This window comes from Lissotriton helveticus, chromosome 4_1, assembly GCF_964261635.1.
Source record: "Lissotriton helveticus chromosome 4_1, aLisHel1.1, whole genome shotgun sequence".
NCBI classification, from domain to species: Eukaryota; Metazoa; Chordata; class Amphibia; order Caudata; family Salamandridae; genus Lissotriton; species Lissotriton helveticus.
In genome coordinates this window covers 1893770417-1893914595 of record NC_136063.1, presented here as the reverse complement: position 1 = coordinate 1893914595, position 144179 = coordinate 1893770417, and the positions used below count along the sequence as shown (strand labels likewise).

The 144179-nt window shown below is 43.5% G+C and overlaps 1 protein-coding gene and 1 long non-coding RNA gene across 2 annotated transcripts; both read left to right on the top strand.

Moving 5' to 3' along the window:
- Positions 1 to 25613: 25613 nt before the first annotated feature.
- Positions 25614 to 140977, top strand: LOC144827739 (protein FAM162B-like). The gene is made up of 4 exons (XM_078685950.1): positions 25614 to 25962; positions 103172 to 103277; positions 115702 to 115810; positions 140707 to 140977. Exons 1-4 carry the CDS (start codon positions 25782 to 25784, stop codon positions 140806 to 140808), a joined length of 498 nt encoding a protein of 165 aa, XP_078542076.1. The 5' UTR covers positions 25614 to 25781; the 3' UTR covers positions 140809 to 140977.
- On the top strand, positions 92110 to 92681 carry LOC144827738 (uncharacterized). The gene is made up of 3 exons (XR_013610338.1): positions 92110 to 92318; positions 92428 to 92482; positions 92595 to 92681. It is a non-coding gene; the product is annotated as an uncharacterized LOC144827738 (long non-coding RNA).
- Positions 140978 to 144179: the final 3202 nt, after the last annotated feature.

Sequence of the window (144179 nt, the reverse complement as noted above, 5' to 3'; positions counted from 1 at the left end):
CACCAAACATGTGCATAATCCCTTCTACCATCACGCACCCGCAATTTGTGTAACCAGCTGTCATCCAGGCATCTACAAAATACCAGGCCCGTAAAGATCTGCAAAGGGGTGTTATCATGGGGGCAACCTAGGGGCATACGGAACATCCTTCCAGCTAATATAAATGTATTTCCTCCAGCTTCATGCAGCTACTTGTGTTAAAATATTGGCGGACTCCCATTGGGAGGGGCACGTCAATAACCATCCAAGTATGGAAGTCCACCCAAGTCAAGGCCCAGTATTTCCCTTTCAGGGCATGACACAGCATGGATCCACAGTAGTGGCCATTGTAGCAGCAGTGTAATATAACTTGTAATCTGGAACATTCAGGACTCCCATCTCAAATGCCATGGTCATCTCTTCGAGCTTGACTCCATTTCTCTTAGGGCCCCAGAATAGGGAGGCAAGAAGACGTCAGAGCTCCTCGAAAAAGCGTTTCGAAATGCCACAAAAAAGTATAGAAGACGCTGGAGTATTAATATCTTAGCAATGGATTTTCCACCCATTGGTGAAAGTGGCAGGTGGGACCAGAAATGCAACGATTAATGGATGGACGTGAGTGCCTTGCCTAGGTTACAATCCACCAAATATTTCTCTGTGTCATAAACATGTACTCCTAAGTACTTACATTTTTTCAGCGGCCCACTGTAGATGGGAGAGTATCTCCAGTTCCAGCAGACCTGAGAGTATGTTCAATAAGTAAAAAGGCATCAATCAATCAAGCATTTGTATAGCGTGCTACTCACCCGGAGGGTCTCAAGGCGCTTGGGGGAGGGGGTTCAGCTACTGCTCGAACAGCCAGGTCTTGAGTTGCTTCCTGAAGGAGAGGTGGTCCTGGGTCAGGCGGAGGTGGATGGGGAGGGAGTTCCACGTCTTGGCAGCCAGGTAGGAGAAGGATCTTCCTCCCGTTGTAGCTCTTCGGATGCGGGGAACGGCGGCGAGGGTGTGGCTGGTCGATCGTAGCTGGCGGGTGGGAGTGTAGAAGGTCAGGTGGTCGTTGAGGTATCTGGGGCCTTGGTTGTGGAGAGCTTTGTGTGCGTGGGTGAGGAGTCGGAACTTGATTCTCTTGCTGATGGGGAGCCAGTGCAGGTCTCTCAGGTGTCCGGAGATGTGGCTGTGTCGGGGGATGTCCAGGATGAGTCATGCTGAGGCGTTCTGAATGCGCTGGAGTCTTTTCTGAAGTTTGGCTGTGGTTCCGGCATAGAGGGAGTTCCCGTAGTCCAGTCGGCTGGTGATGAGGGCCTGCGTGACCGTCTTCCTGGTTTCGGTGGGGATCCACTGGAAGATCTTATGTAGCATGCGTAGGATGTTGAAGCATGACAAGGAGACGGCATTGATTTGTCTGGTCATCGAGAGGGAGGAGTCCAGGATGAAGCCCAGGTTGAGTGCGTGGTCCGTTGGTTTGGGTGCGCTGCCCAGGGCAGGGGGCCACCAGGAGTCGTCCCAGGCGGAGGGTGATGATCCCAGGATCCCAGGATGAGGACTTCCGTCTTATCTGAGTTCAGTTTCAGGCGGCTGTTCATCATCCACTCGGCTACGTCTTTCATCCCTTCGTGTAGGTTGGTTCTGGCGGTTGCGGGGTTGTTGGTGAGGGAGAGGATCAGCTGGGTGTCGGCGGCGTAGGAGATGATGTTGAGGTTGTGTTGGCGTGCGATGGCCGCGAGGGGGCTCATGTAGATGTTGAAAAGCGTGGGGCTGAGCGATGATCCTTGTCATGATCCTTGTCGTACGCTGCAGATGACTTCCGTGGCCTCGGATCTGAACGGGGGAGGCGGACTCTCTGTGTTCTTCCGGCGAGGAAGGAGATGATCCACTCCAGTGCCTTCTCCTGGATTCCGATGTTGTTGAGGCGCTGCACTAGGGTGCAGTGGCAGACCGTGTCGAACGCTGCGGAGAGGTCCAGGAGGATGAGGGCCGCTGTTTCCCCGTTGTCGAGCAGGACTCGGATGTCGTCGGTGGCTGCGATGAGGGCGGTCTCGGTGCTGTGGTTGGCTCGGAAGCCGGACTGCGAGTGGTCGAGGGATCCATTCGTCTCGAGGAAGGCGGCCAGCTGTCTGTTGACGGTCTTCTCGATGACCTTGGCAGGAAAAGGAAGGAGCGAGATGGGGCGGTAGTTTTTGAGGTCGGTGGGGTTCGCTGATGGTTTCTTCAGTAGGGCGCTGAGTTCGGCGTGCTTCCAGCTCTCTGGGAAGGTGGCGGTGTCGAAGGAGGCGTTGATGATGTCCCGGAGATGGGGTGCGATGACGGAGTCGGCCTTGTTGAAGACGTGGTGAGGGCAGGGGTCGGTTGGTGATCCGGAGTGGATGGAGTTCATCGTGCGGATGGTGTCTTCGGTGTTGACCGGGGTCCAGGCGCGAAGTGTGGTGGTGGGGGGCGTTGGTACGGTCGTAGGGTGCGTCGGCTGTGTGCTGAAACTGTTGTGTATATCTGCGATCTTGCTGTGGAAGAACGAGGTGAGCGAGTTGCAGAGGTCTTGCGAGGGGGTGATGTCGTTGTTTCCGGCGCTAGGGTTGGAGAGCTCTTTGACGATGTTGAAGAGTTCCTTGCTGTTGTGGGCGTTGTTGTCTAGTCGTTCCTTGAATGCGGTTTTCTTGGTGGTGTGGATCAGCTGGTGGTGTTTTCGGATCGCGTGCTTGAGGGTGGTCATGTTGTCTGTAGTCGGGTCTCTGCGCCAGTCTTTCTCGAGGGCCCGGCAGTTCTTCTTGGAGCTCTTGAGTTCGTCGGTGAACCAGGATGCTTTCTTGCTGCCGGGTCTGATGGGGGGGGGTCTTCAGTGGGGCGAGGTCGTCTGCGCAGTTGGTGATCCACCTTGCGAGGTTGTTGGCGGCTTGTTGGGGTTCGCTGACCTGGCGGGTGGGTTCTGGCTCAGGGATGTTGTTAGCTGGTCGGTGGTGATCTTGTTCCAGCTTCTGCAGGGAACCTGTTGCGGGTGGTGGTGAGTGGTGGTCCTTCTGAAGCTGAAGTGGATGCAGCTGTGGTCTGTCCAGTGGATTCTGGTGGTGTGGCTGAAGGAGATGTCCTTGCTGGAGGAGAAGCCGGGGTCAAGCGTGTGGCCGGCGTAGTGGGTGGGGGTGGTCACTAGTTGCTTGAGTCCGAGGTTGGCGATGTTGTCCAGCAGGGTGGTGGTGTTGCTGTCGTTGTTGTTCTCTAGGTTGAAGTTGAGGTCCCCTAGGAGGATGTAGTCAGCGGAGGGGAGGGCGTGCGGGCTGATGAAGTTGGCGATGTCTTCGCTGAATTGTGTGAGAGGTACCGGGGGTCTGTAGATGAGGGTGCCTCTGAGGGCGGTCTTGGGGTCGGTGTATATCTGGAAGTGCAGGTGTTCGGCAGTTGTGAGGGTGTCAACGGTGTTGGTCGTGATGCGGATGGTGTTCTTGTGGACGATGGCGATGCCTACTCCGGTCTGGTTGACGCGGTCCCTCCGGGTGATCTTGTATCCGTCTTTGATGGCGATGGCGATGTCGGGCACTGAGGAGGCGTTCATCCATGTTTCCGTGAGGAAGGCGACGTCTGGGGATGTGGAGTCGAGGAGGTTCCAGAGTTCGACGCCGTGTCTGTGGACAGAGCGGGTGTTGAGCAGGAGGCACTTCAGGTGGTTGTTGCTGGTGCTCGGTTTGGCGAGTGCGGTGCAGGTCCAGTTGCAGGAGAACTTGCAGGATTGGCAGGTGAAGGGTCCGTGGGTGCGTCCTGGGGTGGCTCGGTGGCAGCTCGGGATCCGGCCGGTGTTGAGTGCGTTGAGGGTGGCTGCGTCGCAGGTCCGGTGGGTGGGCTAGCATCTGCGGGGGCCAGGGGGTCTGGCGCTGGGCGCGGTCCAGGCGCGAACAGGCGCAGACGGGCTTACCTTTGGCACGCCTTCGGTGCACAATCGGCGTGCCTGCTGCGCGTCAATGCTGCGCATACACGTGCACTCTGCCATAAATGGAGAGAGGGGGGGCGGGGCAAGGGAGGAGCAGCTGGGAGGCGGGAGCGGGGTGGCGAGTGGGGGGGAGCGGTGCGGTGATGCTGGAGGGAGCTGGGGTGGGGCCGTGGGGGAGCAGCGACAGGGAGCGGGGTGGGGCAGCGGCACAGAGGCGGAGGGGCAGGAAAACATTCTGGAGCGACAACGATGCAATAACTGAACCAAAAACGAGAAAACGACAACGATACAAATACTGGACCAAAAAAACGAGGAAAACGAAGCAGGCACAGAGGGACAGTCAGGAACAGGGGGCCAAACCAAACAGGGGCAGAAGTCTTCTTGGCAGCGGCGGCGGCAGCAGGAGGAGACCGGGCATACTCGGGGTGGGCCACGCGGCGGGAGGAGTGACCGGACTGACCAGGCATGAATGGCCAGGCATGACATCTCCCAGTTGATTCTCGGTCCAGATACTCTGCCAAAATCATCTAAACCCGACATTACTTCCCGCAAAAGCAATGGATTGGGTTTCAAATAAATTAATGGATCGTTGGCGTACATGGAAACTATCTGGGATAAATCCACACTGTCTGATATCCTCATTCGATCGCTCATTCTTTGAGCATACAGGCTAATGGTTCCAAAGCCAAGGCAAACAGTAAGGGGAAAATGGGGCATCCCTGCCTGGTCCTGCGCTCAATCAGAAAACTGTCCAACACGATATCACCAATGCATTCCCTGGCCATGGGAGCAGTATAAAGTATCTGTATCCACATACAGAAATCCTGGCCAGAACCCAACCTCTGCAGGACACCCTGTAGGTTTGCCCAACCCAGGGTGTGGAATGCCTTCTCTATGTCTAAAGAGCCCACCCACCCTTGTGTGGATGTCCTGCATGCCCAATCCTTTAGATTGAATAATCAATGAATATTAAGGAACATACTGTGGCCAGGACTGAATCTGTTTTGATCTGTATGAATCACCGTGTGCACCGTCAGGGTCAGATGATTCTCCAAACCCTTCCCCAGTACCTTGTAATCTAGTTTAAGCAGAGACAATGGATGATAAGACGTTACCTCCAGAGGGTCTCTCCCGGGCTTCAGAAGCACAATGATCGCAGACACTTGCATGCTTTCCAGTAGACTACCCTGAATCTTAGGTCGCTTATACAGCGCTAATAAATGTGGTGCCAAGAGTGCCCAGTATGTGGTGTAAAATTCAATAGGTAGCCCATCAATGCAAGGTGTTTTGCACCTCACTATGTGCTTGATGGCCAGGGTGATCTCCTTGAGATATAGCTCATCATCTAGCTCTTGTGCCAAGAACGGAGCGAGAAGGGGTTTTCTATAGTTTGTAAATAGGCTATAATTGTGTCACATCTGGGGGTCCTGATATAGGTTCCTGTAATAAAGTTTAAACTCTTTATTTATGGCAAATGGGGAGTTCACCATGTGAGTAGCGCGAGTGCGAATAGCACCGACTGTGGTATAGGGACATTTGAATTTCAACAACCAGGCCAACAAGGTGCTGGTTTCATCACTGCATCACTGAGTTCATACTGTCGCTTGGTGTAGTCTTCAAAAACAAAATTGGCAAGTCATCCAGATAGGGCTCTATAGTCCATCCAAAAAATTCTGCCTGTCTGCATTTAGTCGCAAATGTCCCTAAGACAAGAATTAATATTCTGGTGTGGGGAGCATGTAGTGCATAGTAAAGGGAATTCTCCTGTTTAAGGGTGTTCAGCTTCCACCAGATATCCAACCCCTGTGTGTTCTGTGACCAATGCTGTAGATGTTTGGAGGTAGTGTGAGATTGTGCCCCCATAAGTGAAGCAGTTGACCTGTCAAGGTCTAAATTTGGAACATAATTAGAACCCCCTCACCAGAATGTGGGCACTTGTGGTGAAAAAAGGGGCCAGTGACGATGAGGTCAAGAAGAGAGACTGACCCACATTAGCTGCGTAAAGCAAGACCAAAGTAATAGGTTCCCTGTCCAACATGCCCTCCACAAAGACATAACTACCTTCATGGTCAGTTACAGTATTTTCAGGCACAAAAGGGACTCCCCGTGCCACCCACAGGAGGACCCCCCCTAGCATAAGCAAAGTAAATGGTACCCAACGCAAGGCATCGCCAATGTAACTTCTGAGCTTCCCTTGCCATTAAATGTGTCTCCTGTAAGTAAGTAGGCTGAATGTGATGCCTCTAAGATATGAGGTATTCATATATCTTTTCTTATATGTGCCCATACCCCTCACATTCCATGTGAGTGGATTATAATCTTTAGTGGTCATATAATAGGTACATAATAAAAGGCATCATTCACAGACTGCATGGGGGAGTGATAGGACAACAAATACATTTGTCTAGGCAAAACATTAGACAAATAAGGCATTAAAGCAACAGTTAGTAAAACATTCCTGTAAATAACACCCAACAAACCCACAGTCCCAGGCCACACCATCAACTGGTCACGGCCAAATATCATCATCAATGATTGGCCAACCAAACTGGCATCCATTCGATATTAAGTGGGCACCAAGACGGTCGACCATTGAAATCACATGCTGCAAGAAACAAAACTGAAAGGCAAGTCACTTATCAGACTGCTGGTCGCAAGAAGATGTAGCAGCAACAGTTGCCGTGTTGGCGGAGCATGAAGTCCCCAGCCAGTACACTAGTAAGACATCATCTCAACCTGCATTCCTGTCTAATGCACCGAGAAAGAGGAAAGAAAGCAGGACACAAATGAAAGCAGGTCCATTTATATATTATGTCCCAGGAGGTTTGAGGAGTCACAGTAGGGCCCCCTTCCCAAGTATTGCAGCCATCAAGTGTGAGTCAATGTCTGGGGGAGGACATCATGAGAACCTGCTCTGAGTCAGTCGAAGAGGGAGCTACCGATTGTTGTTCCACTTCCGCAACCTCTTGTGCTCTCTCCTTGGCAGCCTGTTCCAGTTGGCCCATCATAGGGCCAACTGGGTGGTGCCTGCCATGGGTCCTGCAAAGGGGGAGAGGAAGATTCTCCTGGTGCTGTCGTTATGTCCCTTTGCTTCAGCCAGGACAATGCATACTCCAGGGTACCGCAGACTGTGGTACTGTCTCCCTGCATCATCCACAGCATTGCAGGCAACTAGAGGGTGTACTTGATATCATGTTCCGGCAGGCAGCGTTTCACTGCCATGAAGGAAGACCTCTGTCGCTGCACCTCCAGAGTGTAATCTGTAAGATTAGTGGCTCGGGCGTTCTCCACCAGCCATGGGCCCCTGGCTCTGGTGACCTGCAGGATCTGATCCTTGTACCTATAATTGAATAGGTGGATGGCCACAGGTATGGAGGGGGGTAGTCTGCTCAGCCCTCTTTGGGCACGCTTGAAAGAGAAGAAATTAGAGTGCTTACCCTGCAGAATGGTCGTGGAGAATCAGATTTTGAGGTATAGCTCCATGCTCTGACCCTCTGCGCACTCTGGTAATCCCATTTTCGTAACATTATTGCCCGGAAGCTGCCTTCCTGGTCAGCTGTGCTTTAAAAGAGATACGCCACCTAATTCTGCTTTCAGTGACTAATGGGCCAAGGAATGTGAAGGTTGATTCTGTTGAAACATCATGTATTCTTAGCCTCTTATGGTCATCCGTTATAAGATAAAAGTAACAAAAAAGGGAAGTATAGAGGTAACTGATAGAACCTACCTCCTGTAAGACTATGAATAAACAACTGGATTCTATCCTTTTTAGGTTTTTATATTTTTCTTGTGATGTGTGACTTTAGCTTATACCCATCAAATGTACGGGGAAAGCACCAAGGGCCAGATGTAGGTAGTACACAGAAACAATGGGGAGAGCAAGGATAATGTTCACCAGAGTGAACAGGGAGTACTCCTGTACCCCTGAATACTAATATAGAAAAACAAATGAAGGAGTACCACCAGTGAGAATTCACCAGTTGCTGTAGGGGTGCACGGTTTCTTTCGAAGAAAGGGAAAAATCTCCTTTTATTAGAAACCCCTCACTCATCACCTAGTGATGACATGCTTCATCATCGGGGTCCACCCTAATGACCTAGCGTCATCAGGGTGTGCTTCAACACCTGATTGCAGTGGAGCAGGTTGTGAGTGATGGTGCGTGAAAAAAAAGGGGTAAGTGTGTTAAAAATTGTCCTGGTTTAAACTTAGAAAAATAAAGACTTTTTATTGGTAAGTAACTGGACAATGTTAAAATCGTGGCGAGATAAAGTGAGGGCAGTGATGAGCCCGTGTATCTCTTTTATGTGTGGGGTCTACATGTTTCAACCTTGGTGGTTGTGTTGAACCAGGTTTTCATCAGGACCTAAAACCAAAATGGTGGATGGTCTGCGTCCCCTAAAAGACGCACCCGATCCTACCATATGGAACCACTTGATGACAAAAAATGTGCCCGTGGTATATGCTCGCTCCACAGTGGGTGAGCTTGTAAAAAACAAAACACCTGTAAAAGAAGTATGGACATTTGTCACATATTGATTGTATTTACAAGCCTGTAACGTAGTGCAGTGCTTCAACGTTGTGTCAGCATGCGGTCTCACCCTGTTACATGGTGAATTCAGTGGTAGCATAATACTGTTAATATTGCCGGTATTCACGTTTTACTCCAACATACTTCTAGTGGGAGGAGGGAAGTGATAGTGCTCAATGCGGGGCGGTGAGTATTAACCGCAACTTGCACACTAAAGAAGTGCTGTGGTTGATTTCTTATTCACAACTTGCACGCAGTACTTTAATTCATCACCGCGTGGTACTGTCTCGCATACTAGGTCGTTTGTGCGAGGCTATATCAATTTTGGATCGTGCATGCACTGTCATTGTAAAATTTGTACAACATAGGACAAAAAAACGAACATGACATAGACATATGACAAACAAAGAAAGTATAACCAAGGCTCACTCTCAATGGAGTGCTCATGGACTTCAAGGGGCAGGGGAGGTTACCCTCGTGATAAAACGTATTCTGCAGGGGAATAGATTGTAAATGGGCGTTATTATGAGCGCGAATGGTTAATGAGCAGCCAAGCCCTGGTTGCGCTCGTGACGGCACTCGTTCATGGTAGAACATGCCTTGCATTAAGGATTGGATCTCTACTTACAGTTTTCGCCGAGGATTAATTCTTGCAACCTACTGCCTGCACCGCCCCGTTAGTAATGGGAACGGTGTAGGCGGAAGTAAATAAACCGAGGATGAAGCCGTGATGGGCGTGGTTAAGCCCCGATCACGTGCTCGGCAGCCCGGCAAGCTGAGGCTCTGCGACGGTGGCTCAGCATGGTCAAAGCGGTGCAACACTAGTGTGTGTTCGAACCGCGGTCATGCAGGATGCTAACACAAGCGGGCACAGCAGTCTGTTATTAATGGAAAGCGGACTGATAATTGTGTCCACAGAGATATATAATACTATATATAATAAACGCAAGTTATTAAGTACTAGTTCCAAATCAATCTTGAATTGCAAATCCTCAGGATATTAGCCAATTGTACACCTATAGTGGGATTAAATTAAGTAGGAGTCTGAAATAAGGACCCCCCATGTGGGAACAGCGGTGATGTATGACTTCAGGCTAAGTTCAAAAAAAGGGTGAGAATGCCAAGGTTGATCCTGGTTGGAGGAGTACCTGGCTATGGGAATAGCATATTATGGCAAAGTAGCAGACAGCTCATATGGGGTTTATAAGTAGGCAGATGATTGCCAGGAGACAGGTGGGGAAGAGTTAAAGTACAGAGGCCCATGGGATGTTATCGTTGAGCCCGGTGATGTGAGTGGAAAGTCTATAGACCCAACGTTGTTCTTTTTCGTGTAGAATTTTCTGTGAGTTGGGTCCATTTGGAATCTGTTCGATGACGGTCCATCTCATATCGTTTGGGGTGTGATTCACCTCCAGGAAATGGTCTGTCAACTTGGTCGCGTTTTTCCTGCAGCGTATTGTGCTGCGATGCTCGCAGATGCGTTGTTTTACCTTTCTGGTCGTCATTCCAATGTAATTCTTCCCGCATGTGCATGTGATCATGTACACAACGTTAGTGCTATTGCAATTCGTGTGTTTGCGCTGTTCCCACACTTTGCCTTCTTCAAGATTCAATGTTTTCGTATTTTCAGTCAGATGGCAGACGCTACAATTTCCGCATTTGAAGTGCCCAGTGATCGGCGGCAGGTTCCACAGTTCGGTGATGCTAGGATTGGGATTGCTGGTTTCAATTTTAGGTCTGGTATTAACCAGGCTGTCTTTTAAGCTTGGTGCTTTTCTGTAGGAGAACAGTGGTTTGTCCCATTTGAACTTGCCTGTATTGAGTATTTGCCAGTGTTTGTTGATGCTTTTACTCACTTTGTTAGATATGGTATTATACGTTGTGACACAAGTGAGGGGAACTGAATCATCTTGGTCCGTCTTTTCTTCCAGTAGGGCATCCCGAGGTTGATTCCTCGCTCTTTTCTGACACTTTTCAATTACTTTGTTGGGATAACCTCGTTGTTTCAATTTGCAGGTGAGGTCTTTTGCTTGAAGTTTGTAGTCTGTTAATTTACTACAATTGCGCCGTAATCGTAGATATTGGCCATATGGTAAATTTTCTTTGAGCGGACGGGGATGAAAACTCTCATACCTTAGCAGATTGTTCTTGGCAGTGGGTTTAAAATGGGTTTTAGTTGTCAACTCTTGCCCTTCCTTATTGATTTCTATGTCCAGGAAGATCATATGTTGTTTGTCAGACGCATGGGTAAATCTGAGGTGTGGGTCTCGAGTATTGATCCAGGTGGTAAAGTCTCTCAGTGTCTCCTCAGGTCCTTGCCAGATTGCTAAGACGTCGTCGATATAACGACGCCAAAATTTGATATGCTCTCTGTAGGGGTTCTCATCTGTCAAGATGTGTCTTACTTCAAAATCATGGACGTATAGTCCGGCTATGCTAGGAGCAAAAACACTGCCCATAGATGTTCCACCAATTTGGAGGTACAGGGAACCCTCATATTCAAAGTAGTTCCTTTTAAGTGCGAGCATAGCACACTGCAGGATGAATGTTTTAGGTGTTTGATGTTCCCAATTGTGATTTTCCAAGATGGTTTGAAGGACATTCAGGGTGGCGTCTTGAGGTATACTCGTATAGAGGCTCTCTATGTCAAAGCTTAGTAGGATGGTTTCATCATCCACTCTTACGTTATTCAGAAGTGTCAGCAGATTTTTGGTATCTTTCAGGTATGTGGGGGTAGATTGCACAATCGGTTTCAAAAAGTAATCACAGAACCTTGAAAGAGGTTCCAAAAGGGAACCAATTCCGGACACGATGGGTCTCCCTGGGGGGGGAGTTTTTCCTTTGTGCATCTTGGGCACAGTGTAAAAATATGGAATTTTCCCATCCGTTTTGCTGAGGTAGTCAGCTTCCTGTTTGGAGATCCCTCCAGAGGCTTCTGTCGTCTCAACAAGTTCCAGGATTTCAGCTCTTAGTTCCTCAGTGGGATCTGTTGGTAAGGGTTGGTAACTCTTGATGTCACTGAGTAGCCTTCTGCATTCAGTGTCATAGTCTTGTTTGTTCATGACAACCAGGCCGCCGCCCTTGTCAGCAGGTTTTATAATGACAGAATTGTCATTTTTCAGTCGTATTACTGCTTCCCGCTCTTCCCTGCTGTTGTTATCAAATTGTCTGGTTTCCCTCATTTCCTCGATATCTTTGAACACGGCCTGTTCGAATGTATGGATTTCCACAGGGATGGTATGAGGTGGTGGCGTGAATTTTGACTTGATTTTGAGGCCTGTTTCGTTAGGTGTTTCGTCAGTTTCATTGCCTGGATGCTTTTCAAAAAAAGCTTTAAGTTTCAGCTTTCGAAAAAAGTTGGCCAGTTCACAATGGAGTTTGAACTTGTCCAGGCGTGTTGTAGGTACAAAACCAAGACCTTTGTTAAGCACCCTGGTTTCGGTTTCCGTGAGAATCTTTGAAGAGAGGTTGGTGACTAGCTCGTCTTGTTGCTTGGTCCCGCCTTGCTCATTCCTGCTCTGCTCCTGGTATTGTTGCCTACTGGGTCCTCGTCTTCCCACTGTACATTGTTCCCGGTTCTCTTCCGACCCCTTCCGCGCCTGCCTCTGTTCTGAAAAGGAGGGCGGTATTGACTGGGTGGAAAAAAGTGCGGTTGAAATGGTGGTTGCCATCCATACATGGGGAATGGTTGGTCTGGCATGAATGGTGTGGGGAAAGGAGGTTGGCTGTATTGTGGCCATTGGTGATGTCCTCTAAATCCTCCTCTTTGTCTTTGCCTTTGGTTGCCATTCCCTGAGCCCCCGCTGTTGTTGGAGCTATTGGACGTGTTGCTGGACGCATCTGAGTCTTGATCTTGTCCTGTTGAGGCTTTGTAGTCGGCATCTGAATAGGGATAAGCCTTAACAAAGGAGAAACGTTTTAGATCCTTCTGGAACTTCTGTACCTTCTGCTGGGTAAGATTGTCCCTGTATTCGTTCATCTCTTTATTGAGATCATCTAGTTTCTTTTTATATCCCGTGATGCTAGTTTTTATCTGTGCTTCAGTCACCTGTATTTCAATCTGAATTTTCTCTGAGAGGCGTAGGGCAGTCTTGAGGATCAACATGATCCAATCGTGGGTGCAGTGCCATGCTATACGTGCCCAGTCTCTTCTGAACTCATGATCATCCAGGAAAATGCGTGGGGCATTGGATACCAGTAGACCTTTGGGTGCCATTTGGTTTGTCACATATTCCTTCAGTATAGTGCCATGAAGGATAGTTCTGATTCTGTTCCGTTTTAATTCTGTCAATTTGTCCCAGTCCGATGTCTGGGATATTGTGCTGCTTATGTTCGCATCTGCAAATGCTGCAAGATTACCCATGATGGAGTCGATTTCATCTGTTGAGTACGTTAAGCCTTGGGTGTCTGCCATGGTCAATAGTCGTGTCCTTTTCTCTCCGTGTAGACAATAGACAAGACAGTGCTGCTAGTTATTATCTCTCACAGCTGTGCGCTGCCAAAACATACAGAAACAATGGGGAGAGCAAGGATAATGTTCACCAGAGTGAACAGGGAGTACTCCTGTACCCCTGAATACTAATATAGAAAAACAAATGAAGGAGTACCACCAGTGAGAATTCACCAGTTGCTGTAGGGGTGCACGGTTTCTTTCGAAGAAAGGGAAAAATCTCCTTTTATTAGAAACCCCTCACTCATCACCTAGTGATGACATGCTTCATCATCGGGGTCCACCCTAATGACCTAGCGTCATCAGGGTGTGCTTCAACACCTGATTGCAGTGGAGCAGGTTGTGAGTGATGGTGCGTGAAAAAAAAAGGGGTAAGTGTGTTAAAAATTGTCCTGGTTTAAACTTAGAAAAATAAAGACTTTTTATTGGTAAGTAACTGGACAATGTTAAAATCGTGGCGAGATAAAGTGAGGGCAGTGATGAGCCCGTGTATCTCTTTTATGTGTGGGGTCTACATGTTTCAACCTTGGTGGTTGTGTTGAACCAGGTTTTCATCAGGACCTAAAACCAAAATGGTGGATGGTCTGCGTCCCCTAAAAGACGCACCCGATCCTACCATATGGAACCACTTGATGACAAAAAATGTGCCCGTGGTATATGCTCGCTCCACAGTGGGTGAGCTTGTAAAAAACAAAACACCTGTAAAAGAAGTATGGACATTTGTCACATATTGATTGTATTTACAAGCCTGTAACGTAGTGCAGTGCTTCAACGTTGTGTCAGCATGCGGTCTCACCCTGTTACATGGTGAATTCAGTGGTAGCATAATACTGTTAATATTGCCGGTATTCACGTTTTACTCCAACATACTTCTAGTGGGAGGAGGGAAGTGATAGTGCTCAATGCGGGGCGGTGAGTATTAACCGCAACTTGCACACTAAAGAAGTGCTGTGGTTGATTTCTTATTCACAACTTGCACGCAGTACTTTAATTCATCACCGCGTGGTACTGTCTCGCATACTAGGTCGTTTGTGCGAGGCTATATCAATTTTGGATCGTGCATGCACTGTCATTGTAAAATTTGTACAACATAGGACAAAAAAACGAACATGACATAGACATATGACAAACAAAGAAAGTATAACCAAGGCTCACTCTCAATGGAGTGCTCGTGGACTTCAAGGGGCAGGGGAGGTTACCCTCGTGATAAAACGTATTCTGCAGGGGAATAGATTGTAAATGGGCGTTATTATGAGCGCGAATGGTTAATGAGCAGCCAAGCCCTGGTTGCGCTCGTGACGGCACTCGTTCATGGTAGAACATGCCTTGCATTAAGGATTGGATCTCTACTTACAGTTTTCGCCGAGGATTAATTCTTGCAACCTACTGCCTGCACCGCCCCGTTAGTAATGGGAACGGTGTAGGCGGAAGTAAATAAACCGAGGATGAAGCCGTGATGGGCGTGGTTAAGCCCCGATCACGTGCTCGGCAGCCCGGCAAGCTGAGGCTCTGCGACGGTGGCTCAGCATGGTCAAAGCGGTGCAACACTAGTGTGTGTTCGAACCGCGGTCATGCAGGATGCTAACACAAGCGGGCACAGCAGTCTGTTATTAATGGAAAGCGGACTGATAATTGTGTCCACAGAGATATATAATACTATATATAATAAACGCAAGTTATTAAGTACTAGTTCCAAATCAATCTTGAATTGCAAATCCTCAGGATATTAGCCAATTGTACACCTATAGTGGGATTAAATTAAGTAGGAGTCTGAAATAAGGACCCCCCATGTGGGAACAGCGGTGATGTATGACTTCAGGCTAAGTTCAAAAAAAGGGTGAGAATGCCAAGGTTGATCCTGGTTGGAGGAGTACCTGGCTATGGGAATAGCATATTATGGCAAAGTAGCAGACAGCTCATATGGGGTTTATAAGTAGGCAGATGATTGTGCAATCTACCCCCACATACCTGAAAGATACCAAAAATCTGCTGACACTTCTGAATAACGTAAGAGTGGATGATGAAACCATCCTACTAAGCTTTGACATAGAGAGCCTCTATACGAGTATACCTCAAGACGCCACCCTGAATGTCCTTCAAACCATCTTGGAAAATCACAATTGGGAACATCAAACACCTAAAACATTCATCCTGCAGTGTGCTATGCTCGCACTTAAAAGGAACTACTTTGAATATGAGGGTTCCCTGTACCTCCAAATTGGTGGAACATCTATGGGCAGTGTTTTTGCTCCTAGCATAGCCGGACTATACGTCCATGATTTTGAAGTAAGACACATCTTGACAGATGAGAACCCCTACAGAGAGCATATCAAATTTTGGCGTCGTTATATCGACGACGTCTTAGCAATCTGGCAAGGACCTGAGGAGACACTGAGAGACTTTACCACCTGGATCAATACTCGAGACCCACACCTCAGATTTACCCATGCGTCTGACAAACAACATATGATCTTCCTGGACATAGAAATCAATAAGGAAGGGCAAGAGTTGACAACTAAAACCCATTTTAAACCCACTGCCAAGAACAATCTGCTAAGGTATGAGAGTTTTCATCCCCGTCCGCTCAAAGAAAATTTACCATATGGCCAATATCTACGATTACGGCGCAATTGTAGTAAATTAACAGACTACAAACTTCAAGCAAAAGACCTCACCTGCAAATTGAAACAACGAGGTTATCCCAACAAAGTAATTGAAAAGTGTCAGAAAAGAGCGAGGAATCAACCTCGGGATGCCCTACTGGAAGAAAAGACGGACCAAGATGATTCAGTTCCCCTCACTTGTGTCACAACGTATAATACCATATCTAACAAAGTGAGTAAAAGCATCAACAAACACTGGCAAATACTCAATACAGGCAAGTTCAAATGGGACAAACCACTGTTCTCCTACAGAAAAGCACCAAGCTTAAAAGACAGCCTGGTTAATACCAGACCTAAAATTGAAACCAGCAATCCCAATCCTAGCATCACCGAACTGTGGAACCTGCCGCCGATCACTGGGCACTTCAAATGCGGAAATTGTAGCGTCTGCCATCTGACTGAAAATACGAAAACATTGAATCTTGAAGAAGGCAAAGTGTGGGAACAGCGCAAACACACGAATTGCAATAGCACTAACGTTGTGTACATGATCACATGCACATGCGGGAAGAATTACATTGGAATGACGACCAGAAAGGTAAAACAACGCATCTGCGAGCATCGCAGCACAATACGCTGCAGGAAAAACGCGACCAAGTTGACAGACCATTTCCTGGAGGTGAATCACACCCCAAACGATATGAGATGGACCGTCATCGAACAGATTCCAAATGGACCCAACTCACAGAAAATTCTACACGAAAAAGAACAACGTTGGGTCTATAGACTTTCCACTCACATCACCGGGCTCAACGATAACATCCCATGGGCCTCTGTACTTTAACTCTTCCCCACCTGTCTCCTGGCAATCATCTGCCTACTTATAAACCCCATATGAGCTGTCTGCTACTTTGCCATAATATGCTATTCCCATAGCCAGGTACTCCTCCAACCAGGATCAACCTTGGCATTCTCACCCTTTATTTGAACTTAGCCTGAAGTCATACATCACCGCTGTTCCCACATGGGGGGTCCTTATTTCAGACTCCTACTTAATTTAATCCCACTATAGGTGTACAATTGGCTAATATCCTGAGGATTTGCAATTCAAGATTGATTTGGAACTAGTACTTAATAACTTGCGTTTATTATATATAGTATTATATATCTCTGTGGACACAATTATCAGTCCGCTTTCCATTAATAACAGACTGCTGTGCCCGCTTGTGTTAGCATCCTGCATGACCGCGGTTCGAACACACACTAGTGTTGCACCGCTTTGACCATGCTGAGCCACCGTCGCAGAGCCTCAGCTTGCCGGGCTGCCGAGCACGTGATCGGGGCTTAACCACGCCCATCACGGCTTCATCCTCGGTTTATTTACTTCCGCCTACACCGTTCCCATTACTAACGGGGCGGTGCAGGCAGTAGGTTGCAAGAATTAATCCTCGGCGAAAACTGTAAGTAGAGATCCAATCCTTAATGCAAGGCATGTTCTACCATGAACGAGTGCCGTCACGAGCGCAACCAGGGCTTGGCTGCTCATTAACCATTCGCGCTCATAATAACGCCCATTTACAATCTATTCCCCTGCAGAATACGTTTTATCACGAGGGTAACCTCCCCTGCCCCTTGAAGTCCACGAGCACTCCATTGAGAGTGAGCCTTGGTTATACTTTCTTTGTTTGTCATATGTCTATGTCATGTTCGTTTTTTTGTCCTATGTTGTACAAATTTTACAATGACAGTGCATGCACGATCCAAAATTGATATAGCCTCGCACAAACGACCTAGTATGCGAGACTGTACCACGCGGTGATGAATTAAAGTACTGCGTGCAAGTTGTGAATAAGAAATCAACCACAGCACTTCTTTAGTGTGCAAGTTGCGGTTAATACTCACCGCCCCGCATTGAGCACTATCACTTCCCTCCTCCCACTAGAAGTATGTTGGAGTAAAACGTGAATACCGGCAATATTAACAGTATTATGCTACCACTGAATTCACCATGTAACAGGGTGAGACCGCATGCTGACACAACGTTGAAGCACTGCACTACGTTACAGGCTTGTAAATACAATCAATATGTGACAAATGTCCATACTTCTTTTACAGGTGTTTTGTTTTTTACAAGCTCACCCACTGTGGAGCGAGCATATACCACGGGCACATTTTTTGTCATCAAGTGGTTCCATATGGTAGGATCGGGTGCGTCTTTTAGGGGACGCAGACCATCCACCATTTTGGTTTTAGGTCCTGATGAAAACCTGGTTCAACACAACCACCAAGGTTGAAACATGTAGACCCCACACATAAAAGAGATACACGGGCTCATCACTGCCCTCACTTTATCTCGCCACGATTTTAACATTGTCCAGTTACTTACCAATAAAAAGTCTTTATTTTTCTAAGTTTAAACCAGGACAATTTTTAACACACTTACCCCTTTTTTTTTTTTTTTTCACGCACCATCACTCACAACCTGCTCCACTGCAATCAGGTGTTGAAGCACACCCTGATGACGCTAGGTCATTAGGGTGGACCCCGATGATGAAGCATGTCATCACTAGGTGATGAGTGAGGGGTTTCTAATAAAAGGAGATTTTTCCCTTTCTTCGAAAGAAACCGTGCACCCCTACAGCAACTGGTGAATTCTCACTGGTGGTACTCCTTCATTTGTTTTTCCAGATGTAGGTAGGCCAATACCGGTCGGTAGCGGCCGAAAATCGGTAATTTCGGCCGTTACCGTCCGGTATGTAGAAAATGAGATGTAGGAGCCAACATTTTTCAGATTCGGAAAATATGAGTCGGTATTTTCCGAATCCTCAGTTACCGAATTCTTATTTACCGAATCGGTAAATAGGAAATGGTAAAAAATGCCAATGGAGATGTAGGAAACCAAAAAAAGTACCGAATTCAATGAAATTCGGTATTTAAGAGTCGGTATTTACCATGGATTGAAAGCAGGTGGTAACCAGGTGCAGGCTATAAAATAAGGCCCCAAAATGCAACAGTGTAACCAGAATAGCAGCTTTCTATGTCATAGCAAGGCGGCTACGGATACAGGCAGCAGGGGAGAGGGAATGGATAAGGCAGGAGCAAGTGTACAGGCAGAGGATAACACTCTTCCAACTGACTGAGCCAGTGATACTGCAAAGGTACAGGCTACACCCTCAAACCATCCTGGACCTGCACCCACTCCTGGAGCACCCAACACCAAGGGCGCACGCCATCCCACCCCATGTGCAGGTGCTGTGTAGCCTACACCTGCTTGCATCTGGGAGTTGCCAAAGTGTGATTGCTGCAGTAGGTGGTGTGCCCCAGAGCTGCCTGTCCCGTTTCTTTAAGAAGTTCCTTGAGGCCATGATGCAGAGGATGCATCATTATATTTGTTTCCCTGATACACCTGCGGAACTTGCAAATACCAAGACAGATTTATATCAACTGGCACACTTCCCATACGTGATAGACTGCATAGATGGCACCCACATCTCACTCTGCCCACCTGCAGCCACAAAACACATATACAGGAACCGGAAGTCAACGCACTTCATCAATGTGCAGGTGACATGCAACGCTGGCAACATCATTACAGACATTGTGGCTAAATTCCCTGGGAGTACCCATGACTCGTACATATTCCAGAACAGTGGGATTTACAAACGCCTAGTCGCTGGAGAATTTGGGGACGGATACCTGCTAGGCAAATGACTTTGACACACCCTGACAGTCATAGCAGATGAATGTGTCATGAGTATGTAACTAATGGCATTCTCTTTTCCACCTAGGCGATAACGCATATGCCCTCCGGTCCTTTGTGATCACCCCCTACCTCAATCCATCTATCAGGAGTGAGAGACATTACAATGTGGCTCACAGATCTACTCGCAACGTTGTGGAACGCACATTTGGACTCCTCAAGAGCAGGTTCCGCTGCCTCCACAAGAGCGGAGGTGCACGCCACTATACTCCAATCCTGTGCTGCAAAATAAAAGCGACCTGTGCCATGTTGCACAATCTTGCCACCAAGGAAGGCACAGAAGTGGAGATTACACATCATGAGAACATTGATGAAGACACAGAACAGGCAGAGCCCTATGCAACAGGAGCAGCACCAGCAACAGATGGGAGACTGAGACGGGCAGAGATCACACGCCAATATTTCTAAGTAAGTAATGAGACACAGATAGGTTTACTATATGAAGTAAGTAGTTTAATTGGCACTACGGCATTCAAATCATACCACACCATGGTATTATAATATCAATTATCATGACTGCGTGGTCACAGTTAACCCCACCGTGACCTGTCCTGTGAGCTGAGGGCATTTTTAACGTTTGCGTCCACGCAGTACAGTGCGGGATGGACGAGGCTGGGTGTCAAGGCTTTCGGTGGTGCCTGGCTCTACAGATTGTCGCCTGCTGCCCCAACGCATTTCAGGAACAGGAGTGGTCGAGCCACTCCTGCTGGTGGATTCATCCATTTCCCCCACACCTGTGTCTCCAGCAGTGGCTGCCTGTTGCGTGAGCATCAGCTCCATGGCAGAGGTTACTCTACCCATCCCCCTAGACAAATCGGTGCAACAGTGCAAAATTGCATCCTGCATAGCAACAGAACGTCGGCACAGCAGGGAGGTTACAGTGGCAAAGCGGTTCAATGCTTTGGTCTGTTGCCGCATACCCAGATGATCCCTGCGCCTCTCTAAGTGGTCCCTATCTAATTTGTTGCACAGTACAGTCATGCACTGGGTCATGTTTGTCATCCCATTTGCCAGCGACTGCATGCTGTCCGAAATGTTCCCTATGCCCTGGTCGATGTTTGCCATCTTGCTGTTCATAATGCGCATCTGCCTGTGAACTGCCATCATTGCCTTTGCCTGCAGGCGCTGTACCTTCACCATGGTGGCCTCCAGACCGAATAAGACCCCCTCAACATCCTGGCCTTCACCTCTCTCCCATGCCCTCCGGCCTCGGACACTGGCCCGCACAGCCCTTGGAGTGGGCTGATGCACAGCATTGTCTGACACAAGTGGATTGGTTGGCATGTCACCCTCCTCATCTTCCTCCTCTGATGATTCGAGAATCCGGAGATGGGGCACATCAAGCAACTTTGCCCTTCCCTGCACAGGTGACAGTGATGTTGGTGTGGGGGAAAGTGCTGCTGCTTCTGAGTCTTGAGTCCCAAACAACAGAGGTGACTGAGGCTGTGGTGTGCTTGTTCGCTCAGGTGTCTTGGCTGCCTGCGCTGTGGTTTTCCCTTGCTGAACTGCGCTGGGACCTGCTCCTTCTCTTCTCTTCTCCCTCCTTTCTGTTGTCGGTGCCCTCTCCTCCCTTTCCTGTGCTGTGCTATGCGATGACTCTCCTGTGGACAGACATGGACATGGTGTCAGTGGAGTAGTTCACCTGTGTGTCATGATTAAATCACATTACTATCACACATTTGCCTGGTCCTCATCTGCTTCTGGAAGTAGTGTGTCACATGCCTTGCTGTTCTCTATGGTGCCTGCATTGATGTATCTACCTATGACTACGTTTCCCATGATGCATTGCTGGACATTAGTTAAACGTGTTCTGGAGTGTGATGCAGGCACACACAGTGGGGAAGGGGGACAGGGAAATGGGTAGGGATTATTGTCCATGCTTCTTACCTTGTTTCTTTGCAGCTCTGGCAGAGCTGTCAGCGTCCCCAATGACATGGATGCTTTCTGGCTCCAGGGTGGATTCTACAAGCTCCTCAAGGTCTGTGAGTCGTGGTGCTCTGTTTTTTCTTCCACCTGTTGCTGCAGCTTCTTTTCTGTGTGCAGCTATTTTTTTCTTCGTAACGATATGCAGATCGTACCACCTTTTTTTTAGGTCAGCTATTTCCCTGTGGGTGACCCCAATGGCATTGACCTTGGCTTGGATGTCAAGCCAGGTAGTGCGTTTCACAGACTCTGCAACATGCAGAGACTGTTTTCCAAAAATGTTGCTGTGGTGTTTCACCACCTCCTCAACCAGCACCTGCAGTTCTGCAGGGCTGAATTTGATTTTCCTCCTGCGCTCTGCTGCATCCTTCTGCCCATCCTGGGTCTCCATGACGCTGCTCAGGTATGCTCAGGGAAGTCTGTTCCTCTGTCTTTCCTCCTGCTCTCCAAACAGCTCAGTTGGTCTGCACCTGCATGGGTGTGGCCACTCCCAGGTACTGGGGAGAGGGGCTTGATTCTGATTGGTTGGTTCCTCTGTACCTTTGTTGTGGGGTGTGGTGAGTGTTCCTGATTGGTTCACACGCTCACATGTTTGTTATTTTCAAAATTCCGAATCTTCCGAATCGGTAAATACCGATTCGGTAAAACCCATTCATTCCTATGGCCCAGGAGGACCATAGGAATGCATGGGTTTTACCGAATCGGTATTTACCGATTCGGAAAATACCGAATCGGTAAATACCGATTTTGAATTCCGAGTGATACCGAATCTGTAAATGTTACCGATTTTTTACCTACATCCCGGTTTCTGATTCTGAAATACTGATTCGGTATGAGTCGGAATTTCTTTTTTTACCTGCATCTGGCCCTAAGTGTTTTTAAAATACCCCTCACACACTATGAATCCCATAGTGTCATGCTTCATCATAGGGGTCTTCCCGTCTCTCTACGGGGCGGGGCGTGCTTCGACCTACGACTACTTGGGAGCACTTGATATTGTGTGGATAGACTATAAGTGTAGTAGGTGAGGGTGATATGAGTGGTAGGGAAAAGGTGCGAATTGACATAAAATGTTAAAAATTCCCTGGCCAGTAGAAAAAATATACTTTATTCATATCTCTGGCTGGGAACGTTAAAAAGGGGAAGAAGAAAGTAAGTGTGCGTAAGTTATACTCTCTACTCGGTCGACATGTTTCGTAAGCAGTCCCCTACTGCTTTACTCATCAGTACCTATTGTGATCCCTACTGCACTCTGAGATAATAGTTTTTATGTATTATATGCCTATCATTTCACAACTAGCTGACCGCAAAATAGGCGGTTAACTGAAAAGAAAATTTGTAGAGGCAGAATGACCTCCTCAAAAAGGTTTACCAAATTGGTACACTTGCTTTTGTTCGCCGTGCCACATGAACAAGCGCCGGGGTGGGGGAGGGTTCTTTAATAATTTCAGTCAGTATACAATGATACTCCCTCATCTGTCCAGGACCTCCGTGCTGCTCCGTGGTCCACGGAGCAGCACGGAGGTCCTGGGCAGAAAATATAAAAACCTAAAAAGGATAGAATCCCGTTGTTTATTTACATCCCTCATAAGATTCAAGTCAATCCGCAGAGCATCTATTTTAGGTTCCAGGGTGGTTTTAATATCCATCATAGCAGCGAGGATCTTATCAAATCTATGTGAGGGTGCCACTAAAGTGGTTCCCAATAAATCATCTGGAGTGCATGGTCGCTCGCTCTCTGAGTCGCCTCCCCAGGTGCTAGGGGCCACCGCCAATGTTTTGTCTGCCTTGGTATGTACCATGTTGGCAGTGAGCCATGACTATGAGGGATGCTGTTTGTTAAGAGCCAGAGGTGTTGTGCACTGCAGGCACTATGCACCAGTTATACAGTGTTGATAAAAATGGATCACAGTGTGAAATTACGAATGGCATACATGTGAGACACGCCTGTCCCAGGTTCCGCCACTATTCCCCAGGTCCATATGGTTCCTTATTGCTGCTAAAGGGTGGTGAGGTGAGTGTGCAATGAAAGCACACTATGAATTGCAACTCACTAGTTCAAGACTCTAGTCACAAGACCTAGGATCCTGCTGGGCAAGAGAGCAACCCCCTCAGTCTCCACCAAGACCAACGGAGTCGCCTGTTGATAAAATGGTCCCAGCACTGCAAAGGGGAAGGCAACCATTATGTGTGCTCGAGACAGGAAGTGTCTGCTGCCGGGGGTGTATGGGAGGGCTGCACAGCAGAAGAGACCTCATTTTGCGGTCACTCACCGGTCCAGGTCAGCCGGGATGGCAGAGCATCCCAATGAGCTGATCAGGTTTGCTGCCACTTCATCCTTCTTGTCTCTAGGTAGGGGTCTCCTCTCACTCACCTTTGCCCTCCTAGAATTATTGCCAGCTGAACACCAGCTCTAGTCTTGCCACTCTTTTACACAAATGAGGGCAATGACAAAACCACCTTGCCCAAAGAATTTCCATTAGAGTTTTAGTGATGCAGCACCACAGCTCACTACTATTGCAATCTCAGTGGCCACATCCAGTAACACAATGAGGGTGTCATAAGACAGAGTATGGCACAAAAGGCTCTGGAACACTAACACAACAGACTGTCAATATCTATCTGCCATGAATCAAACTGTAGGTCACCTTTTCCAGTGCATCTACTGCTCTCAGCTTGTGCATGGCTGCCCTAATGCAGGTATTACCAGCTGTCAGGAAGTTGCATTTTACAAACCCTGGCCATCTGGTGGGAATTGCACTACTGAGGCCTCTCGCCTATTCTAATCTCAGGACAATTACCAACTAAAGTGATATACACATGGTAAGGAAGTCCCAAGAGTGGCAGATACCGACGGCAACAGATGCATTTATCCACCTATTGCAGTGGATTTTGCTAAATTCATCCCAGCTTAAAATTGAATAAATGATGGAGGTGGTGCCTCTGTTGAACATGGACCTCACTGAACAGTACAACCTCACAAATCACAAAGCCACATTCAAACATGGGCACAAGGAATGGGCGAACACATGGTACAACACTGACGCTTTTCATCTCACAAGATTCATGCCCCTATCACTTATCAGACCCCCTGTGACTTGCTGGTGCTGTAATCTTCTTCACAGTGTCACCACACAAACACCATTCTGGCTCTATAAAATACCAGGACCCGACTGTTTCTGCATATCACTTGTGAGCAATATGGTAAAAATAATAAATATAAAGACAAAATATGACTCTCGTGGACATGGATTATTCAAAGGACTAGGTGTAGGTGAAGTTACATCCTGAACTCTTGCTCTTTTTACCCCCATTATTGATACCTTGTCTGACTCGCAGCCCCCTTTTTGCTGCGAAGGGGCTCTGAAGGGCAAGGAGTACAAATTACTGAAATAAAGAGCCCTGTTCGGTTTTGTTTCTGTTGCTTGTTTCAGGCCCCTGAGGCCAGGATAGCATGAGCAGTGACAAGGGTGTCGAAATGTAAGCAGGAGATAGCATCCGTGCCCCAAATTTAAACCACACATATGCATTAGTCATTGACGACAACATTTTCGTATATCCAGTCTGTAACTGAACCCCGCCTCGCTCTCTCTTACCTCCTCGTTCGACAATTATTATTTTAAGGGCTTAATGCGTGGCCAGAGGTTTCTGTAAAAGCTTTAAATAAGTGTGACGTTTCGGTTTTTCGCTACTACACATATTCAGGAAAATTTGTATTTTTGAGTGAGTAAAACTTTTGGGTCAATGACGTGATTGTTGTGCATAGAAGATGTCCAGTAATCGAGGAGTAAGTTCCATAAGATGGTTAGTTATCTTAGTTGAAGGTAAGTGATGAGCTCCAATATTAAGCCCGTAGCTTACATCTTAGGATAGCCTTTATGATAGGCTCATACTGGCTGAGCAGCAGGTATAACAATGACACGTCTGCTTACGACAGACACCTTCTGCTGGGGCATCAGATGACTAACCTGCAAAACTTGGAAGGGAGTAATATTTGCCAAATAAGTAAAAATATTTCCCTGAACGTCTTTCCTCCTTCCGTACTCAGGTTAAGCTCCCAATACAGCATACACAATATAACACACATCTCCGCTCCACAGACACAGTAAATATAGTATGAATATTCCACTGTTTAATATAATGGACTGACTGGATGATCTGAAACCTAAACAATGTTTGCTTTTAACTCATTTTTATTTAAACATAAATTTCAAAAAACTGGTTCTATGCCTGTTTCCAGGCAAGGTCGTTTTATTGGCCAATAAAGGAAGTTCAGATGAAAAAAGCATGAAAGCTATGGGTGGACAACTTGCAGAACAGCCGGCAGTACGGGTAAAGCTGTGATTACGACAGTCAGCTTAATTGCGTTCGGGCAATTCCATGAACACTCCTTTCAGCATACAATGGGGTTGGAACACAATTGCTCTTGTCACTATGACTAAGGACAAATTGAAACTATACCCGGAAGTGCACGCACTGCGCATGAAAGTCTTGTAACGTATTAGTTCCTGTTGAATCACTTGTAACTTTTCATGTGGATTCAAGAGACACAGCAACGCTACTGCTGACCTGGCCAATTACCAAAACAGTATCAGCAAGATTTGTGTTTCGGATGCGAAGAGACGATGTTGGGATTTCGCCTAATCACATATAAAGCTCTTGTCACAAGAGCGCTGAATACAGCATCACAGCAATGGCCACAAGGCAGGCAGGCGCAACACGTTTTAAAAACGGCAAGGAGGACCTTTTGCCATGAAGCAAATCCGACGGAAGGAAAAAAAGGCCACTTGCAGCCGACATATTCAGGTGAGAAAAGAACATTTCACGTACATTAGTCGTCTATAGTGGGTGCTGAAATAGATACATATTACGGCATCTATTTTGAAAGTCGAGAAGAACAGCATTTTAGTATTTACTGTGGTGCATACTATACTTCAATATTTAATTCTGAATTCACTAGGTGTAAAATGTAAAAAAAAGAAAAACATAATATAAACGTCACCTTTGTAGAAATCTCGCTCTGTGCTCCCAGGACTTGTTTGCAATGAGAGATGCTGACAGCTGCAAAAGTGTCAGTTATTTTTTTACCACGTTTAAAACGAGATGAAGTGTACTGTTTATTACTGTATTGGAAACCTAACACAATTCAGTGATGCGATTACACGTCTGTAACACATACTTTTCTGCCTTGTACGATGCAATAACTATAAACAAAGTATGAAGTAGCAGTTAGTACATTAGTACATTGAAGCAAATGTTCAAGGCCACTCATTTACATCTGCATTATAGATGTCTTTAAGAATATCTTCACCCTATATTGGTGGCACTTCCTTGAGGACATACAAACCTCATTCTTCCAGTTGGGCGAATACCTACTCCCATTAATCTGCTTTAGTCACCCATCTGGAAAACAATTAGCAGCAAATCCCGATGATAGAGGCAATTATTAGCGTGTATGAAATCTGTCTTATCCTTTACAGTTCACAGAGTTGGTATGTTAAACTTCTCAGCCTTTGGGTGGTCTTCCCCCAAATGTTTGGCCATATTCCTTCATTCTTTTTGATGTTGTTTTTGTGGCCTTAGCCTTCTGCTATCTTTATCTCTGCTGACCTTTGCTATAATACTTGTGCTCTCTCCTTTAAACTTGATGAAATTGGCTTACACACAATTTGCACATTTAATTTACTTGTAAATCCCTAGTAAAGTGATACTACATGTGCCCAGGTTCTCTAAATTAAACACTACTAGTGGGCCTGCAGCCCTCATTGTGCCATCCACGTAAGTAGTCCTTTTAAACATGTCTCAGTCCTGCAATTGTAGCATGTATGTGCAGTTTTTAACTGCCATTTTGACCTGGCAAAAATACCTTTGCCAGGCCTAAACCTACTTCTTTAATAAATATGTCACCCTGACTGTAGGCACTGAACTGTCCATAGAGCACGGTGCAGTGTATCTAAAAATGTTGTAATGTACTTTCAGCTTTTAAATGTCTAAGCAGTTAAAAACAGTATTTTTCAATACTGAAAGACCTACCTCTCCCATGGGTTAACATTGAGTTAACTTATTACGGTTAATAAGTGATCACTTTCAGTTGGGAGCAGGTGAGAATGTTGAGTTTGGTGTCTAAGGAATTGTAATTTAAAACCCTTGGACTTAGTCACAAATCTGAAAGTGCCACTTTTTGAAAGCTGGTATCTTCTTTTCCCAATTGTTAAACAAAGAGTATGCAGTTCCTCTTATTAACTAAGGGTAATATTAGGAACAGCATACTCTTTGTTTAGTAGACATATAGATGGGAACGGATGTACTGGACTTTGAATTGCTCTTGTCCCGCTCTTGTTGATGATTTTCTTATCCCAACCATTTGGTGCCTGTATCCTTGGTCATATGGCTAGGTGTAGTTGGCCTTTGTGTTTTCCTGCTAAACAGTGCAACAGAGGGGGAATAGGTGTTGGCATGTTGGGCCATCTCTGACTTGATGAGGAGGAAAAGCTGTCTGCTGCCGGCATTTGCCATATGGACTATCGCCCCATAGAAATGAAGGGGAAAATACGTTAAAAATGTTGAATGAAAGTTCTCAAAATTGTTAACATTTATAAACATACCAAACATTCTAAAAAATATTATAAAAATGTAAATCAATTGTATGAAATGAATAATAGTATAACGTATATATAGTTATTTGATATATACTGGAAAAACGTATTTTAAAATTATGGTCAAACTATTATATGAAACAATTTAATTATTGTAAAAAAGGTTTAAATAACAAAAAAAATCAGGATAATATACATTATACAATACTATTTAAATATTATTTACATTCTTATTTCAGAATAAAACATAATAAAAACGTTTTTATTTATTAATCTATATTGTTTTCCTTTTATATATAACTATAAAATGATAATATATACTTTAAGGGCCTTACTACAAGTACGGCCGTCCTGGGATCGCCATACTCACGATGGTGGCACTACCACCGCGGTCAGCCCCCTGTTTTAAGAGCGCGGTGGTCGGACCCCCAGCAGCCTGCTACAACATCAGGATCCTGGATCCGGTGCTGACTGTGTTGGAAATGAGAAGGAATGGAGGCGGGCTGTTCCTGGCCCCACCATCCATATTAGGACTTGCACTTACCAAGCCTTTTCATGACAGTGCTCCTGTCAAGAAAAAGTTGGCAGAAGGGCAAGGAGGGGGCCCCTAGCAGGCCCCAGAGAAAATCTGCCTATGGGGAGGGGTGAATGGTGCGCAAGATGTGCCCTCCACAAGTGCATGGTCATGTGTGCACTGTGTGGCTTGCATGACATGGTGGATGCCACCCAGTGCACGGACAAGCATACAGTGGTGACAGCTGGAGTACACTGTGAATGCTCTTTTATGAGCCTAACAAAATTCCCTGGTGAGGCACTAAGGGCCTTATTACAAAAGTGGAAGTCAAACAATATTATGATTACAGAGCTAGTCTAGCAGTGTTGTGTCGGCAGTGCCACAGCAGTAGAATGTTTAGGCTTATAGAAAGAGTCTGAAGCCCATGTCTCTGCTGTGGCAGTGCCACTTTCATGTCGGTGCACTGTGTACCATGCACCAACATGCAAGCCACAGTCCCAGAGCGGCAGTGCCGTGCATGGCACATAGTACACACACAAAAGCGCAAGCAGATGGTGGCACAGCCCCCCATAGGCAAATTCACCCTGGGCCCCTTTTGAGCCTTTCCACCGACCTCTTCATGGCAGGGTCCTGCCATGAAAAGGTTGGTGGAAAGGCACATCGTGATTAGCATGATGGTGTAGTCATCGGCATCGCCACAACTGATCACCTCTTTCACCACAGCCACCCTGTCAGGGTCCTTGTGGTGGGGGTGGTCTTGCCTCTGGCTTTTGGCGGTTCGACCGCCAACCTCTTAATCAGGTGGTCACACTGCTGAGGAGAAGGGGGTCACACTGCTACCGTGGGTATGGTAGTTTTGGTACTGCCTTACTTGTAATCAGGCCCTAAGTGAAATTCGGTCCCAGATATCCACTTCCATCTGTAATATACAAATAAGCATTCACCAGTAACATGTCTGTATATGCAGAGGGAGAAAATTGGATTGAAAAAAAGCAGACCTCGTGCATGACAGTAATTGCCATGCATAGTTTTTCTGTGTCTGGAGAGATAGATCCTGGTGTATCAGATCCAAAGAACAGGATATAAAAAGATCAACAGTAAATAATTCTTGCAAAGCAAACATTTTTATAGCATAATCAGCGTCAAGGGCTTACTTGAATGAAGCAACTATCCGGAAATGCTTGGGTCTACCATCTAGCATGAGAAATCATGAGCAGGAAAAATGTGTTTGGTAAACATGGATGTGCTACCATAGTGTGGATCAGTGGGACATTCAAGCCCATAATCACCATCATAATGCCTGTTCAGGACAAAATCCATAGAAGTGTTGTGTGAGAAATTACAATATTATTTGTGGTTAGTGACTGGCCAACCGAAGGAATATTCACAAATCTTATTAGGGTGAACCTTTAAAGTCACTTAATTAACTTGAGCTCAACTCATATCTATGGCACAAAGGTGATAGGCTTAACATAGGGTGATGTGTAAATTATGTATGCAGCACCAAAACCATAAATAAATCAAAATACCAAATAATCCCAAACCAAATTATAAAAATAGAGTGAAAGTTAATAGACAGAATGATGTACAAATGAGAAAATTACATAAAGAGAACTGGATATATGCATTTTTAAAGTTTAAAGTGGAAATAATGCCAAAAAGCACTAAGCGGCAGTGGTAGGCTATGTTCGCAGTAGACTCAGACTCAGGTTGACTACGATGATCTTGAGTCAGATACACAACCAGGTTCACCCTGGATAAAGACTTTATCTTCTGACTTAGGTTTTTTAAGTCCTGGAGTCTAGAAGAAAAGCTTTCAAATATTTCTAAACTTTCTTCTGGTTTTCAAACACCAACAGAAGACACTTCTAAATCCCCCTAGAACCACAGGGGAGTCACTTAGAGATTCACAAAATGTAGGATAGAGACCAAAAGCTGGGTCCAGTCTAGGTCTACATGGTCAGCTGAGTATGTTCAGCTACACAGGAGGACAGCCAACTGACCCTTGGAGTCCACTTCTTTGTCCAGCTTACAGGAGGGAGGTGGTCCAGTCCTTCAGAGCTCTTCTCAGGTAATAGATAGAAGGCCAAGTCCTCTTCTAATCTTCCACATACCCAGAAAGTGTTCTGAAGAGGGTGCTTGGGATGACATAGTTACTTGTCCCCAGTTATTGGGTGGGGGTGACGCCTAGTGCCTTCCCAACCAAATGGATAAAAGTTCCCAGGAGGAATTCTACTCACATATGTAGCAGTTTAAATTTACCTTGTAGCAAATGTGGGATGAAACAGGGACAGTGGTTGGAAAATGGTGAATAAATACTCAGAAATGGGTGGAGTTAAGGGAAAAATAAAGATGCATTTGCGAGGCGCTGACAAAACAAAACACTGTCACAAGAGATAAGACCATTACAATTCTTAAAATACAGTCTTAAGTTACTACAGCCCTAAATACATCATAACAGGTCTAACTATACTCAAAATGTAAACAAAGGTTAAAATGACATTATGGTTGGGTAATGTAATAACATCTTAGTTTGCATTAAAAAGACCTTACAAATGTACCGAAAAAAGCAACCTGAAAGAGGCATTGCAGTCAGATGAAAATTGCAGTTGAACTATACTGTTTTAAATGAAAAAACCTCTGAAATTTCTAGTCACAGTTATCTCAAGTGACTAACACTCATCCCGAAAGTAACTATAAATCGCTCCCCTAACATGCACAGTATTGTCATCAGTTATGGTATTTTAGATGATGCAGTGAACTTATCAATGGTGCAATAGAATATGTAATGACAATATAATATTTGAGGTCATAAGCAGTTCATCACCGGGAGCAAATCCAACGCTGGCCCTGCATTCAAACCCCTCGCTGGCAGACAAACTCATGCCACACGCCTTGCATGGCATTGGGTGGCAGGCAGGTCAGCCACTGCGCCCAACCCCCATTGGGTCCCATTCCTCCCTCTGCACCTGAGCCATCGGCAGCTGGGGATGTTGATTGCAGAGACTAAAGTTTATTTAAAATGTATTACATTTACTGACTTTGTCAGAGGAACAGAACACAAAAATGTAACAAGTGGGCCTATTGCATTTATGAAGTAGTCATGATATCAACATATTTAAAGCACATGCATTGTTGTTGTTAAAAAATGACCATTAACTACATCGAAATGTACTTCTTAATAATTCACTTAGTGCAATGTTTAATAAAAGTGATTGTCATAAAAAGTGTAATACATTTTGAATAAAAAAACACCAACCGTCTTTGAGTCTTTTTTTAAACATTTTTCATGCTCCAATGTGCAGCCATACAACCCACCACAAGGGGGTTCTGCACTCCAACTGAAGGACATGAAGCTCCAGCTAGGAGTGCACTAACTAATACGGCAATCACCCTTGGGTCATGGATTTATTGACCTAAGAGACAATGGGCTATATGTGAGACAGTTTTGCAGCTCACAAATTGCAATGTTTTTGCGACTCACAATTTGCGATTCACAAAACAGAATGTACTAAAGTGTCTCTGACACATATAGAGATTCTCAATGGGGACGCAGATGACTTGATTCATCAATATTAATTGGGAATAGGCTACAATCACAAGGCTGGTGGCCTTCTGGAGACAGCATACCACCCTGTTTTCATTTATTAAGGGCAGGCAGTCCTTGGGCAGCTGTAACACCTTCAGCTTAACTCGTGGGTGTTTTTGGGCCCACATAAAAGATGAGATTGCTTGTTCCAGTTTTGTTTAAAAAAGCAAGCTAATAGCTTGCAAGGCATGTAAAGGAATGAAAATAGGACCAACTGTAAAATTTACATTTTAATCAGGGCAGTCCGACTAATCCATACTAATATTATAAAGAGACAGCCCAAACCTTTGAGGCGGGTAATCTCAGTAACCACAGCACCAATCACAACACCCAATACAGCATTGGAAAGGGCAGTTGCAGCAGAAGGACATAGGCTATGCAGACGGCCACCATATTTTTTTTGCAGAGTTTTATATAGCGCAAACTGAATCAGGTATCAGAGCGCCTTACATAGCGCCAGTTACGTTACATGAGGACACACATTCATTTTTATTAGGCACGGGAAGATTAAGTGATTTGCCAAGAATCACAGGATGTTTGGCGGCGTTACCAAGACTCGAACCCAGATCCCCAGGTCCGAGGTCGAGCGCCTTAGCCGTTAGTCCAACTCCTCTATACATTTAAAAGGTAAAAGAACCGTGCCAGCAAAGTAGTCCCTTGTGGGCGTGTCTGCGTTGTGCTGTGGGAGTGGGCTGGGGGTGTGACTAATGCTGGGGGCGTGTGGTACGGCCATCACATCGTGGGCTGTGGGCGTGCTCTGGGGGCGTGACAAATGCTGGGGGTGTGTGTCCGCCCTACATGCCATGTGAGTCGTACATACAAGCGCCAATTACGTTGCTGCGCAGCATCAAGGGGCACACTGGGGGCGTGACACGCTGGGGGCGTGAGAAACGCTGGAGCGTGTGTCCGTCCTTCATGCCATGTGAACACAATTGCGCCGCACCAAGGGGCACGCTGGGGGCGTGTGCTACGTTCCGCCCTTCATGCCATGTGGGTCGTACATTAATCAGAAGATCGTCTGCTGTGGCCGTGTGCTGGGGGCGTGACAAACGCGTTCACCTGGAGGCCTGGTAAGTAATGTTACTGCAGCCTCTCCTGCGTGCTGTTACTGAGCTCTCTCATTCAACGAAATTAAACGCGCCTGATAACATCAACCAGGGCTGCAGCTGGGCCTCAAGCGGTAGAACCCACGCCTGCTAACATCAAACAGGCCTGCATCTGGGCCTCAAGCGGGGGAACACGCAAATGAGCGTGTCTGCGGGGCCAATTACTGCACCCTCTCCTACTCGCGGTCACTCAACTCTCTCATTAAAAGGATTTACCCGTGGCTGATAACTCTCTCATTCAACAACATTACACGCACTTGCTAACATCAACCAGGGCTGTAGCCGGGCTCAGGCGGCAGATCACTACACCAATTACACGCGCCTGCTAACATCAACCAGGGCTGCAGCTGGGCCTCCTCCGTCCCTATTCTAATGAAACAAAAAATTTTGTCTACCGTGAGATTTTAAAATAAATTGCCCTTGCCAAATACACACATTACACACATCTATTTCATACCCGGACAACGTCGGGACGGGCTGCTAGTAATTGATAAAGGTAGGCATCTCCATATTTCCAGCAAATTGAAAACCTTTCCCAACAAAGGTTTAAAATTATTGAATAAAACTTCCTCTGTCTCCTCTGAATAAAAAAAACCGTAAATATCTTTTTGTACCTCTCTGTAGTTTTAGTTCAGAACTGATGGGAGGACATCTGGGGATTTTTTTTAACAGTAGTCTACATTTGTTTGAGACATTCATTTCATGGACCCCTATATTCATGAAGGTTTTAAATACTGCAAGGCCCTATTAATATTAAGAGTGGTTGAGGTTAGGAATAGGGCCATGTTGTCTGCAAATAACTTATTATAGTGCCCATAAGCAAGGAAGATTGAATATTTATATCCTGGAAAATAAACTTGCCCAAAGACTCAATGAAAAGGGCACATAATAAGTAGAAATACAACAGCCTTGATGGGTATCTTGATTTGAGGTTTGAGTATATACTCATAGTAGAGACATCTAGGATCACTGGAACTATTAAAAGGACTTCAGCTGATTCTAGAGGATATCATTGTTCAGGCCAATCTTGTGTGTCCCCAATTTGTATACTCAGTGTTATTTATGCCCTAGGTCCATGATATATTGTTTCTGACAACTATGTTCTCAATGACCATCCTATGGAAGTCTATGTCATTGCTCGATTTAGCGCATTGTCAGTTTTGTTTAGGATCTCTGACATTGGATGTCACTGCCCTGTGACAATCCATCCTTTCATTTTTCTTGAGGTCATGCCTATGTAATGCAGTGTGCACTCATTCGAGTAGATCACATCATTAGAGTAGCAATTTATATGGTTTTGTTGTTCCAAGTGAGTGGCCATACCAAGGACTTTCGTGCGCTCCAACGTTACGCATACAATGCACTGTCCACAAGGGTAATGGCCTGTTACCCTAGGAATGTCCCCAGGGTATTTTGATTATGGGGAATGGTGTTCATCATCTGGTATGAACTAGGATGCTCCTGAGACTCCTGTTTCTTTTAAATTAAAAAAGGGGTTTCTCAAAGGATAGCTGGATGCATGTTTGTACACCCTAGTGTTTAGTGATAACTTTTATCAGTTGGTTTGAGAAATTGCTTTATGTGCTTACCCAAATGAGGGCTTTCTTTTCCTCCTCTTATCGTCTGTTAATAAGGTCTTTTTATGATTATGTGTGCTCTCTTCTTGGCTTTTTGGATCATTTGTTTTGGATAAGGTTGATGTATTATTTTGCTCTGAGTGTCTCTGTTCAGTAATCAAGAATGTCTGAACAGTTGCACCCGATGTTGAGGTATTTTCCTAATTGAAGGTTTTCCATTCGGTTACAGAAGTGCGCTCAGTTGAGGTGTGAAAGGCAATTTCTTCCTGTAGGTTTTTTATAAAGTTTTGATGATCATTTTCCCCTGTCTATTCTGATGGTTCTGTATAGAAATGACACCTGACTGTTGTTTAAGGTCATGGTGAATCTTATGCACCTGTTTTGGTTGTACAAACATTGCAAAAACTGAGAGGCTCTATCTTCATTGCCATGCCCGATGATGAACATGTTGTCTACTTATCGGCGCCATAACCATAATTCCTGTCTAAAGGGGTAATTTGTCCAGATATCATGTTGTTCAAACTCGTATACATACAGGCAGGCCACACTAGGAGCAAAAATGCTCCCTGTTGACATGCCATGCTGTTGTAGAGAGATTCTGTCTTCAAAACCAAACTAGTTCTTGGTCAGGGTGAATCTCGCCAGTTGCATAATTCAGTTGATTTGAGTATTTTAGGATGATTCTCTTTCCAACAGGAGGTTCTCTATGTCTCTCAGACTTTTCTCATGGGAAAACAACAGATCTCACCTGTTATCTCAACCTTCAAAATATGATGTTGAGAAGAGTTCTCTTACCCCATGAGGTGAAACTCTATATTGAGGTCACCTGGATTACTGTAATATAGTGCATATAGTGGTGCCAATGAGCTAGATACCATCACTTCAGGTGATTCTAAACCAGCCTACAATAGTATGTTTAAACCTAAGGAAGCTCAACCAGTTTACCCCAACCCTGAAATAGCTTCACTGGCTCTTGCAGCAGAGCCAAAGCCAAATATATTTTTGGGTGGGCCATGGCCTTCAGCTATGATAAAACATTAAAACTGTGCACTGCAGTTCCATTCTTTCCCAAATACGTGTAGGAAAAAGATACAGTATGCAAGGTTTTAAAGCACACAACACAATGCTTTTTAGTGCTGTTTTATTATTGGTGTGATTGATTATACTACTAAATATCGACCAGAATATCTTGGTACAAGAATATTGAGGATAGACTATGAAAAGGTAAGCACATTTAGAGAAGTATGGATTTACTATTCTTACCTCTATGCTACTATTTGATGAATTTCAGCGAAACTTTGCAGACCAATTGCTTTTTCTACGTTGGCTGATGATGCAAAGTTTCTTGGTGATTATGGGGGTGCAAAGGATAGGGGGGTCCCAAAACACGTTTTTTCACCAATGCATTTTCTATACATCTTTTAGACAGACAGAGCAGGAAAATGGCTGAACAGATTTTTACGAAATTTGGCAGAAGTATAGATTATTGTGTGGAAAGGGTCCTTCTCCTGATTTGATAAATGTTTAGTCAATCTTAGTAATAAGGGGCAACATCTTAGTAGTTGATTGAGCAGTGGTAGTTTGCTGTATTCCGCAGTACACAGTGTTGACAAAAACTAACAAAACACACTCTTATTGGTTGATGAAAGCCCTGCACCGTAAAATGGCAGTCATATTGTTTAGACTACATTGTGGCTGTGTTCTGGGTTTCTACGTGAGATAAAGGCTATTATAATTTTTTTAATCTAGGAAGAAACAAGGCAATAGTTAGGGAAAAGTATTTTTGTGTTGGATATATAAGTTTACAGAGTACCACAGTACTTCCTTTAAACTATCTAGGAAGTACCGTGTACCTATTGAGATAAAAAATAATCATTTGTGATTCAAGACACTCAACAATACACCACTCCACTCTGCAACATGGAAATTCAGTCTATGATATGCCACTCCAATCTATGGTACTCCACTACACTGTATGTCACTCCATGACACTGCACTGTACAAAATGCCACTGCACTGTATAACAAACCACTTAACTCTGGGACATGCCACTCCACTCTACACACCTCAACTCAAAGACACTCTACGATGCTCCACTCTATTATATGACACGCCACTCAACGGTAGCTATTGAAATAAAAAAATAATTATATATGACAAATGACACTCTACAATACACCACTCCAGCCTACGGCACAACAATCCACTCTCCGACATGCTACTTCACTCCATGGCATGACACACCATTCTATGACACACCACTGCACTATACAACACCACATTCCACTCTACAACATGCCACTTCACTGTAGGATATGTTAGTCCAATCTATGCCACTCCACTCTATGACTTTCAACTCGAAGACACTGCACAACACTCCACTCCACTCACCTGTATGACACACCATTGAACTCTCCGCCACTCCACTCTGTGCCCTTGCCCTTTATAGCACTTTACTCCACTGTGCGACATGCCACTCCACTCCATCACACACCACTCTACTCTATGACAGGGTACTCCAGTCTACAGGGTACTCCAGTCTATGGCACACTATTCCACGCTCCGATACTCCACTCCACTCTACAGCACTCCCTGCTCCGTACCGTACTACACGCAACTCTACTCTATGATATGTCACACTGCTCTATGGCACTCCACTTTCTGCCCCTAAACTCTAAGACAATCTATGACATGCCACTCTACTTTACTGTACAACACACCATTCCACCCTACGCCACTCCACTCTGCAACACTCAATTACACTGAATGTCCCTTCACAGTACACTATTTCACTCTACTCCATGGCACTCTAAGACACACCACTCCAGTTCACTCCACTCCATGACACTCCACTCAACGGCATGCAACTCCATTCAAATCTACAACACACCACTCCACTCTATCCCACTCAACTACACCACAACACTGTATGCCATGACTTTCTAGGACACTCCACTCTATCACGCAACACTGTATGCCACTCCAATCTACTCCACTCTACTCCCCTCCACTTTACGACATTCTATTCTGCTCTAAGGCCCTCTATACCACTTTACTCCACTATATAACACTCCATGCATCTTCCTCTATTCCACATTTTCCACGGTTCTCTATGAAACACTGCTCCAATTTATTCCACTCTACTCTACTATTCCAGTCTTTGACACTCCACGCTTCAAAACTCTACGACATTCCTCTCTACGACACTATACTTCTTTCTACTCCACTGTATGACACTCCACACTGCAACACTCTACTCCACTCAATGCCACTGTACAACACTCTACTTGATGACACTCCACTCAACAACACTCCACTCAATGACAGCCCACTGCTTGACACTCCACTACTCTATGCCACTCCACTGTACTTTACGTCAAGCAACTCTACTCTACATTAATTCACTCTAGAACACTCTATTCCACTGTAATCCACTCTACACCACTGTACTCCACTCTACAACACTCCAGACTACACTCCAGACTCCAGACTCTACACTCTACAACACACTACTCTTTGACATTTTCCTTCATTCTACTGTGTGACACGCCACTTGACCACCCTATTCCACTCTATACCACTCAACTCTACAACACTCTCTTCCACTCTCTGCCATTGTACAACACTCTTGTCAACAACACATTCCACTCTGTACCACTACACTCTATTGTATGATGCGCCACTCCACTCTATGCCACTCCAGTCTACAACACTCTACGTTACTGTATACCCTCCACTCTACGCCACGATATTCTTCTCCGCCAGGTGATGCTGTTGAGAGGTCTCTGAGCCGTGGTGAGGAGAGTGGAGAGTGGCGAGAGGAGGAGAGGAGAGGAGAGAGGAGTGTTCACGGCCACCGAGGGCACCGAGGGCACAGCAAAGCAACGAACCGCGGGGGCCGTGGCAAACTCAGCCGGTATTCCACCCGGTATTCCACCCCCCTTCTCCTCGCTAACTCGTGAAGGTACAGTAGACGGCGGTAAGCAGCGGCGGCGGCGGCAGTGAAGCACCGCGAGCTGCGAGCCACAAGGAGGCAGTGGAGCGAGCTGCAACCTGCGACCTGTGACCTGAGTCCTGGGAGGGGCCGCAAGAGAGCAGCAGTGCCACGGGAGTGGCGAGGGGTGGGAGTCAGGAGCTGCAAGCATTGGTACAAGCGGCAGGGACACCCACCGTTACCCCCACTGTTCCACAGCATCTACTGTATCCACTCCCACTCGGCCTGCAACCACCAGAGGGTCAGAGTGTCAGAGGGCAGAGGGCAGAGGGTTAGAGCGAACTAGTGGTAGAACGGTAGAGCGGCAGTGGCTCAACCTCGCTCCCACTCCTGCTACAGCTCACCCCTGCTCCAGCAGCCGGACCCAGGAAGACCTCGGAGTCCCCAGTCCCCCCAGGAGAAGCAACAGAGAGGAAAAGGAGCAGAGCGAACCGGCGGTAGAGCGGTAGAGCCCCCAGCCTTGCCCCTGGCTGGCTCCTGCTCCTGCTTTTCACCCCTCCACCCCCCGCCTCTAAGTCGCGAGGTGAGCTAAAAGGAGTGAGCATCACCTTGGCCTTGCAAAATCCGGAGCAGCAGGAGCAGAACCACGGCTAAAGGATGCCGAGCGGAAGGAGACGACTGGTCTCGGAAACAACCCACGAGTGGGCCAGGTGTCACGTACTAACCAGTCTATGACTCCAACCTCAAAACACACTCTAGCCCCCCGTTCCAAGGAGGCGAGCAGGTGAGCTGGTCTCCAGGCAAGCGGGAAGGGAAACCACAGGGATAGAGTCCCTGTGCTGTTGCCACTGCGACCAATTCAGACCAGACCAGACCAGCACAACTTGATCCAAGTCTTCACTCAGGCTCAGTTACACCCCTTTTCCCCTTTCGGGCCAGCCGGGTAGTCATTGGGGGAGACACCGGCGATACAGGAGAAGGGACAAGCAGGACAATATGAGATCAGGAAGAAAAAGAAAAGCCCCAACAAGGCTACCATCCAAACGGAAAAGAAACGAAATGGCCACAAGCCTGGAGATCACTGATTAAAATCATGCAAGCACTAATAACAAAAATGTATGCGACAACACCATGGCACGAAAAAGCAACCTGGGAGAAACTGAAAACAGCACTGACGAAAGCACAGTAATAGGCAAAGCCCAAAGCTCAGAAACCTTATCACAGCTAGGCAACGCGTCAGCGCAAAAACAAATGCCTAGGAATGAAAAAAGGAAAAATTCCCAAGAACTAATCAGCATAGAGGATCAGCCTACAAGGAAAACAAAAAGCTATTTCCAACCAAAAATGTATACCAAATTTACTTTCTTAAAAGACCCAGGCAAAGCCATATACTCTACTAACAACCTCATTATTGTCCTACAGTCTCCACTGCGCCCCGACGGAGCAAATTGCACATTTCCTCAGGCACGGCCCTACACAGTTGCAGAGATACATACATCAGTTACCCCATTGGAGACTCCGGCCCATACAAGAAGCACCGTAGGGGTGGACTCGGACCAAGCACAAGTACCTAGAGGACCTGCAACAGCAGAGGATGATATCAGCCAACTTACTTTACCAACAAGGGCAGTCGACCAGGACTTAAACTTAACGGGATCGGTGCCTGAAACGGGCATTCAGAGCACACATGCCCATGAGCCCGAGGTGCCTCCAGAGCACCACACTACCAACTCCTCAAAATGCCAATCATTTCTTACTCATACCCCCTTACCCAGCCAGCAGCCACAAGCTATAAATAAACAAGTGAGGTCTAAACCACACATATTCACCAATAACACATACGTAGAAACAAAACCCCAACGGGACACCTTGTTAGCCGACACACAGGATGCAAAAAATAATCCCGAAAATCCCCTACCTAGCAAAGAATGCGGGGATCCAAACTTTTCGGATGAGGACATGACCGTCTTGGCATCATACAATTCTAAGTCATCCCCAAACTGCTTCAGTGAAGAGAGCTCGCATCAGCCAATAGAGGGGAGCAGAAGTCCCACAGAATAATTTTGGGCAACTCTACTCACTACAATTCAGCTGTCGTCAACAGCCCTTCAGTACCAATCGGACAAGCTAGACCTACAGCTAACAGTCCTTCAAACCCTAGCAGAGGCTACCGTGGGGATAGAAAGAAAACTCACAGATCTCAATGGCCTCATAAAAAGAGGACAGGAGGCAGCAAAACTAATACAAACAGAAAGAATAAACTGTGTCTGCTCACCAATAATTGATAAACTATCTACGCTCCCCACGATGCTGGAAAATCTCTTGGGCGATTTAAAGCTAAACATCACATCACCACCTACAATAGAGGCTATGCCGAAAAGATTAATCCCCAACAAAAGCCCACTAAGGACCAGCAAGGACGATCAAGTAATCGTCACACAAGGGCATCAACCATGCACATTAAAGGCTTCGCTAGAAGAGCCTCCCCAGAATACCTCAATCAAAGAAAGGGGGGATTCAGTCAGTCCAGCAAATGCGCGTGCACGCCGTAAACAAAAAAGAAAGGGTAGGAATCGAAAGTCGGCAAGTGCAGACTGCACGGACGAGAATCTTTAAACCACACCATGGAGCAACACGCAGCCAGGAATAGAATACATTAAATCACCATCCGTATACAAACACTGTTCGAACGCAAACACATTGACACATAACAGGATCTTGAGCAAACTGACAGAGCCAAAGCCCAATTGTCAAATCAATAATCTACCACCCATTAACCCACCTGACCCTGAAAACAAAGGACAAAGAAAAAACTATCCTTCTACATGTAACCCCTCGGAAGCCACACTACAACCTGTTACCGAGGCCGTAATGCAGCCCCCAGAGGAGATTGGAACAGCCAACACAAACCCTATGAGTGCTGTTTCCCCTAAAATATGCATCTGCAACAGACCCGAGCTCACTACCCACGTCACCCAAACCCAAAGGAACCCTAGGGCAACAGGCACTACAGAGATAGCTTGTGCACAGACCAAGGAACATACCGAGGGTGAGAGCACATCATATCACGTCGAAGCAACCAAACTTCAACAAGTACAGGAGGAAATGCAAAGCGAGCAACTCATATACCAAGAAAGTTTATCCCCTGGGGAAAAAGAGCCTGTCATAATTCTCTTTATTCCAGAATTCATATCCAGAGGACGAGTGGACACCCTAAACAGGGGCAATATCTTAAGACTCATCAACTCCATCGATAAACTAAAAAACATCAATACAAAAGACTTGCTTGGAATTGAATTTCTCCCCGCCTCGGACCAACAAAGCCATGAAACAAAAAAGACCACCTGGAAAACAATCAATATTGCAAACGCAATAATGGGGGAATCAATTAGTTTCTCACAGTGGGGAATACATTTTGAAGCTGGAAAAAGTCCAGCCTATCCAACCCCGCTCCTTGGGGAAAGGGCCCAAGAACGTCTTCAAACAACCAAGTCAATATTGAAAGGTGCACAGTGCCACTCGCCAGGAGCTGACAGCAACCAAACCCACTTACAACACCTCACACCACATCAATTCACAACAAACAGAATAACAATACGGCGGACAATATCCACAAGAGAGACCAATTGACGCAGAGTAATAGCACCAACCTTCATTACAGCTGCCAACTGTAAAATGAAGATCTCTACCTGGAATATCAATGGCCTCTCAGACAAATTAGAGGCCCCTGAAATATTAACTTACTTAAAATCCTTTGATTTGATCTTATTACAAGAAACTTGGGAAGAACAGGAGATCTCACTACAAGACTACACAACCTTAATCCATACGGCAACTAGAGGCTCCAATTACGGCCACTGCTAAGGAGGCCTGGCGTCATTCGCCTCAATATCAACTATTGGATCAATGGAAGAAATCATAATAAAATCACTTCCCCTAGTACGGCTCAGGCACTAGCTATACCAACCACAATTAATCAGACTACCCAATCATTATTTCTCATTAACACAAATATACACCCAAAGCACAGACAACCGGCGGCAAGGGAACTCATCAGTGAATTGGCAAGACTTATGGCGGAAAGGGAAATGGATAACATACTTGTAGCTGGTGACTTTAACCTACATCTTTTCGGAAATAAACCAGTCGACGAGATGACAAAGATAATGGATCTCGCATGGGAGATCCTGAACCAATCAACTCCCTCATCAAACAAACTCACAAAAACCTCAAACCAGCTATTGAGCGATCTCGAGCAGTTAAACCTGAGAGTTCTTAACGGTCGATTTGCAGAGGACACCCCACCAGTTCCGACATATCTGTCTTCAACCACCTCCTCTTACCTCGACTTTGCTCTCGCGACCCTACCATTGTTTGGAAAGATCAGCTCATTCAAAGTAGGAGATAGTGGCCAAAGTGACCATCTGCCGCTAGAAGTGGAACTGAGCATGTCCTGCAGGAATCTGGTGGCGGAAAGAACAATCATCTGTACAGAGTACACCTCGAATTTTAGGCGAATAAGGTGCAAGATAGACGAAGCTGAGGAACTATCAACTAGTGCTAAATCAATCATGCACCTGATATCTAGCGCAGATAAAAGGCCATTAGATGCCTGGGGTGAATTTACAGCGGAACTCGGGGCGAAACATGCCACAGAACAACAGATCATCAAAGGGAAAACATCACGGAACACAGTCGGCAACATAACAACACCAGAGATAAAAACCTTAAAAAGAGGAATAAACCAGACATTGAGACAGCTCCGTAAAGACCCGAACAACGAAGGCCCGCAAAAGACGCTGCGCACCCTAAAAGCACAGCTAAAGAAAAAAATATGGGAAAGGAAAAGGCAGTTGAACGACAACCTCTGGGCAAAAATCCTACACGACTCTAAAGGAAAGAACAGCTCTAGATTTTGGAAACAAATTCACTCCCTCCAACGCCCAGATCATAAGGGCATCAACTCAAACATCTCAGAAGAAGTCTAGGCAAATTACCTATCAGATCATTTCAACACTGAAAGCCTGGTGGGGAGCTCGCCCAGAGGCAAAGCCCAGAAATCTGGTCTGGATCAGGTCTCTGACAAATCTGGCACAAACAACAAGTAAGTGATAAACGTCCACGCAAGGAACTCATCCCCATACCACATCAGTACACTGAATAAGGAAGCAACAACAAGGCTCGCACCAATCACAAACAGAGGAAATAATACATATCTGGACATAGCAGCTAGGATCAGAACACAAATTATCAAGGGCAAACGCGAGGGTGCCCCGGGCCCTAACGGGACCCCGTCAATAATATACAAACAAGATGTACTTTAAATGACACGTGCATTCCAATACATAAATTGCGTGGTCAGTCATGGTAAATAGACCTTTGATTCTGCACGGGGTAGGGGAAAAAGCCACATTTTAATATATGCCCCCCTCCTCTCCACTGTTTGTTTCAGGAGCCTGAATTCAAGATGACTTTGAGCGGGCGAAGTGTAGGGGGGTAGCTCGAATATTGCCCTGTATGCGCGACTGATGGTGTTGTCTAATGACGTGGCGTCTTTTCCTTGCAGGGATTCGCCGCCGTAAGTAAGCATGGCAGGGGGGTACCAATACGTGTTTTCCCCATGTTATTTTCCATAGGACGATTAGACACGGCTACAGCCCGAACTGCTGAACGGAATTACAAGAAATTTGGCAAAATAGTAGAGTCTGATTCGCAGATCATGCTTTAGCTTAAATGGTGTAAATCCCTCCAGTAGTTCCTGAGAAAATCAAAAAATTCCGAGCACGAGCTGCATGCTGATTGGCTGTCAACTGTCTGTCAACACTCCAAACCAGAAATTGTTGGCAGCCACCTTGGGACCAATATACATGATAGCACCTCATTAAAAAGCATTGCAGTTAATAGAAGGTTTTAAGACTTTAGTTACATTATAAATCATTTGTTGATAGTACCATACTAATTTTAGGAATTGTGGTGTGTTCTAAGGTGATTTTACCATGTGAAAAAGCCTTCTGCTGGGATATAATGAATCATGTTTTAGAGAAAACTATTTTCTCATGCTTTTCCCACAGAGGTTTGGAAGGTGATCTACAAGCTAAACCGAGAGCATACTTTCTGGGTCGAAGCGCCAGGATGCCCTTGGTGGTGACAGGTTTGCGCTATAGAAGTATACCACAATACAATACAATACTTTCTGTAAATTCACATTAAATTCACATTATCTTTTGCAGTCATGTGAGAATGAAGTCTGACATGCTCAGTAAAACATGTACATCCAACAAGAGCAGAGACTGTCAGTTGATTCCTTTGTGTTCTACTGCAGCTTCCCAGAGTGTTCTAAAGAACAACTAGAGCACTAACAGTCCTACCTATGACAAACGTATGGCACACCTGAAGCCATCTTGATTGGAATAAAGTGGTAACTCTTAAAACATTTAATTTAAAAAGGAACAACATGAGGGGCTTCATTTTGCCATAGAAAGTAAGATTAGTGCTGCAGAAAGAAAAATTAGGGCACATTTTGAGTGACTTCTCAATTCCTCTTCTATTTTATTAAGAAATTCTGACATGCAGACTGACACATGCACTTTCAATACCAGCAGCAGACTTCCCTGGTGAGCAGTAGCTTTACTACAGTGATCTAATAAGCAACTAGAGTGCTAACATTCTGAATTTAAGGCAAATGTGTGACACATCTGAATGCCTCCTTGATGGAATCAAAGTAAAAAACTGAAAGTATTTCCTACTGAGGAGACTGTAGTAAATGAGGAAATTAGGAAACTTCACAACAAATACGTCTCCCAAGATGGCCACCAGAGACAAAAGAGCCCAAATGTAGCACAAATATCACCCAGATGTAGCCCAAATATAGCCCAATGACAGAATGTCCCAGAGTGTTCTAAAGAACAACTAGAACGCTAACAGTCTTACTTATGACAAAAGTATGGCACACCTGAAGCCATCTTGATTGGAATAAAGTGGTAACACTTAAAACATTTAATTTGCAAAGGAACAAAATGAGGGGGTTCATTTTGCCACAGAAATTATGATTAGTGCTGCAGAAAGAAAAATTAGGGCACATTCTCAAATCCTCTTCTATTTCATTAAAAAATTCTGACATGCAGACTGAAACATGCACTTTGAATACCAGCAGCTGACTTCCCTGGTGAGCAGTATCTTTACTACAGTGATCTAATGAGCAACTAGAGTGCTAACATTCCGAATTTATGGCAAATGTATGACACATCTGAATGCCTTCTTGATGGTACCAAAGTAAGCAAGCATTGAAAATGCAATAGGTTTCGCCCTTGTTTAAGTTAAAGCAATTCTGTTTGTAATTAGGTGGCTTTTTAGCTTTGCTTGTATTAGTGTTTTTCAAACTTTCATGTACATAACATGCATTTGTATGCGTATATGTATATGTATGCATGCATTTATATTTGTATTTATATATATATGCATTTTATATAAATGTATGTATATATATACACACATACATATATATAAATGCATATGCATATATATATGTGCATATGTGTGTGTGTAGAGAGAGGTAGAGAGAGGTAGAGGTGTAGAGGTAGAGGTAGAGGTGTAGAGGTAGAGATGTAGAGGTAGAGAGTAGTAGAGAGAGAGGTAGATAGTAGAGAGTGAGTATTAGAGAGTAGAGAGTGAGTAGTAGAGAGTAGTAGAGAGAGTAGCGGAGAGTGAGTAGTAGAAAGTAGTATAGTGAGTAGTAGAGAGTGAGTAGTAGAGTAGTAGAGAGTGAGTATTAGAGTGAGTAGTAGAGAGTAGTAGAAGAGAGTAGTAGAGAGTGAGTAGTAGAGAGTGAGTAGTAGAATGAGTAGTAGAGTGAGTAGTAGAGAGTGAGTAGTAGAGAGTAGTAGAGAGAGTAGCAGAGAGAAGTAGAGTATTAGAGAATGAGTAGAAGAGAGTAGTGGAGTAGTAGAGAGTGAGTAGTAGAGAGTGAGTAGTAGAGTGAGTAGTAGAGAGTAGTACAGAGCAAGTAGCAGAGTGTGTAGTAGAGAGTGAGTAGTAGAGAGTAGTAGAGAGAGAGAAGTAGAGAGAGTAGTAGAGAGTGAGTAGTAGAGAGTAGTAGAGAGCGAGTAGTAGAGAGTGAGTAGTGGAAAGTGAGTAGTAGAGAGTAGTAGAGAGCGAGTAGTAGAGAGTGAGTAGTAGAGAGTGAGTAGTAGAGAGTCAGTAGTAGAGAGAGAGTAGTAGAGAGTGGGTAGTAGAGAGTAGTAGAGCGTGAGTAGTAGAGCGTGAGTAGTAGAGTAGTAGAGAGTGAGTGGTAGAAAGTAGTAGAGAATAGTAGAGAGTGAGTAGTAGAGAGCTAGTAGTAGAGAGCGAGTAGTAGAGAGAGTAGTTGAGAGCAGTAGAGAATAGTAGAGAGTGAGTAGTAGAGAGCGAGTAGTAGAGATTGAGTAGTGGAGAGTGAGTAGTAGAGAGTAGTAGAGAGTGAGTAGTAGAGAGTGGTAAAGAGAGTAGTAGAGAGTGAGTAGTAGAGAGAGAGTAGTAGAGAGTAGTAGAGAGTGAGTAGTAGAGTAGTAGAGGGGGTGTGGTAGAGAGTAGTATAGAGTAGTAGTGAGTAGTAGAGAGTAGTAGAGAGTGAGTAGTAGAGAGTAGTAGTAGAGAGTGAGTAGTAGAGAGTAGTAGCGAGTGAGTAGTAGAGAGTGAATAGTAGAGAGTGAGTAGTAGAGAGCGAGTACTAGTGAGAGAGTAGTAGAGAGTAGTAGAGTAGTAGAGAGTGAGTAGTAGAGTAGTAGAGAGTGAGAAGTAGAGAGAGAGTACTAGAGAGTAGTAGAGAGTGAGTAGTAGAGAGTAAATAGTAGAGAGTGAGTAGTAGAGAGTAAGTAGTAGAGAGTGAGTTGTAGAGAGAGAGTAGTAGAGAGTGAGTAGTAGAGTAGTAGAGAGTAGTCAGTCAGTGTCAGTCAGTGTCAGTCAGTCAGTGTCAGTGTCAGTCAGTCAGTAAGTGTCAGTCAATCAGTGTCAGTCAGTGTCAGTCAGTATCATTCAGTCAGTGTCAATCAGTGTCAGTCAGTATCATTCAGTCAGTGTCAGTCAGTCAGTGTCAGTCAGTCAGTGTCAGTCAATCAGTGTCAGTCAGTGAGTGTCAGTCAATCAGTGTCAGTCAGTGTCAGTCGGTGTCAGTGTCAGTCAATCAGTGTCAGTCAGTGTCAATCAGTCAGTGTCAGTCAGTCAGTCAGTATCAGCTAGAGCAGCTCATCAGACCCAGTTCTTAGGCTACAGAGCTCTGCTGACTTGGTTCTCTGGCTCTAGAGCAGCTCTGCTGACCTGATTCTCTGGCTCTAAAGCAGCTCTGCTGACCTGGTTCTCTGGCTCTAAAGCAGCTTTGCTGGCCAGGTTCTCTGGCTCTAAAGCAGCTCTGCTGACCTGGTTCTCTGGTTCTAGAGCAGCTCTGCTGACCTTGTTTCTCTAGCTCTACAGCAGCTCTGCTGACCTGGTTCTCTGGCTCTAGAGCAGCTCTGCTGACCTGGTTCCCTGGCTCTAAAGCAGTTCTGCTGAACTTGTTCTCTGGCTCTAGAGCAGCTCTGCTGACTTGGTACCTTGGCTCTAAAGCAGCTCTGCTGACCTGGTTCTCTCCCTCTAAAGCAGCTCTGTTGACCTGGTTCTCTCGCTCTAAAGCAGCTCTACTGACCTGGTTTCTCTGGCTCTACAGCAGCTCTGCTGACCTGGTTTCTCTGGCTCTACAGCAGCTCTGCTGACCTGGTTCTCTGGCTCTAGAGCAGCTCTGCTGACCTGGTTCTTGGGCTCTAGAGCAGCTCTGCTGACCTGGTTCTCTGGCTCAAAAGCAGCTCTGCTGACCTGGTTCTCTCCCTCTAAATCAGCTCTGCTGACCTGGTTCTCTGCCTCTAGAGCAGCTCTGCTGACCTTGGTCTATGGCTCTAAAGCAGCTCTGCTGACCTGGTTCTCTCCCTTTAAAGCAGCTCTGCTGACCTGGTTTCTCTGGCTCTAGAGCAGCTCTGCTGACCTGGTTCTCTCCCCCTAAACTAGCTCTGTTGACCTGGTTCTCTGCCTCTAGAGCAGCTCTGTTGACCTGGTTCTCTGGCTCTAAAGCAGCTCTACTGACCTGGTTCTATGGCTCAAAAGCAGCTCTGCTGACCTGGTTCTCTGGCTCCAGAGCAGCTCTGCTGACCAGGTTTTCTGGCTCTCAAGCAGCTCTGCTGACCTGGTTCTCTCCCTCTAAAGAGCTCTGCTGACCTGGTTCTCTGGCTCTAAAGCAGTTCTGCTGACCTGGTTCCCTGGCTCTAAAGCAGTTCTGCTGAACTTGTTCTCTGGCTCTAGAGCAGCTCTGCTGACTTGGTACCTTGGCTCTAAAGCAGCTCTGCTGACCTGGTTCTCTCCCTCTAAAGCAGCTCTGTTGACCTGGTTCTCTCGCTCTAAAGCAGCTCTACTGACCTGGTTTCTCTGGCTCTACAGCAGCTCTGCTGACCTGGTTGTCTGGCTCTAGAGCAGCTCTGCTGACCTGGTTCTTGGGCTCTAGAGCAGCTCTGCTGACCTGGTTCTCTGGCTCAAAAGCAGCTCTGCTGACCTGGTTCTCTCCCTCTAAATCAGCTCTGCTGACCTGGTTCTCTGCCTCTAGAGCAGCTCTGCTGACCTTGGTCTATGGCTCTAAAGCAGCTCTGCTGACCTGGTTCTCTCCCTTTAAAGCAGCTCTGCTGACCTGGTTTCTCTGGCTCTAGAGCAGCTCTGCTGACCTGGTTCTCTCCCCCTAAACCAGCTCTGTTGACCTGGTTCTCTGCCTCTAGAGCAGCTCTGTTGACCTGGTTCTCTGGCTCTAAAGCAGCTCTACTGACCTGGTTCTATGGCTCAAAAGCAGCTCTGCTGACCTGGTTCTCTGGCTCCAGAGCAGCTCTGCTGACCAGGTTTTCTGGCTCTCAAGCAGCTCTGCTGACCTGGTTCTCTCCCTCTAAAGAGCTCTGCTGACCTGGTTCTCTGGCTCTAAAGCAGTTCTGCTGACCTGGTTCTCTGGCTCTAGAGCAGCTCTGTTCACCTGGTTCTATGGCTCTAAAGCAGCTCTGCTGACCTGGTTCTCTAGCTCTAGAGCAGCTCTGCTGACCTGGTTCTCTGGCTCTAAAGCAATTCTGCTGACCTGGTTCTCTCCCTCTTAAGCAGCTCTGCTGACCTGGTTTCTCTGGCTCTACAGCAGCTCTGCTGAACTGGTTCTCGGCCTCTAGAGCAGCTCTGCTGACCAGGGTCTCTGGCTCTAGAGCAGCTCTGCTGACCTGGGTCTATGATTCTAGAGCAGCTCTGCTGACCTTCTTCTTAGGCTCTAGAGCAGCTCTGCTCACCTGGTTCTCTGGCTCTTCAGCGGCTCTGCTGACCTGGTTTCTCTGGCTCTACAGCAGCTCTGCTGACCTGGTTCTCTGCGCTCACGATGCACGCACCCGACTTCTCGAAAATATATTTAAAAATAATATTTTATTTTAAGTACAAATATATTATTTTTATGAATATTTTAGATAATCTCTTGCCCTAATATGTATATTAAAGACACATACATATAATTTTGGAACATAATTTTTTTTTGCGGTAGTTGCGCACCCAGCGTGCCCCAGCACGTATATCACGTCACGCAGGACCCGCCACCGTGCAAGCGTCTCGTACCGTAATGCGCATGTGTCGTGAATGCACGGGAGCAGGAGTCATGGCTGGTCGCATACCAATCGCGCACATCACGTAATATTAAATGTTTATGATGTAACTGAAAAACACGCAGCCTTCGCACACCGTACGCGGATCCTTCATGACTTTTCTAAAATGGCGTCTAGAATCCACGCACCCACCGAGATGTGTACACGTTGAGTGCGCGACTCCGAAAAAAAATTGGGAACTTTTTTTTTTAAAGAAAATAATGTAAATATATTGAAATAAAAAATGAAAACAAAAATATTAATCAATATTTCAGTTTGAATTTTTTTTAAAATATTTTTTTGCAATTTTCAGAAAAATATATAATGTTATTTAATGAATAAAATATTTATAAATAAACAGCTAAAAAACTGTAGAAAATCAGTACAAAAAAATAGGTATAACTACTATCACACTTAAAAATTAGCATTTAAAAAACCTTTGAAATTCACTGAAAAAAACATAGGTTTTCAGAGATGTTATAGTTAGAAATGAGCATTTAAAAAACCTTAGAAAGTCACAGAAAAAAACATAGGTTTCACGGGTGTTATAGTTAGTTGATAAAATAAAGGAGGACCCCGCACAGGCTTATAGGGGACTGGGGGGAAGAGAGTTCTTTTAAAGAAACATAAAGGCGTCCCCACTGGGAATGGACAGATATTGGGTGTCTAATTACAAGAGTAATTACTCGAGTGGAAACTATTTATCTACAACACAGCATGCCATCAATTGGGCGGGAAAGGTAAAGGTACAATGCTATATCCTAAATTTCTTGTAGGGGGTTCAGAATTATGCTAGATACCCCTGAACAAATTCACATTTCTTGTAATAGTATGACACAAAATTCAAAATTCAAATTCAAATTTTTAGGAAACTAAAGAGAAATTTTTTGTCAAAAAACATGCATAAATTCAAGAAAGAGAGATGTATTTTCCACACTATATGTTTTGTAAAAATCTGTTACACTTTATTCTATCACAATAATTTCACATTGTTACAATAATATTAAAAACACATGATCAAACATTTTAACATTTTTAAAAAAAAACAAAGAATCAAAACAGTCGACGCGGCGTTTCGGTATTTTTGATGGTGGACCTTCCTCAGGACTGATTCTAAATGAATTTAAAAACATAGAGTTACCCATGCAAAAAATGCTATGTAGGGGAAACATCCAGAGAATTCAGGCTTCGCCTTAATGAACACCGGTCAGCCCTAAGAACAAACAAAGTAGGTGCACCCCTCACTGAACATTGGAGGGCGGCGAATCATACAATTAACGACCTGAAATGGTGTGGTCTGGAGAAAATAACGAGTAGTATTAGAGGTGGCAATCAGGACAACAAAAGGAAACGTAGGGAACAATTTTATATGTCCACTCTGAATAGTGTGAGGTGTGGCCTAAACTCGAGAGAGGATTGGGAAAAGATCATCAGATGAGAAACACTCTAGATTGTGTCCGGGAATACCCATGAGAAAATACCCCTAAAAACTGTATATAAACGGGGGGTGAGGGCTGCGGGCAAGTAACACAATAGTAGAGAGGAACAAACCTGCCCACTCCATTAAGGAATAAAATGTGAGGACTTGGATAGATGACATATAACTATTTGGCGGCTAATGCCAAATCATAGTCCAGCAATGCAGGAGATACCCTTGAGTTACTGAGTGCAGTCCATTCCCAGTGGGGACGCCTTTATGTTTCTTTAAAAGTTATAGTTAGTTGGCCATTTCACTCGTACAAAACCATAGAAATTCCTCCTTTATAGTTAGTTCTGCTACCTATAACTTGCGCGCCCGCAATGCACTGCCGATGATGTCACATATTGCATCATTCATGACATGGTCAGTGACATCACTGATGACATCTCAAATGACATCACTGATGACATCATCCATGTGACAATCTGATACACCTCATCTTACACAAGTATAACCTTTCATCACTCACTGTAAAATACCATATTTGAAACCATTGACACACCAATACTAGTTTCTAAAAACCCACTAAGTGATTCCTACATCTACACACACATCTAAACACTTACCTATAGATTCACTCATACATGCTGTCAATGATCAATAGAACACTATTTAATATACTTATACACCTACATCGACATTACACACCAGCATACATCCTATTCACATATGCAGTCATTCTACTCACTGATGCAAACAATTGATCATACTTACATTTACTAAGCTACACACTTATACAAACACCACTTTATTTATTCGTATAGATAGTAAGTCATACTTAGTGTGTTATAAAATTACTATTACAAGTATACAGGTTTCGATAGTCACTCATACAATCACTGAGTCTTATGTATACTTATTTATATACAACTGTCACATACACTGCCTTTTACATTTCTAGTTTGTTAGACATATATCATTGAGAAATATATTTACTCATCACCAAACCCATAAAGACATTCACTCACCCAAACAACTGTTTCCACATACAGTCTTAACCTCATATACCTAGTAAATCAACTATTTACACATCTTTGGACAGTCACACACCTCCCACTCAACCTCACACACATTCACTATCCCATACAAATACTCACTTAACTAATTAATAACTAATAAAGACTTTCACATAGCTAGTAACTAACTTATGTAGTAGTTTACACAACAAGAGATAGAGTGATACAGGTATTCACACAGTTTAATCACTACCCCATATATTTAGTGAGACACTTTAAATTAGTCACTTAAACAGTCAATCACATTGCTACTAAATCCTCCATTCAGGCACTTATACATCAACTCAGTCTTCAAGGCAGATTGATATATATATATTTTCACTGAAAAAACCATAGGTTTCACACACGTTATAGTTAGGAATTTGCATTTAAAAAACCTTGCAAATTCATTGGAAAAACCATAGGTTTCACACATGTTAGCTGGACATTTCACTCATACAAAACCATTGAAATTCCCCCGTTATAGTTAGTTCAGCTAACTATAACTCGCGTGCCCACAATGCATTGCTGATGATGTCACATATTACATCACTCATGAAATGGTCAGTGACATCACTCATGACATCACTGATGACATCTCAAATGACATCACTGATGACACCCTCCAGTGAATGTGTGTCTTTCTGAAAAATAAATGTTTTATATATGTATATCTAAAGGTCGATGGAAGAATAAATGGGTAAATAAGTGTCTAAATTGATGTATTTTTTGAAAAATTGATTGGTTAACTGACTTATTAAGTGTTATTTCAAAAAAGGGGGGGACGACGTAGGGTGTCCAAGGGTGCACTCTCTGGGATAATTCAAATAAAGTGTGTAAAGTTGTACTACTACCAGTATTTTGGGCACCGTCCAACCCTATACTAACCTACAATGTAATCAAAAAGAAGAACTGGGAGTACATGTATTTTCTCGAACTGACATTTAATCACAATTTTTTTGTCCACCACAAATGATTAATTACAAGTACACAAAATAATCCAAATGATCTTGATGTGTTCAATCTTTTCTTTACAGCCAGTAATTTTTTTCCCTACTTTACAGCCGACGCGTTTCGTCCTGGATATAGGACGTCATCAGGGCCGTGAAACATAAAATATATATATATATAAGTGACTTCTCCTATGCATAAACCATAAACAAGTACTGTATTAATCTCATTTTAGTTTAGCAATAGCAACCGTAGGGCGCCCAACAGGTAATCCTTAATTTAAACTTGTATATTTCCTTATATTCTCTCATTAAACAAAAAAGGGAAACTTTAGACAGATAATATCACAAAACATATTAATATACAATTTTGGTCATATGTATTCTACTATTCGGGATCACATAGACAACCAATTCCATTTTCACTTTTGGAAGATCTATTAAATGCATAGCCATTGCATCAATGTAAGAGCTCACCTTGACCTATTTACAACGAATTCTTTCCAATATCCACGATTGTCCCAAGTATTTTACACATCGAAGACTCCCTCCATCAAGCACATAATGTCTTTGAATCTAAAAGTATGATAGCATTGTTAAAAAAGTGTTCGCGTTCCAATAATTCCATCACCCATCATATGGCATAGTGCCCCACTCCGTATATCTATAACCACAGGATATCTATATACTCCTTTTCTCTACCCCAAAGTTCAACGCTATTATAGGAAATCATCCTATATCATTATATTTCTACTGATAGGGGGTGGATATGGTTCTGAATCAATCCCACCTCTAATAATCTATTTAGTGAGAAATCTCACCAAAAGGAGAAAATATACCTTTAGTTCCTAAAGCTAAGTGTATCCATTAAGAATAGAAGCTTATGTTCGACCGCTATATGCTTCAGACGGGCTTTTCTCAAATTGTTGCACCTATATCAATACAGATGAAAATAAAATATAACCTTGGCATTTAGAAAATATATACAGTTATAGGGCTCTAAGTTGTATTACAAAATATTTGATAGGTCTTACTCACCCTAGATTTCTAATCAAAGCATTCCATTATATTAGTTAAGCATCTTCGCCCGTAACAATCCAAATCTATAAGAATAAAATGCAAACAGGAGGGGTGCCCTGTTAATATCCATAACCAGAGTCTCGTTCTATATCACCGTTCCTAACTGATAGAGTGACTTACCAGATAGATGAGAGTCTTCACTTCTCTCCAACCGCCCGGGTACGATAAATCCCGATAGCGGTGTTTGCTAGAGTTCCGAGTTATTTAAAGATTGCTATGACCAATCAGAGTTTGCCGTGAATTCCCGGGTCAAAAAGTTAAAATCAAGTACACGTGTGTACGGACCTGTTTCCTCTCTGGTCCGCCTAGAGCAATTATATCCGGTTAATTCACATGAGACATCCGCTTCCGTCTCTGTCACTTGAAGGATGGGCCGACCGGAGAATAGTATCCGGTCATGTGACCCTCTGTTTACATTTTAGTACGGCTGTGTTTAAGCGTGATGCAAATAAACACGCGTTTACCTAAGCCGCGCTCTGATAGGTCCACATTTTAGTGAGCACTTTGTTGATAGGTTGAAATACCCCTTAGCAGTTGTAAATCGTTTTTCACCATTTCCAAGGTGCCGATCTACAAGGAACATCGATCCTATTAAGGAAATATTTAACAGTATGTGAAGTACGATATGGATTGTTGTCCAATCCTAAGAACATTGCAAATAAGAAGGTTGTCTACGTTATATCCCGATTAGTTTAAAATGTGTATACATATGAGGATTACACAGATTCCTTATTTACATATGTCAAATTCTAGTATTCAATTATTGCATGTGTGCAAAACATTATAACCACAAATTAAATTGAATAATCAGCATGATTACAGAAGACCTAATATGAAAATTGTAATATACACAAGGATTGAATAAATCAATGTTCGTTGGTGGCTTAAATGTCGCATACTTTAGCCTAAATGCTACATCTAACATTCATGCATTATTACAAAAAATAATGCTGTTCAGAATCAATATTAAGACCATGCTTCATGGTACGACATTTGATTATCCATCTTGCCTCTGACTGACGGATTTTTTGTTCCCAGTCCCCACCTCTGACATGTTGTGGTATCTTCTGAATACCATGAAATTGGAAATTCTTGTTAGAACTGTGTTCCTTCTCCATATTTGAATACAATGGGGATTTGGCATCTCCATTTATAATGGCCCTCCTGTGTTCCTGTATTCTAATCTTTAACGGTCTTTTAGTGCTTCCTATATATACTTTAGTACAGTTACATATGATAGCATAAACAACCCCTGTGCTATTACAATTAATGAATTCGTTAATCCAGAATTTTTTGTTAAAATTGTACTGGAAAGTTTTAATTTTATTCATACCATGTGCACATACTATGCACGAACCACAGACATAGAAGCCTTTAGGTTGAGGTGGAAGCCAATCTTGTATCCTAGGAATTACTGAACGTACGTAATTGGTTGAAATCTTATCCCTGACAGTGGGGCTTTTTTTGAAAATTAACCGGGGCCTTTCATCTAGTTCAGCTGCCAAACCTGGCACGCCTTTAAGTAATGCCCAGTTCCTGCCCAATGCTTGTCTAATTTTATCTTTTTGTATACAATATGTAGTTATAAAGGCAGGTCTTTGTTTGTTCATTTGTTTCTTTGTTTGAATTACAGTAGTTTGTCTACTAATTTTAGATATCTTCTCTCTTGCTCGTATTAAATCCTTATCCGTATAACCTCTCCTACCTAGTCTTTCCTGTAATTTGTCCAACTCCCTATTGTAATCCTCCTCACTGCTACAATTCCTTCTTACTCGAACCATCTCACCATAAGGTATACTTGAGATGACTGATTGAGGGTGAAAACTATCTGCCCTTAGAATAGAATTAGTGGCAGTCTTTTTTTCTGTACAATTTACTCCTTATGTGGTCCCCTTCTGCCATGAGTGTTACATCTAAGTATTCTATACTTGATGGACTTTGATTCATCGTCAATCTTACATTAAAATCATTCTCATTGAGATGATTCAGATAGTCATTCAGTTCATCGGAAGTGCCTCTCCAAATTAATAAAATGTCATCGATGAATCTGGCCCAAAATACTACCAGATCCATCCATTTGCTTGCTCTACGACTCCAGGCGTGCTCCCTCTCATACCAGCCCATAAATAGGTTGGCATAAGAGGGAGCAAACCTAGAACCCATCGCTGTGCCCCTAGTCTGATGAAACCACTCATCCTCGAATAGAAAATAGTTATTATTTAGAATTAATAGACTCATTTCTACCAACATTTTGGAATGATGTCTAAGACTTGCACTTCTGCTGCTAAGGAAATGTTCCAAAGCTTCTATTCCTTTATCTGTGTTAATGCAAGTATATAAACCTACCACATCAAGTGTGGCCAAAATCATGCCATCTTCCCATTTGAAGTCACTAAGTTTATTCAAAATGTCGGTAGTGTCCCTCACATATGAGGGTAAATTCACCACCAAAGGTTTTAGAAAACCATCAACGAATTCAGAAAGGTGTTCAGTGGCACTACCGATACTGGAGACTATAGGCCTTCCCGGCGGATTCTCCCTGCATTTATGAATTTTGGGTAGCGTATATAGAAAAGGAGACATAGGGTGGGTGACATTAAGATACTTATACTCCGACGCATCTATCAGACCTTCTTCCTTCCACCTCAACCTAAAGGCTTCTATGTCTGTGGTTCATGCATAGTATGTGCACATGGTATGAATAAAATTAAAACTTTCCAGTACAATTGTAACAAAAAATTCTGGATTAACGAATTCATTAATTGTAATAGCACAGGGGTTGTTTATGCTATCATATGTAACTGTACTAAAGTATATATAGGAAGCACTAAAAGACCGTTAAAGATTAGAATACAGGAACACAGGAGGGCCATTATAAATGGAGATGCCAAATCCCCATTGTATTCACATATGGAGAAGGAACACAGTTCTAACAAGAATTTCCAATTTCATGGTATTCAGAAGATACCACAACATGTCAGAGGTGGGGACTGGGAACAAAAAATCCGTCAGTCAGAGGCAAGATGGATAATCAAATGTCGTACCATGAAGCATGGTCTTAATATTGATTCTGAACAGCATTATTTTTTGTAATACTGCATGAATGTTAGATGTAGCATTTAGGCTAAAGTATGCGACATTTAAGCCACCAACGAACATTGATTTATTCAATCCTTGTGTATATTACAATTTTCATATTAGGTCTTCTGTAATCATGCTGATTATTCAATTTAATTTGTGGTTATAATGTTTTGCACACATGCAATAATTGAATACTAGAATTTGACATATGTAAATAAGGAATCTGTGTAATCCTCATATGTATACACATTGTAAACTAATCGGGATATAACGTAGACAACCTTCTTATTTGCAATGTTCTTAGGATGGGACAACAATCCATATCGTACTTCACATACTGTTAAATATTTCCTTAATAGGATCGATGCTCCTTGTAGATCGGCACCTTGGAAATGGTAAAAAACGATTTACAACTGCTAAGGGGTATTTCAACCTATCAACAAAGTGCTCACTAAAATGTGGACCTATCAGAGCGCGGCTTAGGTAAACGCGTGTTTATTTGCATCACGCTTAAACACAGCCGTACTAAAATGTAAACAGAGGGTCACATGACCGGATACTATTCTCCGGTCGGCCCATCCTTCAAGTGACAGAGACGGAAGCGGATGTCTCATGTGAATTAACCGGATATAATTGCTCTAGGCGGACCAGAGAGGAAACAGGTCCGTACACACGTGTACTTGATTTTAACTTTTTGACCCGGGAATTCACGGCAAACTCTGATTGGTCATAGCAATCTTTAATTAACTCGGAACTCTAGCAAACACCGCTATCGGGATTTATCGTACCCGGGCGGTTGGAGAGAAGTGAAGACTCTCATCTATCTGGTAAGTCACTCTATCAGTTAGGAACGGTGATATAGAACGAGACTCTGGTTATGGATATTAACAGGGCACCCCTCCTGTTTGCATTTTATTCTTATAGATTTGGATTGTTACGGGCGAAGATGCTTAACTAATATAATGGAATGCTTTGATTAGAAATCTAGGGTGAGTAAGACCTATCAAATATTTTGTAATACAACTTAGAGCCCTATAACTGTATATATTTTCTAAATGCCAAGGTTATATATTATTTTCATCTGTATTGATATAGGTGCAACAATTTGAGAAAAGCCCGTCTGAAGCATATAGCGGTCGAACATAAGGTTCTATTCTTAATGAATACACTTAGCTTTAGGAACTAAAGGTATATTTTCTCCTTTTGGTGAGATTTCTCACTAAATAGATTATTAGAGGTGGGATTGATTCAGAACCATATCCACCCCCTATCAGTAGAAATATAATGATATAGGATGATTTCCTATAATAGCGTTGAACTTTGGGGTAGAGAAAAGGAGTATATAGATATCCTGTGGTTGTAGATATACGGAGTGGGGCACTATGCCATATGATGGGTGATGGAAATATTGGAACGCGAACACTTTTTTAACAATGCTATCATACTTTTAGATTCAAAGACATTATGTGCTTGATGGAGGGAGTCTTCGATGTGTAAAATACTTGGGACAATCGTGGATATTGGAAAGAATTCGTTGTAAATAGGTCAAGGTGAGCTCTTACATTGATGCAATGGCTATGCATTTAATAGATCTTCCAAAAGTGAAAATGGAATTGGTTGTCTATGTGATCCCGAATAGTAGAATACATATGACCAAAATTGTATATTAATATGTTTTGTGATATTATCTGTCTAAAGTTTCCCTTTTTTGTTTAATGAGAGAATATAAGGAAATATACAAGTTTAAATTAAGGATTACCTGTTGGGCGCCCTACGGTTGCTATTGCTAAACTAAAATGAGATTAATACAGTACTTGTTTATGGTTTATGCATAGGAGAAGTCACTTATATATATATATATATTTTATGTTTCACAGCCCTGATGACGTCCTATATCCAGGACGAAACGCGTCGGCTGTAAAGGAGGGAAAAAAATTATTGGCTGTAAAGAAAAGATTGAACACATCAAGATCATTTGGATTATTTTGTGTACTTGTAATTAATCATTTGTGGTGGACAAAAAAATTGTGATTAAATGTCAGTTCGAGAAAATACATGTACTCCCAGTTCTTCTTTTTGATTACATTGTAGACTTATTAAGTGTATCTTAGTGAATACATATATTAGCGAGTAATGTTTAAATATTTAAATATATGTATCAGTGTCTCACTTTGTGTATAAGTGGCTGCATGGGTTGGTGAGTAGCTACATGAGTGTGTATATGGGTTATTAGTTGTTTTTCTGAGTATCAGTATGAGTGCCTGTATGGTTTGGTGGGGGGATAATACTTAGTGCATAGATGCATGAATGATTGACTCACTGTTTGTATATGTTTTGAAGACAGCATGTGTGCAGGACTGTATGGGTGGATGAGTGTGTGTATGGGTGTGTTACTGAGTGAATGCCTGTCTCAATAGTATCTTTATGAGTAACTACATATGTTTTAATCTAGTATATGTGAGTATTGATATATATAAGTGAGTATATTTGAGAGTGAGAGATTGGAAGAGTTCCTGTTTAAATATGTATGTGTTTCTATAAGTGATTGTTCAAGAGAGTAAGTATGTGTATGTTTCCGTAGAAGTAAGTGTGGTAGTGTGTGTATAGCTGTATATGCAAATAAATGGATGTTTGATAGTTTATTTGCATGTGTGAGTATGTGTGTGAGTAACTCTAAGGATGACTGTCGGTATGTAACAGGATGTATAGGTGTATCAGTACATATGATGAGTGAGTACATGTAGGAGTGACTATATAGAACTGTTGGTGAATGAGTGGATGTGTATATAGATGGTGGAATTACTGAATAGGTTGTTGTAACTGGTATTGATATCTCCATTTTTTTGAAAATTTTAGTTTCTATTTTTGAATGTGTGTATCAAAAGTTATATTATGCTGAGAGGAGGTCTGCCACTCTTTCACAAGGATGGTGTCATCAGTGATGTCATTTGAGATGTCATCAGTGATGTCATGACTGATGTCACTGACCATGTCATGAGTGAAGTAATATGTGACGTCATCAGCAGTGCATTGCGGGTGCGCGAGTTATAGTTAGCTGAACTAACTATAACGGGGGAATTTCAATGGTTTTGTATGAGTGAAATGTCCAGCTAACTATAACATGTGTGAAACCTATGGTTTTTTCAATATATATATTTATATATATATATATTCACTGAAAAAACCATAGGTTATAGACCATATATAGTTAGGAATTAGCATTTAAAAAACCTTATTTTACTCACACAAAACCATTGAAATTCCATATATAGTTAGTTGCACTAACTATATATCGCGCACCCGCAATCCACTGCTGATCATGTCACATATTACATCATTCATGACATGGTCAGTGACATCACTGATGACATCACTGATGACATCTCAAATGACATCACTGATGACAACATCCAGTGACTGTGTATTTCTGTAAAGTTAAAATATGTCTTACATATTGAAGAATGAGTGGATGTAGAAGTGTCTGGATGAAGGATTTAGTAGGTGCATGACTGACTGTATGAGTGAGTGGTTAAATGTGTCTCACTGAGTGCATGGGTTAGTGACTGAACTGTGTTAATTTGTGCATCATTATGTTTGTTGTTCTGTAAACTGCTGCATGTGTTGATAAGTAGCTATATGAGTAAGTATATGGGTTATTGATTGGTTGCTCAAGTATTTGTATGGGAGACTGAGTGTGTGTGTGGGTGGCTGGGAGGTGTATGACTCTGTGCATTGGTGAGTGAATGGATATCTCAGTGCTACATGTCAAAGTAAGTACATATGTAAAACACAGTACATGTGAGAGTTGGCATATATAAATAACTGTGCATAAGAGCCAGTGAATGTGTGAGTGGCTGTATGGATGATTGTGAACTTGTATCAGGGATTGTAAAAGAGAGTAAATATGTGTTAGTATATGTTTGAATAAGTAAGGTGTGTATAACTGTATAGTTGAGGAAATGGAGGTGTGATTGATTCTTTGCATGACTGACTAGGTGTGTAAGTAACTCCATGGATGAGTGAAAGTCTGTGTCTGTTTACACTGAGTGTATCTAAGGTTATATTAGAGTCTGAAGAGGTTCATCGTATTATCACATGAATGATGTCATCAGTGATGTGATCAGTAATGTCAAATGAGATGTCATCAGTGATGTCATCAGTGATGTCATTTGAGATGTCATCAGTGATGTCATCAGTGATGTCATCAGTGATGTCATTTGAGATGTCATCAGTGATGTCATCAGTGATGTCACTGACCATGTCATGAATGATGTAATATGTGACATGATCAGCAGTGGATTGCGGGTGCGCGATATATAGTTAGTGCAACTAACTATATATGGAATTTCAATGGTTTTGTGTGAGTAAAATAAGGTTTTTTAAATGCTAATTCCTAACTATATATGGTCTATAACCTATGGTTTTTTCAGTGAATTTTCAAGGTTTTGTAAATGCTAATTCCTAACTATATATGGTCTATAACCTATGGTTTTTTCAGTGAATTTCAATGGTTTTTTAATAGCAAATATCATAAGCTGTCGAATGTCAAGTACGTGGTAAGTAAAAACATTTTCGTGTTTATGCACACTGATCTGCTTTGAATACTGCCCCCCACCCCTCATTTCTATTAGGAGTACTCTCTCTTTGCAGATAGTGAAGGGTAGTTAACGCAGCCCTTTGCCCCCTTTGTAATACGTCGTGCCTGCTTCTCTCTCCATTTGATTGATTGTTCTCTTTGGTTCATTCTCTATTTACAAACAAGCACAGAGTCGCAATACTCTGTTTAGTCTTTGCAGATAGCGAAAAATCGTGTAAAAAAACAAAAGGAATCGAGCAAAATCAGTAGGCCACTAATGGGATCTCTTTTTGACCTCGCTAAAATAGAAACATTAGGAACAACCTGTTGAAAATAGCAATGCGTATGTACATAAGCGGCGTTCATTTGTGTTCACAGTACCCCTTGTTGATTGTTTCAATCGAGCATTGAATTGTTCGAAGTTAATTCTCTTAAGGATCTTCTCTACCTGCAAACGAGGAAGAATAGGAATATTCTCTCTCCCTTTGCAGATAGTGAAGGGTAGGTAACGCAAGCCTTTAACACGTCGTACCTATTTCATTCCTCATTGATTGATTGATTGTCCGAACATTGACTGTTTGGGAATTAGTTCTTTTTGGAGGTATTCCCTGTTTGCAAATAAACGTAGGAAAATCTTTGCAAGTAGTGAAAGGGTACGTAATGCGGACCTTTCTCCCCCGTTGTAATCTGTCATGCCTATCTACTCCCCACTGATTGATGCACCTTTTTCACCCGGACCATTTACTAGAGATACGTCATCTGGCCCGACCAGAGAGCACCCCTAGTGAAAAGGACATATGCAATAATAACGAAGTGATCACTGTATCCTGTTAACAGAAACTTTACCATGAAACAACCTGGAAAGAAAAAAATAGGAAAACGAAAATCAGTAGGCCACTGATGAACATGAACTTTTATTAAACAACAAACAAAGAAACGATAACATAACGTAATGATAAAACCTATTAATGTCCTAGAAACAAGAAAACGTTAAAGTATGCCAGTGGTGAGAGACCAGAAAAACAGTCCGAGAAACCAAATCACCCCTCGCTGTCCCAACTCATGCACTCTGAAAGTTCAAAGTTTTGAGGAGTGCTTGTAACATTGTCTGAAGCCTATTTGCAATTGCTTCATCTTCACTATTCTTAAAGTAAGTGGGGGCTGTTGTGATGCGGTGCCACCCTGAACCGCTTGACGGAGGCCCCCGAGGGACGGTGTCATGTCGCGGACTCGGAGGGGGCGCTTGGCTCCGGCCCCCTCCCCAAGTCGTGTTGCCCTGGTGTGGCCTGAGATCGCCCCCGACATAGGTGGCCGGCTCCCGGGGTCAAGCGGAACTTTTTTCCTTTTGGTGACTCTTCCATTCTTCACCTTGTCCCACAATCCGTTTCACCTAAAGACACGCTGTAGTGGGGCACCCCTTTTCCGTTTCATTTGCCATTCAGCCCGCTTTTGCTACACTGTGCCTCTTCCGCTATTCAGCTGTTTACCGCCCGCTCTTTCGACTACAGCGTCTCGCTCACCATGTACTTGAGTTGCTCCCGCTCTTGCGGTGCAGCGATAGGCGGCTGCCACAGGACTCTCAAAATGGCGGCCATCTCTTCAGATTTGGGCGTGGTCCACTAAAATGGGCCTGCGACACCTTGGAACTCGGACGCTTGTCTGCTAGAGCTTGGGCTCCATTCTCGAAAGCGTCCCCTCATCCTTGAAGATTCTACAAAAGTCTTGGGGGCCCCCGACTCCCGCAGGCTTCTGGTGGGGAGCGCCTAGCATGATTGCTCGTGGAATGGCCACGACGGAGCTACGAAATGGTGGTGCTCTCATGCTAACGCCAGCTTCAGTCTGAAACATCCAGAAACACTGTAGACTACCAATTCGATCAGTTCCGGTAGCGCTCCAACGTGACCCGGTAGAGAAGAACTTGCCCTCCCCTCTTTGACTGATGGTTCTTGTTGCCTGTCCCTTCTGTTGTCATTTAACAGAACTATTTAGCCTGCTGAAAGGGGTTGTGTGCCGTCCGCTGGTTGGTGGAGACATTTTGACTATATTCTGGACCTGCGTTGTCGCGTAATGCGTCATATGACGTGCCGCGTTAGAAAGTTTAATAAATTATTAAACACAATAAACAATCCTTAAAAAATAAAAAAAAATAAAAAATAATCAACAAAACCAACAATCAATTAACAACAGTATTTGAAAAGTCTATCATTCATTTTTCATTGCAGTACGCTGCCCAGAAAGCTTCCCGGTTCCCGGACCGGGCGCTACCCACGCAAAAAAACAAAAAAAAATTTTTTTTTTTTTTTGCCCCGCGGGGCCGTTTTAAAGCCTCCACATTAAACCTAGGGGGTCAGGGAGGATCTACTATGCCCCCTTATGGTTATTTGCCCCTTTGTTTTGGCCTCCTCTTGTCTCTCGATCCTACCGAGAGACAAGATGGCGGCCGCTACGGACTTTTTGGAATGTTGACAGGCGCCAGAGAACCAATCAGCTTCGCTTCACAAAGCTCCGTTGCGCGAAAAGTACGCGTCCTGGAGCGCTGCCCAGAGCGCGCTTACAGATATATATCTTTTTTTAAACGTTAATTTCTCAAAATCCACTGGAGCACATATATTGAGACCTACAAAAGGCACATCGGGCTACCAGTCCCTACAATTTTGCCAAGTTTCGTGCAAATCCATTCAGCCGTTCGGGCTAAAAGTGAGGCCAACCGCCCTATGGAAATTAACATGGGAAAAACGCGTTTTGGGACCCCCCTTTTTTCTCGGCCCCCCCTTGACGAACCCCCCCAAAATTTTCAGGGGCTGCTCAGAAACAAAATGTGCCATTTTCCTGAAAATTTCAGCCAATTCCGTCCACAAACGCCAAAGTTATTAGACATAGAATTTTCAAAAATCCCATAGAGAAAAAATCCTAACTATATATACCTACTGGCGACCGCCAGTAGGTAATATATATATATATATATATATATATATATATATATATATATTACCTACTGGCGATAGCCAGTAGGTATATATAGTTAGGATTTTTTTCCTATGGGATTTTTGAAAATTCTATGTCGAATAACTTTGGCGTTTGAGGACAGAATTGGCTGAAATTTTCAGGAAAATGGAACATTTTGTTTCTGAGCAGCCCCTGAAAATTTGGGGGGGTTTCGTCAAGGGGGGGCCGAGAAAAAAGGGGGGTCCCAAAACGTGTTTTTCCCATGCAATTTTCCATAGGGCGGTTGGCCTCACTTTTAGCCTGAACGGCTGAATGGATTTACACCAAACTTGGCAAAATTGTAGGGACTGGTAGCCCGATGTGCCTTTGCTATGTCTCAAGATATAGGCTCCAGTGGTTTTTACGAAAATTAACTTTGAAAAATATATATTGGGCTACATTGGGCTATATATATGTTGGAGCCCAAATGTAGCCCAATGTAGCCCAATGTAGCCCAATCTAGCCCAAAGATGGCCACCAGAGACAAAAAAAAACAAATGTAGCCCAAATATCAGCCAGATGTAGCCCAACTATAGCCCAATGACAGAATGTCCCAGAGTGTTCTAAAGAACAACTAGAGTGCTAACAGTCCTACTTATTACAAAGGTATGGCACACCTGAAGCCATCTTGATTGGAATAAAGTGGTAACTCTTAAAACATTTAATTTAAAAAGGAACAAAATGAGGGGGTTCATTTTGCCATAGAAAGTATGATTAGCGAATATATGACGAAATCCCGCATACCATCAGTCCGCAAAAAAAATCCCGCATGTACTATTAGGCCGCAAATTAAAATTACGAAAACTTTTAGAACAAATATGCCTTTAGCATACACTAAACAACTAAACTACCCTAAACCCTAAAACACTACCCCCAGCATGACCCTACACTACACAAACAGTACAACACTACCCTAAACCCTAAAACACTACCCCCAGCATGACCCTACACTACACAAACACTACAACACTACCCTAAACCCTAAAACACTACCCCCAGCATGACCCTACACTACGCAAACACTACAACACTACCCAAAACCCTAAAACACTACACCCCAGCATGACCCTACACTACGCAAACACTAAAACACTACCCTAAACCCTAAAACACTACCCCCAGCATGGCCCTACACTACACAAACACTACAACACAACCCTAAACCCTAAAACACTACCCCAAGCATGACCCTACACTACGCAAACACTACAACACAACCCTAAACCCTAAAACACTACCCCCAGCATGACCCTACACTACGCAAACACTACAACACTACCCTAAACCCTAAAACACTACCCCCAGCATGACCCTACACTACGCAAACACTACAACACTACCCTAAACCCTAAAACACTACCCCCAGCATGACCCTACACTACGCAAACACTACAACACTACCCTAAACCCTAAAACACTACCCCCAGCATGACCCTACACTACGCAAACACTACAACACTACCCTAAACCCTAAAACACTACCCCCAGCATGACCCTACACTACGCAAACACTACAACACTACCCTAAACCCTAAAACACTACCCCCAGCATGACCCTACACTACGCAAACACTACAACACTACCCAAAACCCTAAAACACTACCCCCAGCATGACCCTACACTACGCAAACACTACCCAAAACCCTAAAACACTACCCCCCAGCATGACCCTACACTACGCAAACACTACAACACTACCCAAAACCCTAAAACACTACCCCTAGCATGACCCTACACTACGCAAACACTACAACACTACCCAAAACCCTAAAACACTACCCCCAGCATGACCCTACACTACGCAAACACTACAACACTACCCAAAACCCTAAAACACTACACCCCAGCATGACCCTACACTACGCAAACACTACAACACTACCCAAAACCCTAAAACACTACACCCCAGCATGACCCTACACTACGCAAACACTACAACACTACCCAAAACCCTAAAACACTACCCCCAGCATGACCCTACACTACGCAAACACTACAACACTACCCAAAACCCTAAAACACTACCCCCAGCATGACCCTACACTACGCAAACACTACAACACTACCCTAAACCCTAAAATACTACACCCCAGCATGACCCTACACTACGCAAACACTACAACACTACCCAAAACCCTAAAACACTACCCCCAGCATGACCCTACACTACGCAAACACTACAACACTATCCTAAACCCTAAAACACTACGCCCAGCATGACCCTACACTACGCAAACACTACAACACTACCCTAAACCCTAAAACACTAGCCCCAGCATGACCCTACACTACGCAAACACTACAACACAACCCTAAACCCTAAAACACTACCCCCAGCATGACCCTACACTACGCAAACACTACAACACTACCCTAAACCCTAAAACACTACCCCCAGCATGACCCTACACTACGCAAACACTACAACACAACCCTAAACCCTAAAACACTACCCCCAGCATGACCCTACACTAAACAACCACCACAACTCTACACTACACTAACACAACACTACACTACACAACACTACACTACACTACACAATCACTAACCCACGAAAAAATTAACACAAACCCACTTACCTCTCTCGTCATCGTGGTTTTCACAACGCAAATGCATTTACCATACATGCCTTTAAAACATAATTCTTTGTAAAGGCATGCGCGATAAATGCACATGCGTTTTGAAAAAATGCGGGATAATGGTATGCGAGGTCAATGACCTTGCGGGATAATGGTATGCGGACTGAAAGTCTGCGGGATAAAAAATGCAGGAAAATGGCTGCAAACCATGATTAGCAGCAGACTTCCCTGGTGAGCACTAGCTTTACTACAGTGATCTAATGAGCAACTAGAGTGCTAACATTCAGAATTTATGGCAAATGTGTGACACATCTGAATGCCTTCTTGATAGAACCAAAGTAAACAAGCATTGAAAATGCAATAGATCTCGCCCTCGTTTAAGTTAAAGCCATTCTGTTTGTAATGAGGTGGCTTTTTAGCTTTGCTTTTATTAGTGTTTTTAAAACTTTCATGTAAATAACATGCATATGTATGCATATATGTATATGTATGCATGCATTTATATTTATATAGATATGCAGATTATATATGTTTATATATGTATATTACCTACTGGCGATAGCCAGTCGGTATATATAGTTAGGATTTTTTCTCTATGGGATTTCTGAAAATTCTATGTCTAATAACTTTGGCGTTTGTGGACGGAATTGGCTGAAAGTTTCAGGAAAATGGCACATTTTGTTTCTGAGCAGCCCCTGAAAATTTAGGGGGGTTTCGTCAAGGGGGGGCCGAGAAAAAAGGGGGGTCCCAAAACGCGTTTTTCCCATTCATTTTTTCATAGGGCGGTTGGACTCACTTTTAGCTCGAACGGCTGAATAGATTTACATGAAACTTGGCAAAATTGTAGATATGGTTTGCCCGACGTGCCTTTGCTATGTCTCAATATATGTGCTCCAGTGGATTTTGAGAAATTAACGTTTAAAAAAATATATATATCTGTGACAGCGCTCCGGTTAGCGCCCCGGTTCGCGTACCTGACGCGTAACGGAACTTCGCGAAGCGAAGCTGATTGGCTCTCCGGTGTCTGTCAACATTCTAAACAGTCCGGAGCGGCCGCCATCTTGTCTCTCGGTACGACCGAGAGACAAGATGTGGTGAAAAACGAAGGGGGAAATGAAGGAAAGGGGGCAAGGTAGACCACTCCTGACCCCCTAGGATTGATGAGGGGGATATTAAAGTGCCCCGCGGGGCAAAAAATAAAAAAACATTTTTTTTGCGATTTTACGCCGTAGAGGCGCGTCCCGGTACGCGAACCGGGCAGCTCACCGGGCAGCTCACCGGGCAGCTAACCGGGCAGCTAACCAGCAGCGTAGCTGTCAACATTGTAAACCGTCCGGAGCGGCCGCCATCTTGTCTCTCGGTAGGTTCGAGAGACAAGATGTGGTGAAAAAAGAAGGGGGAAATGAAGGAAAGGGGGCAAGGTAAACCCCTCCTGACCCCCTAGGATTGATGAGGGGGATATTAAAGTCCCCCGCGATTTTTCGCGGTAGAGGCGCTTCCCGGTACGCGAACCGGGCAGCTAACCGGCAGCGTAACGGGAGTCCGCCATCTTGTGTTTTCGGAGCGTCCGGTTCGCGTACCGGGTAGCGTCCCGGTAAGCGTAACAAGGGGAAAACCAAGAGAAACAGTAAAAAAAAAATTAAGGGAATAGATTTCCAGCAAACTTGGCAAAATTGTAGGGACTGTTTGTTTGATGTGCCTTTGCAAGGCCTCAAGATATGTGCACGTGTGGATTTTGTCTAATTAAGGTTAAAAAAATATATATATCTGTAAGCGTGCTCCGGCACGCTTACGTTACGGGTTTTGTTTGCGCTGCAGAGCCGATACGTCACGGTTATGCGACGCGTCATGAGGCGTCTTACGTGGCTACGTGATACGTCACGTAATAAAGAATATATTTTACAGCTATAGATATTAGCTTTTAAAAAACCAATGAAATTCACTGAAAAAAACATAGGTTATAGACCATATATAGTTAGGAATTTGCATTTACAAAACCTTGAAAATTCACTGAAAAAACCATAGGTTAGAGACCATATATAGTTAGCTGGACATTTTATTGACATAAAACCAATGAAATTCCATATATAGTTAGTTGCACTAACTATATATCGCGCACCCGCAATCCACTGCTGATGATGTCACATATTACATCATTCATGACATGGTCAGTGACATCACTGATGACATCACTGATGACATCTCAAATGACATCTCTGATGACATCACTGATGACATCTCAAATGACATCACTGATGACATCATGACACACCAATACCAGTTACTACATACGCACTCACTGATTCCTACGTCTACACACACATTCACTCATTCACCCATACAATCACTCATACATACAGTCACTCATTATTACAACACTATCATATGCACTCATACACCTATGCAGACACTCACACACTGCCACTCATCCATGGAGTTACTCACACACCTAGTCAGTCCTGTAAAGAATCAATCACACTTCCATTTCCTCATCTATACAGTTAAACACAGAACACCATACTTCAGTGACATCACTGATGACATCACTGATGACATCTCAAATGACATCACTGATGACATCTCAAATGACATCACTGATGACATCATGACACACCAATACCAGTTACTACATACGCACTCACTGATTCCTACGTCTACACACACATTCACTCATTCACCCATACAATCACTCATACATACAGTCACTCATTATTACAACACTATCATATGCACTCATACACCTAGTCAGTCCTGTGAAGAATCAATCACACTTCGATTTCCTCATCTATACAGTTAAACACAGAACACCATACTTTTCACACATATACTAACACATACTTACTCTCTTATACAATCACTGATACAAGTACACATTGATATGCACAGAGTCACACACCTCCCAGCCAGCCACTCACACACTCAGTCTTCCATACATCCACTCATTCTTCAATATGTAAAACATATTTAAACTTTACAAAAACACACAGACACTAGATGATGTCATCAGTGATGTCATTTGAGATGTCATCAGTGATGTCATCAGTGATGTCATTTGAGATGTCATCAGTGATGTCATCAGTGATGTCACTGACCATGTCATGAATGATGTAATATGTGACATCATCAGCAGTGGATTGCGGGTGCGCGATATATAGTTAGTGCAACTAACTATATATGGAATTTCATTGGTTTTATGTCAATAAAATGTCCAGCTAACTATATATGGTCTCTAACCTATGGTTTTTTCAGTGAATTTTCAAGGTTTTGTAAATGCAAATTCCTAACTATATATGGTCTATAACCTATGTTTTTTTCAGTGAATATATATATATATATATATTACCTACTGGCGGTCGCCAGTAGGTATATATAGTTAGGATTTTTTCTCTATGGGATTTTTGAAAATTCTATGTCTAATAACTTTGGCGTTTGTGGACGGAATTGGCTGAAATTTTCTGGAAAATGGAACATTTTGTTTCTGAGCAGCCCCTGAAAATTTGGGGGGGTTTGTCAAGGGGGGGCCGAGAAAAAAGGGGGGTCCCAAAACGCGTTTTTCCCATGTTAATTTCCATAGGGCAGTTGGCCTCACTTTTAGCCCGAACGGCTGAATGGATTTGCACGAAACTTGGCAAAATTGTAGGGACTGGTAGCCCGATGTGCCTTTGCTAGGTCTCAATATATGTGCTCCAGTGGATTTTGAGAAATTAACGTTCAAAAAAAGATATATATCTGTAACAGCGCTCCGGGCAGCGCTCCGCTTCGCGTACTTTTCGCGTTACGGAGCTTTGCGAAGCGAAGCTGATTGGTTCTCCGGCGTCTGTAAACATTCCAAACAGTCCGTAGCGGCCGCCATCTTGTCTCTCGGTAGGATCGAGAGACAAGAGGAGGCCAAAGCGAAGGGGCAAATGACCATAAGGGGGCATAGTAGATCCTCCCTGACCCCCTAGGTTTGATGTGGAGGTTTTAAAAGGGCCCCGCGGGGCAAAAAAAAAAAAAAAAAAAAATCGAACGGCTGAATGGATTTGCATGAAACTTGGCAAAATTGTTGGGACCGGTAGCCCGATGTGCCTTTGCTGGGTCTCAATATATGTGCTGCAGTGGATTTTGAGAAATTAACGTTCAAAAAAAGATATATATCTGTGACAGCGTCCTGGGTAGCGCTCCGTTTCGCGTACTTTTCGCGTTACGGAGCTTTGCGAAGCGAAGCTGATTGGCTCTCTGGTGTCTGTAAACATTCCAAACAGTACGGAGCGGCCGCCATCTTGTCTCTCGGTAGGATCGAGAGACAAGAGGAGGCCAAAGCGAAGGGGCAAATGACCATAAGGGGGCATAGTAGATCCTCCCTGACCCCCTAGGTTTGATGTGGAGGTTTTAAAAGGGCCCCGCGGGGCAAAAAAAAAAATCAAAAAAAAATCGAACGGCTGAATGGATTTGCATGAAACTTGGCAAAATTGTTGGGACCGGTAGCCCGATGTGCCTTTGCTGGGTCTCAATATATGTGCTGCAGTGGATTTTGAGAAATTAACGTTCAAAAAAAGATATATATCTGTGACAGCGTCCTGGGTAGCGCTCCGTTTCGCGTACTTTTCGCGTTACGGAGCTTTGCGAAGCGAAGCTGATTGGCTCTCTGGTGTCTGTAAACATTCCAAACAGTACGGAGCGGCCGCCATCTTGTCTCTCGGTAGGATCGAGAGACAAGAGGAGGCCAAAGCGAAGGGGCAAATGACCATAAGGGGGCATAGTAGATCCTCCCTGACCCCCTAGGTTTGATGTGGAGGCTTTAAAAGTGCTCCGCGGGGCAAAAAAAAAAAAAATCCTTTTTTTTTGGTGGGGTGCGCCCGGTTCGCGTAACGGGAAGCGGACTGGGGAGCGTACTACAAGGAAACAAGAATGATTGACTTTTAACTTATTGTATGTTTATAGACTTTTTTTTTTCTTTTTTTTCTGCTGAGTGACGTCTCGGCCTATGTCCACGGGATGCAGTCCCTACCATCTCGGCGTTTAAGCCCAGGGGGACCGGTAGTGTGGGAGAGATAACGTCTGTTAACGTTCGATTCGAAGGAAATCAGGAAGTGTTGATAAACATTGTCTGCGCCATCTTGCCTTTTTTCAAATGCCACACTTTTGTCGTGCACGGCAGCCATTTTAGGTGCCTTGACCAGACCCACTCTCTGCACGCTGTCGATCCTTAGCATGGCTCCCCACCCTCGCAAGCATCTCCCCCAGGCACTGGTCACCCCCGCTCTCTGTCTTATGCATGGGCAATAAACCTCCCCCATCTGCGCTGCTCTTCCCTGAGAATCACACCCTGTGCCCGCCCGACACCTCCCTTTCGCCCTATTCACTACCGCACCCTCTGACACTCCTCTTCCTCTGTGTCCGATTGTCCAGGCCGGTCCCAGGCTATCAGGTACCCCTGCAGATGTAGTTTATGGCCCCAGCTGTAAAGAATCACCCCTCTTCAAAGGAGTTACAGTAGATCAAGGCCCCCACCCGATGAGATCCGTCACACCACACGCGTTCCTACTATCTGAAAATCATCCTGTATTGTGATTGGGGAGGGGACCGAGCCTGAAGCGGACGATTCCAGGGATGCCTCTTTGTACATCAAAGTTTTTACCATTATGTGTAACATTAAAAATATATAGCACTCCAACAAAGTAGTAGGATTATAAAACTTTAATAACTTATAAATATATACAATGCAACAAAAACAGTAAAAACATTTAAACATTTTTAGGAAAAAAGAAGCAACAATGGTCAATAGCTGTGTTTTGTGCGAATAGTTCCAAGGCAGCACAACGTGCTGAGTTCTGGATGGCACCCAGGTGATGTTGCCTGGGTGCCGCACTGGTTTTGGGTATCCTACAATGCTGCTCCGAATAACGGCGTGGGGCGTCCCGGGGGGTGGCTCGTCAGTAGCGGTCTGTTGTGCGAATAGTCCCAAGGCAGCAGAACGCGCTGAGATGTGGATGGCACCCAGGTGATGTCAAGTAAGTTGCCGCACTGGTTTTGGTATCCTACAATGCTGCTCCGAATAACGGCGTGGGGCGCCCCGGGGGGGGAGGGGGGGTGAGGCGGCGTGAACGGGCCTCCCCAGGTGGAGGCTCGTCTGCTGTAGTGGGGCGCCCCTTTACCGTTTCAGTTGCCATTCCGCCCGCTTTTGGTACACTGTGCCAAAATCCGCCATTCAGCTGAGTTGCGCCCACTCTTGCGGTGCAGCGATAGGCGGCTGCCACAGGACTCTCAAAATGGCGGCAGGCTCTTTCCTTTTTGGGCACGGCGTGGGGCGCCCCGGGGGGGGGGGTGAGGCGGCGTGAACGGGCCTCCCCAGGTGGAGGCTCGTCTGCTGTAGTGGGGCGCCCCTTTACCGTTTCAGTTGCCATTCCGCCCGCTTTTGGTACACTGTGCCAAAATCCGCCATTCAGCTGAGTTGCGCCCACTCTTGCGGTGCAGCGATAGGCGGCTGCCACAGGACTCTCAAAATGGCGGCAGGCTCTTTCCTTTTTGGGCCTGGTCCACTGAAATGGCCCTGGGACACCTTGGAAATCGGACGCTTGTCTGCTAGGTCTTGGACCCCATTCTCGAAAGCGTCCCCTCAGCCTTGAGGATTCTACAAAAGTCTTGGGGGCCCCCGACTCCTGCAGGCTTCCGGTGGGGAGTGGCTGCCATGATTGCTCGCGGAATGACCACGACGGAGCCACGAGATGGTGGTGCTTTCATGCTGACGCCAGCTTCAGTCTGAAACATCCAGAAACAAGGTGGGGCTTTCATCGTTTGGGAAAAAAAAAAGTTTTCATCCAATGAAAAGTGTTATTTTTAGGTCATATGATCAAGCCTTCCATCATTAGGAAACCAAAAGTAAAATGAACCAATGAAAAGTTTTATAAACAAGTCACATGACCTGTTATGCGGCATAGGGTATAAAAAGCGTAGAAAATCCATTGGCACGTGAGGCGGCGTCAGTAGCGGACCGATGTGCGAATAGGCCGAAGGCAGCAGAACGCGCCAAGATCCGGATGGCACCGAGGTGGGGTCCAGCAAGTTGCCGCACTGGTGTGGCCATCCTACAATGCTGCGCCGAAAGTCGGCGTGGGGCGCCCTGTTGGCCTGTGAGTTCGCGTCAGTAGCGGACCGATGTGCGAATAGGCCGAAGGCAGCACAACGCGCCAAGATCCGGATGGCACCGAGGTGGGGTCCAGCAAGTTGCCGCACTGGTGTGGCCATCCTACAATGCTGCGCCGAAAGTCGGCGTGGGGTGCCCCGTTGGCCTGTGAGGCGGTGTCAGTAGCGGACCGATGTGCGAATAGGCCGAAGGCAGCACAACGCGCCAAGATCCGGATGGCACCGAGGTGGGGTCCAGCAAGTTGCCGCACTGGTGTGGCCATCCTACAATGCTCCGCTGAAAGTCGGCGTGGGGTGCCCCGTTGGCCTGTGAGGCGGCGTCAGTAGCGGACCGATGTGCGAATAGGCCAAAGGCAGCAGAACGCGCCAAGATCCGGATGGCACCGAGGTGGTGTCCAGCAAGTTGCCGCACTGGTGTGGCCATCCTACAATGCTGCGCCGAAAGTCGGCGTGGGGTGCCCCGTTGGCCTGTGAGGTGGCGTCAGTAGCGGACCTATGTGCGAATAGGGCCAAAGGCAGCGCAACGCGCCAAGATCCGGATGGCACCGAGGTGGGGTCCAGCAAGTTGCCGCACTGGTGTGGCCATCCTACAATGCTGCGCCGAAAGTCGGCGTGGGGCGCTCCATTGGCCTGTGAGTTCGCGTCAGTCAGTGGGGGTTGTTTGAGGATCTGACTGCATTGGAAAGCAATGTGATGCTGTGCGTCGCCCCCAAGATGAAGGTTCCTCGGCTGCAGTGGGGCGCCCCTTGGTGTTTCACTCGCTATGCAGCTGAGTTGCGTGCGCACTTGCGGCGAATAGGCCGAAGGCAGCACAGCAATGTTTTCGGAATGGAAGACACCACAAGGCGCTGAGATTCGGTTGGCACCGAGGTGGTGTCTAGCAAGTTGCCGCACTGGTGTGGCCATCCTACAATGCTGCTCCGAATAACGGCGTGGGGTGCCCGAAGGGGGGGGGGAGGCGGCGTGAACGGGCCTCCCCAGGTGGAGGCTCGTCTGCTGTAGTGGGGCGCCCCTTTAACGTTTAAGTTGCCATTCAGCTGAGTTTCGGCCGCTCTTGATGCTACAGCGACAGGCGGCTGCAACAGGACTCTCAAAATGGCGGCCTGTTCTTTGGATTTGGGCCTGGTCCACTAAAATGGCCCTGGGACACCTTAGAACTCGGACGCGCAAATTTTTTTTCCTTTCCTCTACATACAAAAAAGGTAAATGCCCGGTACGTTACCTGCCTCATCTGCCACGATGTACTCTCCAGAGGAACCGGAAAAAAATATAGTTATGGTAACTATACCATGCATCGTCATATGGAGAGGTGGCACCGATTAATTATAGTGCTGCACAAAAGAGAGATTTGGAGGAGAACCCCCGACCTGCCAGTACATTCACCAAAGAAGTGGCACTGACAGCATCAGAGGCAAGGGAAACGGTCCCAAATATTTAGAAGAACTTTGGAAAGATTAAAATGACATGTTTAGATAGTGGCAAATTAATTTCATGTGGACAGATGAGTGTTACTCTAATAAATACAGCATATGAACATCATCATAGTTGATGGTTGGTGGAGACATTTTGACTATATCCTGGACCTGCCCGTCCTCGCCCAAAATGGCGCCGGAATAAATGGGACTCGTAACTCCTTGTTGTGTACTGGTTGCAGAACCTTGATATCACGAGATACGTATGCAGTTTTGAAGCACATGGCGGGCGGGGACGAGAATTGATTGAATATTTCGACATCCCTATTGATATTATGTTCTGATATGTTATTGATTACTGTACTATTGAAAGTTCGAATTAACGTCACCCATGGTACTTGCCCGCAAATGTATATCTAGATAATTTTATTGTAACTGGCCCTGTCGTATTTTAATTATAAAATGTACGTCCACCGATTCCGCAACTGTTAGACACCTTAGATCTTGCAACCTAATGGCCCGCCCGTTACGTTCCTCTACAGTGTAAATGTCTACTCATCATATACGATTACAGTTTGCTCCGTGGCCGGCCCACGTGGTTATAGGCCCGTATTTGTATACTGACATTTTCACAATAAAGGTTTTTAAAAGAAAACATGGTAGTAGTATTTACATTGGTAAAGTTTTTAATAATAGTCACTGTTTTAGAATCAGTAAAAGGCAAGTGAAATAAAGCAGTCCAATTACATGAAGGGTAAAAGGTATAATACGCAGGAACGCAGTAAAGATAAATGGTCAAGGGCTGTTGTGTTTTCTACTCCTGCAACATAAAGTGATCGATAAGAATCTGATATTCAGGCGTATCGGCGACTAAGACAGCAGGCCGAGCCTCTTTTGCTCAACGGCTCCGTCATGGGACGAAGAAACGCCCTTTTTCTCGAAAAAGGAATATATTTTACTTGCAGGACAGTTGTAAATTTTCCGGGAAAGTACATTAGCCTGGAACATTATAACATATGTTTAAGAAAAAATAATGTTCGAAAGTAATAAAAAGCGTAATTTTTAGGTCATATGACCAAGCCTTTCATCATTAGAATAAGAAAAGTAAAATGAACCAGTGAACAGTTTTATTAACAAGTCACATGACCTGTTATGCTTACGTTACGCGCTGCGCGCCGCGCCCCGGATCGCTTCCGGGAAGCTGCGCTTCGCGCACCGGAGCACTTCCGGATGCGCTAATGCGGCGCGTCATATGACGCATTACGTGACAACGCAGGTCCAGAATATAGTCAAAATGTCTCCACCAACCAGCGGTTGGAACACAACCCCTTTCAGCAGGCTAAATAGTTCTGTTAAATGACAACAGAAGGGACAGGCAACAAGAACCATCAGTCAAAGAGGGGAGGGCAAGTTCTTCTCTACCGGGTCACGTTGGGGCGCTATCGGAACTGATCGAATTGGTAGTCTACAGTGTTTCTGGATGTTTCAGACTGAAGCTGGCGTCAGCATGAGAGCACCACCATCTCGTAGCTCCGTCGTGGCCATTCCACGAGCAATCATGGCAGCCGCTCCCCACCAGAAGCCTGCGGGAGTCGGGGGCCCCCAAGACTTTTGTAGAATCTTCAAGGCTGAGGGGACGCTTTCGAGAATGGAGCCCAAGCTCTAGCAGACAAGCGTCCGAGTTCCAAGGTGTCGCAGGGCCATTTTAGTGGACCACGCCCAAATCTGAAGAGCCGGCCGCCATTTTGAGAGTCCTGTGGCAGCCGCCTATCGCTGCACCGCAAGAGCGGGAGCAACTCAAGTACATGGTGAGCGAGACGCTGTAGTCGAAAGAGTGGGCGGTAAACAGCTGAATAGCGGAAGAGGCACAGTGTAGCAAAAGCGGGCGGAATGGCAACTGACACGGTAAAGGGGCGCCCCACTACAGCGTGTCTTTAGGTGAAACGGATTGTGGGACAAGGTCAAGAATGGAAGAGTCACCAAAAGGCAAAAAGTTCCGCTTGACCCCGGGAGCCGGCCACCTATGTCGGGGGCGATCTCAGGCCACACCAGGGCAACACGACTTGGGGAGGGGGCCGGAGCCAAGCGCCCCCTCCGAGTCCGCGCCATCACACCGTCCCTCGGGGGCCTCCGTCAAGCGGTTCAGGCTGGCACCGCATCACATTGTTTTCAAATGCAGTCACGTCCTCAAACAGCCCCCACTTACATTGAGAATAGTGAAGCTGTAGCAAGTGCAAATAGGCTTCAGACAGTGTTACAAGCACTCCTCAAAACTTTGAACTATCAGAGTGCATGAGTTTCATGCCCGATCGATTGAGCTAGCCGGATCGGGCAACAAAAAGTATAAAATAGTTATGTAAATAGTTATTTAATAAAATGTTTTACCCTGTTACTTTGCTGGTGTGTTGTATATATTTGTAATATTTGCATAGAGTTTATCGTTATTTTGGGCGGGGTGGGTGGCGGAGCCGAGCTGTCTTGCAGCCATCATGGTGTGGAGCTCAGTTCATCTCACTAGTTTCGTATTTCTCATGAGGGGTTGTTCCTAATGTTTCTATTTTAGCGAGGTCAAAAAGAGATCCCATTAGTGGCCTACTGATTTTGCTCGATTCCTTTTGTTTTTTTACACGATTGTTCACTATCTGCAAAGACTAAACAGAGTATTGCGACTCTGTGCTTGTTTGTAAATAGAGAATGAACCAAAGAGAACTAATTCTAAAATAGTAAATGCTTGGATAACAATCAATTAAATGGAGAGAGAAGCAGGCACGACGGATTACAACGGGGGCAAAGGCCTGCGTTAACTACCCTTCACTATCTGCAAAGAGAGAGTACTCCTAATAGAAATGAGGGGGAGGGGGGGGGCAGCATTCAAAGCAGATCAGTGTGCATAAACACGAAAATGTTTTTACTTACCATGTACTTGACATTCGACAGCTTATGATATTTGCTATTAAAAAACCATTGAAATTCACTGAAAAAACCATAGGTTAGAGACCATATATAGTTAGGAATTAGCATTTAAAAAACCTTGAAAATTCACTGAAAAAACCATAGGTTATAGACCATATATAGTTAGGAATTAGCATTTAAAAAACCTTATTTTACTCACACAAAACCATTGAAATTCCATATATAGTTAGTTGCACTAACTATATATCGCGCACCCGCAATCCACTGCTGATGATGTCACATATTACATCATTCATAACATGGTCAGTGACATCACTGATGACATCACTGATGACATCTCAAATGACATCACTGATGACATCACTGATGACATCTCATTTGACATCATTCTTGTGCTAATACGATAAACCTCTTCAGACTCTAATATAACCTTAGATACACTCAGTGTATACAGACACTCACACACTGTCACTCATCCATGGAGTTACTCACACACCTAGTCAGTCATGCAAAGAAACAATCTCACCTCCATTCCCTCAACTATACAGATATACACATTACTTATTCAAACATATACTAACACATATTTACTCTCTTATACAATCCCTGATACAAGTTCACAATGATCCATACAGCCACTCACACATTCAGTGGCTCTCATGCACAGTTACTTATATATGCCAACTCTCACATGTACTGTGTTTTACATATGTACTTACTATGACATGTAGCATTGAGATATCCATTCACTCATCAATACACTCATGCACACAGTCAACCGCCCATGTAGCTGTTTCCACATGCACTCTTGAACTCATACACCTAGTGAATCAACTGCTCACACATCTATGCACAGAGTCACACACCTCCCAGCCACCCCCACACAAACTCAATCTCCCATACAAATACTTGGGCAACCAATCAATAACACATATAACCTCTCGTATAGCTAATGATCAACACATGCAGCAGTTTACATCACAACAGACATACTGATGCACATATTCAGACAGTTTAGTCACTAACCCATGCATTTAGTACGACACATTTATTCACTCACTCATACAGTCAGTCACGCACCTACTAAATCCTTCATCCAGACACTTATACATCCACTCATTCTTCAATAAATCAAACATATTTAAACTTTACAGAAACACACAGTCACTGGATGATGTCATCAGTGATGTCATCAGTGATGTCATTTGAGATGTCATCAGTGATGTCATCAGTGATGTCATTTGAGATGTCATCAGTGATGTCATCAGTGATGTCACTGACCATGTCATGAATGATGTAATATGTGACATCATCAGCAGTGGATTGCGGGTGCGCGATATATAGTTAGTGCAACTAACTATATATGGAATTTCAATGGTTTTGTGTGAGTAAAATAAGGTTTTTTAAATGCTAATTCCTAACTATATATGGTCTATAACCTATGGTTTTTTCAGTGAATATATATATATATATATATACGCACACATATATATTCAATGAAAAAAACAAAGCTTACAGGGATGTTATAGTTAGGAAATAGAATTTAAAAAAACCTTAAAAAATGTCACTGAAAAACCCAAAGGTTACAGGGACTTTATAGTTAGGCTGACATTTCACTCGTTCAAAACCTTAGAAATACAGCAGTTATAGTAATTCATGCCCCCGCAATGCACTGATTATGACCTCACATATTACATCACTCATGACATGGTCAGTGATATCACTGATGACATCATCCAGTGACTGTGAGTGTTTTAAAAATGTTTTTGAGCGTTAACTACACATACGAAGGTGTAATGATGAATCAGGTGTATGAGTGCATGGATGATTCAGTGAGTGTGTGACTGACTGTATAAGTGAGGGATTAGGTGTCAGTGAATGTATAGGTGAGTGACTTGTTGTTTGAACATCTGTATCTGTCTGTCAGTTGGCGTATAAGTGGTTGTGGTGTGTGAGTTGGCACATGAGTTTCTGTATGTCTGAGTGATTGGTTGTCTCAGCATGTGTATGGGTGTTTCAATGTCCGTGTGGGTAGGTGGGTGAGGACATGTGTAATTGCATATATGGATGAGTGCATGGGTGAGTCAGTGGCTGTATGAGTTAGTGAGTGTGTGTATGGCTGTGTGGGTCAGTGAATGGATGTGTCAGTGGTATATGGGTGAGTAACTGCATATGTGAAGGCAGTATAGGTGAGTGTTGGAGTATATGAGTGACCATTTGTGTGGCTAAGTGATTGAAAGAGTGGTTGTATGGATGAGTGTGTGCTTATGTCAGCCACTGTATAGGTGAAGGAGTATGTGTTATTATCTGTATGAATAAATGAGTGGGTGTGTGTATAGGTGAGTAAATGGCTGTGTGATTGACTATAGGTGAGTAGATGTGTGAGTAGCTCTATGAGTAACTGTGTGTGAATGGTGTATGAATGTATGCTTGGATATTTCAGTGGCTGTATTAGTGAGTGAGTTAGTGTATGTGTGGCTGTATGGGTGACTGAGTGGATGTGTGTGTTGTCCTATCAGTTAGTGAGTGGGTATGTAAGTACTGGTATGGGTGTGTCATTAGTTTCAAGAATAGCAGTGTGAAAGTTGGAGTGGGTGTGTGAATGGAAGCATGGGAGTGTGAGTGGCTGCATCAGAGATTCTGAGGATGATGTCATCAGTGATGTTATTTGAGATGTCATCAGTGATGTGTTCAGAGATGTCACTGACCATGTCATGAGTGATGTAATATGTGAGGATATAAGCAGTGCATTGCGGGGGTGCACGTTATAGTTAGCTCTGGTTTTGAATGAGTGAAATGTCAGCCTATCTATAACGTCCCTTTAACCTTTCTTTTTTTCAGTGAATTTCTAAGGCTTTTTTTAATTCTATTCCTACCTATAATGTCCCTGGAGGCTTTGGTTTTCAGTGAATTCTAAGGTGGTTTATAAATAGCAATGGTCTGTGCGGAATTGTGTGGAAAGTGGGCGGGCCTCTGACCAGTTCTCAGCTCTCAGAAATCCTGCTCAGTAGGACTTATAGAAAGTACCAGTAGAGGTTCTTGGTCCCCAAGGTCTTTTAGCATCCAAGACAACTTTATTCCCCAACCAATAGTGTGCCAGGAGACGTGTTTGCAGAATGGTTCAGAAAGGGAACACCACTTAGCAAACTGACTGAGTACAACTTGCTGGAGCTAACAAGAGGGATTCTTGGCCCCCAAATACCCTCAATAGCCAAGGGGACTTCCTCCCCCAACTGGTACTGTGCCAGGAGGCACATTTGCAGAGTGATACAGAAAGGACATCCTTGATGATTGCACAGGGAGTGCCTGTATGATTCTATGATTGCCATTACCAAGGACAGACCACGAATACCAGTGTGTTTTTGACAAAGTGTAAAACACATATACAGACATATTTAACATAAAGTTTCAGTGTAGCTATTTAGTAAGATACTAATATAACTTTCCACTTTGTATATCTTTGTTGGAATAACTCCATCTAAAAAGCATTTTTTTCTTCACAGCAACCCCGAACGTCGCAATGAAATTTGTAGTCACAAATACAAATGAAAAAGTGTAAAACCGATATATAGACATATTTTACACAAAAGTAGAGTCGAGCTGTTTAGTAACATATTGGTTTAACTTAATTTAAACAACGTATTTGTAAAAAAACAACAGTCTCAAAAAATAACTTTCCACATCTAAACACACAAACATAACATAACTTCCAAACAAACATCAACCTATCCATTGTTACCCACACATCAAAACCTGCTGCAAAACTAGTGCAATGCACAATGTCTGACAAGACCCTCTCTAGAGGGACAAACAAACAAATATTCATATGTGAATGTCCATGTTATACTATCTAAAAATCTATCATAAAAGCATCTCCAACTGGCAATCAAGCAGAGTTAAGCTGGATTACCATCTACTTCAGTGGCAGCATCAACAATTCCTGGTCAGGAACTCCCTTTTGAGGTGCAGACTACTGCAACAGATATGGCTCCAGAGTTGTCATGAATGGGCACGTACTGCATGGACTGTAGTGTTGTTATAAGTGAGGGTGAGCAGTGTGTTACAGCTATTCACAATGCTGCCAAACATCATACATTGTATTTTTCCCCCTTTTCTCTTTGTTGCACATTTCATAAGAGGAGTTCAGGTGAGCAGCAAGACAATGCAAAGCTGTAGGAACCTCAACTTCAATAGCAGCACAACCCCAACAAAGCAGAGAGTACATTCAAAAGTCCGATCTCAACTTTGGATCCACAGTTTTCCCCAACGGCATCATACAGCATGGATTGTAGAGTTGTAGTTAGTGCTGGAGAGCAGCCCATAATAGCCCTTTGTGATGCTGGAAAGAATAATAAATGCTGATTTATTTGTAATTTTTTACCTTCATAGTTTTTTCTACATTAGCAGGCATTTAATTATCTTACAAAATGGGCATCTAATATATATCTTTAGTTAATTTTATTATCTTCCAATTTATTGTAACACTACTAACATATAACTTCCATATACACAAGTCAAACCATCGCTCTACAAATAAATACACAGCTAACTTTTGCCAGTTAACATAATTAATGTTTTCACTTTTTAAATATAAGGCAACGGTCTGGGTTTAAATCTTCTAGTAAGTGCATCAACAACATATTTAAACATATTTTTACAGAACACTCTATTGAATGTTGTAATTTCTTTTTTAAAACTATTAACTATAATATATGTGTATTGTTCTGCAACTCCTCCTCTTAACAACTTTTCATTTTCCCTAGAATCTTTCTCAGGACCAAACAAACAAAACTGCATATCACCAGAAACTGTTTCTACATCTGTCACACTACCATACACAAGTGCTGTACTTATTTCTCCTAACCATAAAGAAGGGGTTTTCACATAATACAGCCTCCTACCTAAAGTTTGCATTGTTGAGTGGTATAACTTATTTAGGACCAGATGTAGGAAGCGTAATTCCGGTCGGTAATGGCCTAAATAACCGAATTTCGGCCGTTACCGACCGGAATTAGGCTTTTCATATGTAGGTGGCTTCATTTCACATTTGGTAATTTACCGAATGGGTATTTAAGAATTCGGTAAATTACTGATTCTTAAAAATACCGAATCGGTAAATTACCGAATCTGAAATGTAGGGAGCACTCAAATGAGTGCTTTTCCCATCTAAGGATTCATTATTTGCCACCGACTAGAAGTTGGTGGCAAATAATGAAAACCTTAGAAAAAGCATTTCTTTTGCTTTTCCAACCCATACACATTTGAAGGGTGCAACAGGGTGTCAAAGTGACACCCTGCCACCCTTCAATGTTTCCCATTTACCGAATTGGTATCTTCCGATTCGGTAATTGACATTAATTCCTATGGGCCACTAGGCCCATAAGAATGAATGGCAATTACCGAATTGGTAAATACCGATTCGGTAATTACCAGAACTTACCGATTCTGTAATTATTTAAGAAAAATTACCTACATCCCATTTACCTGTTCTTAAATACCGAATCGGTATGATTCGGTATTTAAGAATCGGTAATCTGGGATTACCTACATCGGGCCCTTAGTGTTTTATAACTTCGCCTTGGAAAAATACGTAGGACATTTTTTAATATATCTATGGACTCCTGTCTAATACCAGAAACACTTCTACAATACCATTTGTATACAGTACCCTGAATACACCTTCCTCGTACCTCTTCTGCAATACCTTTGTCTACATTTCTAGGCACCATCACCTCTTTTGAAATAGGACTACCATTCATCATTTGATAACCTTGTCCTCTTTAATCAATAGCATGAACTAATTTGTTATACTGGATATAGCTTTCTTCATTAAAGAAAGTGTCTTTACAGGAAGTATGTGTCTATTGTCCACTAGAAACTGTCCAACAGTTAATTCTATTTACTAATCTTTTTTTCTGGTTTTGTCTCCTCATGCAAAAAACTATTTTGTCAAGAGTCGTTATTCTATTTAGAATCCAAATGAAAAGTTTTCTCTTCATAGCAAACTTGTTTTTTCTGATTTTCTGCATCGCTCCTTCTTCTACATTTTTTTACATTTCCCACTAAATTTACGAGGCTGTAACTATGCAATCATTATAACATTTGCTCAGAACCTATGTAGCCATCTAAACACTCACTTACAACCCATGCACGCATTGAAATACTGAGGCATACGTGTGCACTGATGAAACACTCAGGCTCTACTCATGTAAGTATCTAGAGAGTACCTCTATATAATGATTGCATAGTTACAGCCTTGTTATTTGCACAACTCCATAGATAGTACCTATGTGATTAGATGAATGTATATGTAGTGCCTGCATACTTCATTGACTACATAATTTCTGCCGGCATGATCACAAGAGCACATGTATAGTTTCTGGATAATTGAATAAGTGCATGGATACTGAATCACTGATTTGATTACTGCCTGTGTAGCGGCTGGGTGATTCCATAGGGCCTAAATACTGCCTGACTAACTGAGAAAGTACCTTCATTGCTGTTAGATACATAACAGTTGTCACTATATTTCTGAATCATTGGTTATCTTCTTCTGTCAGTATGAAACTACCTGTTTCACTGTATATATTATTTTCTCCTGAGCTAGGTGCGAGTGAAATTTAGGTATCACATTTGATATATAATTGCATAAATTCACATCTAGAAACATATATTGCTTTGTTACATGCATCAGTACGATTCTAAAAATGGAAAACAACATATTGACATTTTTCAATGCACAGGTCACTCGACTATACATTTTCCAAATACTCACCTAGACCCATATTCAAATTAAACCACAATTTCTTAGATCAGATAACCTGGGCACTAACTACCAGATATTTGTACTTCCTAGGTCCTATACCCTTGACTTACACTACTGGTCATCGGTATCTGTGAACCTATGGGATCAGGGAGTCTAGCATAATAAGTATGGTAGCAAGACAACAATATGCACTCATATAATAACCACAGACTCGAGAAGTTTTGAAAAACTTTTTCTAATCTTCATCAAAAGTCATGAGCCAAAGATTAACAGTAAGCAAGCTATCGATAATCAGAATCACAAACAGCGTATAACCATGCAAAAGATATATCATGCTGACCATTTAGAATTCTAAAGGGAGGGTAAGAACAAGGAACATACTGAAATAAACTTATAGAAATCAGACTTGCAATGATATTTTCTAAAGGACGGGAACAATAAGGGACATGCTATGAGTCACAGTTTAATCGATTTCAAGAGGGTGGGTAAAAAAAGAGGGAACACAAATTGTAATGACGAAACTGAATTGACCATGTAGCTATAGGGAAGGTAAGAAAATGGAACACGCTAATAATTCCGAATAACTACTTCAGCTTCTTTAAAGGGTGGGTAAAGAAAGGAAACCTCTATACATTCATGGATAGCATTTAACATCCAACTCTAAGGAGGGGGAAAAAATGGAACATGCTAATAAAGGCAAGATTTACGATGTCATTAATTGTCACAAGTGAAGGGTAAGAAAAAGGAACATGTGCAAATAAGACTTTAGCAAAATTCAGGGAGGGTAAGAAAAGTACGCAAATGATACTATTTGTTCCCCACACAGATTTATATTTACCTAAACGGAGTGAAGACCAACCCTGGCCACGGGTCAGTTAAGGACAGAAACCCCGAAAATTGAAAAGGCCAGTAGGCCAGCAAGTGCAGCTCAGAAACAGGACAGGAAAGCCAGATTTGGATCGGAACTGGACCACCGAAAGTTGAGACCAGCAGCTGCAGTTCAGTTGCAACGCCTGCACTACTCCCTCTCTGCAGCTATCAGTCAAACCCCGATTGGGTTATCGAATTTCCCAGCAAAGTGCTTCGCCAGCACTTCTGGTCCCAGAACCCCTATTGGGTCAGTGAGTTTTCTGACAGAGTGCTTCGCAGCACCTCTGTTCTCGATCAGCTATTGAGTGCGTTGGGTCAGTGACAGGTCAGCTATTCGGACAAGTCCGACAATTTGTCTATCTAAACCTAGGCTAGTTATACTATTTTCCAGGTCAGTGTACCACCCCACAATGTTGCAAGTGTAAGGATCCCCAAGTTCGATTGGACAAATGAAGAGGACAGGTCATCACCCCATCTAATATTTGGAATTTTGCCGTCTCATATTAAAATTTATGTTCACGCCCATTAAATTCAGGTTCTCATGAAGTCTTCCACTCGCAAAACAATGGATGTTCTATTCACAATTACAATGTATTTTTCCAGAGTTCACTAGGCGAGGTTCCCAGGAGCATCTACTCAGTCAGTCAGCTCCTTGGCCGGAATTAAAAGGTCACTGCTCTGGAGACTCGCGGATCTCGCTCAGATGCAGTTTCAATCAAGATGGAGTACAGCATAATACAACAGGTCAAGTTTAGAAATGCGACATGAAATGGAAAAGAAACAGTTTTAGAACACAGAATAAATGAATACACTGTATACCATGAATCTCTACACTATACCCATTACTTTATAATAAACTATAGCATTAGGATTAAGCAGAACAAACAGCTTAGCAAAAGCAGCAGTGCAAGCTTCTCGCATGTGAGAACACAGAGCAGCCATATTAGCTCTAGTGCGCAGAAGCAACAGATTCCCTTCAAAGCTGCGAGTACTTCATGTCACGTGGGTATGACAGACGCATGTGCAGTAGAAATTCCCGCGCAGTAGCGGCCATTTTATTTGCAAGCGTATTAAGATTAGAAAACACATAGGCAAGCTTCTCTCGGACACCCAATGTAAAAGGGAAAATATCAAATTAGTAAGACAAACATATTGGTTCATTTGTTAAAGTTATTCGAGGTTCTTGAGTACAAGCAAGTCGCCTTTTGTGAGAATCCTTGCTCCATCAGAACGATTTGCAAGTTGCATACCTACATCATTTATCAAATACTTCTGTTTCTAAAAGATATATTCAGCATACCTAAAAAAAAAATTACACTCGAAATGAAGCTTGCACAAAAACTCTCGAGGCATTCGGCACTATTAATCCTTTTGTATTTTAAATATACCATGTTAAAGAAAAACACTACCCCTACCATTTACATGACATTTACATCAGCCTTACTAATCATAGATCACCATGTAAACATATATGCGATTTCCTAATAGATGAACAACTTCAAGCAATCTTTCTCAAAATATATACCTCTCTGTATCTTTAAGTAAACTCAGAAGTTCTACCATATATATAGCTATATGTAAGCACAAAAATCCTATCTCACCATCTAAGCATATGCAAAGGGGTCACATAAGTTAAAACACACATTGACAAACACTTCCCAAAACATACCTAACACGTATAACTTCTTTCTAATTCATTCACAGGCAGACAATATGTTCTCATCTTCTATTTCTCACTACACTATGCCGTTTAATAATGTTACTAAAAGTACTACAGCTCCCAGAATGCAAATTACTGATGTATCTATTCTGCACATTATGTTTAGACATGTAAATTATTCTTAGTTCCTCAGTACAATCTCCACAAAACTATACTGTTATTTTTCATTAAAATAACCAATTTTATAAGCAGGAACAAATTAATTTTTCTCTTACTTCTCAAAACATTCACAACTAACCTCTTAAACACATACAATCTAATAGAAACAGTTCATCCCAAATATTTTTCTCATCTCATAATCCTTTTATTCAAATTCCCCTATACATCTTCATTTCTAATGTACATTTCTAAAATAATTACAAAGTTATATACATACCACTGAATTCAGTTTGTAGATTACATTATTCTTTTAGCTCTTTCTGCATAGTTTTGACACTGTTAAGATTTGTAAAAACTAAGCACTAGAATGGCACACCACTCTCATACAAAGAAAGTCTAAAATGGAAACCTCTTCAACTTTCCACTCTATCATCATGAGAAAGGCAGCAGATGAAATCATATCTTTCATTTTAGACTACTGCATCTCCACTTCTGAATGGTTACCATCTGTTAACTGTTTCTCTCTCTTTCAAAACAAGATTCCTGTTGACGCATTTTTGCAATGTTTTTCGCGATCATCGCGGAATAGTTTTGGAAAACATGGTAGTTCAACCTGATATCTAGCTTCATTTTTCTGAAATTTAAATACTAAACAACAGTTTATTACGTATTCCTGAGTTGGAAATTAAAACTTGCCCAACAATGTTCTGTTTCTTTAACACACTTCCCCCCCTGACAGCATCCAATGAAATATATATATACTACATCATTCTACTCCAGCCTTTTCCTGACTACAATGGCTCCTTCACATCAAAATGCGTATGGATTGTGGGCCACAGCTATATCTTTTGGCCAAAGAGGCTGCAAAAAAGAGAGGTATTGACAGAGATTAAGGTTAGCCAAATGTGCAGATTACTTGATTTGGCCATAGAGGGTTACATTTTCATCAGTTGCACACTTTCGTTAAATCCATGGTGGATTCCCAAACTGCTCACCTTATGATTGTGCACTGTGATGGCAGCGACCTCTTTAAGAAATATGTTCGGAACGACATTGATAGTTGTGATGTTCCCGCAAAGGTACACGGGGGCCGCTCTGGCGGTCACAGCGTCTCTGCGAATACTACACACTATTAAAAAAAATCAATTTTGGACACATAACTTGTGTCACTAATAAATCCATTTCTTAACCATGGGGTACAGTATCTCCACCCTGACCCCTTATGTGGGCTTTCACACACATTTTCAGCCTCAGGAACCATTCCCAATAGATGAAATGGCACTTTCTATTCAGGTTGGGAACCAGCCAATCAGAGCATTCCGGTTGATGTGTGCGTATGCGATTCATTGCAAAAACTTCACGAAATATCCATGGCCGGAGACAGCACTATCATTTTAAACTTGAATTTCTCAAAAACTACTGAACAGATTTCCATCAAATAAGCAAAAGGCACTTCCTTGAACCGACAGCTGCCTCCCTGCTAAATTTGGTGTAAGTCCTTTCAGCGGTTAGGGCTGTAGAAGAGGCTAAAGGTTCCTCAGGGAATTACCATTACAAATGCAACCTTATTTCCCACCCTAAATTCTAAGTCACCCACTGCACGGATCACCCCCAAACTTTCCCCAATCAATAGTATCCTCCGTGACAGGGATATAGGGATATATATGTGGAGTTAGCTACAGAAAAGCTATACTTCGTTTTCAATATTTTGGATTCACTATACTGTCCTCAATATTCTGGCTTTGATATTCAGGGTTCACACCTTGTGAATCTAAGTGAAGGAATATATGTTTTTTTTAAAGTTACATGTTAAAAGCCACTCAATCAACTTTTCACAATACAACTTTAGATCGGATTTAAAGTAAAGGAGTGTTAAGTTGTGAAGTCGACTTACTCGCAGTTTTGCGTATTTTCTAAACTGTTCAGGCTTTTTCAAATGCAAAGCGTAACAAGTCCTTTAAAAAAAAATTAGAGGGCCTCAGCTCAGAGCCCTCCCTCTCACACCTCTTACTTGAGGTGGTAGATGTCCAGAAAGGGTGGGCGGTAAACTACGCTCTGCTGCGGAGTTCAAAGAGTTTTTGTCACTCCGCGGTCTTAGAGGAACAGGGAAAGAATGCTGATGCTTCTGATTTTGCTGCCATATTGGAGAGGGATAGACCCTTTTCCATTATGATGCAGATATACAACTAGATTCCATGGCTCAGTCCCCACCCTATATGGAATTACTGGATCAAAAGCATCAGAGAGGAAGGGAGATTGGAAATTCCCTGAGGCAGCCGTCAACTTCAAATCAAATTGGTTTCCATCTTGCAGTGGTGTATTATAGGAGAGGCATCAAAATGAGTAGTGCCATCCAATTAACTAGGAGCAGAATCCTTGTACATATGAAATCTACTGTTAATTTCACAAATATATATTTTGCTACTTCATTTTTTACAGAATCAAATGAACGAATCTTATCACCTAAAGTATTAAAATAAAATATGCATGATTATTTATAGTGTAATTGTATTTAAGGCAAATAGCCTGCCCCCGGCTGCTTTCATGAACTATAAAGGCGCACTGTGAATCCTAGTACACCATGAATCCTATTATTGACTAGTCTGGCAGCCACACTTGATCGTCTGTCTTCTCATTGATTGAACGATGATTAGGTTACGCCTACTTGGTGTCATCATTTGTTTCGCTGACGACCTGTTAGACGCCCAACACTTACATTGGATGTGGGGTGAGCTTCTCCCGTCATCTACTACACTTATTGGTTGATAAATGCGTCTAACCCGCCTACTCGTGTGCCTTTTACTGTATCTTTTTTTTCCAGGTGGAGGGACAGGAAACACCCTGTCAAGCAGGAGGAGGTTGTTTAGTTTCATGTAGAACAGATGATGTGATCTCTTCTGCTATGTGTGATGAGATAGACAGCTAATGCAGCACAGGCACTGGAGTCTGTCTTGCAGCTGCTTATTAGGACTAGTCAGTGTCGGCGTAGACACAGGAGAAATTGGTGTTTTATTGCAGCACACATGACTGACACACAAGGGGATTGGAGACTAGTAAGTGTGCACTGCTCAGACAGTTAACTGGTTTTGTGTTTGCCGACTCTTGTTAACATCAAGTTGCGGAAAAAATTCACCTGGTTCAGATACACAAAGTGTGGCCTAGTTATTTCATTGGTTTAGAATTCACGAGGAACAGGTGGGACATCATGTTCTCTTCAGGGGTGGGCGAGTGCAGCAACTCCGCCCGCTGGCAGAATTCAGGGGAATTCTACAATGAGCTCTGCCCACTCGTAATGTCCAGCCTCTACACTAAATATGTTTTTGATATAGGATTACCTTCCTGGGACATTCTCAAAGAAGAGTTGGGGGGTGTACCCTAGTCACCCAGCGTCCGAGGGCTATATCCAAAGCGATTCCCAAGAAAAGACTGAGATGTGGGGAAGAATACATGCACTGCAAGTTCATCAAAATGATTACCTCAAATAATCATCAATCAACAGACTAAATTCCTACGCCTTTGAATTGAGACCCCCAAGTACTGCCCCCGTCGAGGGAGATTAGGTAAGCGTTAAGGTCTTCTTCTGGCACTATATGAGAGTGATATTCCACTGCAGTGTGCAGTAAGATACCTGAATAACCCTCTAAAAATACATTTCTGTGTTTTCCTTAGTGTCCGGAGGATTATGGCGCCGCCTCAGCTTTAAACTTTAACCTGAATAAACAAGGTAACTCCAGGCTAATTATTACGATCCTTAAAATTCTAGAAGCCCTTACGACATGTTGCTACTGGGAATGTTTCCTGGTGTTAAATGTCCCTTTCACTTTTCTAACCCCTAGTTACAATTGTGAAATTGAGCTGCTCCCTTATGAATACAGTGGAAAACAGGACAGTCGCCGCTTGATTGGTGCCAAGTAGGTTTTTGTAAGTGTCTATTTCATCTAAAACTTCTCTGAACTATATATTTGACGGTTGAATTTACCTTTGGGAATTCTTTATATTCACAGAATTCCAGCAATTAATGCAAAAAAATTTTTAAGAAGTTCCTTGCATAACATGATTACAGGTCAAGAATAAATATTGAGTAAGTGTTCTTTCCCCCTTAGTTGATTAAATGGGATTTACCTTAAATGCTGCGCCATTATTAAATCCCTGACATTTATATGAAAATAAACTGTTTCTCCAAGCGCGTAATACACGGTTGGTTTCAAAAACCCTGGAATTAACATACACTACTGTGCATGCATTCTTTTCATGCCACTGGGAGCACAAAATAACCACGTAGCTATAATGCGATATATAGGGATCCTTTCTAATTTTATTTACCTTATTACAGTTTCAGGAAGCTCTTTTTCCATCCTGATGATGATCTAGATTCATATAGATCGAAACGTCGTCGACTCATACAAGAAAATTCCCCCTTTTAATGTATATATTTATGTGGATCTATCTTGTTGTTATGTGATGTGTTGTTTCACTTTATGTCACTTATGTCACGTTCTTCACACTGTCACTTATGTGAGCACCTGAACCTTTTCTATGAGAAATTAAAATTATAAATAAATGAATATTGTACAAATTCCCTATGCATTTAGCTCCTAAGCGTGAATTCACTAAACGCTTCCATTTTCTTGTTGGGATCCTGTTGGACACATATCGAACCATTATTTGTTTATATACATTCACAACACGGTGGGCTTCAACGGGTCATTGACAGTACTGGAAAAGAGAATATTCCTGGTAAAACCACCATTAACATTTTCTTTTCCAAAATCAAAGTCAGAAAGCATGGTAAATGCTTCCCTCGAGTTTTGGGTTTGATATTTTTTTCTTTTGCTGTATTGCTGACATCACAGCAAAGCAAAAGTGAAAGCAGGCTGTGCTAATGGAATCTATGGGATCCAAAAATGTCCTTACATACAACTTTCCTACACCTCTTCCAATAACAATAGTATCCCACTTGTGTGGCTGGGCCTTTTCCCATGAAAGGTAATACCCCAAAATGCAGCAAGGAGACATTATGATTTTGCCTTCCAAATTGACCCATTCTGGCAATATGGGTAGCTGCAGTATTTAGGCTAGAGCTTGGTCTGCACCCAGGTAAACCTACCATGCCTAGAAATTTCTGAAAACAAGGTGGTGTGCCTAGTACATTTTCCTACCTAGAATGCCCTGAAAGCACCAAACCGTGGCTAAATCACAGATTTTCCTCATTTTACTATGAAAGAAAATTCTAGAATCTGTGAGGATCCATAAAATTCCAATCACACAGCATCCAATACTATTCCCCATAAAATGATATCCCAAATGTTTACCAAGTTTTATAGATCTTGATACCTTAATATCATATGACCTCATAACAGTAGTTTATTTGCTGTGACCATAAATAAGATAAAACAGAATTTCAAAGGTGTCAATACATTTTCAAAAGCAGATTCACACTACATTATAGCAGCCTTTTGTGACAATGCAGGCTATATTGAATCATTTAAAATTTGCACTACTGCTAATTGAAATATTTGCAGCCCTCTGCAGCTGGCGCAAATTACCTGGTAAATAAAATAAAGGTGTCTAGAACAAATACATGTTCTCACCAGGCAATATTTCACAACAGGCCAGTGCCCCTAGAAAGGCTGTTAAAAAGGTAATCAAAGCACTCTGCCATATTGAAATCTGGAGTTGTACTGATTGGACAGTACTCCTGGATGGCTCATAGGTTTAGGCATTGACAGCCACTTATGTATCGGGAATAGGAAAAGTCATGAAAGTTGTTAGCTTAAGAACAACATGACTCAAACTCCTGCAAATGTTTGTATTATTTTCACACAGCAAATTCTTGTTTGACACACCATATGTGAAATGTGAAATGGGAATTCAGCTAATGTCCATTGAATTAATGGCCTCTCAGCTGTGACTGCAAACTGGTTTTGGTATCACCTTTCACATCAGCTCCAAAAACAACACTGTATCAGTCCTCAGGGGCCCATCATATCCCCTCTATTATTAGACATCTACTTAACCCCATTATGAAACTTGGCTAAATCATTCACCCTCACCAGCTACAACTATGCAGATGATAACCAAATCACTTTATTAATGGATGGCCTGTAAGACCTCTTCAATTTAAAACTTGATGGCTGCCTTTGGGATCTGAAAACTTTTTATTTATTTATTTTATTTATATGCTTATAAAGCGCCTGAGTCAATTCCCGAAGGGATATCTCTGCGCTTTTTTTGCTTGCACTGGACAGTTAACTCTAGGGATACAGCTATGGAAGAGGGGATAGACTAAATTTATGACAGTAAAAAGAGGTGTGTTTTAAGTTTTTTCTTAAATAATTCTAGATTCCTGATCTGTTTCAATGCGGAGGGTAGGGAGTTCCAAAGGATTGGTCCTTTATTTTACAGAGCTCGACCGCCTTGTCTAGCTCTTTTTATCTTAGGGACCTGTAGCAACTGGTGGTTGCTTGAACGTAGAGTGCGTCCAGGGATGTAAGAGACACATTTTTCTTTTAGGTATTTGGGGCTAGTTCCAAACAGGCATCTGTGTATTATACTGCATATTTTAAATTTAATGCGCTGCTTTACCGGCAGCCAGTGTAGTTGACGGAGTAAAGGGCGGGAGGGTGTTCTGGGAGGAGCATTGAGGGCAAGTCTTGCGGCCGTATTTTGGACCACCTGTGATTTATCCAGCTGTTCCTCATTTGCCGATAGGTACAGTCCGTTGCAGTAATCCATTCTGCTTATAATTAAGGTCTGAATTAGTGTTTTTCTGTGATTGTCCGGCAGGAATGGGAAGACGCGTCGGAGTAACCCCACCACATGAAAACAAGCACCAGCCACTTGGGTGGTGTGTTCCTTCAGTAGGAGCGCTTGGTCTAGTTTGATACCCAAGTTTTTTGCTGTTGGCTTGGGGTTCGGGACTGGACCCAGTTCCAGGGGCCACCATTCTGGGGACCATAGCAAGGTCGCCCCCCCGAATAACATGACCTCGGTTTTGGATACATTGCATTGGAGGAAGTTCTGAGCCATCCAATGCGCCACTGCTCTCATCCCATCCGCAAAAGTTGATTGAATTGCCGGTGTGAGAGTTTGGAATAGGAACAGGAGTTGGGTGTCATCAGCGTATGACACCGGGGAGAAACCATAAGATCTTATCAGATTTGCTAAGGGTGCCACATATATGTTGAAGAGCGTAGGGCTCAAGCATGAGCCCTGTGGCACTCCCTTAGTTAGCTCCCTTGAGGATGAAGAATGGGATCCCAGTCTGACCACCTGAGTGCGGCCTTTAAGAAAGCTTTGCAGCCATGACAGGGCTGCTCCTTCTACCCCCACATCACTCAACCTTTCGATAAGAAGTTTATGTGACACCGTGTCGAAGGCAGCGGACAAATCTAACAGCACTAGAATCACTGAGCCCCCCCTAACAAGTGACATCCTGATGTTGTCGGTCACTGAGAGGAGGGCTGATTCTGTGCTGTGATTGGGCCTGAAACCAGATTGAGATAGATCCAGGCCCTCCGCTGCCTCGATGTATTTCGACAGGTGTGTATTTACATGCTTCTCAGTGAGTTTACTGAGGTAGGGTAGAAGGGAGATGGGTCTAAGATTAGAAAGGTCCGACCAAGGTAGTGTGGTGTTTTTCCGAATGGGATTAACCACCGCTTGTTTCCACTCCGATGGCACCTGTCCTTCTCTGAGAGATTGATTTATAATTGATTGAATGAATGGGCCTAAGAGGGAATTTAGAGGGGCCATCATTTTAGCTGGTATAAGATCATTGGGGGAGCCTGATTTTATGTGGCTAGTTAGGAGGGGGAAATCTGTATTAGAAACTGGGGGGAAGGAAAGTAAGGATGTTATCTTTTTTTGCGGTATAGTGGGGGCGGGACTATCACAGTAGGAACTGGTAGCCTTCACAATTTTCTCATAAATTGTATCAATTTTGCTCTCGAAAAACAGGGATATCTCGTTACATAATGGCAGTGAGAAGTCATCCGAGCTCACACATGCTGTGGGTTTTACAAAGGTTTCAAGTATTTTCTATAGTTCCTTCGAGGAATTTCCTGCCTCAATCAATTTTTGGGCCAAATTATCCTTACGGGCCCTTCTGATATTTTTGTAATATCTAGATTGTGCTAACAGGTAAGCTTTCTTATCCTCTTCATGGTGGGACTTCCTCCACTTTTTTTCTAGTCTTCTGCATCCTTGCTTCTCAGTTCTTAGTGCCTCCGTGTACCATTTCTCCTGTTTGTGTGTAGGAAATTGCTTATGCGATTTCCACGGGGCCAGCTTGTCTATTGCCTCAATAAGGGAATTATTGAATTTAGTTAGGGTATCTTCCACTTTGTCTGTTTCCACAAATTTAGGGTATTTCCAGATCTTCTGTAGCCCTTCTGTTGTGACTTTGTGCCACTGACGGCGCCATATTGGAGGGAGGGTTATATTGGATGGTCGTTTGTTTGTGACAGGAAAGTCGAATTCTAACAGATAATGGTCTGTCCACTCCAACTGGGAGGTGGTTTTGCAAAAGATAGTGGTACAGTTCGAAAAGAGTAGATCTAAGAAGTGACCCCCATCGTGAGTTGGCCCTGAATTCAGTAGTTCTAGACCTATCGTGGACATATCTGCGAGCAAAGATTTAGTTTCTGTGAGTTCTGTATTATCTGCATGTATGTTAAAGTCGCCTAGGAGGACAAAGTTTTCTTTGGCTCTAAGATAAGGGACTAACAGTTCCATGAGGGAATGGGAAAACCCTGCACATGGTCCAGGTGGGCGATATATAAGTGCTCCTTTCATTATTGTTTTAGTGGATAAATTGATTCTGAAAATTATAATTTCTAATATGGGACTGCATTTTTTTTCTAGTATGGTAACTTTCAGATGTTCTTTGTATACCATAGCCAGGCCGCCTCCAGTTTTGGTGGGCCGGTCCACATTTAGGAACTTGTATCCTGTAGGGATTCCTAATGTGATAGCGGGGGTTGTATGGGGTTTTAGCCACGTTTCCGTGAGGAAACATAGGTCTGGCTGTAATGTGTGGAGTAAATCCCATATTTGAAGCTGATGTTTAGGCATTGAGCGTACGTTCAATAATAGGCATTTAAATCCTTCTTTTAGTTTGTTGCCTCTTTGGCCATGGCTTCTGAGTGGTTTAAAAGATTAGTTTGAAAATGACATTTGTTACAGGAAAAAGGGCCCTCTGGGAGTGGCCATTTCCTGTTAGCACATTTTGGCAGATAGGGAGGTTTCAAGGAATGTAAGTCTAGTGCGGAGTACCTGATTTTTCTACGTGCGGTATCCGCGTGAAGCATAGCCCCTGGCTCCTGGCACCGTCCTGGCGTGGACGGGCGCAGACGGGCAGCTCTTTGGCGGGTCTTCGGCGGAAATTCGGCTGCACGCGGTCGCTGCGCGCTCCCGAGGGGGCGAGGGCTAAATAGCCCCTGAGATTAACCCCTAGAGCGCTACCCGCTCCAGTGGAAACAGGAAGTGCCTGGAGTGTGTGGCTCTCACCTGTCCGCCCTCCGCACAACGGTAATAATTACCCTGTCGGAACGAGGCGGACAGGAAGTAAGGTTGAACCACCACTACTCACTGGCCATGTAGTTAACTGAGGCTGCTTCCCTGATGTGACAAACAAATGAGGGAGAGTGAGCGCGATGAGTACGAGCGCTTTCTATTCAGCACAGCAGTACAGTTAAGTTTAAAACAATGTGCGCGTTTGTAATCAACACACACACGATGAGTATATTTAAAAATTGCACAAGTGCGCGTAGATCAAAGCAATGGTCATTTAAAATACCAGTTCGATTTCCAACATGAATTCGCTAGTAGCGCTGTACCAGTTAGAGCAAAAGCGGGTCGGAGACTCTGCCACCGCCTCCTGCCGCGACCGCGCTGTGTCTGGTGCTCAGCCTAAATAGCCCCTGAGATTAACCCCTAGAGCGCTACCCGCTCCAGTGGAAACAGGAAGTGCCTGGAGTGTGTGGCTCTCACCTGTCCGCCCTCCGCACAATGGTAATAATTACCCTGTCGGAACGAGGCGGACAGGAAGTAAGGTTGAACCACCACTACTCACTGGCCATGTAGTTAACTGAGGCTGCTTCCCTGATGTGACAAACAAATGAGGGAGAGTGAGCGCGATGAGTACAAGCGCTTTCTATTCAGCACAGCAGTACAGTTAAGTTTAAAACAATGTGCGCGTTTGTAATCAACACACACACGATGAGTATATTTAAAAATTGCACAAGTGCGCGTAGATCAAATCAATGGTCATTTAAAATACCAGTTCGATTTCCAACATGAATTCGCTAGTAGCGCTGTACCAGTTAGAGCAAAAGCGGGTCGGAGACTCTGCCACCGCCTCCTGCCGCCTTGGACGATGAATAACCAACTAAAGCTAAACAAACACATATTATGACTGTGAACAATGACAAAAATATTAGTTTCCACATGGTATAAGCCTAAGGAAAATTATTTAAATGAGATCCCTCCCAAAATATCAAGAGAGGTCAGAAACCAAGGGATAACCATGGATTCAAACTTATACTTGATACCACATATTAACGTCATACAGATTGCCTTTTATATAATAAAAACACTATGCTGCATATTTCTGTACCATGGATAACAACAGAAACCTAAAGCCACAAGACTTCCGCTTGCCTTTATCCAAGAAAACACCTGACTCCAGTCTTTCAGTCTCTCAACTGGCTACCCGTAGCTAGAGGGGCAATGTTCAATGCACTTTGCATTGTTCATAAATCCTACTAAGGAAAAGGATTGCTATACTTACAAGGACACTATGCTCTAGGCGTGCACCACTTATTGTCATACCATCTTACCATAAGAAGCTTGGAGGAGGTACTGCTTTCTCAGTATAAGCCGCCAAGCTCTGGAATTCAATATCAACCACAAATTGAAACTTTCAGTAGCATTTATACTTCAAAAGATAGTTGAAAATATGGCTACTTCCAAGACAACTACACCACCCGACATCCCACCAACAGAATCTGGAGAGGCAGGCACACTATTAAGCTCAATCTCCAGCTTACAATTCACAGACTGGAAACAACCCAAACAGCGAACTACTTTTGTTAGACTGGTAAGTTAAGGAGGGCTGACCTATGGTTGGACATGTTATTATATAATTTCATATGTAATATTTCTGACCCACACTAATACTAATACAAAAGCATTCAGTGAGCAGCAGCAACTGCAACTTACACCTCCTACATTCACATACGAAATATCTGCTTAGAGGGTTGTTCATCACCAGTACTGTGCAGCCAATAAGCTAACCATTACCAAATGAACAGGCATGCAATAACTGAAGAAATCTGTTCTACACTGCTGGTCAAATTGAGGCATTTATTTTAGTCCATTGTCAAAGGTCCTAAATAGCTGTAAAACTTTGGCTGCTTTTTTACATCTCAAAATGACACGCAAACATGGGATGATAGCAAGAATATTGTTATGAGATTGCTGGCAACAACACTGCTAACCAGTCCCAAGATGCACTGTCACAACAGGCCCCAATGGCTCAATCTATACGAATCTGAATAAACTGGCTGAAGACAGAGTTCTGCAGAAATTAAAAAAATATAATGCTTGAAAGTTGAGTTCCCTGGAAACACTATATTAGCATCAGGCAAATTATAATTCCTTTGTCATAAATTCTCTTTTAGGCACCTGTTTCCTAAAAGGATTCCAAACACTCAAATAACCCCAGTGTATTGCGAGTCAACAAGACCCTTCATCAGGGTTAACTAAAAACAAAATATAAACAAGCCATTTGATTCTGTGTGGTTGTGGGACCCAGTGAACCGCACAACTGGAATTTAATGAAACTCAGTTTAGAGGTACAGGGTGGGAAGTGATGCAGTACCTCAAAATCGCCATGCTGGAGTTAAAAAGGTGAATGAGCATTTCAAATACCTTTAATGTAATCGGAGATAATACGGTCATTCACAAGCAAACATTTCAGAAACTTGGCATTTCATTGTATTAGAATAGCTCCTTAGCATTCAAGTAGAACACATAGATGAAAATACTGAACTCTGTTCGATGTACTGCACGTATGCCTTGACCTCTCCCTAGATTTATTTTTTCCCTTTGTTCCATTGTGACATCTGTGGTGGACCATATTTAAGAAGAGTGCCTGGTGACACAGGCATTCTTTTTAGGTCATGCCTGAGCCAGATTTAGCTGTCTGGACAGCCTTGTGTAATCAAGAAAGCTAATTAATAAAAAATGCATCGTATACACATACATATGTGGTTTTGGGTCAGACTCTCATTTATATTTTGCTTCCACCTACCACACATACAGCCCACTTGAGCCGCTGGCTCTCTTGCACTGTGAATGACACCATTTTGCTCTTCCATATGTGCATGTCCATTTCAGTACCTGAGTAAGTTGGTCAATATTTTAGTTATTCTTTTTTAAGAGTATAGTCACATATATATATTTTTTTATTTCTATAAACTTTTTTTATTTTTTCTCCTATATTTTACTGCACAGTTGGGGCAGTGATTTCCATTTGGTAAAGTACAGGGACAAATAAAATATTTATATGTATTTGAATTAATTGTATAGTTTCAGTTTAAATACTGAACAAAAGAAAAACATGCTAACACTGTTAACTTAAGTTTGAATGTATTCTTTAAATAAGTTAAATATATAGTTTTCCCCTTGCAAATTAGCCTGTGTAAAAGAAATAGGAGAAACCGTGAGGCCTATATACAAGACCTGTGCACTGCTGGTCCATCAATTTTTTGACATTCCAGCAGAGCAGAGTGCAGAGCTATATCTACAAGACCAAAAAAAGCCACACTGCGTGGCTTTTCAAGACTTCTTAACAATGGTGTAAGGCAACGCAGAGGAAGTCACTACGTTGCCTCACACTGTGTCGGGAAGGCGTTCCATGGACACTGCATGGGTGTACATTCACAGCCTTATAACGTAGCCGAAATCTGGGAATGCATCAATAACGTGCGCCTCCCTGGGGGACTTTATTTCTCCTGGTGTCTTCCTCTTCCGATGTGTGCTGCATTCTGAAGCACACATAGAAATAGAAAACCGCCTCGATTGATTGGTTTTGTGCAGGAAGGTGTATGTTTCTGCACAAAACCAATAATTCCCACAAGGGGTACACCCTTTCACCCCGGTGCAAGGGTGCCTGCATTGGTGCAAAGCAGCCATTTGTGCGCCAGTGCAGTGAAAGTGGACAGTGATACACCTTATCTCGTAGATACGGCATATTCCTGCCCTTTTCTTTTGCCTCAGGACAGCTTTGCGGTGTTGCCCAGCACCAAAATGATATAAATGGGGGTCCAAATAAGCTGGGAATGTCGTGCAAACAGACGCCCATGGCCGTTGTGGTTAGGACTATCCGCATACGCTAAGAAAAAGAAACCAAGGCCCTCATTTACAAGATGCCTGCGCCACTGGAGCATCACTTTTTATGATGATCCGGTTGTGAAGGCCTCTCAATCATATCTATGAGGCAACGCCAAGCCAACCTGGGTGATATGGACTAAGTCAGGGCATCGCAAAGTGATACCTTGCCTATGTCAAGAAGGTGGTCCATGGGCGTTGCTGTGACTGTTTCCATTCAACATACATGGATTTTGACTCATTCTCAGATTTACAACACGTAAACCTGGGACAGTGCCAAAAATATGTTCCTCCCCAGAGCATGCGTTTTTTCCTCTTTCTCTTTCTGCAGCACACAGAGAACGAGGAAAATGCCTCTGGGGATTGTTTTGTACAGAAAGGTGCCCCTTTCTGCACAAACACAATCACAGTAACAACACAGACACCTTTGCACAGAAAACCTTGCACCATGGTGCAAGGGGGCCTGCTTTGGCGCTTGCCTTCAAATTGTACGGCGGTGCTGGATTAAAGGACAGGACTGCGCCTACGCCAATTTCTTGTAATTAAGCCACCAGGTATTAAATCATCATGTATGGTAAACAAATTTCTCATTTTACAGATAAAGATGATGATCTCATAAATTAATAACACCAATCCAAATGCTGCTGACAAAAACGATTGTTCCAGCCAAATACTGTAGGTAAATTAAAATAGAACCGATAAAAGATGTTTGTGTTATCTCTCTCCTTCTTGGTGGCTAAAAAATATTTGAAAATAATATGGTTTTTGTTTGCATTATAAACGTTGTATTCCTAATTAATGTTAGAAATGAATTCTGTCTATTTTTAAATTCATGTTCTGCTTGTAAGGACAGAAGGTCACGTTTGCATAAAGAGTACCCTATTTTAAGGTAGTGTTAGAAGCATTTCGAGTGCTAGACGTTTGAAGATAAAACTGAGAAATAGCACAGCTTAAAAAAAATACCTGTTAAAAGATTAAAATTTCAGTGGTTCAACCATCATTACTTGTTTTGTTGAAGGTGACTCAACATACAGAAATGAAAGAAGGCCGACCACATTTGATAAGAAGATATTACTTTGGTCTGGGCGATTCAAAAAAGAAGAAGACATACCAGAAATGGTTTCGTAAGTACACAAACATTATTTATTATTTTTGATTCTGCTTTGGGATTGACCTCGATTTCAAACCATTCTGAAAGAAAGACATGTGTTTGATCATTGCGGTGAATTAAATAGAATAAAGGGCCCAGGTGTTTTATTCAATGTTACAGATAAGAAATGTAGTTACTAGACGAATTCACGTTGCTGTATAATTACTGGTATTTAACATCTACAATATCTTTCCTGATGCCCATTGACTGCATTTCGTTTCAATAGGCTACACATTGTAAGGATTTTTTTCCCTTGTTTCATACATTCTTTTTATGGACGATTTCTCCCACGTTTCTATCAAAAACGTAAATACTTCAGATTTTTCGGAAGTTCCTAAACATTATTAAATCGTAAACAGCCGTCTGTATTATAGGAGTTATGTGATCCAGTTAACTTGATTGCAGTTTTACCAAGAGGTGGGAACTGGGCATCGACCTAATACTTAGTTTGATATGAGACCACTAGATTTGGGGAGAAGAGTCTTGTTGTTAGAAGTTTGTTTGATTGAGAACATTTATCTCACTAACAGCTACTTAAGAACGAAGCTTCATGATGCTCGTGGGAGGGTTTGAGGGTAAACGGGTGATTGGTCCTCTAGCACTCAAAATGGTATTTGAAAACAAAACGGGTTTGAGCTATTTTCTGAGGAGTCCCAGATTGGTTTCGGTCCGCAAAGGATTTGGCAGTCACCACGGCCAAGAGGGCCCGTCTAGTCTTTCTTTTCTGAATTTGTTAGTTTTTGCCAGAAAGACATTCTGCGATGTAAGTACACGAGAAGGGTGATAATTGTAAACGGAAAAGCTATGTAGGGTACCTGGCCAGGATTGTATATTGTTTTATGGAACAGATACAGTTCCTTGAAGTTGCATCTTTCAAAGAGTGGGAGCTAGTAAAGTTTAGTGAGCTCATTAGGGATGGACCATGTTCTTCCTAAACCCAGGATTTACTTCGCGGCAGAATTTTGTAGCATTTGCATGCACTCTCTAGGAGGTATTTGGGTAGTCCCACCAACAAAGATTTACAGTAGTCTTGCATGGACAGAATAAGAGCTTGCATCAAGTCTTTGCATGAGGAGAAAACTGGCTATTTTTAGATGTGTGAGATCGAGGTATACTTTATATGTAAAAAAATATCATTTTAATATTATTTTATTTAAAACTAAAATATTTAACATTTTAAAAAATGCATATCATATTCACATTGTTTTTATAATATTTTAATTCTTTCAACGAGTAATAAATTCATAAGGGTGTAGTGAATGTGATGCTTTCGAGTATATATGCACTAATCTTAGGGGTACATGCATCAAGCTTTTGTACCGGTCGCAGACGTTTGCGAATAAAAAAAGGCCTTTTCTGATGCATGTACATTTTTCCATTCGCAATTTAGGGAATCACAATTTATTGCAATTCCCTAAATTGCAAATGCATTTAGAGAATCGCAATTTGCTATTCCCTAAAGGCGATGCATGTAGCTTTTCCGAAATGCAAATGTGCATTTAGGAAACACTAATTACCATCAACTTTAAGTTGATGGTAATTAGTGCATGCTTTGAAAAATTTACAAAAATGCATTTTTCAAAAGGTAATGTAGGGCCCACATGCACACTCACCTTTTTTTTGGGGGTGCTTCAGGGGGACAAGAGGCCCCCGTGCACCCTTGGATTTGCATTTGCAATTTGCGATTACCAATTTAGTAATCGCAAATTGTGAATACATTAGCATTCATTCCTACAGGCCTGTAGGCCCACAGGAATGAAAGGAGTCACATTAGCTAATAGCGATTCACAATTACCTAATCGCTATTAGCTAACATTAAGGAATCGCAAAATTGATTGCGATTCCTACATGCATAGGCATTTGCAATTACCAAATAGCGATTCCTTAAAAAGCGCTATTTGGTTATCAAAACTTCAGATCTTGATGCATGTGCCACTCATTGCTGTAAGTCTGGAGTTAGGATAGTACATTTGAACCTTTGAACCCTCCAATGCGTGCACTTTCTCCATTGTTTGTTGGGCTTGAGTTAGAATATTAACTGTGCACCCACCTGCCAATGCATGCACTTTCTTCATTGTTTGTTATGTAAATTAAAACTATGCAGTAGATCTTTCTATATTACTTCCTAGTTATTTTAAAGTGACGTATTTGTGTGAATTACATTTTTTTAATGTATTTAACTGGTTTTAAATGTTACTTAAAGAAATATATATTACTTTAAAAAAGAATGAGTTACCTCTTTTTTTTAAATAATGTTACCAATTTTAATTACATAAATGTATATATACATGTATATTATTATTACCCAGTGGCAGTGACCACTTCATAGTTGTAGTTAGGATTGTGTTTCCTAGGATTTAAAATTTTTCGTTTTCCTAATAACTTTGGTGCTGTTTGATAAATCATCATGAATCTTTCCAATGTTCCTCCACCTCAGCTCTTTCCTGGAAAGTCATGGTGCTCAATCAAGAGGGGGACAAAAGAAAGGGGGGTGTTCCCAGACACATTTTTCCAAATTATTTTTCCACAGAACACTTAAGGCTAGATGTAGGTAAATCTATTTTACCACTTCTTAAATACCGAATTTTACCGATTCGGTATTTAAGAAGTGGTAAAATAGAGGGGGGGAGATGTAGGTAAATCCAGATGTGGAATTACCGAATCGTTAAAATTCGGTATTTACCGAATACCGAATCGGTATTTCCTATTGATTCCTATGGGCTGTGAAGCCCATAGGAATCAATGGGAAATACCGATTCTGTAATTACAGAATCGGTAAATTCCGATTTTAGCAAGGGTGCAGGGGGTGTCACTTTGACACCCTCTGGCACCCCGAAAATTGACATGTGCGCCATGTGGCACACAGACATGCCCTAAGGGCATGTCTGTCTGTCACATGGCATAGGTGTGCATGCACACATGTGCATGCACACCTGAATTCGGTATTTTAACACCCAACTGGATTGGGTGGTAAAATACCGAATTTGTAGGGCCTTTGGGACTCTGAAGAGTCCCACCTACATCTGAGATTTACCGAATCGGTAAAAATACCGATTCGGTATTTTACAGAATCTGTAAATTTACCGAATCGGTAAATTTACCGATTCTGTAAAAAAGTGCCCCTACATACCGAAAACCCATTTACCGGTCGGTAACGGTCGAAATCGGCCGTTACCGGTCAGTAAATGGCCTGAAACGGCCACCTACATCTGGCCCTAAGCCTCAAAACTTTGTATATTTTACACTGCAGAGGATACATGGAGCTGCTAAATCACAAGATGTGATCAGATAGTCTGCCACCACATGAACAAGGATGTGGCGACAACCATCTTTGGTCTCTGGATTCAGTCCCAAGTCCTGGAAAAAAAGGAAAAAATATATATAAGCAGTCAGCATAGGGATCTTCTGCCTGACTATGACTGAGTGGGCAAGGGCCCGGGAGTCGGTGCATTTAGATATTTAATGGAGGGCAGTCTTGTGGCCCCGTTCCCTGGGACCAAGGTTGAATTAAAGGGGAGGGGGTGCACAGCCCCCATTCCCTAGCCTATCCGAGGCCCCATGGACCACATCCCCCAGTGCTGATTGAAAGTGAAATGGTACAGGTGCCCACTGATCTAACCCGAGCCTCCAAAGGCCTCAGAGACCCCTTGCAATAGGCCAAAATCATTTCATAGGTGAGGGGACATGTGGCCCCCCTCACTGAGCCTCATAAAACCCTTGGAACCCTATCTCCCTGAGCCACTGTTTTAAAAGGTGAGTGGCATGCAGCCCCCCTCCATGATCCTTGATAAGCCCTGAGGTCCCCACCATGGGGTCTGGCACCATTGTTGTGTGCCAGGGAGCACACCTCAGGGCACAATTTCCCTGCCTACAAGAGCCAGGGCTGGAAAAGGCACTTCCACAAGACAGCAGCAAAAATATTCCTGCAGTGTGGGAGCTCACATTTATTTCCATGCCTATGCTTTTAACGGCAGGGAAACTGAGATTGATCCCACCCAGAGGGAACAGAATAAAAAAAGCCTGCTCCTGTTGCACCCAGGATTGGTGCACCTGGTGGAGCCAGCTGGGCCGTGGGGTCCTGGAGTTCCAAGGTGATGGGGTCCTCAGTGCATGTAAAGGCTCGGGAGGGAAGCCATGAGCCACTCTCTCCTCAAATATTAATTTGCATAATGTGGCACCGGGGGAAGGTATCCCCAGGGCCAGTGTTGGCTCAGGGAGGGGATCTCCCATGCTCCAATCCCCTTAAAATTGATTATGGCCCCGGGGGATGTGGTACCCCCCATTAGTATTGGCTTAAGGAGGGAGAGCATGTGCCCCTCTCCTATATATATTTTTGCTGGCTCCTGCCATCACCCAGAATGGGTGCTGGCAGCTTAGCCAGTGGGGTCACAATAAATATCTGGGTGCGCCTCGTAACACCCATAAGATTAATGTTAAAAAAATATTAACAAATGAACAGCCACTCATTCACTGTTCTCCTTTCTTTGCAAGTAACTCCCTATAATGCCCTGCAAGAGCTTGTTGATTTAACTTTTAGGAGCCTGGTGATGCTCCTAAAAGAGACAGGTGCACCACCAAGCATTGTTTTTTATTCTGTGAGGGCTGCAGGAAGTGTAGCAGCCTCTCAGCAACAATAAAAAAACAGTAAGTCTTCTGGCTCATTAAATCCATCACCCCAGGAGAGCTTCTGGCTAGAGCTCCATTTCTCCAGTTGGTGTGCATGGCCCCCTTTTGGTCCGTTCTATGGCTGCTCTTTATAGCTTGAAAAATGTCTAAAAACATAAAAAAAGATTAAAAGACTTTTTAAATAAAGCTTTATTACATTTGTTTTTAATGACAATCACTTTTCTTAAACATTCAACTGTATGAATTAATTAAAATTCCTTTCTTTAAGATTATTGCCCAATTGTTGACAAAATATTATTTGGTCTGTGGAATAACATACAGAAAAGCACCTTTGTGCACCTGGAAATCATATAGATCTCCATTTACAATCGTCCATGGATAGACAAGTCGACTGAGCAATGTAGGGCATTTAGTGGGAAAGTAGTTCAAGAGTATCACTATCATGAGTACTATACTTTATACTGATAAATGTTATGACACAATTATGAGAGGCTTATTTATGAGGCTGTTAATTATGGGTAACATAGGTTAGCAGCTTCTATCCCTGGGTTGCCCTTTACCACCCCTCTCACCTCCCTACTTCCCTTGAGATGAGTGGCCATGAAGACAGTGATAAGAATACAAAATAAACAGGGCACTAAGAACTCTGTTTACTTTCTGCAGAGTCTACTTCTTGTCCTCTCAGTTGCAAATATGAGGCAGTTTAAAAAAAATAATATGATATTGGCACCATACAGACACTCACATACCTATGTATAAAAGGATGCACTAATACAGCCAGTCAGACAATAACAGAGACACTTACACATTGACTCACACACACATACAGCTCTTATGCACCCAGCAATATTGCAAGCAGTTTCAAACACAGTTAAATTCCCTAAAACTCACTAACACAGCCAGACAACAATCCATGCAGCCCCATACATACACATTTAGATATCCATAGAGTAACTAAGAGACCCAGGAATATACCAAAATACTTACTTACATATCTAATGACACACACACATAGGGACTGAGACACTCATTTAGGTATGTACTGAAGACCTGATACTAATAGGTCATCCATCCAGACAAGTAGGTCTTTACAAATGTCTTAAATGTGCTACATTACAGTGTGTATATGCAGTTTTCCTGCAAGGCCAAGTTGTGTTTTCTAAGCGTCAAACACCTCTTCTACTAAATATGTCACCTCTAAGATGGGGTGTAGGTTAGCCATAGGGCAGGCAGCTAGGAGCCTAAAAGTAAGACATGTTGTTTGAAGTTTCTTTGAGTTACATGCACACTTAGGTACCCTTAGGCACCCTTATGTGTAATTATACATCCAGTCTCAGACTCGTATTGGAACTCTCATATCTATGTATAAAAGAATGGAGCCACTAATACACTAAGTCAGAGAGTAACAGAGGCACTTACACACACATACAGCTCTTATGTATCCAGCAGTTATGGAGCTTGGTGCATACACAATTCTCGTACACCAACTAACACAGCCAGTAGCCCGTCCTTACAGCTACTTGCATAACAATTTGCATACCTATTGAGTTACTAAAAGAGCTACTCATATACTGATTTACATACACAAATACTCAGACACCCATACAGGGACTGATACAGTCAGTCAGATATGTATTGAGAAGTTGCCGCTAACACATGTCTCTAGCCTGCTATTGCAGAGCCTGTCTGTGCAGTTCTAATGCCATGTTGACTGGGATTTAAAATCCCTAGTCAGGCCTTAAGCTACTCTTGTACTAAGTCACCCTTAAGGTAGGATGTATATAGGCCTTAGGGTAGGGTAGTATGTGCTTAAAAGGTAAGACATGGTTTTAGGCTACACTGAGTTACATGTGCACTTAAGTTCCATACGCTCAGTTATAGATACAGTTTCCCACCCACACTGGGTGTTTTCCTTACTCAGATGCACACTGATGCTTACCATAACACTTAGTAACAAAGCCTGTATTCTATAAATACAGTCACTTGTATAAAGATATACAGATGGATAGAATTACTAAGAAAGTCACTCATATACCTATATAGTTAGACACATAGTCACTCACCCACTGTTGTGTAGTTCCTAAGGAAAGTATACAGGATCTGCGTGTTTAGACAACATACACTGTAGGATTGGTGTCAGACGAACTCTGATCACCCTCACTGGGTATGCTGGCTTTCTTGTACCAACTAGCTCACGGTACCACTAGAATCTCTTCTTACCAAGGAGAGATTAGTTATTGGCAACCATCGAACATGACAACCCTGATCCCTCGGGAGCTTGGAAACAATATACTACCTTTCGCTCAGTCACTCGTGCTTACCTAGTTTGTCTCAGAGAGATAGACCGAATAAAACAGGCTGGGCGGTTTCAATAAGCATTTATTGAACAGTTATTATTCTGGTGTAGAATAGATGTGCTGCAACAACCGTTAGACAGTACAAGATATATATGATTAATAGTACTGTAAAGGTAAAAGGATGGTATAGCTCTTCCATCTTACTAAAATTATGAATACATTCAAGTATATAAAACACATGATAAAAGATGCGTACTCCTACGATCCCTCCCTCACTAGATGTACCTAAGTGTACCTAGCATGGGTGTAGGTGTTAAGCCAAGAATTCCTCTAGGATTTAGTCAACCCCATTACCTTAACCCCTTCGGTGCTGATGATGGCTCCCGGCCGTCATGAGTCACGGTGGGCGTGTGCTGATGACGGCCGGGAGCCGTCATGACCACGCCCGTGATCGGAATGTCCAGCACCGCGAGGGATGTTAGACCACTGCGAGCTGGAATGTCTGCATGTAGGAACCTCAGCGTCTCTGGTCAGTGTGTCGGCAGATAAGTCTTGGTCTCCTCTAGGTATCGTAGCAAGATGTGATGTATTTAGACATATAGGTCTCCCCAGGGTTCCTAACTTACTGTATTACTGTGTAGGCCTAAGGATGACGTTGAGCATGGACTTTATACATAGATTTTATACAGAAGATGGCAGTCCTGCTGTGCTTACAAGAACCCTCATGCATAATGTACGAGATTTCGAACTAGGGAAAACCCGCATTCTGAATGCAGTGTAATATCTAGGTAAAAGGTCAGTCACGAGTAAACTGTGACAAGTGTAATGTAGCCAGAGAATATAGGTGAGGGCTAACACGTTTACTGAGGCCTATTTTATAGTACCTATGTGGAATATAACACAACATGGAAACTGATACACTCACTTAGATATGTGCTCATGTACTGCCACAATCAAGTCACCCATCCAGAGTAGACTTTTTAGACAAGTCTTGGGCCTCTTACTTAAGAGTCTGTGTGTGAGACAGTGAAGATGACACTGACATATGCAAGTACATTATCATGCATATACTAACACACCAAAAGACACCCTTATGCATACACTGACAGACTCAGTGAACCACTTCTCCACACACTCTCACATCCATACAGTGATTCATGCATACAGTGAGACTATCTAATGCACACTGATACATATGGTTAGACAAGCAGTGTCACAGTGATACATAAAGTAGTTTAGACATGTGTTAATATGGGAAAAGTTGATGCTAATTTGAAAAACTGCAGATTGATTTATGAGAACGAAATTGTGTCTTTATTAACGAATTAACCCTGCCACTGACAGAACCTGGCATTTTACCTATTTTAAATGTCCTAGCTAAGTAGTCGCAAAGCGGCTTTGAGGCAATCCGTGGAAGTCATCTTTTTTCGATAGTCAGTATGCTAGGAAAGGTGGATGTTAATCGTATAGTCCTTGATAACTCCCAGGACACTATGTTTGTGGTAGAGCTATCCTGATTGGGTGTAGAAGGCACCTCAAACTCATTGTTTAGTCTAAAACGTTTTCTCAGTGCTACTGGTTTCTTAACATCATTGGTATTTGAAAGTATTGCGAGTTGTTGGTTGCTTAGACCCACTGGGCTCAACACAAATGGTATGCTTTTTCCACTGGGTGTGACAAAAACGGTACACTTGGACCACTGGTTGTGACAAAGATGGCATGCTTGGCCCCTGGGTGTGATACATGGTGTGAATCAGAGGTAAGGGAAAAACATTTGAAGCTGGGAAGCTAGGTGTAACTTGTATGTGGCCATGGAGGGGCTTATGGTTCCCGAGTTATTCAATTTTCTGCATCTATTACTATTGCCTTTGTCCCAGAGCTAATATTGGCAGACTATCAGACTCATTTAGTACCGAGTACCGCACAGAGCTTCCCCTGTTTACAGGATAGCATGCACTAGGAGCGGGCTAAGAAACCTTTGACAAAACAATCACTTTTTTTCTGTCAACCTTTGTTGGGCTCTTGTAGTTATATGTGACATGATCTTATGGTGCTGTAATTTATTGCAAACTGTATTTTGTGCAAGAGTTGATATTTATTGCAAAGTGTATTTTGCAGAGATATTGATATTGTGCACATACCATTTTAATACTGCATTTTTCACCTGCGTTTTAACCTCTCATATGCATTGTTATTTGCGGTTATTGAATTGTTCAATTGAATTGTTTGATGCATCTGTGAATAGCCTTCAGCTCATAGTACCTACAATTGTGCACCGCATACGGTTGTTCCAACAATTAAAGCAAACAAAAACTCCCAAAAGATGTGAGTCATATTTTATCCATAACACCAATAAATGTGTCATGGATTCCCATTAAAACACATGGACAGCCTGTTCCCCACACAGTTAAAGAAACTTAAAATATTTTGTCAAGAATGGCACGCACACACAAAGGCACACAAATATTTAATAAACATAAAAACTAAATGTACATGTCAAAAGAGAGACAAGAGAGAGTCATTACTAGAACTATGTGCCATCTTTGACGAGGTCCGTCCATAGCAATAGCCCTACAATGCCAATAGCAAGCAAGGTATTGGCGCCTCCCTCACCATATGCAGGTGCTCATACCAGCTCCCCCCACATTAGGATATTCCAATCCGCCAATTGTAGGAGCCGACCTGCCCCCCACCATGAATAGACGGACAGTTAGGCCCAAACCAAAAAGCCAGCAAGCCCAGACACTTCCAGCACAGCCCAAGTCCCTTGGAATGGTCCCCAAAAGCTCATTCCATTGTCTACCATACCCAACACAATAGGCCCTTAACAGCAAACTGAACACACACTGGCCCTGGCTAACATACACAAGTGACAGGAAGACTTCTGGCAGTTCTAGATAACGATTCAGCAAGTGGGGGTGATGAAGGAAACCCCACATCCCCAAGAATTGATGACAAGGGTGGGGCTACAGGATTTAACCAGGTAGCCAGAGAGCGAGTTTGAAGGCGAAGCTCAGCCAAAAACAACAACGCATAGCTCAGAGTAAAGGAGGCAAACCAACTGATTTTTTTAATAGAATTAGGGCACTATGGGGACAAGAGACAGGACAGCCGTGGACTGATATGGGCCCATAAGTCACATTTTTTCTACAATATATTTTAAAATGGGTTTGCATTTTCGTAAAGCGCTAAAAACCCATCTGTTTACCCAAGCCTATACAAATCTGTAAACTCCTGGCTGCCTCCTCCCTCTGACACTATCAACCCCTAGCGCCAGGAAACCGCTTGGTCACAGAGCGCTTAACAAATACTTTCAACATCAACATCAACACCAAGATACAGAGTGCGCTGTACAGCATGGTTGGGTTAGACACCAAACCTTGAAGGAGATACAAACCCAAATATTACCACAAAAAGAAGCACATGACAGAGAAACACAGGAGCAAGCCCAGAAAAAAACACTGCTAAATTGGTCTAACACAATTGGGTGAGTGCATGAACAGACAAAAACACAAAGAACTCCCACTAATGCCCTTCCTCTCAATGGGAAATCCCAAATGGGATGTAAGAGATGCAGGATATTTCCAGAGACATTATTCTGTGTCCTTAAAGGAAGACAAATCGGTTCCAGTGCAGGGAAACTACACTATGTCCCTTCCATTTAAAGAGAAATCCCAAATTGGGATCTAGGAGGAAGAAACTAATAATTTCCAGATAATTTTCAGACATTGAACGCTGTTCACTTAAGAAGGAAGACTGGTTCCAGCACAGTGAAAGGCATGGCTGCTTCATTTTTTCAGGGGGATATGTCTGAAAAGGAATATTAAGCACCATCAAGGGAGAGGCGCCAAGGGCCATCTAGAATCATAAGGTCTAGGACGATTTACCATAAGTTAAGAGAGGAAGTGTTGCAAAAGGAGTTTGGAGTTCAGGAACGGGGTGTAGGAATTTTCCAGCCGCTAATAAGTGGACATGATAACAGTACTACCTCATCACCACCTCTTCTGCAGATTTCTAGACCTGGAAGTACATCTGAAGAAAGAGGACGATTTTACTTGACTGCTGGAAAAAGACATCTGAAGGACTGTTGAGTCCAGCTGACATTCGGGGATGGTAACTACTTTCCTAGGATCATATAGCAGACATCCTGTTGCTGCAATAAGAGCAAAAACACAAATGTGATGCTTGCTCTAGAGAAGATGCAGCTTGACAGTGGTGAGCATTCACTGGTAGGACGTTGGGAGAGCCCTAGCTGTAAGGCCTAGAAGCTTTGATGAGGAGCTGTGGGCTGAAGCAGACACCAGCAGTAATTTTCCTAGAATCAAGAATTTTTTACAGGGAAAGATTAATTTGTAGTAGATATTGGAACAAAGGGAACTATTTCAGATCCGCTCCACAAGGACAGATGTCAACCATATCTGTGACTGGTTCTTTCTAAATCCTCTGACTCCTCTCTGCTATGCAGGTTTGTTCTTCAAGGCCTACTGTTTTTGTGTGGCTATTTCTCAAATGTTTCCAGTTAACCTCTTCACTTCCCCTTGCTCCCTGATATATGTGGAATTGATTTAGACCAACTGAATATTTCTGTAACTTTCTTACCCTTGCTTCATACTGTTTGTTACACACCGGCTGTCCAATTACATTTGGAAAGCGAATAAATCAATATGTATTACTTGTGAAGATGTGCAGATCCACATGACCCAGTGAACATCATGCTTGGATGTTTACGGGAGAAATTTAGTCGAAACATTTGTAACTCTAGAACCTGATACCCTAAGGATATTAGAATATCACTGCTAAGATTAGAGCTTTAGCAATGCATAAACATATGTACCACATTAACGAGGTTTGTTATGATACTCTTTGAATTATCTGTGTTTGATATTTGTGTTTTAACACTGGATATTTGTTACAGTTGCCCATATAATATGATCAGTGCTTTTAAAGTAGTTGTTTTCATGTTCCAGGTGATTACTAGGACAACACTGTGCCATTTAAAATGCTTTATTAACAAAAGTGATCACAGAATAAATAAGGGGACTCGAGCAGATGATCTCACAAAGCCAGATGGAAATTTGAAATGACCAGTTATAAATTGTTTCTACTCCCTAGAATTGCAATGTATGGGGTATGGAGATTCTACTGAATAAATAACGATAGCAACTGAAACTGATGACAATAATTAATCATCAGATGCTAGTTATAATTTCCAACTTTAATTTTCTTCTTAGCACTCTGATGTCTGTCCAGCAAGTCATATGCAACCTTTTACAATCAGCTGAAACAATGTATCAATGGTTCCCTATAATTTCAGCAGGAATCTAAGAAAAGAAGGTTGACAATAAAGGAATGACAGGAATATTAATGGAGCAACAATAGTCTAAACTGAATTACATCTATGAGATTAGAAACAATTGTCTGTTATAGGCTTTACATTTGTGATTGAATATGTGTTGGTTTGTTTTTGTTTTGCAGATATGAGTTAATGAACGCTGCCCAGAGTAAGATGCGGGTAATGACATGCTACGTGATGATAGCGCTGACTATTGTAGGCTGTGTTGTTATGGTGATTTCTGGCAAAGACGTAAGTAGATTAGTGGGTACTCAAAGAAACACAAGCAGCTAAAAATGCTTCAATTTGGATCTTATAGCTATCCTACATTTAAAACAGTTATCAGATTTTGGCAAACTCTAGCTTTCTGGCAAGTCCATAGAACAAAACAACATGGCCCTCATTATAAGAACTTTTCCACCAGCCACAGTAAAAGGTAAGAGGACAACACCAAAGACATTTATGAGTATGTGAAGTAGTACAATTGTAGTACTACTTCACACACTTTTAAATACCTCTGTCAGCTGCCCCTATATTCTTTATACTAACCTCAACTTACACTTTTGGTTTGATTGACTTCCTTATAAATGTGGGTTTTTGGCACCTATAACCATTTTCTATACTTATCTGGTCCTCAAGCTATGGGGCAAGTTCACAAAGGCATTTATGAGTATGAAAAGTAGTATTTCTATAGAAGTACCACGTTATATGCTCATAAACACCTCGGCGAATTTACCCTTTGTGTTTGCACTAGGTAAAATTCATAGGTGAAGAGGCACTATATGTAAAATCCATCTCTCTTCAAACAAGTGGTAAAATGGACTGAGCGCTCATTTTTGCCACCTGCCTGGCTATTTCAGCATGAAAGTTTAGAAGGATGCTGGACAGAAAAAGCACTGCCAAATTCTGGTATGCAATATAGTGTGTCCCTCCAGTGATTTGGGCCCTTAGTAACTCCTTAGAAATCCCTGTTGTACCATAGTCTTTTCGCTCAGTGTAAGACCACAAAATATCAGGGGGTTTTTAAGACAGAGGGGCTTATTATCAAGGACGAGCGATAAAATGATTGTAGCTTTAGCGGCAGAAAACGGTCGCTAAAGCGGCGATAATGGGCTTATCGCCGCTTTAGCGGTCGTTTTCTGCCGCTAAAGCGGCGATAATTGTATCGCCCGTCCTTGATAATAAGCCCCAGAGTTTCTATACTTGAAATGAACATTGCAATAACAAAGGTTATCGAACTGCTAGTGGCCAGGGCGGGGCTGGGGAACCAAAAGCAGCCATGGTAAAAATGCTCAAACCAGCCCTGCTCTCTTCATCTCCTCATACAATCTCTCTCTTTCCATCATCCATTCCATACCTCCTCCCTCTCTGTCTCTCTATATATGATTGCTTTCTCTCTACTTCCTCCTCTCTTTCATTCTCTCTGTCTTAAAGCCTCTACTTGACTGATGCAATTCTCGTCATGGACCGAGGGAAAGTGAAGCAGTACCAGGAGCTTCCCGGGCTCTCAATACTGGACTCTGTGGACCGCAACCCACAAAGGAAATGCCCGGGAAAATAGAATACCTGTCTGGCCCTGCCAATGGCTGAATAAAGCAGACCTCATTTACATAGGCCATATTCGAACGAAAAGATCTTTACAGTTTCACAGAAATCCGGCGGTATGCTCACCTAATGGAATGTTACTTCTAGTGACATACAGACCAAGTATCTCGCCCCTTTTCTACAATGAGGGCATATTTATTTTAGGTCTGCAGGCTAAGCCGTTTAATGCATTTATATTGTGTTTACATTGCTTATAGACTTCGTGACACGCTGAACTGTACTTAAAATCGAAGGCTATAGAACTAGATGTGCTTAATGAAGCTTTGCATTTTCATGGCTCACCAAAACCTCAAGCTTTAATCAAACCCGAAAGATTCTGTTTCAGTATTTTTTTAGCAAAACATGCTACTGAAAACAAGTCATGCCATGCTTGTCAAAAAGAATTTATAGAAGTGTTGCAGCAGTCCCTCTACCAAGAACTCCGAGAGCGGGAAAGCAAGCGAGAAACTCAAAGCTTAAACTTTGAACACATACCTTCTTATCTACATGTATCTACAGTGTATACTCTCCTTATTTTTTTATGTTGCGAAATTAAAAATTGCATCCTTTTTGCAGAGTATGATCTTTCAAGAATGTTATTAAGGAATATCTTCATTTTGGTAAAATTCGTAAAAAATGGAATATAGCCAATCTAACAGTCTGTAATAACTTCAAATAAGAAAGAAGTACTGCATCACATACAGAAGGAAAACCAAGCTACTGTCCCACAAAATCAGTGACGTTACACCACATGCACTCCAATAAATCAGTGCAGTATTGCATATAATTTTGAAGGAACATGGTGCCTGATTTCGAATGTGGCAGTTGTAAGACCACTGCACTCATGCTGGCGGTGGTTCATCCGCTGCATTACGACTTTAAAAGTCATTGCAGCAGAGGACCACCGGCTGCGCCAGGGGGCAGTCATTCCATGGCGGTGGCAGAAGTGCGCCACAATGTCAGCTGCTCACCGGGACTGAGCATGTTACGAGTTACGCCAGCCATTTCATGGAGGGAGCCCTGCAATGAAAAGACTGGTGGTGGAGTAACAAAGGGGGCCCTACATCGCCCCCATGCCCCGTCGCCATGGGAATGCACTCAGGTGGGCACATTCCTGCCCACATATTTTGACTTTTGTTTTTCTAACAACAAATTTTATTGAGTTTTCAGCGTACCAGATGGGTGTAACCCAACAGGGAAAGTACAAAGGAATTGCATAAGATAGACTATCTAGGTACATCGTAAAAATCCAGAAGAGTCTGCGGAACAACAGACCAAGGAAACAAGAAACCCCATATTTTGACTGTTTTAGTCACTGGTAGGCGGTCCATTTGGTGTTCCCACTGCAGTACCTATAAACTAGGCACCACAATGGGAACATCAAAGGAAGTTCCAGCATAGCATGGACTCTGAAGTTTATGCCGTGCTGGAACGGGAGGTGCATGCACACAGGAGGGGCACATGTTGTGCCCTCCTGTGTGCATCCAGTTGGAGCGTCATGATTTATTCTGGATTATGGTCACAGAGGATCAATGTTGTGACAAGGATTCGGTTCCTGCCTGAGACAACTCCTTCCCCCAAAAAAGAAATTTTCCAAATACTCTAGAGTGATTGAATGCCTCGAGCGCTGACACAATTGAATCCTCAGCCCAACCAAGTGTAATTTTCACACAGTTGAAGCCTTTCAATGTGACAATTCTTAGAGAGTGTCTCTCCTACCTATGGTTTGTCCCTGAATAAGATATTCATCTAAATCAAACAAGCCCCACAAGCAGCTCGAAGGTGGGAGGCTGCTGGTAGAGAGCTAACGGCTGGGGCTCTTGCCTTTTTAAAATGTATTTGTTACTTTGGCATTCTACTTTTGGGGCATTTCTGTTAACTTGCACGACTTTTTAAAAAATTCACCTGGACACTTTTTAAAGTTACACAACTTCGCTCTGCCGGGCTAACCGCGTCTTCCTTCTCCTGCTCTCCCGACGTGGGGGTCCGTCCGTGCGAGCTGACCCGCCATCTTGGGAGTAGCAGAGTGGCGGTGGACGAACACGAAAGGCGGACGCTGGCACGTCTGCGCCCGTCCGTGCCAAGGATGTGCCCAGTGCCTGTTACGCTGCCCTTTTGGGAGAGGACCGGGCCAGTTGTTGGGGGTGATCCTAGACGTTACACCAGTAAAGAACTAAACATCATCGGTGACTGGGGCTGTGATAGAGGGACCCTTATGCTGTCCAACACTGCTTTCCCTGTGTCTGACTTTCTGAGGAGTGACACTATAGCCGGTGGGCTTATGAATGTGAGATCTCTCCCTAAACACAGTGTTGAAATACAACTGGTGTTGGAGGCTCACAAGCTGGATTTCTTGTGTATGACCGAAACATGGACTGCGCCGGAGTGCGAAGTTGATGATGGGAAGGCTTGTCTTAATCTGTGGTTGAATGGCACTATGAACACAGGCCTTCTTAATATGACTCAACGAGTCTCTCAGGCGACCCACACAGGGGGTCATCGGTTGGACCTGATTTTCTCTGAGACCAACCTTCTTACTGTTGGGGACGTTTTACCTATGGCCTGGACTGACCATTCCCTGATCAAATTCTTTGTGAAGTCAGGCACACTTACTGCAGGGACATCTAGTCAAGTGAGGGAGTATGTTAGCAGGGATTGGAAGTCTCTTGCTCGGAAAAAAGGTGCCTCACCCATGTTCATGGTTGAGGAGTGCTTCGCCCCTGACATGCAGATTGAGGTGAATTACGCCACCCTTTGCTTGAAGATTACCTCGGTTATGGATACCTCTGCTCCTTTAAAACATCACAGGAGTAGGGGGAGACCCTCAGCTCCCTGGTTTACAGACAGCCTAAAAAATTTGAGGCTGGAATGTAAACAAGCGGAGAAGAGGTGGAGGCACGCATACCTGGATAGGGACAGGCTTGCTTGGAAAGCTAATCGGGTGGATTATAAGAAGGAGATCCATAGAGTTAAGGCAGCGCACTTCTCTAGGGTGATTGTCGATGCCCCGAATAGCTCCCGCAGCATTTTTAATATTTTGAATAGCCTTATTAGCCCAGACTGCGCCAAGAATGAGTTCCCCCCTCCCAGGAACTCTGTGAGAACCTAGCCAGGTTCTTCCAGGATAAAATCAAACTGATCATTGACGATCTGGGGGTGGAGCAGCAACAGACTTTAGCGTTGGCTGATTGTGGCAGCCCGCTGACTTTTGGAGCTGTTCATGAACAGGGGGGAGATAAGTCCCTCGTGGAATTTGCACAGCTGTCTGCAGAGGAGTTCAGGGGAGTGGCCTCTGGTATTACATCTGGGTCCCTGCTTGACCCGATTCCACTAAAAATCTGGAAGGAGTTCGAGGCTGAGCTCTTCCCTACGCTTCGGCTGGTTTGAACCAGTCGCTTACTACTGGAATGGTTCCACCTCAGTGGAAACAAGCGGTGGTGACCCCTTTATTGAAAAAGCCTACCCTTGATCCTGAATGCCTCAAGAACTTTAGGCCCATCTCGCTTCTACCTTATCCGGCAAAAATTGTAGAGCGGGTGGCGGCAGGCACTCGCTCTAGACACCTAAAACAGCATAAGCTCCTGGAGGAAGTCCGGTTTGGCTTTTGGCCAGCCCATGGCACCGAGATGGCCTTGGTGACCGTGCTGGATGAGCTCCGTTGGCAGGCAGACAGGGGACAGGCAGGGGTGTTGATTCTGCTTGACCTGTCTGCCGCCTTCGATACGGTGAACCATGGGATTTTGCTGGACAGGCAGAGAGAGTTGGGGGTTGCTGGTAGTGCCCTTGGGTGGTATGAGTCTTTTCTTCAGGACAGAGAACAAGCTGTGTCCCTCCCTCCCTTCCAATCTGGCAGTTAGTCCGATATTATTTAACATCTACATTAAGCCTTTCATTGCGGTCATCAAACAATGTAATATTGAAATTGTTAACTACGTTGATGATACACAGTTGATTCTCTCCCTGAAGGGAGATGAGTCAACCTCCTTGGAAGTATTCCATAACTGCCTGCGAGATACAGCGGGCTGGTTGAAGGCCAATTCCCTGGAATTCAACACAGGAAAGACGGAGGTGTTATACTGCCCAAGGCCTAGGGTACAATCTCTTTTACCCAGCAACTTCTGGCCTGCGGATTTCTCTCCTCTGGTGCAGCCTGTGAAGATAGTGCGAAACCTGGGTGTGATGTTTGACAGCGACCTTACCCTGGAGGCGCAGGTCTCAAAGATAGTAGCTGGCTGTTTGGCCATTATTCGCCTCCTGAGGAAAATCCTTCCTCTGTTACCGCCCCTTGCTAGGATAGAGGTGGTGCGCTGTACCGTGCTCAGTATGTTAGACTACTGTAACTCCCTGCTGTTGGAGTCTCCATGCTATCTTATGAATAGACTCCAGAGAATTCAGTCTGCAGCGGCAAAATTTGCCCTGGGGCGGCCAACAAGAACTTCTTCTTCAAGGGCTTTGGCTCAGCTGCACTGGCTCCCAGTGAGACAGAGGGTGCAATTTAAGTCCCTCTGTCTGGCCTTTAAAGCTCTCCACGGGTTGGGCCCTGCTCGTTTACAAAGGAAGTTCTCGTGGCATGTGCCGGCCCGTAATCTACGTTACTCCTCTGCCAGGTTGGTGACCATACCTAGGTTTAGGAGATCCAGAGCAGGAGGTCGATCGTTCGGCGTGGCCGCGGCAAAACTCTGGAATTCCCTTCCAGCTGGACTTAGGCATGCCTCCGACCTTCCTGCATTTAGGAGACACTTGAAAACATGGCTTTTTCACAAACCCTTAGCTCTCTATTAGTTGGCCCCCTTTCGATATGAGCTTGTCAGCACCAGGATGCCATTTTTAGGTGATAGTGCGCTTTAGAAGTGAAGTAAATAAATAAATAATATACTAGGTGACCAGGACATCATCTTTGAAAATTAAGAAAGTAGCACATTCATGAAGGCAAATAGAGGAATGACACCTGTGTGGCCCAGTAAGCATTCCCCAACCACTGAAAGGGCAATCGGACAACTCTTTGAACCCCCACCTAACCCCTTCCCCAGAGGGCCAGAACATGTCCCCTACCAAAAGAATCTGATAACCTTCAATGGTTCAAAACAGTGGACACTTTCTTATGAAATCCTGATCACATGTGTTTTATTTGTGTAAAGTTGGATTATGTTATTTGCGTGTGCATTATGTTTAAAATGTTCAAAAATGTAATTAATCATTTATATGTTTGTCATATATGTGTTTTGCACAATACGTATCTATGTGCAGATGCCAGTTATGAAGTAAAAGTATTCAAATCAGAGGAACATCAGCCTATTTTCCATATTTGTTTTCGGTTTTACTAATCCATGTAAAATGATGGCGCAATTATCCAGATGAACAAGGAACGGGTTGCAATCTAATGGGCAAAGAAGAGCTTAAACTGAAAAAATTAAAAAAAGAATAAAACATGAAGTCTTAAGTGACTATTAGGGATATGACTACTAGGCGCATCATGATAATTAATAGATCCAAATTTATGGTATAGGGGGCATACTTTCCCTGTGTATTCCACATGGAGTGAGGCACAAGGGGCCCTATAGGAAAGACCTTCATGAAATCAGTGGCGCTGAGGAAAATTGTAATATGCTTGACAGGACTGCCGCAGTCCTGCCAAGCTTATTACTGCCTCAAGAGCACCAATCCACCTCCAAGGAATGGCGGTTCCCTGGCGGAGTCAGAGGTCCAATGGGGGCACATCTGCCAAGGTGGTAATGTGGCTGTGAGAAGATTGCCAACCCACCACAAGTCTGGCGGGCCAACCGACTTCTAATTTCACCCTAAAAAATTGTTTTAGCAGTTTTATATAGCGCAAGCTTGACCGGAAACATATTGGAGCGCTTCACATGAGCAGCAGTTAAATTGGGACACATTTATTGTTTTCAGGCATGAGGAGATATACTCAGATTCACAGGATGTTTAGCCGTCGCCAAGGCTCAAACCTGGTTCCCCAGTTCCAAAGTCAGCAGCTCTGGCCATTACACATCATCCTTCTCCCCTGTCAGTCCTTCTTCTGTTCCCATGAGCTTATCAGAAATAAAAGAAAGACTGATAATCCTCTGTCACTTGCTGCTCTGCAGACCTGGATATAGACAATGCAAAAGATGCAAAATAGTCCTGGTCCCCTAAAATAAGTAGTGATGAGACTAACTGGAAGCCCCCATTACAAATTATGTACTGTCTACTGTAAGCCTTGAATAATACTACAATTTTTCCTAACTCCATGTTCTTACATTCTTTCTCCCTGTCTACCTGAAATCATCACCACTTCCCTTGTTCATTTCTCCTTCCACTCCCACTACTGTTCCTTTTTTTCTCTACTATTTGCTCCTTAGCTAAATATACCGGGGTTCAGCTGCCCATTGCCCTTACCTTTTTAGGTAAAGCATTCCATTCAAAAGACTTTTAGTTCATGAACTCTTTTGTTCCCTCCTTTCCACTCCCCTATCACCTCTAGTCCTTTGTGGTTCCAGTACAGCAATATAAAGATACAAATAAACAAAGTACATGTCTGTTTTGTTGATCGTATAAAAATCGGACTATTCAACAATATCAATGCTTTATTATTGTTGGCTTTCTAGCCAGCACCATTCCTCCTCCTCTTTGGTGGGGAGATAGGAGTAAAAAGAAAAGTCTAATTATCTATTTAACCTGGACACCAAATATAGAGTAAAGCACAAAAAAGCTATTAAAGCCCAAGGTATGACAGGACCTAAATAGTTTTTTAGGAAGTTCTTTAGAGTTTGCTATGAAAGTTGGGCCATTTGCCCTGGTGGCTACGATTTTGAAACATGTATTTTTTCTGTACTAAAATGCCTCAAATATCCTGTCCAATTTGTCAAGCTGTAAATATCTGTATAGATAAATCTACTCAATAGGATTTGAAGACAATGGCTTCTCAGGATGACCTGACACCAAATACAACTCTATCAATTAATCTGCCTCCATCACCCACTTCATCCACCAGGCAAGGAAGAAGAGAAAATGGATTGCTGAGTTATCTGAAAATACGTAATAGCTGTTAATGAGAAACACTGCTGTCATCAGTTGCTCTAGAGCAATGTACTTAAAAAATTCAAACAAACATATATTTTTGGGGAGTTTCTGTCTAGTGTGCATATGAATTAACCTAGAGTTAGCTGTGCTCTGTGCGAAGCTTCACAAATTGAAGTTTGAAACTGAAAACCTTTAACATTTTTAAAACGCAGACATTACAGCTTTAGAAGAAAATCTAATTTAAATAAGCAACAGAGAATGTAACACAATGTTATTAGCAGATAAATTGAACTGTAGAAAATAGAGTAAATGAAGACTTTAGAAATGCACAAAGAATAAAACAATATAGGAAGAACGATCAGAAGAAAGAATATCTTGCAAGATCCAGCCAATGGATGATGCTAGAATGGTAGAGTTGCATTGGAAGGTTATTGATATTGTGAAAATCGACACCATCTTGCCACAAAATTCGAAAACATTTTTGAAGTTTTAATTATAATCTTTTTTTTCATACTGAGAACCTTTCTCCTGGCCCCCTGCAATGGAAAGTTGTAAGTGCCTGGGTAATAAAAGGTGTTAAAATCTACTACAAGTTACCAATTAAAGTGTAACCCATTTGGTCACACATTAAAGCTCAGTGTCAATTGATGGGATTAAGTATGGATTTACTCCAAATTCAAAGCAAAGGTGATATAAATCTGTCACAGAAACATAGTATTAACATAAAGAATCCCTAGAGGATAGCCAACACAGCATATAAAATGGATCCTCAATAACAGAAAGCAATTGAGGAATTATGTGTTGGCTATACAAAGATTAAGAAATAAAGTCTGCAGAGTAGATTGAAAGTTTTGATCCTCTTGTCTATACATGAGGTTATCTAAAATATCTACTAAGCCCTGTTCAATCTGAAATTCAGGGAAACCTTAATAGTTCAGGAAACAGATAAAGGTGCAATAATACCCCTAAATAAACCTTAGGGAATCCCATGACACATATCCACTTACTTCCCATCTTCAAACAATCAAACTTGGCAATTATATTCGAAATGTTCTTTCCTTTGGTCTACAATAATATTGTCAGTGTAGCCAGTAAAGTGCTAAATATCTGGCGACCAGTATGCACTTAAATATGAATAAATAGTAATATTAGGTAATCAGAGTTTTGAATATCATTGTTTTATTTCAACTTATCTTTCTTAAAAAAGAGAAAACAAAAAATAAACATTGAAAAATGTAAAACGTCATGTGATAGTGGTTCGTATATATAAAACACTTTGGGGGAGATTAACTGGATAGATTCCATGAACATTTGCCAGTCCTCCAATGGAATGTTAAGCATTCTATGTTAATAAATGGTATTCTAACTGAGACAACCATGATTGCAGCTCACTGTGATAAGGGAATCAGTGGGCTGATCCTAGGGCAGAAACTCTATTAAATTGCTGAAGGAATGCTAAAACTGTGCTTCCTAAAATGAGAGGCTAAATGTCATGATTGCCAACACGTTTGTATGGACACATCTAAACATGCGTGCTAACACTGTCAGCAAGCAACTTGCATTAACACCTGAATCCTATGATCAAAATTAGATTGAACAGAAAAACACAAAATATGCCCCCAAAAACGTTCTGGACGTATCCATCCAGATAATACACCATTACAATAATTTATCAAGAAACTATCAAGCTCTGAAACCTGTGTAGAGATTGTTATCAGCAGAGAAGAATGGCAAGCAATCATGAAATACATTTGCAAATTAAATGCAGTAAAGAAACAAAACCTGCAACACAATGGAAACACACTTACAATCAGAAAACAGCCATGCCCGTTCTTGCAGGCCCATGAACATTTATACCTCTAAAATCAAATACAGTCTGAATCAACGTTGTCCTATTCCTAGGTGATATACCAGAATATTTTATCGAGAATATTGTTTCACATACATATTGTGCCCTTGTTATGGTTCATAAAAATATTGCCACATTTTGAAATTTAATAAAAAATCTAAACACAATGAGGTGATATTTTTACAAATAACATTTAGAACAGAATATTGACATCAGACAATTTCTGATATTTAACTTTATTCCAAAGAGGGGCAAATAAATAAAGCTGATTACTATGGACAGTGATGAAGTTTGCACCCTACCATTAGACATATACCGAATCTCCTAATGAAAATGTCAGTTCCACTGGCATACATACTCATTTAAGTCATCATGATGTGAAAGGAACTCCATTGAAGGAGGATATAGTGGCAAATGCTAACATCCTGTACCTGTGTCCTGTACCTGCACAGATCAGCAAAAACTATAGAGATTGTGCCTAACTAAGGACATCAACACCAACCTGCCACACACTGCACCCTTCCATAATGCAAATAAGAAGGGTATCAAAAGAGCAAAGCTGGTACTTGCAATACAATATTATAAAACACAATTCTAGAGAGTCTTAGAAAAAACTCTGAAGGCCTATTCACAAACTGAAATGTGTAGTTTGTTTTTTACCACTACAGAATGTACTGAAAAATACAATACACAAACCTAAGTCTGGAGTTTACGCCTCAACCTCTCCTATCTTTTTCTGTGCAGAGACCTCTCTGCCCCAAGTGTGAAAATCTTGGCACACATAAGAATACCTTTTAGTAGTCAATGTGAGAGTGAACGAGGGGAGTGGATGGAAAGAGGGGAGTGGGAGGAAAATGGGGAGGGAAAGTGGCATAACAGGCTAGGGCAGTCCATCTAAAATCTAGGGAACTGGGTTTGAGTTTCGGCAATGATGCTCAACATCCTGTGATTCTGGGCAAATCATTTAATCTCCCTGTGCCAAACAAAACAAAATGAATGTGTCCTTGTAAAATACCTGGTGCTCATGTAAAACACTCTGATACCTGATTCCTTTGGGTCATGTTTGCGCTATATAAAACTCCCCCCCAAAAAAGGGAACGAAATAAAGAGAAGTATGAAGGGGTTAAGGGGTTAAGGGAGGTCCTGGAAGGGGCTTTTGAGGGGGTTTTGGAAATGTTGCTCTTTGGCAAATCCAATCCATTCTTCATCTCACAATGGTGACCTAACTCAGTACCCCCTCCACCGGCCAGCATAGAAGTAGCAAAAAATCTGAGGGCCAAATTTAACACAGCCCTCTCATTCTACCCACAAGCTGTGGCAGTGGCAGACATGTATCAATCTAGTCAAGTCCCTCACTTCCTTCTTCTCGTCGTCAGGAAAACCGTTGCATTCACCCTAATCACTTCAAAACTCAACAACTGCAATAGTATTAATGCAGGCTGCTCCAAATGACTAATACACAAGCTCCGGATGGTCCAACATGTGGCAGTAGGACTGGTGCTGCAACTTGCTAAACTAAGCTCTGCCTCCTCAGCCCTAAAGAAACTACATTGGTTACCCCTCCACCAAAGGACTCTTTTTAAGATCCTCCTACTAGTCTTCAGAGCATTTAAAAGCTTCGGACCTAAATATATTATCTCCCATTTCTGCCACTTCAAAACCCACAGGCTGGTGCAGCTAAGATTGGTGGGGTGGGCCGAGGTGGGGTGGGGTGGGGGAAGTCGACAGACAATGGAATAGGGATAATAAAATAAATATATAAATATAAAATAAAACCACTTACCTTGCACTCTCCGCATCACCGACTCAGTGATGCGGCAAGCGCAAGTTAAGTCTTCCCCACTACTCTTCCCTGGCTGTGTCTGAAGACACAAACAAAGTTAAGATTTTCCAAAACCAACTTTTTAAGGATCCCGTATCTTACAGACTCAAACTACGAGGGAAGAAATCCTTCATGATGCTGGGCTCCAGAGCCTGGAACCAACTCTCTTCAGTTCATAGGCAACAAAGTAAAATTCAAAAAATGCCTTTAAACCTGGTTCTTTCCTGCCCCCAATGCATTACCCTGCCCTCTAATCTAACTCATTTATCATCTTCTAGTCCTAAAAGGAACCCTATTGCTTTCCAGCACTGCACCAGGACGCTCAATTGTGAGTGACAGTGCGCTATACAAGCACAACATTCATTCATTCTGGGATATGTACCCACCGGAAGAAGGGTAAGCCCATTCCTATTCAGACTCGGCACTTCTAAAGTTACTTCAGCCAACAAGGGAACCAATACAGTAGTAAATTACTCCAGCTCATAGCTGAAGTAAGTTCAGCACCACACATGACCCATCACCTGTACTGCAACACACTAACATAGAAATCAGCAGAGCTAGGCACTTAATCTAAAACTAGGAGAAAATGTCCAATTAAATTAAATGAATCTGGAAAGTTCATTGTTAAAAATTCATATTTGGTTTACTTTAGTTGTTTTTTTTTTTTTTAAACTTTAGAAACAATTTCAATTTTATTTATTTTTTACTTTAAATAAAGATCTATTTAAAATGTAGATGTTAGTAGTGTAGCATTTCTTTCTTTAGATATACATTTAAACTAAATATATATACAATGAATTTACAATAATATTTAGCATTAATATATTTTTACAAAATCTTTCAAAGTTTTTACTTTTTCATATACTTTATCATAGGGAGACTCTGCACTCTGGGCAGAGATCTTTGTATGGTAGAGTATAAGGGAAAGTTTACTAGGCGGATCTCATGATAAATTATAGGGATAAGTAATACAGTTTATTAAACTTGGAAACGTTTTTAAAAAATATTATTACGTTGAATATTAAAGTAAATTCATTTTATATATAATTTTATATATTTATTTTAAATATAGAAGGAAAAAGCTACAGCACATATAACTAAACTGTGATCTCAAAATAATTGTATTACAAATATATTAAACTACATTGAACTTATTGTTCTCAAGTTCAAATAAAACAAATGTATTCCCAACTACAGTAAAACAATTATTCTAATTACATTAACCCCTTCGCTGCTAATGACAAGGGTAACTCGTCATGGAGTTGCCATTCATTTCAATGGAAATGATGAACAAAAAGTAGAATTGCCTTAGCATCCAAGTGGTTAACACTTATCATAATGTGATGTATATAATTAACTAAAAGTTATTTAAATATACAAATTATATTTACATTATTAAAATGAAAAAAGGCTTTACAATAAATAAATACAAAATATTTCATGTTGTTTTCAAAACAAAATGTATTTTTATTTGTAGCTGTTTTTAATCATTTGATTGAAATTGTTATTATTTGCTATGGGTTTACATTTGAGTCCCTCCGCTATTATTTTCTATGGGCAGCCGTTGCAGTGCCAAACATTGACCATGTGTGATGCTAGACTTACTAAGGTTTTCTTTTTTCTTTTTTTAGGAGTAACTTACACTCATAATTATGGGGCATATGTAGGTAATTTACATTTTGCGACTCTCAAATAGCGACTTTTAAGTAATCGCTATTTGAGAATTGCAAAATGGAATGTAGGTAATAATTCGCAATTTTTTTGCGAATCCCTAAAATTCCTTAATTGCAATTAGCAAATTGCGAATTGCAATTAAGGAATAAGTGTCCCATTCATTCCTATGGGCCAAGAAGCCCATAGCAATGAATGGGCATACATTCTCAAATTGCGATTTTCTAGGAGAAAATCTCAATTTGAGAATCACAATTCCAAGGGTGCCAGGGTGTCCAAAGGACACCTGTCGCACCCCTGGAATGTGCCTGTAAGTACATATGGCGCACATTTTTTTGTTATATTTTTGATTAAGCGCAAACAGCTGCCCCAGCAACGAGGCGTCCCGGCGCTAAGAACCATAGAACTACTGAGGATGCAGGGGGGAGGGAGGGAACCTAAGAAGAAGGGAACAGATGGGTTTTGATAGCCTTCCGAAAAGCGGACAGATTATCCAGGGAACGGATGTTTAATGGCAAGGAGTTCCAGAGTTTTGCTCCAAGAACTCTGAAGGAACGGCCACCAATACGGCAAAGCTTAGTCCGAGGAATTGTCACAAGGTGCTGACTCAGGGAGCGCAAACTGCGTTGAGGGGCATAAGGTACTAAGAGCGGGCGTAGGAGTTCTGGACATTCCGATTTAAGGATCTTGAATGCAATGGTGAGGGTCTTAAATTTAATACGGGATTCAATAGGCAGCCAATGTAGTCTTTGAATAGTAGTTCTGACGGAACACCTACGGGGGAGGCCCACCACGGCTCTCGCCGCTGAGTTCTGTACACGTTGCAGTCGCACTATCTCTGCTTTATTGGCGCCCAGAAATAGGACACTAGCATAGTCTAACTGGGAGAGGATGGTGGATTGAACAATGAGCTGACGGGTTTTGGAGTCGAAGAAGCCGAGTATCGGGTTGAGGCTCCTCAGCAGGCCCACGCAAGTAGCTGCCACTTTTTTTGTGTGGGTCTGGAAACTAAGCGAGGAGTCCAGCCAGACGCCCAGGTTTTTCACCAAGGATTTCGGTGGTGGAATGGAGCCCAGCACAGGGGGCCACCAGTGATCGCTCCAATGGCTTGAGTTTTTTCCAAGGAGCAGCACCTCCGTTTTTCCTGCGTTAAGCTGCAGGCAGTTGTCCGTCATCCACTGGGCAACTGCAGCCAGGCCATCCCTAAATCTCGTGGCCGAGATGGAAGGGCCTTCGGTGAGAGTGATGACCAGCTGCGTGTCGTCCGCATACGACACCAGTGTTAGGTCCCACTCTTTGGCCACTGCCGCAAGTGGCTGCACATAAAGATTAAAAAGGGACTCCCTGGCTGATGGAGTGGGACCGGGAGATGAAGGGGGGGGCTGAGACTCGGAAGGATCTGTCCTTCAGAAATGAGCGGAACCAATCTAGGGCAAGACCGGTGATTCCTATTGTCTCGAGGCGTTTTAACAAGATTTTATGGGAGACCGTGTCAAAGGCTGCGCTGAGATCTAGCAGAATCAGCGCAGCACTCTGACCGGCGTCGAGTATCTTCCGGAGGTGTTCAGTGGTGGACAAGAGGGCAGACTCGGTGCTGAATCCTGGCCTGAACCCGTTCTGAGATGGGTCCAGGATGTTGTTTTGAGTCATATGGTGGGACAGCACATTGTTTACATGGGCTTCTGCCAATTTAGACACCCATGGAAGCAGCGAGATGGGTCTAACATTTTCTAGCTTCCTGGGGTCTAGAGTGGGCTTTTTAATGATTGGGGAAACCCATGCTTGTTTCCAGCCAGTTGGGACCTCAGCCGAGGAAAAGGAGAGATTAAGCATCGTGGTCAGGAAGGGATGAAGAATTGTAAGGATTCGAGGAATTGGGCCGGCCTCATGGGATCTGACGGAGAGCCAGACTGAACCTTCCTGCAAAGTTTGGCTAGGTCATCATGAGAAATTTCGGGTATGCGTGTCAACATAGTGCCATTAATGATTACATTTGAGGGGTTCGATTGGTCGGGAAGGTACTGCGGAAAGGCACTATACATTTTTCTTACTTTTTCTATAAAGAAAGCAGCAAGATCCTCACACTGCTGTGTAGAGGTAATGCAGGGAGCTGAGTTACTACTGTTTTGTAGTTCTTGCACCAGTTTAAAAATGGTTTTGGTAGGATTTGTGCTGGAATTAATTTCTTTTGCGTAGAAGGACGCACGCGAGGCGCGAATGGCTTTGTGGTAGAGTTTTAATTTGGACAGGTAGAAAGCTTTATCCCTGTCTTTGTACTCCCTTCTCCAGCTACGCTCAGCTTTTTTGCATTCTTTCCGCATGGCTTTCAGAGTTTCGTTATACCATGGGTTGGAGGGGGAACTGCGTCCTTTAGTCCATTTAGCTGGTATAAGGGTATCAAGTCCTCTTGTAATCCAGTCATGGAAAGCAGCATATAACATATTAATATTCTTATTTGCTTTATGGTGGAATTCTCCTAGGGTGGAGTGGAGATCACTAGTTAAAAGCTTGTGCCATGGTCTTTTAAGGCGCCGAGTTGACACTTCTTTATTGGGCGATTCTCTTACCATCATCGTGATTCTGATGAGAAAGTGGTCTGTCCAGCCCATGGGTTTGGGTGGGTCAGCCCTGGCCTCCGAGATGTTAGTGAAGACGGGATCAAGTAAGTGTCCAGCGGAGTGTGTGGTGGTATGAATTAGAGGATTTAATTGTAAGGCTGTGAAGTCCGCCAGGAGATTTTTGATGGTGGGGTCTAGAGTGGAATCGAAGTGGAGATTGAGATCTCCCAGTATTGTGAAATTAGCAGAAGTCACAACCAAGGCATGTGCCACCTCTAGAAGTGCCTCGATAAACTTGGAGGGGGATCCAGGGGGTAGATAGATGTAGAGCCCAGACAGGACAAAGTGGGGGCCCGTGGTGATCTTGAAACGAGCGCTTTGACAGCCCCAGATGTCTTCCTTTATAAAGGAACAAGTATATAACTTTTTATAGGTGACTGCTATGCCGCCACCTCTGGAATCTCTATTGAGAGTCTTCATTAAGTAGCCTTCTGGCAGCGTGAGGTTCGGGATACTGGTCAGATCATCACGGAGCCAGGTTTCACATAAAAATAGAATGTCAGGATTCTCGTCAGTTAAAAGGGTATTGACTTCAAGGTGGTGTTTTACGAGTGACCTAACATTCAACTGGAGGACCGTAAGGGAGGTGTATTTTGTCGCGATTACTTTATGCCCAGATAGGCAGGGATTGGGTGTAACAAAGTTGCATGACTCACTGAGCTGCCTGACCTTCTCGATCCCAGGTATCAAAGGTGCGGAAAGTATAGGATTCGCCCTCAAGGTACATGACTCCTTCACCTTCTCTGGAGCATTACTATATCGACCTCCGGGAACACCCACTGATTTCACAAACAGCCTAGGAGAAGCAGTAGGCGATCTAGCATTAAAATCAGCCAACTACACAATCTTAGGAGATATAAATATACATTTAGACTCCCTCACAGATCACGCTACCCTAGGCTTTTCGGACACAATGAAGATCTTAGGCCTTAACATACTTACCACCAGGCCCACACACAAGGCAGGTCACATCCTCGATGGCATATGTTCAAACTTAGACACACTACATGTAAAACCACCCCAGGAACTAACCTGGTCTGATCACAACTACATCCCTTTTGAACTCCAAGGTATAATGGCACATACATGTGGAAATAAGCCATGTAATCCCCATGGAGGGCCCAACTGGAAAAATCTGACAGGACTACCGGGCTTCCTAACTAAGGCACTAGAAACCAGACCACTATCAGTAGGGGACCCTGAGAAAGATAGCCAGTCTTTCAGGAAATGGATGGGCGCCCTATCTATGAATAATGACAAGACATCACTTAAACCTAAATATAAAAAGAAACCTATATCCTCTGCCCCTTGGTTCTCCCAAAGCCTAAAGGAGGAACAAAGGAAGGTTAGAGCACTAGAGCGAAGCTGGCGCCGAAACTACGATACAACTGACCAGCTCAGCTACAAAGTGGCCCGTCGTCACTATCACGGGATGATAAAAACTACTAAAAAGGACTTTTTCACCAATGCTATAACAAACAGCAACAATAAAAAAAAGACATCTTTAATATTGTCAATCTATATACCAACCCCAAAACCATGCAGAGAGACATTCCCCCCTCCCAAACCCTGTGCAATAAAATAGCGGAATACTTCCATGAGAAAATACAGACACTCATTAAAGATTTCCCACACCCCCTCCCCTCAGAGGAGCCCCAACCAAACAGGATTAGTGCGACTAGCCAACTAGCCGCCTTTCAGGAAGTAAGTCTGGAAGAATCGCAGAGAGGAATCCTAAAAATCAAATCAGGCTCTCCCTTCGACCCGTGCCCCCCTTTTGTCCTCCACACTATGGTGGAAATTGTAAATCCTAGCATTAACAACATTATTAACTCCTCACTTTCTTCGGGAGTAGTCCCAGAGGAATGGAAATTGGCAGCTGTAAGACCCCTACAAAAAAAAACATTACCAGACCCCACCATCCTCACTAATCTACGACCCATCTCCCTGCTCCCTACTTTTTGTAAACTCACAGAAAAGGTAGTAAACCAACAGCTCACCACCTTCTTAGAGGCCAATAACATCTGGCACCCCAACCAGGCTGGTTTCAGAGCAAATCACTAAACAGAATCAGCCCTAATATTCTCATCGGAAACACTCAGAGCAGCGCTGGACCAGGGAAAAAAAGCAGTCCTTATACTTTTAGACCTGTCCGCGGCGTTCGACACGGTGTCACACTCCATCCTGACAGACCGACTAGCCGCGGCAGGGATAACTGGAAAGGTACTGAGCTGGTTAAAAATGTTTCTAACAAACAGGCGACAAGTGGTCACCCTGGGCCAGTTCAGATCAAAAGAGATTCCAATAAATTCAGGTGTACCACAGGGCTCCTGCCTGAGCCAGACACTTTTTAATGTGTACTTGGCCCCTCTGATTTCCCTCATATCATCCTTTGGCATAGCCACCATCTCGTACGCGGATGACACACAACCCATCCTAGTGATGGAGGATGATACCAGTGAAGCAGAAACAAGACTGAAAAACTGCCTAAAAGCCACTTTTCACTGGATGAAGACGAATCACTTTAAATGTAACACTGGAAAGACCGAGATCTTACCATTTGGGAAGGGAAACACTTTCAACCCAGCACTATGGTGGCCAGAAGATGCAACCGTTCCTCCTAATACAGCTAACGCTGTCCGAAATCTAGGGATAAAATTCGATCCATCCCTGAGCTTTCAACAACAAGCAGTAGCCGTGGCAGGGACCTGCGTCGGCATAATAAAAGGGCTGAGGAAATTTTTCGATCTAATCCCTTTTGCCGCAAGGAAGACGGTGGCAGTAGCCCTCATTACATCTCGTATAGACTACTGCAACAGCACATACGCAGGAACTAACAGGACAGTCTGGCATAAATTACAAATGGTGCAGCACGCAGCGGCCAGACTAGTGCTGGGATGGAAAAGAAGAACCTCAGCCACAATTGCCATGAACATCCTGCACTGGCTGCCTATACATAAAAGGGTGCTCTTTAAAATCTTGCTAATCACTTTCAGGGCAGTGAATAAAACAGGACCCAAATATATTGAAAGCATGTTCCAACGCTATGTTCCCTCCAGGTGTCTGAGGTCCCAAGGTGAAAATCTTCTGACTATTCCCAAGTTTAGACTTAAAACCAGAGGAGGTAAAGCCCTGGCGGTCTTGGGGTCCAGAGCATGGAACTCACTACCATCACCCTTCCGACAAATCTCTACAGAAACAATTTTTAGGAAAACCCTCAAGACCTGGATTTACACGTTGCCCGACATAAAATGCAAAAATATGATCTAGCATTTTAACCAAGGGTTTCCCACCACAAGAACAATTAAGCCACCATGTTCTCTCACACTCTGAAGCGCTAAGATGCTCCCTGGAGTGTAACCCACGCTATACAAACACCAATTACATTACATTACATTACATTACATTGTAGGCATGTCTGCCCAAGGCAGCCTAATAGCTTATCACAGCTCTGGGCCGGATTCAGGGCGAGGAGACGCTCCCTATCATAATGATGTGAGTTCCGTTGAGTTTGGCCAGGGGGACAGGCGAGAGGCGATGTCTTGGCGATGACGGGCGCAGACGGGCTTGCCTTAGGCGCGCCCGCTGCGCTCGTCCGCTGCACTTCCGACAGATGCACATGATTTATAGGAGGAGGGAAGGCGCTAGGAGGGGCGTGGCCTCGGTGCACGTCGGTAATGGCGGCAGCAAGTGTTTGTTTTAGCAAAGTCCGCGACAGCGTTAAAATCCGCTGCGCGGGTTGTCAGGATGTGGGCTTTTGCCCCAGATAACAGCCGAAAGTGAGGTGAGTTAAAATTACAATTTCACACAAAAAGTGACTCTCAATGTTTAAAAAGGACAAACAAATAACGCTCCCGGCTTCCGCCTCAGGAGTAAAGGTTCTAGTTAGACGCTAGCATTCAGCACCTTTTAAGCTTGGGTGGGGGGCGTGGCCTCGAGGGGCGTGGCCTCGGTGCACGCCGGTAATGGCGGCAGCAAGTGTTTGTTTTAGCAAAGTCCGCGACATCGATAAAATCCGCTGCGCGGGTTGTCAGGATGTGGGCTTTTGCCCCAGATATCAGCCGAAAGTGAGGTGAGTTAAAATTACAATTTCACACAAAAAGTGACTCTCAATGTTTAAAAAGGACAAACAAATAACGCTCCTGGCTTCCGCCTCAGGAGTAAAGGTTCTAGTTAGATGCTAGCATTCAGTGCCTTTTAAGCTTGGGCGGGGGGCGTGGCCTCGAGGGACGAGGCGTCGGTGCACGCCGGTAATGGCGGCAGCAAGTGTTTGTTTTAGCAAAGTCCGCGACAGCGTTAAAATCCGCTGCGCGGGTTGTCAGGATGTGGGCTTTTGCCCCAGATATCAGCCTAAAGTGAGGTGAATTAAAATTACAATTTCACACAAAAAGTGACTCTCAATGTTTAAAAAGGACAAACAAATAACGCTTCCGGCTTCCGCCTCAGGAGTAAAGGTTCTAGTTAGATGCTAGCATTCAGCGCCTTTTAAGCTTGGGTGGGGGGCGTGGCCTCAATGCACGCCGGTAATGGCGGCAGCAAGTGTTGTTTTAGCAAAGTCCGCGACAGCATTAAAATCCGCTGCGCGGGTTGTCAGGATGTGGGCTTTTGCCCCAGATATCAGCCGAAAGTGAGGTGAGTTAAAATTACAATTTCACACAAAAAGTGACTCTCAATGTTTAAAAAGGACAAACAAATAACGCTCCCGGCTTCCGCCTCAGGAGTAAAGGTTCTAGTTCGACGCTAGCATTCAGCGCCTTTTAAGCTTGGGTGGGGGGCGTGGCCTCGAAGGGCGTGGCCTCGGTGCACGCCGGTAATGGCGGCAGCAAGTGTTTGTTTTAGCAAAGTCCGCGACAGCGCTAAGATCCGCTGCGCGGGTTGTCAGGATGTGGGCTTTTGCCCCAGATATCAGCCGAAAGTGAGGTGAGTTAAAATTACAATTTCACACAAAAAGTGACTCTCAATGTTTAAAAAGGACAAATAAATAACGCTCCCGGCTTCCGCCTCAGGAGTAAAGGTTCTAGTTAGACGCTAGCATTCAGCGCCTTTTAAGCTTGGGCGGGGGGCGGGGCCTCGAGGGGCGTGGCCTCGGTGCACGCCGGTAATGGCGGCAACAAGTGTTTGTTTTAGCAAAGTCCGCGACAGTGTTAAAATCCGCTGCGCGGGTTGTCAGGATGTGGGCTTTTGCCCCAGATATCAGCCGAAAGTGAGGTGAGTTAAAATTACAATTTCACACAAAAAGTAACTCTCAATGTTTAAAAAGGACAAACAAATAACGCTCCCGGATTCCGCCTCAGGAGTAAAGGTTCTAGTTAGACGCTAGCATTCAGCGCCTTTTAAGCTTGGGCGGGGGGCGTGGCCTCGAGGGGCGTGGCCTCGGTGCACGCCGGTAATGGCGGCAGCAAGTGTTTGTTTTAGCAAAGTCCGCAACAGCGTTAAAATCCGCTGCGCGGGTTGTCAGGATGTGGGCTTTTGCCCCAGATATCAGCCGAAAGTGAGGTGAGTTAAAATTACAATTTCACACAAAAAGTGACTCTCAATGTTTAAAAAGGACAAACAAATAACGCTCCCGGCTTCAGCCTCAGGAGTAAAGGTTCTAAGGGCATGTCTGCGCGCCACATGGCATTATGAATTTTTTTTTAAAATGCATTTTGACAGGAAATCACAAAATACCATCTACCTGGAGTAGGTGGTATTTTGCGATTCCTTAAGCCAAAATCGCAATTTAAAAGGCACCCCTACATAGCATTTAAAGAATCGCAAAATTGTGATTCCTTAAATGCTTGAGCACAATAAGGAATCACAATTTTTGCAAATCCTTATTTTGTTATGTGGCACCTACATATCAAAACGCCGTTTGCGATTCGCAAATGCCGGAATTCTGCGAATTCCGGGATTTGCGAATCGCAAACGCCTTCCTACATATGCCCCTTAGTCTTATTCCCTTTTTTCCTGGGTGAAGACGTGTAAGTCTACAAATTTTTTGATGTTGTATTTGTTTACCATTCTATACATAGCAACAAGTACATTACACCCTAGTCATAGCATGCACAGTATGATCAAAATAATCACAGAATAATTATTCGCCTCCTCACCTCCCGCTTTCACTGCCTCACCATTTATTACTTGGTTTGTATCCTTTTCTTGTATCGGCAACTTGACCAATTGATCCCACGCTTCTTACCCACATCAATGACGTGTGTATCCATTCTCACCCCCTTAACCCGCTTCTGTGTCCCATCCTCCCCAGATCTTTTAAAAATGTTCCTGTCACCCTCTTTCTTTGTATGCATCGTTTTACATAATTGTGCAATACTCCATACTGAGCACCCATGCCTGGTGGCTAGAGGAAATCCCAGAGCCTCACTTTTGAATGATGTCTCATTTTGTCACCAGACAGCCCACATTCACCAACAGCTTCTGATAGTGGGAGTGATCTGCCAGGTCCAAATACCCAGCAGTGCCAGTCTTGGCTGTAGTTCCAGGAATAACCCTGTAGCCTCCTCCAAAGAGCCCCTAACCACCTCACACTAGTCCTGTACGTTGGGACAGCTCCAGAGTGTGTGCATAAGTGTGCCCTACGACTCACATCCTCTAAGGCAATGCCTATCCTACAGAGCAAGGTTTGTGTGTAATAAGTCTGGTATATGGTTTTATGTTCGATTAGTTGGAAACCTGTTTTTATTGCCACCAATGAAGTCTAGAGCCTCCCTCCAGTCATCCTCATTGATTTCCCACAGGTTTTGTACACAGTTGCCTTGAAATTTCAAGTTGCGTATTTATCATTACCCTACCATATGGCAGCGAGATCATTTTCTTTTCAATCTGCCCATCCAGCAGTCTTCCTTCAAGTGGGAAGTCCACCTCAGTCTCCTCTTCCAGAGACAAACATTCTCTGAGGGCATGTCTTAACTGGCCATAGTGCAGCCACTGTGCCTCTGACACAAAGCATTCCATTCTCAAGAAGGTGAAGGGAACATCCTCACCAAGTGTGGACAGGCTGGTATTGTCCCATCCTTGAAAGCCCCTCAGAGGGCCCATGTGGCGTAACCTGGAGCCCCTCCCAAAACTGCATCCTTGGGGTCAGCCTGCGGCCCCATCCCATCTCTCTAACTAATCTTTTCGAGATATCTACCACTGACCCTGTTGCTGGGCTGGCCGCAGGCAGCAGTTTGCCCTAGTATAACTTGTGCAGGTAAATCCTGTTCCCCATTTGTATCCTATCCTACCAGCAGGCTGGTTCCTCAAGATTCAAGACTAAGGATACAATATACTTGTATATAAAGCTGTACTGAGAGGACTTTAAAACTAGAATCTGTAACCATTTCAAAAAATTTCAGAGATAGGTGTACCAATTACCCCCACATACAAGAGAAGTTGTTGTTTTGTAATCCAAACACAAAAGAAGCAGCTGTGATAGCAGAATTGTGTGACCACACTGCTAACTGAGTTTAGGAAATGAAAGAAGACTGCAAAAAACAATTATGTAAAGTGAAAAAGAAATATATGTAGCAACCAACCCAGAAGACTGTCACATAGTACAAGGAAAATGCATGAGTGGTAAGAAAGAAGAAATGGACACTAAAATAAAATAGTACAGATGTGTAAACCTCACATACTTAGAAATGAATCTAGTGTGCTCTATGGAGAGAGTTATGGGGACAATTGGCTAGGATGTGCTGGGAATACCTGGAACAAAACATAGACAGAAGATGTTAGAAAAACACATTGCCAAAATGATTGTTCAAGTCAATGTGAATAATGGGAAGAGATGATGACAAATCTGTATTACCAAAATGTAGAATATTGTGAGCTGAGAAAAGTGGGTATGTTTTAGAATGCTCTGGATAGGTACATGTAAATTAACAGCAAAGACAATTACAAACATACCCAACCTGATGAGTAAGAAACGGTAAGACCAGACATCAAACAAAGCAGGTAAAACAAAGATCCAATTCCCATGGCAGGAATTGTAAACATTAAAATATTCTACAAGAGACATAAGACTGTTGGGAAGGGGCGTAATGCACGTGCTGTGTTGAAGACAACAACGTAAATAAGGGATTAAATTGGATCAAAGTGCTATTGAGCAAGTTCTAATTGTACATAAAAGTATATCTAGAGTGGATGTATTTGAAGTATTTCCTTACGTTTTCAATAATAAGATTTACATTTATGATTAATCTCAAGGAAGGAGCCATGAATGTCTTAACCCAGGGCCCGATTAAAATGTTGGGCGGACGTGAACCCGTCGTAAACCTTTCAGAAATCCTGTTTGGATTAATTTCCGACCAACTCTATCAAAATGGGTCAGTCGGAAATTAATCCAAACAGGAGATTACGATGCCGTAGGCACGGCTCTTACCGAGGATCGAAGCCGCCGTTTCCTACAGTATTGTAATCGGGTCCCTAGAGTCTCAAAGAATTCTCAGTTCTATATAACATATTGACATGCTGGCAAAACAACTATTTGCAACAAATATCTCAAAACCACACATTCACGTTTAAAAAAATAAAAATAAAAAAAAGGAAAAGTCAATAATGTAAAAATGTAAGCAGGCTATTAGTAACATTCACTTTCATTTTCTCCCAGGCCGTTAAAAAAGAGAATACATTAATGAAGCGGAACATGGAAAAAAGGGCCAAATGGAAAGCTGAGAAAGAATTGGAAGAAAATACTTTGAAGGAACAATGAAAATCAGAAATTGTTCTGTTCTGTCTTATACTACATGTCAGTCACTAAGCTGTGGAAATATGTATATATAATTTAAGTTAGATTCTAATAGATGTATCCCACTGATTGAAGCATTGGCATTTCTGCAAAAAAACTATTTTGAGTCACCATTAAAGGTTCCTAATAATAAGATTGTGTAAAACCATGTTTCTTATGTTTCCATTTAAAATATGTTACAATGAAAAGAGAATACATTTGGTGACACAATTAGCCTAATACAAAAATCGATTAAGACATTCTTTTCTTATGCAATGTTGTGAATATTTAGGGAAATTGGCAGGAATGATGAGCAGGCAGATATATTGCTCTGAAAATTCTGTTTCTATTTCTATGTTTATGTGGTTGTTTTGGAAAAATATGCACAACGCATCACAAACAATCAGTGGAGGTATGGTTGGCAGCATGGCGGGATAGACACGGCTGAGTGCTGCTCCTGCCTTCTACCTTATAATCCTACCTTGATCCTGGCGGAATTGGGCCCACGGAGTGGAAAACCAGGTCCGAACCCCCCCTGGTCCCGAGGATCCAACCCGGGGGCTGCTTCACGTTCCAGCGGACCGGGAGCCACGATTTGCAGCAGAGGTTCTCCTTCCTGAAAAATGGCAGTGCGGGCCCCAACTGCCAGTTAGACAGCCTCCTGCCATCTGCACAGCGTCCGCCCTGATACGGGGAATCGTGCTGGGGGGCCGATCGCAGCCCGGACTCTTGGCTGCTCTACAGTGCGATCCTCGGGAAGAGTTGCCCTTGAGGTGAGAAGCCGCAACAGTTTACACTGCAGCTGACCGACGGGGTGCCCGGGGCTGAGTGCTGCGCGACCCTGAGGCTTCTGGAGGGCCTGGTGGGCCTGCTGTGGCTGTGTCTCTTTCTGCGCGGTCTGCGTGTGCGGCCTATAAGTAAGTAAGTGATGCCTGCACACTTGCTGGGGGCCCCTTCCTGGCAAAGCTTGGACTTTTTTCACTAAAGACTCCCAATGGAGGTGGGGGCACGGCCCTAAATAGGAAGGCCTGAGCTGGAGAGCTGCTTGAGGCCCGGACTCCTGCCACAGTGAGAGGGAGGAAGCCACAAGGACTCACGAGTCAGCTGCACTGGGCTCCACCCGGGCCTGCTTTGATTGGGTTCACCCCTGTGGGTGGCCAGTTGGGCAGTGTGGCCTGGACTACTGCGTGGGGGCGCTCCACCGTGGCAACTGGATGACAACTCCTGTGACAGCCATCCTCGGAGGGGGGCGCTCCGCGGCTTGGTGGAGGTTTTGCCCGGTGCTCCAAGGCAAGAGGCCTGGGGGGGCCCGCACAACAGTTCCTGCTGAATAATAACCCCTGCGATGGCCCTTGTTTGCTCTGGAGCTGGGTAGCACTTATTGCAGTGATGCGTGGCTGTCCTGGAAGCAGGGGTGGTGGGGGACCTGCAGATACGCCCCCTGGCCCGAGACGGATTCTTGCACTTGGAGTTACGGAGAGACGGATCACACCGAAAACCTTGACGAGCCCACGCTAGAGATGGGGAAAGACAGGCCCCTTAAAGGAGCGCAAACCAACAAGATCATGCTGTATACGGTACCGGGCCCAACACCGGCGGAGCGCATTAGACCGAACCTTAAGAAGGGACCACCGCAGGAATCAGCGGCCCAGGATAAGGCTGACATTCTGCAGACTATTAGAGACTCCCGTGCGGCGCTGGAATCTAAGACGGATGGCATGGCCATGGATATTAATCATTTGCACCTGGAACTACGCAAGGTGGCGGACCGAGTCACTACCACAGAGGGGGAACTGGCCTCCTTTTGGACGGAGGTCCAGCACCTGCAGGCGACGGTGTTGGCACTCAAAGAGCACACCTCCCACCTCGAAGACAGGGCGGAGGATGCTGAGGGGCTGTCAAGAAGGAACCATCTCCATTTTTTGGGCTTTCCGGAATGGGCAGAGGGGCCGGCAGCAGACCTGTTCCTAGAAGAGTGGATTGGTTCGGCCCTCCCGGGTTTTCAACTATCCAAGATGTTTGAGGTGGAGCACGCCCACCGCTCCCTTGCCCCACCCCCAAAACCGGGATCCCCACCTAGAACCCTGATCACCCGCTTGTTTCATTTTAGAGACCGGGACATCATCCTGCAGTTCATCCGCAAGAACGGTCCCCCCAGGTTTGAGAACCACGAGATCCATATCTATCTGGACTACACAAAAAAGGTGCAAAACATGCGGAACGACTTCCTGAGGGTCAAGAGGAGGCTGAGAGACCACGATATAAAGTACAGCCTGATGTTTCCGGCCCAGCTCAGAGAACAGCATGCAGATGGGGTCCACTTCTTTACTGAACCGCAAGAGGCCATGGGCTGGAAGGACTCGATGGGCCTGGAGGGGCAAAAACAACATCAAGGATGGCAGTAACAGAGGAGACGGAGTGGTCGACAACGGAACCGGCCTGGTTGCAATGGAATACAATGGTCCGCATCAAAGGGGACACCGGACGGAGGTCACACCAAGGTGGGGGTCAAATGTCACCCTCAGGGAAGAACTGAGAGGCATACCGATGCAGAATCAGTTTTCCCCACTGTGCCTTGTCCAAGAAACTCAATCTGAACCGGAAGGCACTGCTGGCTCCCTAGCTGGTGGCTCGTGAGATCCATGTCTGCGGGTGTGAGGACTGCCGATCCGGGGATGGTGGTCGGTGGGGTTGCATTGGACGCAGTGAGTACGTACCTCACCACTGCTATGATCTGACTCTACTATGGGGCACTGGAGGGGGCTATCACTTTCAGGGAATAGTGAGGGACTGTACGGGTGTGGGAACGCAGGTTTTAAGGGTGGGGCAATATTCTGCCACACTACAGTCTAGGTGTCCAGACTGCGGTGTGCTGTGGTGGCCCGGCTAGATCGGTGGTTAGGCGGGACTGCGCAGCACCGGGCAGTTTGGCTGTACAACAAAGACTGATATTCTTTTTTCTGTAGATTTTCATTGTTGTTTTTTTTGTCCTCATTTGCCTTGCCCTCCTTTCAGAATCGCCAACCACCTTGCGTGTCGCCTGCCAGAAGACTTCAGATCTTTGCCTTCTCCCGTTTCAAGACACGAATTAATATTACTGGCGGAAGGAGCATCCCAAAAGTATGAAGGGAGGAGGATAGAATGCAAGCATGTTATGACTCCAACTCCATCTCAGTGTTTTTCAACCTGCTGGACCAACAGTATTTCGAAGGGGGCCCTTGTCCTAGGTCCATGGAGTCAAACTAGGCATAATCATTGGACCCGGGGGAAAAAAACAAACCCCGGGGCCATCATCTCCACCGAACCAACAAGTCCTAAAAGGCCAAATTTCTTTTATTACCAGGTCTGGCGAGATC

What these genes read in the sequence shown, in the direction of transcription:
- LOC144827739 (XM_078685950.1), top strand. Translation starts at nt 25,782, where the DNA reads ATGTTGGGATTTCGCCTAATCACATATAAAGCTCTTGTCACAAGAGCG. An exon ending in GACATACCAGAAATGGTTTC is followed by an intron (nt 103,278 to 115,701) that starts GTAAGTACACAA and finishes TTTGTTTTGCAG; the next exon opens with ATATGAGTTAATGAACGCTG. An exon ending in TGGTGATTTCTGGCAAAGAC is followed by an intron (nt 115,811 to 140,706) that starts GTAAGTAGATTA and finishes ATTTTCTCCCAG; the next exon opens with GCCGTTAAAAAAGAGAATAC.